The sequence below is a fragment of the Meles meles genome, chromosome 13 (assembly GCF_922984935.1).
Source record: "Meles meles chromosome 13, mMelMel3.1 paternal haplotype, whole genome shotgun sequence".
In the NCBI taxonomy this organism is placed as follows: domain Eukaryota; kingdom Metazoa; phylum Chordata; class Mammalia; order Carnivora; family Mustelidae; genus Meles; species Meles meles.
The window spans coordinates 59138389-59267358 of NC_060078.1; the positions used below are offsets into that span (position 1 = coordinate 59138389).

The 128970-nt window shown below is 43.5% G+C and overlaps 2 protein-coding genes and 1 long non-coding RNA gene across 6 annotated transcripts in view; 1 reads left to right on the forward strand and 2 right to left on the reverse strand.

The window, feature by feature from the left end:
- Positions 1-10921: 10921 nt before the first annotated feature.
- On the reverse strand, positions 10922-114063 carry LOC123955119 (dynamin binding protein). 3 transcript variants are annotated; one of them, XM_046026728.1, is made up of 17 exons: positions 113969-114063; positions 83223-83379; positions 81367-81489; positions 66557-68563; positions 33570-33763; positions 32612-32711; positions 29249-29396; positions 28645-28662; positions 27922-28121; positions 25785-25915; positions 24708-24812; positions 20622-20750; positions 18997-19329; positions 18405-18584; positions 16478-16676; positions 13909-14456; positions 10922-12583 (listed from the first exon to the last, which is right to left on the reverse strand). In XM_046026728.1, the coding sequence occupies exons 2-17, from the start codon at positions 83365-83367 to the stop codon at positions 12398-12400; spliced, it is 4746 nt and encodes a 1581-aa protein (XP_045882684.1). In that variant the 5' UTR covers positions 83368-83379; positions 113969-114063; the 3' UTR covers positions 10922-12397. The 3 variants fall into 3 exon arrangements, with proteins under 3 accessions (XP_045882684.1, XP_045882685.1, XP_045882686.1); XM_046026729.1 differs by lacking the exons at positions 66557-68563; positions 81367-81489; positions 83223-83379; positions 113969-114063 and adding an exon at positions 52976-54480 and having other exon boundaries at positions 10923-12583; XM_046026730.1 differs by lacking the exons at positions 81367-81489; positions 83223-83379; positions 113969-114063 and having other exon boundaries at positions 10924-12583; positions 68037-68142.
- Positions 48317-65854, forward strand: LOC123955120. 2 transcript variants are annotated; one of them, XR_006821215.1, is made up of 5 exons: positions 48317-48566; positions 50424-50531; positions 56319-56484; positions 57474-57754; positions 64589-65854. It is a non-coding gene; the product is annotated as an uncharacterized LOC123955120 (long non-coding RNA). The 2 variants fall into 2 exon arrangements; XR_006821216.1 differs by having other exon boundaries at positions 64820-65854.
- Positions 114064-126785: 12722 nt separating the features above from the next.
- Positions 126786-128970, reverse strand: part of CPN1 (carboxypeptidase N subunit 1) — a 22858-nt gene continuing 20673 nt past the window's right edge. The window contains 2 exon segments of the mRNA XM_046026177.1: positions 126786-127528; positions 127530-127637. Of these exon segments, the coding sequence (XP_045882133.1) occupies positions 127334-127528; positions 127530-127637 (303 nt within the window). The 3' untranslated portion in view covers positions 126786-127333.

Consider the following 128970-nt stretch of genomic DNA (forward strand, 5'->3'; position numbering starts at 1 on the left):
TGGAGAGGATGATCTATGCAGGTGCTGAAAATAAAATAAAAGAAAAAAAAAAACCAACCCTGCAAATAATATTCTATCCAGCAAGGCTATCCTCCAGAATGGGAGAGGGAAAGAGTTTCCCAAACAAAGGAATTCATCACCCTTCAACCAGCCCTCTAAGAAATATTAAGGGGACTCTGAGTAGAAAAGAAAGACAAAAAGTAGGAAACACAAAGGCAGTAAAATTAAGTATATCTATAAAAATCCAAGAAGTCACAAAATAAGAATGCATATACCGAAAATGTGGGGAGAAAAGGAGTAAAGAATGGATTCAAACATAAGTGACCAGCAACTTAATACAGACTATTGTATGCATCTTAATGTAGACAGCTTAATATGCTATATACTTAATATAGACTGCTATGTATATAGGTGATACATAAACCTAATGGTAACCACAAATGAAAAACCAGTAATAGATACGCAAAACATAAAGAGAAAGGAATTGTATCATTAAAGAAAGCCACCAAAGCGTGAGAGAAGACAGCAAGAGAAGAAAGACACAGAAAAGAATTCCAGAAACAACCATAAAGCAAGTAGCAAAATGGCAATACATACCTATCAGTAATTACTTGAATATAAATGGTCAAAATGCTCCAATAAAAAGACCTGGGGTAACAGAATGGATAAAAAAGCAAGACTGAGCTATATGCTGCCTACAAGAGACTCATTTCAGACACATGCAGATTGAAAGTGAAGGGATGAAGAAGCATTTATTATGCAAATGGATATGAAAAGAAAGCTGGGGTAGCAATACTTCTATCAGACAAAATAGATTTCAAAACAATACAGGGAACAATCCAACGAGATACAACAATCGTAAATAGTTATGCATCCAGGGGAGCAAACAAATACATAAAGCAGTAAAAAAAAAAAAAAAAAAAAAAGTAATTGATAGTAGTACAGTAATACTAGGGGACTTTAACACCATACTTGCGTCAATGGACAGATCACCCAAACAGAAAACCACCAAGGAAAGAGTGGTTTTGAATGACGCATAGGACCAGATGGATTTAACAGATATAGAGAGAACATTCCATCCTAAAACATCAGAATATACATTCTTCTCAAGTGCACAGGGAACATTCTCTAAAACAAAATCACATATTGGACCGTAAAACAAATCTCAACAAATTCAAAAAGACCAAAGTCATATAGTGCATCTTTTTTAACCACAACACTATGAAACTAGAAATCAACCACAAGAAAACATCTGGAAAGAGCACAAAAACATGGAAGTTAAATAACATGCGATACTAAACAATGACTGGGTCAACCAAGAAATCAAAGAGGAAATTAAAAAAAAAAATACATGGAGACAAGTGAAAATAGAACAATGGCCCAAGAGCAACAAAATTGATAAACCTTTAGCCAGAGTCCTAAAAAAGAAATCAGAAATGAGAAACCACCACCACCTCAGAAATACAAAGGATTGTAAGAGAATATTATGAAAAGATGTATGTCAGCAAATCGAACAACCTAGAAGAACTGGACTAATTCCTAGAAATACATGACCTCCCAAACTGAATAAGGAAAGAAAGAGAAAATAAGAACAGACCAATTAGCAGCAATGAAACTGAGTCAGTAATTATAAAAAACAAAAACAAAAACACCCAACCAACAAAAGTCCAGGACCAGACAGTTTCACAAGGGAAGGGAATTCTACCAAACATTTAAAGAAGTGTTAATACTTGTTCTTCTCAAACTATTACAAAAAATAGAAGAGAAAGGAAAGCTTCCAAATTCATTCTTTGAGACCAGCATTACCCCAATACCAAAACCAGATAAAGACAGGACACTAACAAAAAAGAGAGCCAGAGGCCAATATCTCTGATGAGTATAGATGCAAAAATCCTGAACAGAATGTTAGCAAACTGAATCCAACAATACACTGAAAAGAATCATTCACCATGATCAAGTGGGATTTATTCCCAGGATGTAAGCGTGGTTCAATATTCACAAATCAACCAACATGATATATCACATCAATAAAAGAAAGGATAAAAAACATAAGATCATTTTAGTAAGTGCAGAAAAAGCTTTTGACAGAGTACAACATCCATTTGTGTTGAGAAAACCCTCAGCAAAGTAGGTTTAGAGGGAACATACTTCAACATAATAAAGGCAATATATGAAAAACCCACAGCAAACATACTCAATGGGGGAAAACTGAGAGCTTTTCCCCTAAGGTCAGGAACAAGACAAATAGGTCAATTCTCACCACTTTTATTCAACATAGTCCTGGAAGTCCGAGCCACAGAAATCAGACCACAAAAAGAAATAAAAGGCATCCAAATAAGTAAGGAAGAAGGAAAACTTTCACTGCTTGTAGATGGCATGATACTATATATAGAAAATCCTAAAGACTACACACATACACCTTTACGAGGACTGATAAATGAATTCAGAAAGGTTGAAGAATACAAAATCAATATACAGAAAGCTATTGCATTTCCAATACTAATAATGAAGTAGCAAAAAGCAAAAGAAACAATCCAATCTAACTCAACATTCCAAGAACAAACAATTTGGTAAAGAAATGGACAAAAGACATGAACAGATATTTCTCTAAAGAAGACATACAAATAGCCAAGAGACACATGAAAAAATATTCAACATCACTCAGTGTCAGGGAAATACAAATCAAAACCACAATGCTATACAAATCAAATACAAATGAAAACCCCAACCAGTCAGAATGGCTAAAATTAACAAGTCAGGAAACAATAGATGTTGGCAAAGATGTGGAGAAAGTGGAACCCTCTTACGATGCTAGTGGGAATACAAGCTGGTGCAGCCACTGTGGAAAACAGCATGGAGGTTCCTCAAAAAGTTAAAAATAGAGCTACCCTATGACCCAGCAACTGCTCTACTGGGTATTTACCCAGAGGAAACAAACATAGTGATCCGAAGGCGCACGTGCTCCCAGGTGTTTATAGCAGCGATATCCACAACAACCAAACTATGGAAAGAACTCAGATGTCCATCAACAACAGATGAATGGATAAAGAAGATGTGGTATATATACAATGTAATATTACTCAGCCATCAAAAAATGCAATCTTACCATTTGCAATGATGTGGATGAAACTAGAGTGTATTATTAAGCTAAGCAAAATACATCAGAAAAAGCCAATTATCATATGAGTTCACTCATATGTGGAATTTAAGAAACAAAATAAAGGATCATAGAAGAAGGGAGGGAAAAATAAAATAAGATGAAATCAGGGAGGGAGACAAACCACAAGGGACTCTTACCTACAGGAAACCAAGTGAGGGTGGCTGGAGGGCAGGTGGGTGGGTGGGGGTAACAGCGATGGGCATTAAGGAGGACACTTGATGTAAAGAGCACAGGGTGTTATATGCAACTGATGAATCACTAAATTCTACCTCTGAAACTAACAATACACTGTATGTTAATTACATTTAAGTTAAAAAATTAAACAAGGGGGAAAATGCAAAAAAAAAAACCCACACCAATCCCATTTATAATTGCATCAAAACTAATAAAATATCTAGGAATAAACTTAACCAAGGAGGTGAACGACCTATACCCTGAAAACTACAAAACACTAGTGAAAGAAATTGAAGATGACCCAAATGGAAAGATATTCCATGCTCATATTGTTAAAGTGATCATACTACCAAAAGCAATCTACAGATTTAATGCAATCCCTATCAAAATCCTTACAGCATTTTGCACAGAACCAGAAACAACAATCCTAAAATTTGTACAGAACCCCAAAAGACCCTGAATAGTGAAAGCAGTCTTGAAAAAGAAAACTGGAGGTATCACAATCCCAGATTTCAAGATATAGTACAAAGCTATAGTAATCAAAACAGCTTGTATAAGCACAAAAATTGACGCATAGATCAACAGAACAGAACAGAGAGCCCAGAAATAAATCCACAATTATATGCTCAGTTATTCTTGGATAAAGGAGGAAAGAATACACAATGGGAAAAGTCTGTTCAACAAACAGTGTTGAGGGGCACCTGGGTGGCTCAGTGGGTTAAGCCTCTGCCTTCAGCTCAGGTCATGATCTCAGGGTCCTGGGATCGAGCCCCGCTCTCTGCTCAGCTTGGGATCGGGCTCTCTGCTCAGCTTGGAGCCTGCTTTCCCCCTCTCTCTCTGCCTGCCTCTCTGCCTACTTGTGATCTCTCTCTGTCAAATAAATAAATAAAATCTTAAAAAAAAAAAAAAAACAGTGTTGAGAAACGTGGACCATATTCTCACATGTTTGCAACAATAAACTCAAAATGGATTAAAGACATAAATGTGAGCCCTGAAGCCATAAAAATCCTAGAAGAGAACAAAGCAGTAATTTCTCTGGCATCAGCTGCAGCAACATTTTTCTATACATGTCTCCTGAGGCAAGAGGAAAAAAAGCAAACTATAAACTATTGGGACTACACCAAAATAAAAAGCTTCTGCCCAGCAAAGGAAACAAACAAAAACTGAAAGGCAACTTACTGAATGGAAGAAGATATTTGCATATATATACATATATATATGCATTTATATATAAAATTTATACAACTCAACATAAAAAAAAACAAAGAATCCAATTAAAAATAGGCAGAAGACATGAACAGTCATTTCTCTAAAGACGACACACAGACGACACACAGATGGTCACCAGACACATGAAAAGATACTCACTATCATCATCATCAGGGAACGCAAATCAAAACCACCATGAGGTCCACCTTGCACCTGTCAGAATGGGTAAAATCAAAAACAAGAGACAAGTGATGGTGAGGATGTGGAGAAAAACCTCTCCCACTGTTGGTGGGAAAGCAAACTGGTGCAGCCACTGTGGAAAACAATATGGTGGTTCCCCAAAAAGTTAAAAAAAGAGTTATCATATGATCCAGTAATTCCGCTACTGGGAACTTATCCAAAAAAATATAAAAACATAAATTCAAAGGGATGCGGGCACCCCTATGTTTACTGCAGGTTTACAACAGCCAAATTATGGAAGCAGCCCGAGTGTCCATCAGCTGAGGAATGGATAAAGAAGATGTGGTGTGTGTACCTGATGGGACATTACTCAGCCATAAAAAAGAACGAAATCTTACTATTTGCAACAACAAGGATGGACCCAGAGGATATAATGCTAATGGAAATAAGTCAGAGAAAGACAAATACCAGGCACCTGGGTGGCTCAGTCAGTAAGCATCTGCCTTTGGCTCAGGTCATGATCCCAGGGTCCTGGGGTTAGACTCCCTGCTCAGCCGGAAGCCTGCTTCTCCCTCTCCCACTCCTCCTGCTTGTGTTCCCTCTCTCACTGTGTCTGTCAAATAAATTTAAGTAAGAAAAGACAAATATCATATGATTTCACTCATATGTGGAATTTAAGAAAATGAACCTGGAGGCTCAGTTGGTCAAGTGTCTGCCTTCGGCTCAGATCGTGATCCCCGTGTCTTGGGATCAAGCCCTGCATCCGGCTCCCTGCTCAGTGGGATATATATATCCCACAGTGTACATATATTATATATATATAACATATCATATATATGTGAAGATTTTTTATCATATATATATATATATATATATATATAGCCAATGAACAAAGCAGACCAAGAAACAGACTCTGAACTCAAGAAAACAAACTGCTGATTGGTCACCGGAGGGCAGGTGGATGGGGGATGAGTGGAAGAGATGAAGAGTAAGAGCACAGGTACCGTGATGATCACTGTCATGGACAGAACCGCTGAATCATTATAGTTTATTCTTGAAACTATTAGAACTCTATGTTAACTATATCAGAATAAAAATAAAAAAATAAAAGGCCTTATGATGCTTGAAGATATTAAAGTAAAAGACTGTAAAAATGCATAAAGGAATTGGCTATAAGAAGCAGTTCATTTCACCCAGAAACAAATAATACAGTATATGTTAATAAAAAAATAAAAATAAAACCATGAGAATAAAGCAGTTAACAACAAGAGAAGCCGTCCATTTCCAACGTATTCCCTTTTACTTCATAGGCAAGTAGTAGATTAGGCTGTAGAATTTAACAGCTGCGGTGTAAAAAGCAGTCACTTAGGAAAGAAGCTGCAAAAAGAAAAAAAAAGGGGCAGGGTTTCTTTTAGGTAAAATGAGCAGAAAAATAAAGTTCAGGAAGAAAAGTTACTTAAGACTAGTTTGGTTTTTACTAAGTTTGAAAAAAGGAACTAATAGTATAAGAACTCCCTTCTTCAGTCAAGTCCTTAGTCACCCTATTGATTAGTAAAGTTGGTCCTTGCTGAGCCAGCCTCTTCCTGACAACCACTGTCACTAATCTCAGATTCTCTTACCCTCTTCTTGGCCACTGTAATGACAGGCTCTGCCAGAACACCAATCTTTGGGACATTTGTTGCTTACGCTCACAGTCAGTCACTCCTCTCTGGGAAACAGCTTGGCTGGAATCCTGTAGAGATTGGCAAGTTATCCACTAATTGTACATCTAGACACAGATTTCTCTCCCAGACCTGGTGTTCACAACATTGCCTGCTGGCTCTTCTGTTGCAGGGAAACTGTGATCTGGTTTGTGAGGGTTTACATTCTGGTATCATAAAGACACCTCCTGGGGCCGCTGGGTGGCTCAGTGGGTTAAGCCTCTGCCTTCGGCTCAGGTCATGATTGCAGGGTCCTGGGATGGAGCCCCACATTGGGCTCTCTGCTCAACAGGGAGCCTGCTTCCCTTCCTCACTCTCTGCCTACTTGTGATCTCTGTCAAATAAATAAATAAAAATCTTAAAAAAAAAAAAAGATACCTGCCAGCCCCACGGATATCTGCCTGGCTAATACGTTAGTTTCCATCTCTACACCAATTATGCTTTTGCTAGCTTTTCATTTTCCTTCCTCAAAAGGTTTCATTTTCCTGCACACTTAACTTCAGTGTTAATGGGTGACCCAAATCCTTTTGCTGTAGCCAGACCTAGAGGAGGGGTATGGCTCCAGGACCAAATCCGGCTGGCTGTTTTTGTAAATGAAGATTTACTGAAACACAGCCATGCTCACTGGTTTCTGTATTATCTATGCCTGCTTTGGGGTTACAAAGGCAGAGCTGAGGAATTGTGACAGACTTGTTGGCCTGCAAAGTCTGGAATATTTCCTATCTGACCTTTTCCAGGAAGCTCTGCTGACCCCTATTCCAGAATCACCAGTGTAACCGCGACTGGATCATGTTTCCATTTTCAAGAAGATCATTTGCCTCGGAAATATCATGCGGCTTCATATCTGCAGCAGATAGAATAAAGGGCCCCAAAGATATTCATGTTCTAATCCTCCAAACCCACGAGGATTTACTTACCTTACATAGCAAAAGGGACTTTGCAAATGTGAGTAAGGATACTGAGATGACCTTACCCACATGGGCCCGATTATCAAAAAGACCCCTATATGAGAAGCAGGAGGGTCACGGTCAGAATGATGATGGAGACCCCAGGAGACACTATGCCGCCAGCTTTGATGTCAGAGAAAGGGGCCAAAAGCTGATGCAGGCAGCTTCCAGAAGCTTGGAAAGGGCAAGGAACCGGATTCTCTCCTGGAGCCTCTAGCAGGAACCAGCCCTCTTGCCACAGTGAATCTAGCCCCATGAGCCTGATTTTGAACTCTTGACCTCCAGAATTGTAAGATAATAAATTTGTGTTGTTTTAGGCCACAGACTGTAGTAATTTGTTGTGGCAGCAGTGGGAAACCAACACAATACCCTGAGTCTAAGAAGCTCTGATAAAATTGCCAATATTCTCCAATATTGTATATAGGCGAACAAGAACAAAATGGAGGTATCTTAAGTATCTGAAGCCAGAATGTCTGGCTCCAGAACAAGGTGGAAAGACTCCACTAGAGAACCCAAGATCCAAGTTTCATCTTCAATGAATCCTGTTGTCTGAATCTATAGGACTATGCCATCTTTTTAGCCCTGCTGAAATGGGTTTCAGTGCTCATGCCTGCCACCCCGTCTAGCAAACTGCAAAGATCTCTTTTTTTTTTTTAAGATTTTATTTATTTATTTGACAGACAGATCACAAGTAGGCAGAGAAACAGGCAGAGAGAGGAGGAAGCAGGCTTCCTGCTGAGCAGAGAGCCCGATGCGGGGCTCAATCCCAAGACCCCGGGATCATGACCTGAGCTGAAGGCAAAAGCTTTAACCCAGTGAGCCACCCAGGCGCCCCACAAACTGCAAAGATCTTATTCAGCTTCATCATCTTTAGGAGGTTTTCTTGATCTCAGCAGAGAGGTTGTAGGAAGGTCCCTTGTTAAAGTGAGACATGGTGATTCTGTGGATGGATCAGCAGTCGCTCTTGCCATCCCTGATTGTGGACCTGAGGAGCGGTTGTCATGGGAACGGTTTGGAGCTCGAAACTTGGTGTCTCAGGGACAGACGGTACTCAGGCAGGGCCTTGTACCATGGTCTAAGTCTGTAGACCCCCCTGATCGGCAGTGGATTCCCATGTGTCTCCATGCTCCCAATCAATGTTTCCCCACTGTTGCCCTAACCGGAACATTCGTTCTCTCCCACCACACTATCAGAACTTACTTCTAGGAAGACACTAAAATTAGCTCCTTTTTCTTTGAGGGTCACCTTGGAGGGATATGAAGGAATAGATGGCCCTATGTAGCTTTGCAAGGCCCCCAATTTGTTGTTGAACCCTCCTTTCTCGATAGAGGCAAAAGACTAATCCTGATCTTCGTTTATAATTGAGGGAAGATTCCAGTAGGCTGGGTGAGGTAAGGCAAGGGCTCTGCTGTACTTGGCAAAGGTGTGACAGTAAAAACTCCATCAATACGATGTATTAACAGGCAGAAGAGCTTAAAATCCCCAGTTGTGCAAGTTGTGGCCACTAGAGAGAGGATTTAGAATGATGTGTAGACATCTTGAGGTATCTTGGTCCTTGGGTCTAAGGTTCTCCACGTGAAACAACCATGTTCTTCCGGGGCTGGTTTGGAATCCTGATCCTGAAACAAAATCCACATAGCAGAGTCCTAGTTTCGCAATCTGATTAAAACAGGGTGACACAAAATTCAATCCTTATTAGAACCATGTAGTCCTAGAGCTCACATTGCACAAAAATGTACACGTCATCTTATTTGGTTCTCACAATACTCTTGAGATGAAAGCCAGCAATCCAGACTTTATAGATGGCCATCCCCACCACTGCTACATTCTCCTCGGCCTCTTGGAGAAAAGCACAACTGAAGAGCTACTTCCAGGCAGGAAAGGGAGAAAATTCATGAGTTGATGAAGCAGACAAGCCAGATTTAGAACTTTTCTTCAATAACATTCTGAAACACCTGATACTCTTTCCTTCCATGGGTTTTGTAATTCTTACTTTTCTGACAGTAGAAAGTTCTATTAAAAAAATTGCCTTGGGGGGTATCTGGGTGGCTCAGTCAGTTAAGCAGATGTTTAAATTCAGCTCAGATCATGATCCCGGGGTCCTAGGATTGAGCCCCACCTCGGGCTCCCTGCTCAGGGGAGTCTGCTTCTCCTCCCTCTGTGCTCTCTCTCGCTCTCTCTCACTCTCTCAAGCAAATAAATAAAATCGTAAAAAAAAAAAAAAAAAAAAAGGCCTTGACAGATGGTTCTCAAACTGTGCTGTGCACATAAATCACGTCAGGATCTTGAGCCTTGGGATGCCCGGGTCGGGCCTGCATTTCCATTAATTCCCAGGTTGCAGTGATGCTGCTGGGCTGAAGGCCACACCTGGAGGAGCAAGATGGGCAGACATCTAGTGTTTAAGACAAACCTCATCTTTTCGTAAACCTGCTCCCATCCCAGTGATCTCCCTTTTGCCAGTGATTCCATCATTTCTTCAATTTCAGTCTTTATAGAATGCTTTTTTCCACTCTCAAGCAATCTGATGCCCAAAGCAGTTAACTTTTTCCCAACTAATTAGATTTTCTTGCCTTTGATCTGTCCTCCCTCTCAATCATCCCCTTAACATTTAGCTTTCCTAAAACAGACAATCCGTTTAAGAGCCTACCAGAGTTTCTTACTACCAGACTCATCAAACCTAAATTCCTTGACTTGGACCCCAAGGGCTCTCCAATTTATTACTATGGATCAGGCAGCTCTGGGACTCTCCATGTTCTAACTCATTCAATCCTTACAGCAACCCATGATGCAGATAGTATTACCACCTACTTTAGATGAGGAAGCTGAAGAATGGGTTGGGTAGGTTGCCAAGGTCACAAAGCTCTTAAGTATCTGAAGCCAGACCATTTGGCTCCAGAACAAGGTGGAGAGACTCAGCTAGAGAACCCAAGACCCAAGTTTCAATTCAGGATCCATTAAAAACTCAATGCGTGGCTTGGGGAAGTCACAATGTCTCTAGATCCCATTTTCCTAGTCCATAAAGTAAGAGTTGGCCTAGCTGACCGACAAATTTCATCTCCGAGTCCACCTATCCCTTCATGTTTTCTCTCCCTTCACAGTATCAGGTAATTGCTTCATGGTCCAGGGTCTCCCCTCACCCACAGCTCCTGCCCCAACCCTGGCGGCCAGTGCTCCTGCTACTTCTCCTCCTACCACCCCCCCTCGCCCAGCTGCTACTCTGTGCCTTGTTACTTCATCTCTAGGGCGTCAGTTTCCACCTCTGTGATATCAGCAAAGTACTTACCTTATAGGGTCTCCAGTTTAAAGCCTTCAGTTCTGTTTCACTAGCATTTTATAGTACAAAACAGCATAAAGAGGAGATCACCTGCAACATGGGCATCTTTTGAGGTATGGAAATTCTGTCCAAATTGTATTTGACAAAATGGATTTTTGACTGGAATTTCTTCAGTTAGCCTCTCTCATTGTCTGGAATCTCGCCATCATTTTGAATTGCCAAAAAGCTACCTTCAGAAATCCGACAAGGTTCAGGCTAAACACATGGACGGAAATCAAGAAAACACACTCATGGCCCATAGAAATGCTTTTATTTATAAAATAACTACTTAAATATAAACATCTCTAAATATAAACACTATTCACAAGAGACTCGCATTGCTGCCTTCTGACCGACCCACAGACACACAAGGCTAAGGGGCCCATAGGTGTCTCCCAGTTCATCAGGATTTTTAAGGCCAAAGGTGCACTTGAAGGAGCAGGGGGCTGTCAGGTGTTCTTAATTCCCTTTCTTGAGACAAAAGTCATAGTTTTCTATTCCAAGGTAGGCCTCATATCTGGGGCAAACCTTAAGAATAAGAGCCTTGCTTAAATAGAATAGTCAGGGAGAGATTCTTTGTGTAAGGATTAGCGGAGATCTTCCTGAGGCCAGATGGAGGGACGATCAGGCACTTTAGAATCTGTCTGGCTTAGACTGTGGTCTCTGAAGCATGGAGGTTAGTGGTGAAACAGAAAATGCTTATTTCCAAGTCTTGGATAAGCTACCTCTGGGATTACTTCTCATTCATACGATACACAAGCATTAGGCTTTCTGCATCTGTGGACAGTAGTGCGGATGAAGGAGAAAGGCATCCAGGCTTCCGCCAGGCCAAACGGGTTCAGCTCACCGCAGGGCAAGCTCTTTCCATGGGGTGGCTGAAGCTCTCACCTTGTTCTTCTAGGAGAAGCTATCTGTTATTGGATTCTGGGGGAAGGGCCAGGAGACATCACACACAGACTCGATAAGGTGCAGATGACTGTCAGAAGGGGTAGACAGTTGTACATCTCAAAGGGAAGAGACCCATTCACAGAAATGATGAAGGGAAATAAAGACCCTAAATGCTTTTAGAGAACACAACTGAATGTTGCTGAGCCAATCTGGGAAGGTAGTACTTGAGACAAATAAGGTTACAGATGGTAGTATTTGAGGGACTTTTGGAAATTAGGGGTGGGGGTGTATGTATGAATGTGTACTAAACACGGAAGCATTGAAATACCAGATTTGGTACAATCTCAACAAACTTCTTGCCACGTGTGGAGGCGCAGTCTATAAGGGCTCCCAGAGAATTCTCTTCATCCAAGTCAGTATCTGGTCATTTGTTCACGGAGCATGGGACCACCCCAAACTCAGTATGTTATAACCCACGCCCACATCTTCTCAGGCTGGAGCGTGCTTCCAGCATATATCTGATACTGGTCTTCCCACGGGAAATTTCTCATTTCCAAAGGCTGACCCGAGACATGCCTTTCTTCTCATGGTCATGGAGTCATCACAAGCCCTGGGGTCCATTTCAAATTCTAGAAAGTCTAGTGAGCATCAAAGTTGACAACCCAATGGCGGGAAACAAGACTCATCTTGTGTCCTGCGCCATGCCGTAGTTAAACAGTGCGGATGGGGCCGGTGTCCCAGGAGCAGGTGCCCTCTCGCGGGGCCACCAGGACCCTTCAGCAGAAGGAAGTGAAGGCAGCAAGGTTGAGCGAGAAGGAGAATAAGTTCAGGTATATTCAGCTTTGCGGATATAATTGGATGGGACATAGCCCTTCTTCCCATTAACTTCGGCTAACCACCACTCTGTATTTCCCATAACATCTTTAAACTCCAGGATCTTGAGTCTCTGATTGGCTGACACACTCAGCTCATTTGGATTCCGTGCCTTGAAGGTATACACAGCAAAATAGACCTATGAGAGGGAGAGAAAGTGAGTTGGGAAACGGGACACTGATTGGAACAATACTGTCCAGCAGGACTTCCTGCGGTGATAGGAATGTTCTATACCTGTGCTATCCAATATGGCAGCCTCTAGCCACATGTGGCTACCAAGCAGTTGAAGTATGGCCAGTAAGACGGAGGCACTTAATTTTAAATTTTACTTAAATTTAAATAGCTACATAGACCTGGTAGCTACCATAATGAACAGGGCAGATTCAAAGAAAACAAAAATTTATATCCTCCTACTCTTTCAGAGTTGCCTTAAAAAGTGGAAGAAGGAACTTTTGGCCAATATGGCTGCTAGGTGGTGCTCAGTGATCAGGAGGGGAAGCCACGAAGCCCAGGGAGACACAAGGATGAAAGCATACTCTTAGGACTTGGAGGAGTTGATGAAGCGAGAAGTGAGCTTTTTAAACAAAATCAGAATTTAAAAAAAGGGGGCCCATCTCCTCCTTCCACATGTCTAGGAAAAGCGTCCACTGAGGGGCCCAAAAGTTGGATGTCTGTCCTGGGCAGTGGGCAGTAGCAGAATCACCTGAGGAACAGGCAGTTCCCTAAGCCCATCTGTAGTTCTGAGGAACGAGGCGTAGAAAGACTGAGCTGAGAAGCTTGTGTTGAAAACTGGTCTTTTGGAATCTAGAGCTTGGCAGAGGCAAATAGCTCCACAACCCAGGACACATCTGGACACATCTCTCAAAGGCAGCCCTGCTGGAGATGAGCTCACAGACAGATGGTCTAAGACACACATGGAAAATCCCTGATGCGAGAGGGAGCAAAGGCAACAAGTGGCTGAACCAGGGGTTCCCCAGCCACGAATGTGAAAGTGACCTTAAAATAGGTAGGTTTAATATGTTCAAGATACAAAAGCTTATTCGAATTCATAAAGACAAAATAGGCCATTATAAAAAGAATAGAAAAAACTGAGAATGTTATTTCTAAATTCCAGGGGGGAAAACACAGAGCTATTTGAATAAAATAGGATGGGATAAATGGCAGACTTTATACAATGAGGGATTATGAGCTGGCAGAGTGGAAAAGGTTTTCGTTGTAACACCTTGTAAATGCCCAATGACACAGCAGAAGGGGCCCAGAAACAGCCCGGGAAGTGTCAGCCAACCTGAAGGCGTGGAGGTGCTCACTCCTAGAGCGAGTTTCCGTGTGTGCTTTGTAAGACTTGTCGGTGAGCTCAGCCCAGACCACCACCCAGGCCCTGGGCATGCCTCGGACTCCCCCGCTCCTCCACCCACCCCCCAACACTCCCGCCATGTCTGCCACACGCGACCAGGGAGCACTTGCCTGGTTGCCTTCTGCCTCCCTGCTTTCTGGCTCTTCGTTTTTGTCTTCCAGAAACTGGGATGTTCTCGTACATCCTCTCATGAGGTCTTTTCCCTGCCCGTTTCGCCCTGGTAGGGAGTAACTGACCGTTTCTGGATGCCTGGAGTTCCTGCAGCTCCTGAGGGCGGGGGCGGGTGGGTGAATGTCTCTGGCTGCCTCCGGGAGGTCCCATGACCTAGGCTGGGAGCTGGAGTCTGGGTCTGTGGGGCATCTGGAAGGACTGCTCTCTGAACAACCCAAATTTAAGGACGCATTGAGAGCTTCTTGGTCCAGTTCCTTCAATGAAGTGGCATCTTGAGGCTGCTTCTGGCAAGACCCCGAGGTGAAGGACACGGCCATGCTGCTGGGATTGAAGGTCAGGGTGCTGCTGCTGTTCTGCCGCAGGAACCTGGGGGAGGAGCTGCCCAGCTCTGACTCGGTGGACGAGTGGCTGCCCACCGAGGCGTCTGAGTGGCTGCGGCGTGCGTTGTAGGGCTTCAGGAAGGAGCTGTACACAAAGCCTTTGGTGACTACAGGGAGGAAGAGTCAACAGGAAGTGCCTTTAATGGAAGGGGTGGAGGGTAGAGTCAACGAAGAAAAAACTATGGTTGAAAAGCGAGGTCAATAGTGAGAGACACAAAATCAGATGCTTAGGGACAAAAACGGTGGGACAGTCAATCCCAGGAGACACAACCCTGTGGCTACCTGCCAGGGCAAAGTTACTACCACTGTCTGAAAGGTGAGTGACGGGAGTCCTTGTGGACATTCAAGAGGACAGTAATACAAGTGGCCATGTGCTTGAGAATGAGCAGATGAAGAAAACTGAACAGGATATCTACATCATGGGAACAAAGGCTAGGAGAGACTTAACTAAGGATGTGCTCAGATACACTGAGTATGGAAAAAGGGATTTTAAAAACCATCCTCCAAGTGACTGAGCCACTCGGAGATGGCCGCCGGCCCTTTTTCCATCCGGGGGCACTTGAATCTCCACGTGTGGTCTGGGAACATGGTGGACATATTGCGAGAACAGGCTAAGGCAGGAGGCGGTCTACGGGGGTTCGTGTGGATGCAACACGGGCACAGCACGTGATCACTTTAATAAATGTCCTAAGATAATGACAGAGGGGCCTGCAGCTCAAACTTTGCAACATATAAGACTGAAATCCTTGATCCACAGGTACATTTTTTGTAATACTAAGAAAGAAAGAAGGACCTGTCAAGGGAAGCACCCAGAGCATGCAACCTCCATGCGACCAACAGCCATCTCTGTCTTCATCTTCTGTGTGTTTTTGTTACATCTGCCGTAATGGGGGCGGAGGGAGTGGGTTCCCTTGGGCAGATGGTGAGGGGTAGAGGGTCTAACTGCCGATCCTAATACTATGGGCTTCCTGCCACCACTCACCGGGATGGCGTAGATAAAAGCCCCAGGGGTGGAACAGCTTCTTGAATAGCCTGGATGGTTACTGGGAACACTTCTGTGAACCCATCAGTGGCTTCCCCAGCCCATCACCCTCCATCTTTGCCTTCCTTTCCCATTACTAATCTCCATTCTTTTGGGTAAGCAGGAAGGATGGGCAGAGGAGGAGATCCACAAAATACTTTCAAACTGAGAATGTCACGATTTTCCATCCGGTGGTGTGAACAGAGAAGTTTATTGTATAGGCCCACAGTCCTTATTTAAAATGCTAAGAGCCAGATGGGTTTTGGAATTCAGCCTTTTTGAATTTGGGAAAAGGAACCAGGTCCGTATACGGTTTATGGTATGACATCCCCAGCAGGGTCTGGGTCACCGCCTCAAAATTAAACCCACTGATGTTTCTATAATGTACGACTATTCACATCAAAAGAGAGGAGTAACAATTATAAACAGCTTCACAACACTTCGCTGGGATTTTGCTACCAAATAAGTTCAGATCAGGGAAGGTTTTGGCGAGTGAGTTCTGAGAAAAAAAGCCCTTTGTTTTTTAGAGCTTTTTGGAATAGTGGAGAAATGACATGGATTTTTTTTTTTTTTTTTTTTTTTACTTTTCTTTAAATTCTGTACACAACAAACCCCTTAGTCCCTGCCATCACCCCTGCTAGAAAAAAGCTGTAAGCTATTTTTAAAGCCATTCCCTAGTCATGAGGTAAAACCAGTAAAGCAAACAAAAAACCCTTTCCTACAGATTCTAAATTCACACACTCTCAAAATCCATTTCCAGAGCTTGGAAGAGGGCAGCTTATTTTGTGGTTCACTTGGAACAGGTTGAAAGGGCTCGGATGCCGGTAAGCATGGCCTGGGAGAGCTGTGAAGCTTGGCAAGAGCCTGCAAAGGTAAGAAACGGAGCTCCTTCTGGAATTTGTGAAAACAAAACCAAAACCAAAGACAGGTTTTGTTTTGGTAATGACTTGGGCACTGCACTCTCCCAAGATGGACAGAACTTGTAAGGTTATTTTTCCCCTTTAATCAAAGACTCTTTGAGGGGCGGGGGTTGGAAGATTTGGGTACAGCCAGAAATAACTTTCTCCTCATTTAGAGTTAGAGTAATCTGAGGTCTAACATTCCTACCTCCGTTGTCAATCAGCCAGCGGTTCTGACTGCCCATGGGGTCCTTTTTTTTGATCACGCCCACCAAGTCCCCTTCCAGAAGTGAGACATCCAAGTCCTGAGCGGCATTGAAGTTCCGTTCTGCTTGGAACAGTTTCTCAGGGGGGTACCTTGCCAGAAGGGAGGCCCGGAGTTCTTCAGACTGTAGCATGTAACTTGGCTGGAAGGCAACACAAGAGACACAGTGGACAAAAGTCCTCCCTGGCCACCAGACCAGTGGCCACACCTAATCTCAGCTCACAGTCTGAGTCTCAGAAATGGGGGCAACGACAGCCAGCCCCTCGCTACTCCCATCGGATGTTTTTGAGCCTGAGACAGTTCATGCGGCTGGGTAAAAATCATGATCTTAGCTCTTGTTTTATGCCTTGGTAGCTATTAAGAAAATTTAATGTCCCATCTTAGTATCACATCTGTTTATCTTGTGACCAAAAAATGCGATTTAAGTGTCACATGGGGTGCCTGGCTGGCTCAGTTGGTAGAATGTGCAACTCTTGATCTCGGAGTTGGTGTAGAGATTACTTAAAAATAAAACTTTAAAAAGAAGTGCCACCAGAAGAGTCAAACTATATAAGTAATATTATAAGATTTTCTGTTTTGCTATATGAATTTAAACAACCGAGACTTTCCCGGGGGCGCCTGGGTGGCTCAGTGGATTAAAGCCTCTGCCTTCAGCTCAGGTCATGATCCCAGGGTCCTGGGATCGAGGCCCCCATTGGGCTCTCTGCTCAGCGGGGAGCCTGCTTCCTCCTCTCTCTCTGCCTGCCTCTCTGCCTACTTGTGATCTCTGTCAAATAAATAAATAAAACCTATTAAAAATTTTTAAAAAAATAAACAATCGAGACTTTCCTTATCTTGACTTCCCCATCTATAAAAACAATTATGATTTGTAAAAATTAGAAAAAAATAAAAGTAATAATAAATTTGATTCTACCTTTTAAGGTAATATAAATTAATGCCTATGAGATTATATGGAGCAATGTGTTGTCAACAGAGATCAATAATCTTTCCGATTATGGCCCCATATAATCTGGTGTATCTCATCCTACTTTGGAAATGAGTTCTAAAAGAATGTTAGTTACTCCGGGTAGAAAAGCTGTCAGCCATGAACAATTTGGCCATGTATCAGATAATTACTTCTTTTTTTTTAAGATTTTATTTTTATTTATTTGACAGCGCACACAAGCAGGGAGAGCAGCAGGCAGAGGGATAGGAGTAGCAGACCCCCCGCTCAGTGGGGAGCCTGATGCAGGGCCTGATCCCAGGACCCAGGGATCATGACCTGAACAGAAGGCAGATGCCCAACGGACTGAGGCACCCTGGTGCATTTTCCAATACATGATCAAACACGGGGAAGCCTGGCAGAATTAACCCCACCCTTAAATCAGTTTCCTTAATTAACTGATCAAAGTATTAATATTAGTCCTTTGCAAACTTCATTCACTGGATAGACTAAGATCTGAGAACGCTTTTCAGAAGCTGACTGACGGACATATCGAGTGTGAAAAAGCTATTGGTGGTCACTAGCCTTACCCGCCCTGATGCTCAGGGACACTGCCTGCAGGAGCCCACGACAGATGCGAGAACTCCATGACCTTTACCCTCCATTAGGTAAGATACCAAAACTCCTGTGAACGCGCTCCTCTGTGGCTGGAGCTGGGTGCATCAGCAGTAACAATGAAGACAGCCTCCCTCTGCCGTGCTCGCTCTGTGCCAGGCCTTTCTAAGTGTTTTACGGCATATGAGCCCGTCTGAACCTCATAATAACTCGTTGATGTCAGTATGATACCCGCGTCCGTGAGCTGAGAACGGGGCTAAGCAGCCCACTCCGGAACACGGTGGTGGGGCGGGGGGGCGTCGCCAACCAGGCTGGGCCCGAACCCCGACTCACCAGGCCCAGGAGCGGCTTCCGTGCTGACTGGCGGTCCATGGTCTTCCTCTCAAAGGGCTTCCTGGCGGCTGGAAGCGACTCCGGGAAGAAGGTGAAAACCTGGAGCTGCTGCAGGACCCTGCTGTGCTCTTCGTGGAAGATGGCAATCAGGTTGCCCTCTCTGCCGGCGACTTTAAGTAACTGGAGTCGGCGGGTAGGGGAGAGAGAGAGAGAGAGAGAGACCACGGTTGGAAGACCCAGGCCTGACCAGCGGCTCCAGCTCAGCTCTCCCTCAGCAGGCGCCAAGCCGGGTGGGGAGGTGGGGCGGGGTGGGGGGGTGGGGGGTGGGCCAGCAGGCCGGGCTGGTGGCTCTCCACCGCTCCGCGGCTCTGCAGGATGGAAAGAGCTGCTTAGGAGCCCCAGACACAGGCAAGGGCCAGGAAACTCTAGGTGGGACGGGCCTGACCCAGGGCCCTCTTTAATCTCTCCAGCAGGAAGACTTTCTCAGGCACCCCACATGTGCACTCCCAGGACACTGGGAGAGCCTGCGACCCCTCTCCCTGGCCGGGGGGCAGGGGCAGGACATGGATGGGAGGGTGGATGGCACACGCACCGACAGCAGCGGCTGGAGCTGCTCCAGCGCGCAGCGCACGAAGTCGCAGTGGGCCTGGGCGTAGCCATGGACACAGTTGGTGAGCAGCCCCCGCGCGTACTGGTGGAACTTGGGCAGCTCGTCCAGCAGCTGCGCGTTCAGGGCCTCGTAGTTGTTCCGGGCTGACTGCAGCTCCTCCAGGGTCTTCTTGTCCTTCAGCTTCTCCGCCCGCTCGGTGCAGTTGTAGAAGTCCAGCAGCTTGTCGAAGCGCTTCTGCACCAGCTTGTGCGGCCCCGTGAACATGCTCAGCAGCTGATTGAGGGGAGAGATGACCAGCCGCTCCGTCCTCTCCTTCTGTGGGGACAAGACAACCACAGGGCTCAGCCCTTCCGGATCCCGTATTTCTGGTTTTAACCTACCATCAGGTTGGGGCAGACAACGTTTGTATTTACTTTGTAAATTGTATTTACTTTGTATTTATCCGGGTTTGTATTTACTGAAGCTCGATCCGCACAGTAAGTCCAGTGACCACCCATCGCCAGTGGATCCGGTGGATCCAACACCGTGGATATGTGTCTTTCCCTGAAACACCCGCTGGGCCCATCTGTGATATCCTGCAGCACCTGCTTTGCTCCTCTGCACAATGGAAACCCACGCAGGTCCAACGTGTTCTACTTACCCAACACCAGACAGACTCACACATTTTATAAAAACTTCTCAATGTATAACCTTCACCAATCATATGCACTAGCCAGAGTTTGCAAAATGTGCTGAACCCGCCTTAGCGCCACCGTGGATAACGGGTCGTCTGCCCGGTATCACAGTTTAGTACACAGGTCTACACGGCTCGAATTTAACCCTAGAGGTACTTGTTGCAGAAATCTGAGGGGGAGAAGCCTTCATACACCCACCATACCTTTTCTAATCACAACTACTTGTTAACACCTGCTTCTACTTTTCAAAAGACTTTTCTCTTTAATTTGTTCTAGAAGGACAGACATCGAGGGTCAGGATATTGTCATATAAAGAACACAAATAGGGACTTAGTATGTTACTTTTAGTAAGATGCTACTGTTGTGAGAACACCTGTAAGTTCCTCAATGTGAATGAATGCTTTCTTCAGCCTGAAGCCATCCAGAAATTTCCAAGAAACCTTCGAACCCCACTCATCTCTTTCCCCTCACCATCAAACAATCCCACATCTATTTAGAATTGCCGGAGCAAATTGGCCTTTAGTACCATCTTTATAAGGAAGCACATGCCCTTTCAAAGATCCACTGGTTAACTTTGAAACTACTAAATATTCCTTTCTAAGTTAGGGCTCCTACAGTTGTCTTCTTTCTTCAGAGTTATCAACAGTGATACCAGATGAAATTTCCCAGTTTGCCTCTGTCTCCTCAAACCTGACTGATCACAAGCTATAAAAAATTCTCTTTGAATACCAGAGGCCCAACCTGTCCTTTTAACTAATTAAAAGCCATTGTTCTGAATATAAAACCCCGATACGGATGGAGCCAGGGGATGGTTGGTATGCCTGAGGCACAGGGCACGTGTCTGTGGAAATAACTTTTCCACAAAGGGGATGCTCGAGAACCCCGGGAAGAAGGCCACCCTACGAAAAGAGGGTTGGAGGAAGAGCCACTTACGAAATTTGTGAAGAGCTGGTCACTGATGTAGCGATGCACCTTCTCGAACTGCTCCAAGTCTCTGTGTCCCTTCTCCACGCATACATCCCACATGCTCACGGCGGCCACCACTTTCACGCACGCCGATTCCTGGAGCCAGTTAGAAACAAATGCGGTAAGACAGGCAGAACTTTCTAGCCTTCATCATTCATCCCTGTTAGCAGAACGGGACAAAATTTAATATAAAAAACTAAAAATTTTCTCTCTAGCACAGTATTTGAAATAAGCTTTGAAATAAGGACAGTCTCATCAACTGTGATTTATGAGGCACAGAGAAAAGCCCAAGACTCTTACTTATGGAAAAAAGTGGTGACGGTTTTTCAGCTCTTTAGCATTCCTGTATGTTCCCAACTTGAGCCCAAAATGATTCCTGCAGGATCATGATAAGGAGCGATCACCGTCCTCCTGCAAGCGTTAGCTCATGGTGTCACCTTCTCCAACAGCTGGCCAGGACACTATGCAGATTACAGCCCCACTTCTTGCACTCAGACACACCTGACTGCTCTGTCGTTTGTCGCTGCAGACAAGATCACTTACTAATGTTTGTTCACTGACTCTATTCCCCACCCCCCCCCACAACTCCCTGAAAATACGTAAGCTCCAGGAGGGCAGCGATTGTCTGTTTTGTTCGCTGTCTCAATTATCACTTGCTGAGTAAATGAATAAAAAATGCAATGGTAAACTGGATCCTGACATGTTTTAAATCCCAGGCTGTTTTCTCTGGCTACTTAAACAATGCTGGGTTCTCTCCTTTTTTAGTTGAAGTTAGGGGAAGGCCTATTATTTTGAAATTAACCCAAATAAAATCTAAATGTACCCAAAACTCCCATTCATAGATTTCAAGGGCAAATAAAGTCCCTTAGCGCAAAAACAGCAGTGCCTCATACATCAGTTTAACTTTACATTTTATTTTATGACGTTGGCAGACCTCTTCTTGTCTTTAAGTCCTATGCCTGTATGTGTAGACTTCGTGTTTCGTCAGGAGGAGAAATTGTGTCATCTTCCTAATTCCTCCTGAGTGGGAGAATAAATGTGAAAAGTGATGTCCTCTCATTTTCTTTTAAAAAATGCTGAATGGAGCACCTGGGTGGCTCAGTGGGTTAAGCCTCTGCCATCGGCTCAGGTCATGATCTCAGGGTCCTGGGATCGAGCCCCGCATCGGGCTCTCTGCTCAGCGGGGAGCCTGCTCCCCCCCACCCACCTCACCTGATGCTCTGCCTACTTGTGATCTCTGTCTGTCCAATAAATAAATAAAATCTTTTAAAAAAATGTGAAATCTCACAATAGTAGACTACATGCCAAGGTAGATACCACATATAGTCAATGTCTCTCAGCTTATGTTCTTGCCAGCTTGCTCTCTCTCCGTGGATCTAGCTAATTTTATGAGGCAGGGCTTTTCATTTTATGTCAGTGATGAAACCGTTTGACGTCTTCTCCCTTCATTTCTGGTTAGCCGTCAGAACCAAACTGACCTGCCCATCAAATGGCTGTGTCTGTTCCGTTATGTCCCACCCACTGCCATGGAGACAGGCCTTTTAAGAGCTAGGGACTCGGGTATATGCTTGCTACACACTTAGAAAACATGGGGCGTGGGGCACCTGGGTGGCTCAGTGGGTTAAAAGCCTCTGCCTTTGGCTCAGGCCATGATCTCAGGGTCCTGGGATCGAGCCCCACATCGGGCTCTCTGTTTAGCGGGGAGCCTGCTCCCCCCCACCCTCTGCCTGCCTCTCTGTCTACTTGTGATCTCGCTGTCTCCCTGTCAAATAAATAAATATCTTTTTAAAAAAGAAAGAAAGAAAGAAAGAAAGAAAGAAAACATGGGGCAAAAACACCCAATAGGAGGGTACTGAAAGTAGAGGAACTGTAAGTCAAAGTCCTAGACGAGGGACTATACTTGGGAGTTGTATCAACATTGTTTTTGCCAAATCTCTCACTTTAAGCCAATGTGCTCTTAAAAAGTCTTATAAACCCTAACTTTTATATAATTATATACTTAAAACATGAAGGGTGAGAGTTTGCTACTTAGGGGCATGTAGGAAATGTAGGGAGCATTTCAAATCATAGGGATTATTTAATAAATGATGATAACTGGAAAAGCAGGTGGGGGAAAAAATCACACTGGATCCCTACCTCAACCTTATACACTAAATTCCAACTAGATCAACGACTTCAACTAAAAAAAAAAAGAAATAATAGAAATGCCAAAACCTGGGAGATACTTATTACTTTGGAAGAGGAAAGAACTTTTCAAGTATGACATAGATCTACAAAGCCATAAAAGAAAAGTTCAGACCGTGCAAACCTAAACATTTTCAACACGGAGAAAACATTTAAGCAAACTCAAAAGACAACAAACTGAGGGAGAAATAGTGGTAAACTATCATCATACACAAAGGCCTCTTCTATTTTCTCCAACAATGCAGAAGTACTACCAATCAATAAGAGAAGGATCATCAAATAAATAAATAAGGGCCTCAAGATATAGACAAATGAACAGAAAAAGGAATATAATGACTTAAAGATAGGAAAATATCCTCAACTTCATTCATAAGAAATGCAAACTTAAACTATATGGAAACAGCATTTTTAACCTATCTTGCAAAGAGAAGACATTTTGATTTGGTAACACTGTGTGTTAGTAAGGGATGGGGAAATCCTTTCATACGCGACCAACAGGGAGTCTTCCGTGGTACAATGTGTACATGCGCTACGATTCCGCTCAGCACATCTAGTCCTCTGGTCTTCAGATATACTCTCACAGATCAGAAAATGATGTATCTACAATGATGTATCTTGGGCCAATATATCTAATCATTTGCCAGCTACAAATAAATGTCCATCAATGGGAGACAAGTTAAACATGTTGTGGCACACCCGTATCATTAAATACTATGCAGTTGTTTAAAAAAAAAAAGCAGTTCTGTGTGCATAGGTCTAAAATGACTTCCAAAATACTACAATGTGCAAAACCCAAGATGCTCAACAGTGTGTACCTTTCCCTTTCTCTATCTCTCACACACATACACGATTATCTTCAATGAGAGGAGAATCTGATAAATGCAGATTGTGTCTCTAGAGAGTGCCTAAGAGATGGGCTGGAGGAAGAATTATTTCCACTTTTTACTTATCCCTTTGGTACCTTTTGAATTTGTATCATTTTCCTGAATTTTTTGTTTTTGTTTTTAAGCAAGCAGAGGATCTCTCTTTAAGAAAACGGTTTCGGGCGCCTGGGTGGCTCAGTGGGTTAAGCCGCTGCCTTCGGCTCAGGTCATGATCTCAGGATCCTGGGATCGAGTCCCACATCGGGCTCTCTGCTCAGCGGAGAGCCTGCTTCCCTTCCTCTCTCTCTGCCTGCCTCTCTTGTGATTTCTCTCTGTCAAATAAATAAATAAAATCTTAAAAAAAAAAAAAAAAAAAGAAAACGGTTTCATAGGAAGAGATGTCATGTGTGAAGAACAGGGGTACATGATATGCTTACATAAACACCGTTCTGTGAAGCCCATAGGAAAAGGAGAGACCTGAACAGAAAGGAGTCTAGTCCCGCCTCTGACTGAGAAGCAAACACCTCCTGACCCCCTCAGCCCCTCCAGCTCTCCAGACCCATTCATGATTCTAACAGCTTTGGAGGCCTCGTGTACAGCAACTAAATTAGACAGAAATTAACATTATTATAAGAACACATGCCTCCAATGGGAACCATTCTCGTACTATTCGATCTTTGAAACGATCTTGACAAAATGAACTTGTGACAAGCGCTTCACAAACAACTGGACAGAGGGGACGGTAAGAAAAAGGTGGTGGGGAGGTCAGTGAAAAGCGAGAGGGGGCAAGGAGCAGCCTGCTCTAGAATTCAGATTCAGCGTGCTCATCTTCCAAACGCTGTCACCTCTTAAATAACCTACAGGACCCCCAGGAACAAGTATGTCAGGGGACAGTGGTCGTCTGAGTCCAAATTATTCAACACGCATCCCACAGCAGGCTGACAAGCAGGAAAATGGACAGAATTTCAGCTTGTGTGATTCTAAGCAGAGCAGCGCCTTCTCTCACCCGGATATGCTGCAGGTAGAGAGACAGGTCTCGGATAAAAGATTTGATCAATCTTTCTTGCATTCGGAAGTTCTTTTCTGTTTCTTCAAACGCTTCATCTTTGATCTGTTCAAAATAAACAAGTGCTATTAGCTGATCTAGATTCTCGTTCAATCTATCCTATTGGCAAAAGTATCTTTCTTAAAAATATCTTTTCTCCAAATTTCAAGCCTTTGATGTTTCCCCGAATCATACTTGAGTTAAATACCTCTACATGACCTTGAAAGAGTGCCAAAATACATGTGGGCCGTCCTGCCTCCTCACCTTAACTCCTCCTGCTCCTGATGGGAAGACGTGCTTTGCTCTGGTCAGGGTGCTCTCCCCCTGCCCTGGCGACCACATTCGTTCACCCCGGTGATTGTCTCGAGCTGTCCCCTTGCCTGGAATGTCCTCTCCTGTCCCTATGCCAAAGCCCCTTTCTTTGAGCTTGGATTAAATCTCTTGTCCACATGAAGCTCGCTCCCCTGCAACTCCTGTCTTCCTAAGTACTAGGGCATACCAACAACACACTGCAACACTGGGCAACTGATTGTTTTCTAGCCGCTGCTCCCCATTGGCTGCGGGCTGCACGTATGCTGGAGAATGAAGCCCGGTGAGGCACTCTCAGTGATGTGGACAAGTGCTTCCAAATGTCTCAATTTCTCACACTTCACATTTTTAAAATTTGTGACAGTTGTGTGGAACTACGGTGACCTCTTAAATCCCTTCTAGCTTCATGTCTTCAATTTGGTCTCCCCAAATACATCACAAGCTCCTCCCGGGTGTCTAAAACCACAATGACTATTATACCATGACCGACTAGGCCTCCCGGTTAGCCTTTGCGCACACTGTAAGCCGCTCCCCACGGCACAGGGGCAGGGCTGGGCGGGAGGATTCCCGTGCACAGGAGCTGCTGGGCCCTGTATCCACCCCCAGGCAAACACCAAAAGAGGTACTAAGAGGGGAATTGTGCCACATGACACCATGCAGGAAGCCCACAATGTGGAACCCCGAAATGCTGCCGAAGATGTGCCAAGTCTTCAAGGGTGGGAATCTTACCTGAGGAGCGAAGCCGGTCAGGTGCTTCAGGTGGCTGCTTACACGGTTGGATTTCTTGATGATGGAATGGATGTTCAGTTTGGAAATCTTCTCCATGAGGCTGTCTTCATCGCCCTTTCGGTACTTGAGGACTAGGGAGTGAGTCAAGAAAGCCCTTCTCTGAGCATGGCCAGGCTACAACACGAGCCAGAAAATGAGACCAACAACCCAAACTACAGGTAGTGCTTGTTTTCAGTGAGCTTGTAGCTGAGTAGAGACAACATATGAATGCAAGTCACCATTATGGAGAGACAGGCTACTTGATGAAGCTAGAAATGATGCAGATTGGAGGTAGTTAGGAGGAAAGGGAGCAAGGGGTCGGGAGAAGTCTGAGATCTGGAGTCCAGGACACCTTTGAGCTCAATGCCTGGGTCCGTCATTTCATCAAGGTGTGGCCTCCCAGAAGTCACTTAACTCCTCTGAGCCTCATTTTCTTCTCCAATGAAATGTAGGAAGGAACACTATTTGCTTTATAAGACCTCTTAAATGGTCTTATGTACAAATGAGATATTTATATGCAATTGTCTCGCATAGTAAAACGCTATACGGGAGTCATGTGATTAACTACTGTGTCATACCTTAGGCACAATCTCTAGAAAAGTCTGGAGACCTCAGAAGGGTCACCGGGAGAAGTCTGGGTGGTGCTACAAAGGCACACTTTGTTGTTGTAGGAGATGAAGATGACATCACATTAGGAGATTCAAACCAGAGAGGCGGACAAACCACAGAAGACTCCTAATTTTAGGAAACAAACTGAGGGTTGCTGAAGGGGGTTAGGTGGGGGGATGGGTAACTAGGTGATGGACATTAAGGAGGGTACCTTTTTTTTTTTTTAAGATTTTATTTATTTATTTGACAGACAGAGATCACAAGTAGGCAGAGCAGCAGGCAGAGAGAGAGGGGGAAACAGGCTCCCCGCTGAGCAGAGAGCCCGATGCGGGGCTCAATCCCAGGACCCTGAGATCATGACCTGAGCGAAAGGCAGAGGCTTAACCCACTGAGCCACCCAGGAGGAGGGTACTTGATGGCGCGAGCACTGTGTATTATATAAGACTGATGAATCACTGAACTCTACCTCTGAAATCAGTAATACACTATATGTTAATTAACTGAATTTAAATGTTAAGAAAGGGGGAACACCTGGGTGGCTCATTTGGTTAAGCATCTGCCTTCAGTTCAGGTCACAATCCCAGGGTCTCTGAAGCAAGCCCCACATTAGGCTCCCCACTAAGCGGGGAGTCTACTTCTCCCTCTGACCCTCCCCACTTCCTGCTCTCTCACTCTCTCTCAAATAAATCTTTAAAAATAAATAAATAAATAAAATTTTAAAAGGTGGGGGGCAAAAAGGAGATAGGAACCAAGACAAAGGGCTAGCAGGCCTGAGGGTCTTAAGAGCACAGTCAACACTGCATACCAATGTGGGCGTCGCGGTGGGTAGAAGGTAGAGAAAGAGGTTATACCATATTATAGATTCTTTGAGGGTGTGACTGACAAATCAGTTTAGCATGGTCACCATGCTGTACTCATCGGGGGTTCAAATTAGAGCCTCATGAGAGGTCTGATGAAAGAGAAAAGATATGGTTCAGTTCCTTCCACACTATAAAGAAAGCGCTGGGTGGTTTGCAACTGACTACACAGCACTGGGGGCGGAGCTCAGGCCAGAGAAGTGTCACGGGACCCAGAGACTGGGCAAACTGGGGTTTCCTGAAAGAAGAGGAAAAGTTCAACCTGAGTGGACGTAGTAAAACATCCAACACAAGATGCAGGAAAACAAGTCTAAGCGTTAAAAAGGCTTGCCTTCCATGAGTGGAGAAAGGACTCACCAGCGCCTGAATGAGCCACTCTCCGTATCCTTCGCAAAGACTCTCATTGCTACAAGCTCGATCACAGGCGCCTTACTTCCAATATTCCACAGCTGTACTTTATGTTCTTACTTGCTTTTTCATAGCCTATTTCCCCCCATTCTGCCACCGTTTCTACAGCAGAGCCCTATCACCAAGCCCCTGCCTTGTCCATCCCTGGTGAAGGAATAATTCTTTTGAGGAAGAGAGCATGGTCAAGGGCATACCTCCTTCTCAGCATTGTATGTTTTTCTTACCCAGGTCCTTGCGACGTTTATATTCATTAATGTTCACGTTGATCTCCTTGACCGCAAGGACTGCATTGGTTAAGGGCACCTTATCGGGGTGGGATTCTGGGGTGGAATTCAGCAGCTCCATGAGCAGCAGGGGGTAGCGCATGACTCTCTGGACCGGTTTGATGAGGAAGGAGCCCAGATTAATGTAATTTGTGCATCCCCTGATACAGAAGGAAAAAGACTTTTAATCAAATGTCAATAATACAGGACCTATTGTAATATTCGTGATTCTTTTTTTTTTTAAATATTTTATTAATTTGACAGAGAGAAATCACAACTAGGCAGAGAGGCAGGCAGAGAGAGAGGAGGAAACAGGCTCCCCACGGAGCAGAGAGCCCGATGCGGGGCTCGATCCCAGGACCCTGGGATCATGACCTGAGCCTAAGGCAGAGGCTTTAACCCACTGAGCCACCCAGGCGCCCCGGTAATATTCGTGATTCTTAAATACAGCTCTGTTCTCTCGCTCTCCATTCCAACCTCATTCATTCAGCAAATATTTTCTGAGCACCTAATAAATACCAGGTACTGTGGTAGGTGCTAGGGATTTAGCAGTGGACGGAGACAGGCATCAAGCAAACATTATAGCAAGTGTCATTTGGTGGTAAGCACTATGAAGAAAAATACAGCAAAGGTTTACTTCTAGGTTTCTGTCTATAAGGGAAGAAAACAAAGAAATGAGCTTACCATTCTGTGTACAGGCTCCTACAGGGCAGCGAGCATGAAAAGAAAACAGACAGCTGCTTAGAGGGAATGCTAAATGCCGATTCTCACATTCTTCAGAGAATATATTAGTCCAAGTAATGCCTATTACTTGGGCAGACAAAGAAAAAAAATCACAGGGGATAAAGGGAAATCATGTATCTGTGGAGGCATATCTAGTCCATTAAAGAGTTATTAAAGCCCCTAACTTCACTTTGATCTACTCAGACATATATTGTATTATAACCTAAGTCCAGAAGAATCTTACCTGAGGGAAATAGGTGAATTGGGTCTTCTTACCTATGTTCTTACTTGTTTGGACCAACTATCTCCCTGGCTGCTTCTTACCTGAAATGCTAACTTAACACTTTGTATCTACAGAAAGAAGTGGGAAGCCACTGAAGATTTTCAAGGGAAAAGGCAATACGATAAGAGAAGAGCAAGTAACATAATAGGACCTATAATAACATATCATTTATGACTAAAATAAGACAGATGTCATAAGAAGTCTAGACCTATGCACAGACTGACTTCTCAAAGACAGAACTAAAGAATTAGGATGGGAGCATGGTGGGGTCAAAACTCCTACTTGAGATCTGCCAAGGAGTCCTGAAGATGCTTCTGGATCTTCTCATCCTTCTCGTAGATTTCCAGCAGTGAAATGGCCTCATCGTGATTCTGGCAGTAAACCTTGTATGTTCCCTCAAGCTCATCCCGGTGATCGAGAAACACAGGCCCTGTGGAATACACGTAAACATAGAGTGTTTTTAGTAACTTTCTTCTAAGTAGCCTCCATGCAGGCTGGATAACCAAACTTTTATTAGTTAAATCCTATCACAAGAAACGATAATGAGACTAATCACCAAATTTATCATTTCCATGAAATAGCTCAAAATCATATTTATTTAAAGCAAAATTTCAGAGAACCATGTCATCACATATTTATTTTTTAAAGCACACACACATACAGCTGGTCCCAGAAACCGTCTCCAGTCCCTTCTCAGTCAGGCACAGGTGTCTGCAAATCCCCCCCACATAAGATCAGAACTGTAAGGGCCCCTCACTCTCTAAGCCCCAGGGAAACCACAGTGAGGAAGAGAGTCCTTCCACAGCTGTAGTTTCTAACCTCTTCTTTGTGCATCAATTAAATACACAGGACTATAAATGAAGTTTATTATATTAAAATACCTATAATATTAAAAAATTCCAAGTCTGTGACAGTAACATGTGTATTTCTTTATAAAGCATTAAACAGCAAAACATAGCTATAAACTAATAATCACCATAATGACTCTGCCAATTCCTTGGTCCTTCCTGCTTCAGCCTGTACTGCTTCTCAAGGTCCGCTCACCCTTGAAGTCCTCTATTAAAACCTGATCCCACTGAGCGGGCCTGCTAACCCTTCCTACCAGCTTCTCTGGGCAGAACCCCCGCCACGGAACCCAACTACTTTCTCTACAATGTCACCTCTGTTCTCTATATGCTGTCTTATGGAACGCTCTATTGTTGTGTAGTTTTCATTTACATTAAATCTACATCTTTAATTACTGCTCCTTCCTGTGAGAGAAACTTGACTTCTCCCATAAACATCCCACTCACACTGCGCTCTCTGGGGCAGGCTCACTTCTGCCTGTCCCCGCAGCTCCACGGGCACGGCAGCGGATGGGGCTGGCTGCCTTCCTGACCTCCAGGACACTTTGGGAGCCCTGACTATCAATGTCTCCATATCGAATATTCGCCTGTCTTCTTCTTCCACGTTATTCCTTTGCACCCTTTCCGCATCAACATTTCCAGAACCATCATGATTGTGCTGCTGCTGACGTGTGCCCCTCCACTCACTGCACTGACCTTCCCTGTAGGGCCCGCTCTACACCAATCACCAACTAGCCAACCTACATCTTAATTTCCAGTGTCCTTCAAACTGTGGGTCACAACCCATAAATGAGTCATGTGATCTACTGTGTGGGTCACATTCAGCACTTTGGGGAAATAAAATGGCATAGGAAAGAAAATCTCAGGCAATGTTGGACACAGTCAAAGCACAGACATACACATACACGAATCCTGGGTCATGATGTAAAACAGATTTCTTTCTGAGACAGGTGTAAAATAATCTAAACACTATGTACCCAGAATCTCCTGGTGCTTTTTTCTCATCTCCTTACTCAGCCAAGCCCCGTTCTTTCCTCCATCACCAGATCCTGTCCTATCTGCACTAGAATCCTTCCCCGGTCAGACTACTAATGCAAATTCTGTGCTCCTTTTGCCAGCACCCAGTATTACTTTGATTTTGGCTGAGTTCTCCCCCTCTCTGTACACTTTTTCCATTTCTCTTCCTGGCTCATAGAACTGCTTGGAAGGTACATTGTTGTTGGGGGGTAAGGCTTAGTGTAGAACAGTTTGAATAATTCCCTACCACCTGTGTGATTTAAAAAAAAAAAAAAAAAGGAGACTGGGGCCCAGAGTAGAGAAAATATATATGTAATTGCTAGTATACAATAAACTCCCTGGAAGGCAAGAGAAGAAAACTAGTAACACTGGGTGCTTCTGGTTTGAAGAGCTGGTAGCAAGGGAATGTGTAAGAGCCTTTTCATTAAGTCGTTCTTTGTAACTCTCTGTGTGCAGTGGAAATGTATTAAAAATAAACTAAATTAGAAATATATTAAAATAAAAAAAAATATACTCAAATAAACTTGACTTCCCCAAAAATTGCTTATGCAATTCATGCCAAATTTGCCCTTTGCTAGTGGGTCACCAAAGCTTTAATTCGCCCGCATTCTGTTCCTGTGGCCATTCCTCTCCCACGTGAGTCAGGTGAATAGTACCTAGTTTAAGCCAACATCATGGTCACATTCTCCTTCCACGGATCAGCTTAATAAGCATTTGCATGTGACCCAGTTCTGGCCAATGAGAAATAAAGAGAAATCTGATAGGAGAGCACTGGGAAAGCTCCGCTCACTCTTAAATGACACAGGGTTACTTTTCCCTTCTGCCTGATGTTGTCATGTGTGTAGGGGGATGGCTAGAACTGCGGTAGCATCTTGTCATCATAATTCCAGGAAAATAGCAAAATGGTAGAATGTCCTTCCCATGTTGTTCCAGACCTGGTGTGTGTGACCAACAGAATACGGCAGAAGTGACAGTATGTCATATCCAGGATCAGGTTAGAGAAGAATCTGTGGGTCTCCCATCCTAAGCCTTCTCTCCATCTTGGATCACTCACTGGGAAAAGCCAGCTGCCATGTCCTGAGGACAGTCCATGGAGAGACTCAAAGGGCCTGAAAAGGAACTAGGGCCTGAAAAGCTGAGGAGGCTTCCTTGGAGTAGATCCTTGAGAGGAGTGCAGTCCAGGCCAACAGCTTGACCCCCACCTCCTGGATTCCTCAGCCACAGGCACTGTGGGGTAATACATGTTTCTGAATTAAAGCTGCTAAGTTTTGGTATAATTTGTTGCACAGCAATAGATAACTAACACAGTTCCTTTGTTGATTAAAAACAGATGACTGTTTTTCAAACAGTTTTAACCATGACCTACATGACTGACAACATTTTAAATCATGACTCAGCACACTTATATGCAGAGTTGAATTAAGTGTCAAAAAACTGTAGCTGTGCTTATTCTTTATAGTATATTTGGTATTTTCTATTTTATTTTACTGAAAAAAGTAGATACTGGGTGCGACTTGCTCTAGCGATCTCAGGAGAGTCAGTCTGGAAAACCCACTCTACATGACATCTAAAATCTCTTCTATTGCCGACATCACCTCAACGTAGGCCACAGATAAAGGAGAACAGAGGGCCAAGTGACCCCTGAACTAGGTAGCTAGAATCTCATTTTCCTACTCAGTACCAGCAAGGCTGCTTCACCTCTTACCTCCTACCCATGAAGTTTAACAAATGTGGTGGTTGGGGAAGGGGGGAGCTGCTTCTGAAGCAATGGCGGAGCTCATACCTACAGCATCGCTGATTTCCAGATCTGCCAATAACTGCTTTGAGGCCTTAATCACCATCTGCATATTTCCAAAAAGTCCTTCAAAGTCAATGTTTGGTATCTGAGAAAGGGAGACAAAATGTAAAGATGCATGGAAATGAAATTAATGGCACGCCATTCATACTAGGAACATCTCTTCAAGGATGGTACAAAACTGTTGAAGGTCACCTTCACTTGCCATCACCAAGATTCCAGAAGAGAAGTGTCCCAGCACTGTCTTTAGTGTCACTCTTTGTCCGTGGACCCAGTCATTCTTGGCTCTCTCCCCGTCCCCACTACCTTCGTAAAAGGACTGTGTTACCAGTTTGGTCCAGAATTATATTGGGATACAAATTCCCATGCAAAACCCAAAATCTGATGGCAGTGCCCACTTCCTGTACTAGCTCTTAGGAGTGAATGTTCCAGAAGTACAAACCCAAGCCAGGCCCAGATGGTCAAGTAACAAGCAATACGGACAGTAAACCCCAGGAGGCTGTTAACCTTTTTTCCCTACCTCCAGCATCTAGAAAAGTATCTGGCACACAGGTGAAGGTCAGGATTTCCTGAACAAATGCTGTACCGTCAGGTGCAAGAGCCACTGAACCCGCCGTCCCCAGACTTCATTACTATACCACCTTCCCAATGCAGTGACCATCCAGGCTGCCTGGGAGTGTCTTTAGGAGCCACAGAAGCAGGGAATGTCTCGGGAGCTACTACAGCAAGTCTGGTTAAGTTAACAGTAGTCTTGGGAAGTGACAGGACGCTGAAAGCGTAAGTTGATGACACACACATATGGGGGCCCTTCAATTAGGAGCAGGAGCAGCAGTCACAGCCTTTATTTTAAACCCAGTAACCCTTGTGTGAAAGTGCCCATAACCTAATGCTCCAGGCTTGGAGAATCACATTCGGGGTAAAGCAAACTTTCTCGCACGGCTCCCACCTGTGCCTGCTGCAGGGGCACCATGATGTGCTCAATGCACATTTCCAGATCCCGAACGTAGTCTCTCTCTGTCTGGAGAAGTTCTTCTATCACCTTGGCTCTCTTCTCCAGCATCCTCTGCTCTGGGTTTTCAGTGTACATGGACCCAGGAGGGGCCACCGGTGATGAAGACTGGGAGGAGAGCAGCGTCATTTCTAGAAGGGAAGAGAGAACTGGTCAGCCACTCCGGGTGTGGAAGCAAGACTCTTCAACAGTTCAGGCTGAAAAGAACACATTCCTTGAGAACCCAAGTCTCATTGCTGTCAACCACCAGGCAATCTGATCACATGTCTTCCAATTATGAACAGATGAAGGGCTGAGAAAGTCATTTCTGCAAAGAGAACTTCTCTCATCGGTGTGATAACATTTCTAGAATTCGTCCTAAAAAAGAGAAGCTGGCCCACTTCAGGAGGGCAAATCAGTGTCCAAAACCTCTTGGGAAAGAGGCTGAGAGGGGCGCTGTTCTTATAAAGAATTGCTTTCACTTAATTAGGTTAAAAAAAAAAACAAAAAAAAACCAATGCATGAGGTCAGCAGCAGAAATACCAAACTGTAAGTTAAAAACACTGATGGAGCACATTAAAAAGAATATTAGGGGAACATCATGATGCCAACTAAGGAGAAGACGAGAGTTAGATGGGAGTTACCTGTCAGAGAACTGGGTGACTTACACGACCTACTGTGTTCCCGTCACCGTGATGGAGGGTGAACATCCACAATGAAATATACAAAAATTGTCTAATTCTCCCTACCGAAACATTAATGAAGACACGGGCACCTTGTTATTCCAAATGCCCTAGAAAATACAAAAGTACTAGAAAGATGAAGTTCTTTTTAATGGTATTTTCAACCAAAAGAACCTCTGTAGAACCATACCGTATGAACTAAAAATGAAAACAAACATGTACCTGGTCATTAGCTTTTACAAAAACCTATTATTGGCTGCTACACATGATCATTAGCTACACATGATGAGATTTATAAAGACAGAATGGCATTTGTTCATTAAAAATAAACATTAAACACTAAAATAAACATGAAAAAAATCTGACAATCAAGCAGACTCTGTTCAGTTTATTTAAAATTCCTTAAAGATCCACATTAAAAAAACTACGAATTTGGTTGAGTAAATATACTACTCTGGATGTGATCACAAGAATATTTTTAGCAGATCTAAGAAGGAAAAACACACATGTTTATACTATTTATAGAAAACGAGGCTTTCACATCAGATTTTTGTCTTCAAAAATCTTCCCCACTGCCCCTTCTCTAGGAATTCCAATGTTTAAAAAAGAATGCACCCAGATTCTGGTTTCTAAAAACCACTCTCCACTAAAAGAAACCAGAATTCTTTGGAAAAATAACTAAGATTGGGGCAAGGAAGGTACAGGTGAACCGGAAACATCGAATGGCAGAAAGTAAGGAAGTGCCCAACAAAATGATGAAGGTATTTCCAAAAGGCATGAAGGTGGCTTAACGCGCCTCCCACTGGCCAAATCTGGTGTAATTTGAGTGTCAAAGTAAATAAGCTATAGACTATAATCCATTGACTAAAATAAGAATACATGAATTCATACTGATAACATATAAGTATATAAATAAATGGGGAGAGGACAATGTTTTTGCTTATGGTATAATGTCAACTAATAAATACAGAAGAAATGATGGGAATTAGAAAACCAGCATTTTGCAATCATCAGAATAAAATGTGGTCCAGGCATAAATCATCAATGGGTGATTCTGGTGTTGATGGTGAGGTCCGATGATCAGGATATTTGCAGTTTTGAGATCGTCATTACAAATTATTTATTAATTACAAAAATGAAAAAATAGTGACTATATATAGTGGAGAAAGGGAGAATATGGTCACTGAGTAAACAAAATTCACATCACCAATATGGGGCAAACAGACATCATGTTTTTCCGTTTGTCATATCTGGAAACAAAACATATCCCTTATGTGGTATCCTTGTCAAAAATGTATAATTTGAAACAAATTTTGAGGAAACAGCAGACACATGCAAACCAAGTATGTGTATTCTTCCAAAATGTCACGTTATGAAAGACAAGCAGGGGCTCCCCAATTGGTGGAGCCTGTGACTCTTGATCTGGGGGTCATGAGTTCGAGCCCCCCACTGGGTGTCCAGTTTACTTAAAGCAAGCAAGCAAGCAAAGCCTGAGAGACAGTTCCCAATCAAAGTGATGAGGAGATGATATATAAATGCCATGTGTGAATATGAACTGGGTCCTGATCTGGGAGAAAAAATTACTACAAAGGACATTACTAGGGCAATTGTTGAAGTTGTAATATAGACTGCAAATTAAATAAACAATTAAATCAGTGAAAAATTTCCTAAAATGGCAAATCTATGTGGTCATGTATGACATCCATGGTTCATACAAAATGCACACATGGAAGCTTACAAAAAGACACGATGTATGCAACCTGCACTCAGAAAAAGTGTGTGTGTGTGTGTGTGTGTGTGTGTGTGTGTGTGTAGAGAATGAACAAAAAAACCCAACAAAATGTTAAACACCAGTCGAATGTGAATAAAGGATATACAGGAGGTTTTAGGTACTACTGCAATCATGTAAATTTTATATTATTCAAAATAAAGTTTAAAAAGACATAATTGGAAAATATCTTTCTCGAACTTTTTTGATAAAACGAATGACAAAAGTTCAAGCATAACTCTTATTTCACAAGAGTGCTAAGTCATAGGTCCAAATTAATTGTAGCATATGTAAAATTCATTTTCAATAGCCTTGTTTCAAATTTTCTTTGCAATTACAAGCAATAGGATCTCACTCCCAAATATGGTTCCATAAGTGGCAAGTTGAGAAGAGAAACTCATTTTTAAAATTTATTATCTTTTTTATTTAGGGATAATTGACATGCTTACTTTATAACATAATTATATGTTATTTTTAGAAGACACTCATTTTTAATACAGGACTAAAAAGCTCTGAAAGGGAGAACATTTATTGAATTTCTACCAAGGGCAATGCACTTTACCTATTTATGTCCCTGAACTTATTTAATATTCATGTCAAAACTCTGAACTTATATTATTACCTGATTTATTATTACTTGATTTAATAGAAAACGTGGGTTTTGAGAGGCTGACCAACTTGTCCCAGGTTATGAAGTGAGTAAATGGCAGTGCTGGAATTTTAATCTAAATATATTTTAATCCAAATCCTATGCACTTAACCCTGTACCAATTTGCCTCCCTAGACTGGAATATCAACTAGAAAAGGTCAGGGCTTTATTTGCCTCAACTCTTGAAAATTCCCTGTAAACTATTCAAATCTCAGGAATCAAAGTTCTATTAATTATAATAGTTGAAAGCTTAAAAGTATTCATCAATCAAAAGCCAGCAACCTACACTAAGAAACTCGGATTTTTATTTTTATTAAGAGAAAAATGAAATGGTAACAATTCTTTTAAACAATCAGCATGATGCTTCCTTTTTTCCTTTTTTTTTTTTGGCAGGTGCATTTATAAACTCTTGGACCGTCTTTAAGAGAAAACCAAGAACACTTTAGCATGATTTAAAATCCTTGTAGAATGTATCTGCAATTTTGACAAATTCTACATGTTTCTGAAGGTGTAGGTGACCCTCAAGCTCTACACACATATTAATTCTCAAGATTAAGTCAAACTAGAAATATCTGGCGTGAAATGATTCCAAATGTAAAACCCTTTTTCCATTATTCCACATATTGCCCAAGGAAAAGTTCTGATGTAAAATTTTAGTGCCTGGGACGACGGAGTGAGAGGGGCCTCCTCGCTCAGAGAGCAGCAGTGTGGACAGGCTTGGAATCCTGCTCTTCCCTGCTCTATCTGGGCAACCCCGGCAGAGGCCACTTTGACCTCTGGGCCTCAATGTCCTCATCTGTAAAATGAGGATAATTGTGCCTGCTTTGCCAAGCTGTTGAGGGAATAAACAAGGCCATAACTCGACACAAGTTAGTTCTTTTCCCACCATGGGCCAGAATGTGTTCTCTGCACCAGATTTAGGTAAAATGCACCAAGTCAAAATGCTCTGTCTGTCCAGATACTGGAACACTCCACTTTTCTCTCAGAACAATAAAAGCTGAGGAAGCACATGGAGGAGGCTGAGGCCAGTACCAGCCCACACTGGCCCTGTGCAGACCAGCTCCCACCTTCTTCCTGGGATGGCCCTAGAGGAATTTAGAGGCTGGAGCCAAAGCTGATTACACAAATTTAGTCTCTCCGATCAAACAGTTCGTGCGGGGTTGTTTTTTTCCTTTTGTTCCCCTTCCCGGTCCCACCACCTGCACAAAGTCCCCATTCCAGCCACTCTCAGGACCCCCACCCCGCAGGTTAGCGTATGTCATCAGGCTCCTTCCTCGGTGGGGTAAGGAGGGGGTCCAGCAACCCCGCAGCTTCCCTCAACTCTACAAGCCACACTTGTAAGCAGGGTCCCAGAAAAAAGCCACTCACTTCTGGCTTCCTCTGCAAACTGGCTCTGGATTTGGTGGGGAAAATCTCTGACCTGCCGGCAAGGTCCCCAGCTGCTCAGGCTGCCCCACCTGCTGCCGACGGCTCTGGCGCCCCGGGATGCACCTGCGGGGCCCGAGGGCCGCAGCCCAGGGGAGGACGTGTGGGTCCCAGGGTAACAGGCAGAGCAGAATCTTCCCAGAGCTCTGGAATGCTCTGCAACCCCCAAATCCCTTGAATAGGGTAGGCATTTCCCCCAGGCTTTCCCACATTTACATATGAATTGCCCGAGTCCCCCAGGCTATCACAGCAGGGCCGGTTCTAAAGGACGGAGCTGGAATCCTCCTGGGGAACGAGCTGCAGGGTGAGGTCCAGCTTTGCTCATATCTACACCTTCCTCTCCCGCCTTCCTCTCCTGCTCCAGAAACAGTCACAGTTTCACTTCAGGAGTTTTTTAATCCTAGAGTATTGCCTCTCACTTTGCCTACCCTTACTACGCTTTGCTTTGGGGGGATGCTTTTTAGGGAAGAATTCTGAAGGTGCATCCAGCTCTCATTTAAGAGGCCATGCTGTGAATTGGGTGGCACTTGTCTATTCTGTCTGCCTTAGGACCCGGCTTTCGGCAGCACCCCCCTCCTCCCCGCTGTCCAGGGCTCTGCCCAGGGACCCAGCCCTCCCACTTTGGGGCCTTACCCTGTAGCCAGCAGAATGCAGATCCCAGCGGGCCCAGCACAACAAGGAGAGCTTGGAGGGATTTACAGGGACTGGGAGCCCTGCTCACAGCTCTCAAGCACTCACACTTTGAAAGAAACCAAGGAAATGATAGTTGCAGAAAAAGAGGCCGCTATGTTTAAAAAGAGAGAGAGAGAGAGAGAGAGAAGGGAAAAGAGCGAAAAAAGAAAACCCGCATCAGGGCAGGAGCTGGCTCTGGGGCAGAAGGCACTGAAAGTGCTGAGCCCGCACTTGTCCATCAAGTGCATCGCACCAGAATCTATTAATGTATCACCAGTTATTGAAAATCAAGTGTCACGCTAAGAAACGTCTCTGTTGGTGAAAGTTTGAACAATCTTGGACCTTGGAGATGACAGCTTTTGGTAAAGAGCCCTTCCTGCTGCGTCTGGAATGGTTCCTCTCTCTGGGAGGTCCCCTGGGCTGGTGAGCCTGTCCTCGCCTCCCTCCAACCGCCTCCCTCCAACCACTCTCACAGCTCTGTATTTTAACCAACACTTATAAGGCCCTCACGGAGTGCGTCAAGCACGGTTCTCAGCACTTTACAAACACCAGGGTATTTAATCCTCCTAACAACCCTACCATATCGTCCCAAGGAGCGAGGAGAACTCCGTGAACTGCGCCTACCGACCCACAGCTACCGTGTCTGACGCCAAGTCAAGCCAGCGGTGACCCGAATTCTACCTGGGGGGGTTGGCGGCCACCGGGGAGCCAACAGTAAGGCAGAGCGGCTCTGAAGCACCCACCATGAGCAATTCGTACGTAAGCACATCTGCATATCTTCATGTGAGGGTATCTATAAAACCCCATTTGGCAGAATGAATAATCCCTCAGCATCCAATTAGCGATGTCAAGCACAGTAACGATTCTGCAGTATTCTGGTCATTTATAGCAGCACACGTGAAACCAAGGAAAAGGCTTATTTTATCCTGTCTCCTGATGGCTTTCTGACTTACACAGTCATCATCTTCCTAAGGGAAGAGGGGAGAACACTGGCAGACATGGCACCTCAAGGGGCAGGGCAGCAGGTAATAACTGGTAATACTGTTATTTTGTTTTTTTAAGATTTTCTTTATTTAGGAGCATCTGGGTGGCTCAGTTGGTTAAGAGCCTGTCTTCGACTCGGGTCAGGATCCCAGAGTCCTGAGATTGAGTCCAGCACTGGGCTCAGCGCTCAGCGGGGAGCCTTCTTCTCCCTCTGCCTGCCACTCCCCTGCTTGTGCTCTTTCTCTCTCCCTCTGACAAATAAATAAATAAAATCTTTAAAAAAATAACTGCTTCAAAAAAAGATTTTTATTTGAGAGGGAGTGCAAGAAAGAGAGAGAGCACGAGCAGGGGAAAGGGTAGAGGGAGAGGGAGAAGCAGGCTCCCCACTGAGCAGGGAGCCCAGCACAGGGCTCAAACCTGGGATCCTGGGATCCTGGGATCACGACTTGAGCCAAAGGCAGATGCTTAACTGACTGAGCCACCCAGGCGCCCCTACTTTTTCTACTTCTTAAAATAAGAAAACTCAAACCTTCTAAGCCAGACGTCTACTTTTAGGAAGATATTATTCATCAGTAGTTGGACAAATGTGCAAGATGCATAGGCACAGATGTTCTCCAATGTGTAAAAAAATTCAGAACAACCTAAGCAGAAACAGCCAAACTTTCTCCCCAAAAGGAACTGGTTAAATAAATTATGGCATATCTGTATGACAAAATACTATTATAGCCACTGAGATACAGATTTTTATTTAACATGGAATGCTGTCTGTGTGTGGTTAAATGAAAAAATCGTATAACAAGAGTTTACGAACGAACTGCGATTTAGTTAAAAAGGGAAAATACTTTCAGTGCGTGTATCTGAAAATGAGAAAGTCTTGACTTTGGACTGATGGAAATGTTGATTTTTCTTCCTTTCTTGGGCTGTATTTTCTAGTATTGCTACAGGTAACGCTGATAGGACAAAGAGTAAAAGGTGGAGGAGATCCAACTCATGCACGTGCACATCCTCTATTTCTCTATAATAAATAAAATCTTTTTTAAAATGTGGGAAAAAAAGGTGGAGGAGAGAACATTTGCTATAAAATGAGAATATTCCAATACCAACAGTTCTCAATTACTCTGTTAATCCACTGCAAACTCTTTCTTCACTTTTGATCTGAGGTCTCTTTGCTGGCCCCATCCCTGGAGACTGCGGAAGACAGTGGGTCTGGAAATGCTGCTGAAGTACAGGCTGTCTTTGTAAACTGCCCATCTTCCCCAGGCCCAACCGGGGCAATCAGAAATCCTGGTTTTCCCGCACTTCCCACCACTCCAGCCAGGCCATCCAGCCCCCATCCAGTCTTTACCTTTAGCACCTGCAAGACTCAGGGCCACCCAGCTTCAGAGAGGAATTGATCCCGTTTAGGTCCTAAATCTCAAAGGCAACTGAAAAAAATTTCCCTGTGGCTTTTGCTCTGGAACTGCCACCTACTTTGGCAAGTAGCCTCTAGCACAGTTCCTGCTGGGAGGGTTTCCACCAGCGGGAACTCAGCTCAAAACTTCTCATTTGCTCCTTCCTTTTTCTAGGTCCTATCCGGGCCTTGGGAAGAGCCAAGGAGTCAGGTGCACCATGTCCAAGTCTGCGTTTTCCTATACTGCTAGGCTGGGAAGTTTAATTCTAGGACCAACTCAAGCATCATTTTTGAACACTTACCAAATACCCATTACTCCCAGAGGGGTGTGTTGCTGGTGGGACAGCACTGTTGTTACTTAATCTTTAGGCAACAGAAGTGGAATTATCAAGAGAGCAAAAACAGTTTTCATAAAATAGTCCGCCAAGAATAAATTATCAGCTGAGTAAGCAGATTTTTATTATAATCAGCCCCCCCCCCCAAAAAACCTCTATATGAAAAGCTTTATTATCCAAACACACACTCACCTGATGTTATATTTACCAAGTCTCTTGAGGGAAGTTATCATTGCTCTCATTTTACAAATGAGGAAACAGGGGCACAAAGCAATGACATGGCTGGTGTGTGACCCCAGGGCTGAGACAGCTGCATATTCAAACCCAGCATCCATGGCCTGGCCTGTGCTTCCCATGAGGGGTCAAGGCCTGTTCTGGATTATAGGTCTTCTCCGTACACACATGGCCGTGCCGGGCATTATAGTTCCAATTTTAATCATGACACCACGGTGATGTTTCAAAATTTGTTCATGTCCGTGCCCCTCTGGCTATTTTTCTATCCTACCCTATAAAACTAGACTTTTTCAGCTTCTGTGAGGTAGTTAACTTTTATTCCTTCCACTTGCTCTCATAGTATTTTATGTATCCTTTATAAATGAGCATGCCCCTCCAATCAATTTCCCTGAATCATAATCCTATTCAAGTTCTAACTACAAAACTGTATGAATATTTAATAAGGAGCTACCAAGCAGAGTGGTAGGCCATTGGGCAAGTAGAAAAAGTTGAAATGCCCTCAAAAGCTTTCCTTAGTCTCATCAGGAAAGTTATGTCATCTCTCCTGAGTTCAGGAACAGCAAACAGGATAGGGTTAAACCGGTGGTATTTAAAGTTACTCCTATTTGATTTAATGAATCTACTTGAACAGGCAAAGCATAAATTCATGAAACAAACGAATAATGCAAAATAGAATCAACTTAAGCATTAAGGGCTTAGGTTATATTTATTAAAAATGAACCCAATCTCTCAAAGATTCTTTCCAAGTGTGATCTGATATTTTGATGGTAAAATCTCATTAAACTCAGGATATCCAACATTATATACTAGTATCTGTTTTCTAGCTGAAACATGGAAAAAAAAATTAAACCTCAAAACAAGGGAAATATAAGTCAGATTTTCCTTGGGAACCCAATCCTAAGTACTGTGTTAATTTAAACAAGCTCTGGGTAGTAGAGAAGGAGAGTAGACCCTCTCTCCTTCTCTATCTCCTCTGGCTTCCATTTCTGAGCTGTAAGTGGAGCTGCTTCTAAGATCTTGAGAGGAAAGCAGGTATAGTGAATAAAGTACTCAAAAAAGCCCTGGGATCTAGCTCTGCCTCCCCTCCTTCCTGTGTGATCTCAGACACATTACAGGACCTCTCTGGGTTGTTGTTTCCATATATATATAACAAAGTGGTTGGGACTCATTGGTCACTTCCAAGATCTAAACTCTTCCATGACGTGCTACCCTATTACTTCATTTACTCATCTCAGTTTGGAGTAACCACATCAACTACTAACTAGTCCCAAAAGCAGTGGCACTTGGTATGTAAGGCCTCTTTGGACCCACCCAGGCAGCCACTTCGTCTCCTCAAGCCCTGAGGACAGGGTCCTTGCTACCGTTATTATGGAACTCAGTGAAGCCAACTTCCAGTATATGTTCCCTTCCTCATCCTTGAACATGACAAGCCCAGCTTGTCTTTCTACCTTTCTCCTCACCTCCTGTCCTTTAAGTCCAGCTAGATGAAAGCCTCTCTAGTCCCTGCATCGGTCTTTTCCCTAAACTTCCCTTTTTGAGCAGCAATACAAAATAATATGTACCAGAGCACCTGGGTGGCTCAGTGGGTTAAAGCCTCTGCCTTCGGCTCAGGTCATGATCCCAGGGTCCTGGGATGAGCCCCACATCGGGCTCTCTGGTTGGCAGGGAGCCTGCTTCCTCCCCTCTCTCTGCCTACTTGTGATCTCTCTCTCTCTGTCAAATAAATAAATAAAGTCTTCAAAATAATATGTACTATTTTATCTTTTTTTTTTTTTTTAACACTCCCAAGTCATATTTATTCTAGGAGTATGATGCCGGTTCAACTTTTGAAAATCAAGCAATGTAATTCACCACATCAACAGGCAAAAGAAGAAAAATCATAGGACCAAGTCAACTGACAGGGGAAAAAATACATTTGAAAAAAATCCAACATCCGTTTATTGTAATAAATAGGAAAAAGGAAACAGGAAAACTAGGACTAGAGTGCAGTTATCTCAACTTGGAACAGAACATGTATTAAAACCCGACTTACTGTTTAGTGTACCTATTCTGTGTCCCAAAATAGAATATTCCATTTGGCAACACACATTCACTGAGTACCTATGACATCCCAACTTATTAGGTTCTGGAAATACTCTCTTTACCACCGTCACAAAGCTTAGATGCTACTGGACTTCTGTACCTAATGTATACCTAATCCGTAGGATTTAGCACAGCGAGTAGCACTTAATAAATGGCAACAATCATTGTAACTTAGAGTGCCCTGAGCATTACTCTGCTATTGTTGGGATACAAGACATTATCCAAAGATTTTTAGAAATCATGACCTATCCTAAGTTTTATGAAAATTTTAGTTAAAATTCAGGACCTGTGGCACTGGGGGTAAATCAGGTTTCCATCCTCCTCTAAGCGGGGCAGAGGCTGGAGACCAAAAAAATCGAATTTCCTATCTCCAAATCACTGAGGAAAGTTAGAGGAATTCTACCATATTTTTCGTCTAAGTATCGCTGTGAGGTCAGCACTAAGTAGAAACATCTTCACATTTCAGTAGATGCTAAGATGCACATTTTTTCCCACATTTTAACATCTCTAAAAGCAAGATGTGTTTTCCAATAGTGTGTTAAAGTTTAATTAGATGTTGTCTTTTTAATGGTACCTAAATTTTTCCAGTGTCTTACAATAGATGGTGTTTTAGAGTCAATGAAACGTAATATATTCCATCAGCCTTCTCTCAGTTCAGTTCACAATTAGAAGATATGGGTTTCTTGATATGGTGGGATGAGGTCCACTGTGGAAGCGTGTATGCAAACATGTCCCTTCCCACCAGGAATCACTGTGCGTGGGCACCGTTACAGCCTGATGGTCATGCCCAGTGTGGGCACTGCCTGGTTTCTCGGGAAGTACCAACTTGGAAAATTCTGGGGCATCCACTCTGTGGGTGAGTCAAGTTCCTGGGTTCTCACTTTGACATCCTATTTAAGGCCAGGCCTGCTGTGGTTTTGCAAGTTCGCTGCTTTGATTCACCCATCCTCCCACTGCGCCCTCTAACATCCTCCAGTCTTCACGGAAGACGGTCCTCAAGACCTCTTCTTCCTATCCACCCCCAACAGCTTGCCTTTCCTTGAGATCTCTTGCTTTTACAGAGACCTGCCATCTTCCCAGGTCAATCTTCCTATGTTGCTGATGAAACATTCTACAAAGACAATGTAGGGGACGGCTTGTGGAGAAAACAGACAACCTAGCTTGAGGATTCAGCTCCCAATCTCAGGGCAAGGTCTCTGGGTTTGGTGGGAATCTACCAGACTGGACCATTCCAAACTCAGGAGGGCCTTATTTCCTCTCAGGCTTCAGTCATCTCCTAACCTTTGGGTAAATATGGCCCTCCAGATATGTCTTTTGCCTCCACATATTTACCCTTTCCTTCTCCTTTCCCTCCTGCCTATCTATCTGTCCTCCAACAAGCAACACCACTCTGATTGTAAAAAGTAAGCACAGGAAAGCTTTGTCCAACTCTGACCCCTCAGCTACAGTCACAGGTCTTTGATTCTTTTTGCCAAAGGTCTTGAAAGAGTAATCTTCATGTGCTCCTTCTATGACCTCATCCCCCACAGAAATCCTCTGAAAGTAATTCTGAGTTATCACTGTTCCATCAATATTGTCTTTTCAGTCAACCAATAACCTCCTCTACAAATCCAATGGCATTTCCCTGGGGCTCTTCAAAGCATTGGCCATTCTCTCTTACTTTAAATTCTCTGGTTTTCCATCACCAAAGGCAAGCAAAAATGAACTATTGGAACTTCATCAAGACAGAAGGCTTTGCACAGCAAAGAAAACAGTCAACCAAACCAAAAGACAACCGATAGAATGGGAGAAGATATTTGCATATGACATATCAGATAAAGGGCTAGTATCCAATCTATAAAGAATTTATCAAACTCAACACCCAAAGAACAAATAATCCAATCAAAAAATGGGCAGAAGACATGAACAGACATATGTGCAAAGAAGACATTCAAAAGGCCAACATGTGAAAAAGTGCTCAACATCACTTGGTATCAGGGAAATACAAATCAAAACCACAATGAGGGGCGCCTGGGTGGCTCAGTGGATTAAGCCGCTGCCTTCCACTCAGGTCATGATCTCAGGCTCCTGGGATCGAGCCCCGCATCGGGCTCTCTGCTAAGCAGGGAGCCTGCTTCCCCCTCTCTCTCTCTGTCTGACTCTCTGCCTACTTGTGATCTCTCCGTCAAATAAATAAAATCTCTAAAAAAAAAAAAAAAAACCACAATGAGACACCACGTCACACCAGTCAGAATGGCTAAAATTAACCAGTCAGGAAATGACAGATGCTGGCGAGGATAGGGAGAAAGGGTAACCCTCCTACACTGTAGGTGGGAATGCAAGCTGGTGCACCCACTCTGGAAAACAGTATGGAGGTTCCTCAAAAAGTTGTAAATAGAGCTACCCTACGACCCAAAAATTGCACTACTGAGTATTTACCCTAAAGATACAAATGTAGTGATCTGAAGGGGCACGTGCACCCCAATGTTTATAGCAGTAATGTCCACAATAGCCAAACTATGGAAAGAGTCCAGATGTCCACCAACAAATGAATGGACAAAGAAGATGTGGTGTATATATGTATATACAATGGAATATTATCCAGCCATCAGAAAATGAAATCTTGCCATTTGCAATGACACTGATAGAACCAGAGGCTATTATGCTGAGCAAATAAGTCAATCAGAGAAAGACAATTATCATATGATCTCATTGATAGGAGGAATTTGAGAAACAAGACAAAGATCATAGGGGGAGAGAGGGAAAAGTGAAACAAGATGAAACCAGAGAGGGAGACAAACCATAAGAGACTCTTAATCACAGGAAACACACTGAGGGTTGCTGGAGGGGAGGAGGGTGGAAGGGATGGGGAGGCTGGGTGATGGATATTGGGGAGGGTGTATGCTATGGTGAGTGCTGTGAATTGTTTAAAACTGATGAATCACAGACCTGTACCCTTGAAGCAAATAATACATTATATGGTAATAAAAATATACATATTGAAGGTAAATTCTCTGGTTTTCTCCTGACCTCCTCACATGATCTCGCCCTATCTCTCCTCTGTCTGCCCCCAAACTGTGGCTCAGTTCTCAGACACCTGCTCTTCTCCCCAGTCACTCTTTGCCTCACAGAAGGCATCTACGCAGAGTTTCAGTGATTACATCAGAGAGGATGACGCACCCCATGCACGCCTAGCCCACCTTATTCCTCAAGCTCTGGTCCAAACTGCCATCTGGTTTCTGAGACTTCAGTACTCCAGTGCTCCCCACACTATGTTTCTCTGTCACCACAATTATGTAGCCTTGCTCATAAAGTTTCCCCAACCAGAAATGCTCCCCCTGCTTCTCTCTGCCTAGGTCAACCTCCATTACTCTCTTCAGCTTTAGCTCAAGTTCAAACATCTTCCTGAAGCCTTCTCCCCTAACTCAGATAAGGACTGAGCTTTCCCCCTTCTGACTGTCCCTAGCATTCACTGTCTAGATGGTACACTTCTGTACCATAGTACATGATGGTTTTACATTTTACCTCTTCACCTGGTCTGTAAAGTCCTGTGTGTATACTCGGGGTAGGGGGACACCCTTCTCTGGATACCCCCTGATGCTTGGTACAGCGCTAAGTACAAGTACTGGCTACTAAATTCCTGTTGAACTGTAGTCAAAGGGGATGTGGGATCTCTGTGCCGGTGAAGGGACGGTGGCGGCTTATGTTTATTTAGCATTCCCACACGCCAGGCTCTGCTGGACTGTTCAAGGTACGTAGATATCTATAAACTCACTTAATCTTCACAATACTGTCATGTAGGCATATCAGCTCGTTTTATTGATAAAGAAACTGCGGCTTGTGAGATTAAATGCTTTACACAAGGTTACATGGGTAGTAGGGCAAGTGGGGGAAAGGTATCTAACAGTTCCCCTTAAGGGACTTATAAAATTGTATTTTAACTATTTGTTTATATGCTGTTTTCTGTTAAAACTGCAAGTGCCTGAAGGCAGGCACAAGTCTTACTATCTTTTCCAGTGTCTCAGTGGGGACACAACTCGCACTCCGGACAGGACAATTCTTCATTGGATAGGACAGGTCTACACACTGAAAACATTTTGCCCTGGTCCTTGCCTTCTAAACAAGTAGTTCCCTGCACCTGCCACTGTAACAGCCAAAAGACACCTCCACCCAGGTCCAAATGTGGAGGTTGGTGTGGGCCAGTCACGCCTCGGAACCGGGGCACTCCAGAGCTTACCTCATCCCAAATAGGCAGGGTCGGCAGTGTCTTTGGCAATGATTTACACCAGGTGACCCCCATCCCAGACACACCTCTACCATTCTGGGCCACGGGTTTGTACCTAGATCAATGAATGGTTAGTTCATATGATGAGGAGGAACTAAAAAACACCAGCTGAGTCACTTGTACTCACTCCCCCTGGAATCTGAATTAGGATATCAGGCAGATTAGACAGGAACAGAAGCTGTAATAATGGCCCAAGGCAGTGGTGGGACGAGAGTCCGGTTCTGTGTAATCTAAAGTGAAGCAGGAGTAGAAACTATGAGTAAACGGGAAGTGTGGGCCTGCAACGAGAGAAGCAGACACTCAGGGAAATGCAAAAAATGTCAAGAGAAAGACGTCCCTGAAGGAGAGAGAAAGAGAGAGAAAGCGAAGAGCTGGTCCGGAGGAGGACACCTGCTTCCAGCCAGCTTGCACTGGAGCAGGAGCCCCGCCCCTCCTCGGGACCCTCAGGCAAGCGAGGCCTAACCAGAATGTAAGTGTTTGGGACTCAACACACTCCTGTGAGCTAAAAACTGGGGAGCGGCTCATGCTTATAGTAACAGAATGACATTAGAGGGAGCGGCACAAAGTGCCGAGGACAGCCAAGCAGGTGAGTTAGAGTGGTCCTACCGCCCCTACCTGCATTACTGAGCGTGGAACACTGGCATTACTGAGCGTGAAACCTATGGTCTGTTTTGCTGGTCATTTGTGACTCGGATGGGTACGCCCCTCATGGCACCTGCCACACTCACGGCTTTCAATCAGCATATGACATCAGCCAGGATGAAAAGCTAATATCTTGGACTGACTGGCAGACATTTTATTCCAATAGTTTGAATCCAGTCTGAATCCAGCCTGCAAAGATATCATGTTCACACAACTACAATGAAAAGAAAGAAACCTTGCCCCACGGAGTACTAAAACCTGAACTATGTGTATAATATGGGCAAAAGTGCCTTCAAGTCTATGCTGCTTTTTCTCATCTTGGGAGGAAAAAAAAAAAAAAACCCACAAGATTTTCCTGGATCCTGTTGCTCCACTACAATTACTGTCCAGACTTTAAAGGAATTGCTTCTCTATCTTCATCACCACTTCCCTCCTAAACCTTGTAATGTGCTCTGGGCCTTGGTGATACCTCTTCCTCACTCTATCCGCCAAATACAAGGTCTTTCTTTGGTCTGCACCCCTCCCCTATTTCTGCAGCATGTCACTCTGGCTATGCCCTCCTCCATTTGAAGTCCCTCCTCCAACACCCCTAATGTAACACTTTTCTGCTTTTCTAAGTTCATTGACATGGAAAGAACTCATAGCTGTGCTTCTGACTTCAACCCTGAGAGCACTGGTCTGGGCTTCAGGAGACCCGGGTTTAGTTCCTGAGCTAAGGATTGACTTTGGACAGATGTTTCAATTTCTCTGAGCTCCATCTCTTTGGTTACAGAAACAGTGGGTCAGCTTTAAGTGTTTTTCAAACATTTTTTAACTGTGGCTGCCACACTTTACACTGTGACTCAACATATACATAACACATAGGATGTGTGTGTGTGCGTACGCTCACTCACAAAAGTATGATATACATACATACTTTTACTACATCAGATGTACTATGACATTTTCTATTCACTTTTATTTTATTTTTCAAAAATGCTAGTTGAAACCCACCAAACAGACTTTAAGACTCAGTCATTATTTATAAAACACGGGTCTTGCTGATGTGTAGTAATACAGGATTCAACTGTGGCTCTCCAACCCTGGACCTCCAAGCCTTGACTCTCACCTGGATTCCAGTGTCCTAGCTCTCTCTGGGAGACTCCTTCATTCCGATATCCTAATACCACGTAATTCAGTTAACATGGAATTCGAAGCACCAAGTCCTTTCCCCATCATAACCACTTCTCTTACTAGCAAGTGTAAAATCTTCCTGCTGACTCTTCGTCTAGCAATGGGAGCACAGCTTACATTGTTACCAAGCTCCCTGTAGAGAACTATTAGCAATTCTGGGTAAGGCATTTTCTAAAGTAACTATGTGAAAGGCACTGGAAAGCAACCAAAATCAGGCCGAAACTAGAGGGGATAGGACTCGAAACAAGGGAAGCAAACTAGGTAAGATCCATATTTACCCAATTCTTATCCCCTGAAGTCAATACCTAGTCTTCCAGAATGTGGGGGGAATAAAGCAAAAATGTTAAGTCAACAACGGGCAATTTTCTTGGGCTTAAGAGTCAAAGGCTCGCATGTGGGTCTGTGAAGTGTTTAGATATTACGGGAGAAGTCTGGAAAAGAGGGAGCCACGCAGACAGCAGCCCAAGATCTGTGCAGAAATTCCCCTCAAATCCCTGAACGCTGCCTGCAGGTGCTGAGACTCCAGGAAGCTGGCAGAACGCAGTACCAGCTGGACGCTGAAGAGCTCGGCAGATACTCATTCACAACCGTCTGGGGCCAAGACGACGCAGCCTGAAATGTGAGTCCCTTCAACTTAGGAGGTTCAATAAACACTCTGGTTTTCCATGGAAACCTCAAAAGAGCCATACCTTAGGACTAAGGCCCGCCTCCCAGGACGAGGGGCCGCACCCTAGGACTAAGGGCAAAACTGTAACAGCAGACCTGCCCTAACAACACGTAAGACTGAGGCTGTCATAGGAGAATGACTGATAAGGCAGGTGAGGGAAGGGACACATCCTGATAGAAGGTTTCTAGCTCAAGAGACAGGCTGGAGCAGCCATTAAACAGGGCTTTGTTTCTCAGATGGGGGGGGGGGCCGGGGAGTGGAAGAGGTGGAGGGGACAGGGTGCTTCCCTTGGGTAATCACACCTGCAGACACAGGGTCTGAGGGCAGATGTCCCATGGTGGTGGGGGGGGGTGGTGTCCATCTGGATCTCAGGAGAGAGGAGACCTGGAAGTGACAGGCTGGCAGAGCAAATGATAAGGGGGAGGGGAGGTGGGTCACCAAGAGACAAAGAACTCATAATTTATGAGCACCTACTATGTTCCAGACATGTCATTAAGTGCTTTATTTATGTTCTCACACCAACACAGGTAGTATTAGTCTCATTTTATAAATAAGGAATCCAAAGCTCAGAGAGGTTAGGTAATTCACCTGAAGTTACATTATTAGTAAATGATGGGGCTGAAATGTGAACTCAGGGCAGAAAGACTCCCACACTTGTTTCTTTCTTTAATTACATGTTGTAACTGTAACATTCGGGAAGGGCAGGGGTATGTGTGTGTGTAAGACAGCCAGCAAAGTACGGTGGAAAACAAAAGGGTTTTCGGCCGACTAAGATTCTGTTACAGGTCAAGGAGGATTCTAGAGGTACAAAAAAGGGGTGTCAACTGAGCGAAATATGAACGCACCTTCAAAACTCCAGTCCTCAAATACAGAGAGAGTTCTAAAACTGGAAATGACAGAAGGTGGGACTGCGGTACTGTTAGATCACAGGGCAAATTTCACCACTCTGCAGAGAAGGGTTTGACTCTCGTTAAATCAGAGAGAGTAAACATACTTACTACACTTAAGAGGTTTATTACAATAAGGAACTAAAGATAGGAAACAAAGTTCATCTAAGAAACAGATGTGGGGAAAGGGAATAGGACCAATACAATATAAACCAATATAAGGAATCACAGAACCACTTGTGTGTGTGGGTGGGTGGGGGTGGGTGTGGGTGAGGGTGGTGGTGGTTGTTTTGAGCTGGAAGGAATTTAGAGGTCATTCAATCCCTAGCACCTCAGAGTAAAAATGCACCTAGAAAAAGTGGCTAGCTGCTACATACCTCGGTCTCCCAACTAAAACCAGGTTTGGTTTCATTCTTATCTTTACAAATGCAGGCGGAGAGCCTGATTTATCCTGGAAATTCTAGTTTAGTCAAGCCTGTGCTGGAAAACCACAGGATAAACCACCAGCAGTTAGGGGATGTCAGACCAGGGACTTACCGTGCCCCTGCCAAGAGTGAACCTATTCTGAAGATCTCAGTGAGAGACTTTCCACTTAGGAGGAAGTTGTGCGATGGATTTTCTAGATCCTTCACATTTTCTGACTCTAACCCTTATCCTCTGGTCATAACCTACACTCCCCCAAATTGGCAACCAGAAAGTTGGCCTGGCAAGAGAATAGCACATACATACTAAAAATAAAGGTTTAACAGGGAGTCCAGAAATTATAAAAAATAACAACAACAAAATAAAGCAAACATAGTTCATTTTAGAGACCTGGAGAAGATAAGCTGGCAAGAAAGAAACAACCTCTACATTACAAAAGACTCAATTAATACGTTACAGATAACTCAGTTTAGGGCTAAAGGAGATGGGGTAATTTGAATATACAAAGCATTGTGTGCTTGAAGAAAGCACTATGCAGAATATAATCTTCTGATTTCCAGAAGAGTTGAGTGCTCATCATTCACGCAAGATTCCTGAATGTCAAGACACGAACACTCTATAAAACAAGTTAAATCTTCTTTTCCCTAATGTCTAAACTATAGGGATTGAAAGAAGGAACATGCCAGGAAAATAAATTGTCTCTTGATGCCTCGATAACAAACTTGCCATCCCCAGAAGACCAAAAAAAAAAATAAATAAATAAATAAAAAATTACAGTAAAAATGGAAAGATATTTGGGATTAGAGGTTCCCGACAAAACCGAGAATGGAAAGGAAAGTTCCCATGAACTTTGTTCTCGTTCTGGAGGCCATGGTGCATATGTATAGCACTGTACACGGTCTTGCTCTGTGAAGTGCCTCCCAAAAGGATTAAATCTGTAAGGCTGTTCTCATTCAAGACACACTTGAATAAGAATTTCGAGGGTCAGTTTCCTTAAGTGCATGAGTGTTCCTAGTACCTGGTATAACCACCCCTTTTATCTATTTTCATGTTGTATCCTTCTCAAAAGGATGACTGAGTTCATACCTTGGGTTTTCTTCCTGTTCTGCACAAATTCTGACCGCCTCAGGCTGCTGGGGGCTGTGCGACGGTAGCAACTATTCCTTTTCCAAGTCTCCAGGCCATTTTTCTTCTCTTCCTCAAAATGCCAAGTATTCTTCCCTAACCAAGGGCCCTGAACAACGCCACCATGGTGTTCTCCCAGGTCCCCTCTCATCCGCTGATCCTGCAGACTATCCGAGAATGTGCCTCTGCTTCCAAGCGCTGTCTTTCCTGCTTTGTCAATGCCATTATCCTCCCAATTCTTCATCTGATGCACAGAATCTGTCCCTCTGCAATTCTGAAATTTATACTCACAGTTTGCAAATACAGTATCGTAGCCTTTATTTTCCATATCAAAGTCACTCTGAGCCAGCGCATGACTCTTTGCTTTGGGACAGATTTTACCATTTTGATAAACCTTTCTGTCCCTTTCATAGTCCTCAACAAATTCTTTACCTTCATTCACTCCATCCAAATCTGGGAAGTCCACAGACCGACCATTAGTATAATTCCCAGGAGCCTGACATAAATTGTTGCGGTTTCTATAATAAAAATCAGCTTCTTCACAATCCTCAGGATTATAATTAAAATTCCTGTGGTCCATGTGCCACTTTTCAGGTGGATCACAATTCCCCCCAGAATCATCCAAACCACTGGGGCGAATGTACCATTCAGTTTCTTTGGAGTCCTCAGGATCGCAATTCAGATTCTGACCATCTGTGTGGCCATTCACGTCCCCATACCCTCCAGCATTCCAGCTTTCTGGGCTGCCTGTAAGCCAGTTACCCTTAGTCGCCGGGCTCAGATTCCCATAATCCACGTTTTCTGAGTTCTTGTAACCATCACAACTCTGAGCCATACTTCCGTACTTCATACAGTCCTTTCTACTTTCTTCCACTTCCTCACAGTCCTCGTAGCTTGGTTCACTCTGCTCAAAAGCCCAGTATCCACAATGCCTTTTTCTGTAGGGCCGATTCTGCCCCAAGGTCCGGTGTCTGGAATCCAAGCTGCCTTCTCTGTAAAGTCGATCCAGCCCTGTAAGGTCCCTCTTCTGTAGACTCCTGTGGTCTTCATACTCCCAGCTGGAGCCCCAGTGCCCTTTCTTCTCTGCTTCTCTTTCTTCTCTAACTTCATGGGTCTCACACATGCTTGGTGTGCGTAAAGATGGGCGTTTTACTTCCTTCTTCCATGGGCCTGGGCGGGGCTGAAATGTGGACAGGTGCAGCTTACCCTAAGGCTGTATCCGTCCTTCTGAAAATGTCTCCCAAGGTGTCTGAGACACTCTCCTTGCTCCTCCAGCTGGAGCAGAGAGAGATGTGGAGCTGTTTCGACCTCAGGATCCAATCAGGAAGCTGCTATATCTTTCCCCGCGGAGGCCAGCAGATAATTAGTAACCAGTGTTCATGTGATTGGAGTTGGCAGCTTTATTCAGTGTTTCCCGCAAGCTGGTCAAACTGGCTTGGCTGCTTTCTATGCTGAAGGTAGAAGCGTTCTGCTGTTTGAAAGGTCTTGCAGAAAAATGCAGAGTGAGGGAGAACAGCTCCCTTTAAAAGCCCAAGGTGCACTGGGTGTGATGCCAAAACAATGAACACTGTTATGCTGTAAATAAACAAATTAAAAAAAAAAAAAAAAGCCCAAGGTAAGGTCCCATAGCTCTTCTGCCTCTTTAGGTATTTCAGTCATCAACCAGTGGTATAAATCATGTTTTCGTGCACAGCTCTCAGCACAACACGTGGACGTTCCCCATCCTCCAAGTTGGGCTTTCTACTCCCTGGACATCTGAAACTCTGGATCTCCCTTAGTGAGAGGCAGAACTCTTTCTCCTTTGAGAGTTTGCTTTTATGGGAGTCAGGTTACCAGCTGGCATACACTCAAATGACAAGTGGTTTCCACTCCCACCTGCAGACACACGGGGACATCCCACTGGAGCAAGAAAGAGAACTTCCTTTTTACTCCCATCAGGTGTATGGGTCATTTTCAAACTGTCCCCTAGAAGAACGTAGTTACATAGGCTTTCACACTTTCCTTGATACTTGCCATGGCAGAGAAGCATGAAGACCATTTCCTAAAAATCTCTTTCCTATCCACTCATCCAGCATATTCAGGAACTGGGAAAGAATGTTAGAAAGCAGAAAGGTACAGATAAAAATACCTATTTGAATCAAGAAACATTAGCTAGGCGCCCATTATAGGTGAGGTATTGTAGAAGAGAGAGAACGTGGGCAAGTTAGCCCCTGCCTCTTGCAATGCAGGAGCAACACTCAAAGGAAAACCCAACGTGACAAGTTCTCTAACAAACATAGATGGCTTTGGCGACAGAGGAGAGTCCTGTTGGGGCATCTGGAGATTTCACAGAACGGGTGGCTTTCAAGCAATGTCTTCAAGCATGAGCAGAATTTCCACAGAATTAGGAAATGGGGAACAATTTGAAGGACAGAGTAAGTAGAAAAAGTAACAGAAGATAAGGCCGGAGGGGTAGACTGGGGCAGATCCCAAGGGACCTGAATGCTGTTTACCTTATTCAAGGAGGAGTACCAGGCTCAGAGCCAGGCTTTGGTAAGATGACTCTTCTGGCTACTGGGTCATCTACTGGATGCCCAGGAATGATTCCTTGAACCTTCGTCTAATCCCTATTTGTGAAACAATACACAACATAACTGTGAGGAGACCAGGGTTATGCGCTTTGTCAATAATGAGATGTTTACTCTTGGACAAACCACTTACTCTCTCAGGGACTGAATCTACCCATCTGTAAAATGAGACAGCTGGTCCCCAGGACTCCCAATTCTTCCAGTTATAAAAAAAAATCCGTGGAGCTGTTTTCCTCACTACTACTTCTTCCTTTCCTCAAATACCTAATGTGCTGGTAGGCACCTCTGGTCAGGTGACGGACGTGCTGCCCCAGTGACAGTCTCTGCTTCCTGTGGTTCTTGCCATCTTCCAGAGCAAATCTCTCTCTCATCTCACCCATGTTACTTTATTATAGTTGTTTATCTCCATCTCTTACACTGAATGCTCGGTGCAGGCAGGAACCATGTCTAATTTATAGGCACGCTCTAGAGGCCAGGAGGGGGCAGGCTAGCTTAGGGGTTAAGAGTGCACCTCTGTGAGCCCTGGGTGTGAGTCTGACCCTTGCCACTCATCAGCTGGATAATCTTGGGGAAGTTACTAAGCTCTCTGGGTCTGTGTTGTCATGTTTTCATCTTAAGCACAGAAGACGTGCCATTTCTGTGGAACGTGATTAATTCTAAAAAGTATCATTATTGAGGAGTTCCCACTACCTGGAATTTGAGACACTTTTGCTCTGCCTCCCGTGTATCTCATGCAGGAACAGTTTGCAAGTGTATCCCAAAACCTAGAAGTATGGAAGGCGATGGAAGATCCTGGAACTTGCTCTGGCTTTGGGGAAGTGGCATTGAGCCGAAACTCCCTTAGAATTCCTCTTCAGACACTCTGAAATCATCACAGTATCTGGCAATCCCCCAGGACTTCAGGTACTCATCTTCAATGATCATTTCTTTAAATGCTACCTTTTTTTTTTTTTTTTTAAGTAAACTCTACCCCCAACGTGGGGCTCAAGCTCATGACCCCAAAACTCTCCCGACTGAGGCAGCCAGGCAGTGTCCCTGCAGGATCCCCTGAGGAAAGGCCTTGGCGCTCATCCTCATGCTTCACTTCAAGGGTAACTGCGGCCACCACCCCTGTTCAGTGCAGTGACCGGGGGGCTCAGGGGCCTGGCTCCCCTCATTCATCAGCCGATTTGCTCCAGCAGCCCCTCCTGCTGCACCGTCGCCCAGTCTGCAGTCCCTCGCACCCGCACCCACTTGCACAGCGGTCCTCTCCCAAGCTCACTGCAGAGACAGGTCTCTCTTTCACCCCGTCTGCTTTCTGGCTTTCAGAAAATGACTCCATCTCTGGCCTTGCCAGAATAGTCTTCCTCATTGGGATTTCTGTTTCCAGTCATGGTCAGCGGCCTGAAGCAGGGGGGAGGGAAGCGGGTGGAGCTGGCCTGCCATTCTCCTGCGCTCCTCTCCCCTTAGCATCCTGCAGGCCCTGCAGGCACAGACCACTGGGGCTGTTTCCTCTCCTGACCACACATGGGCTTGGAGCTCTCTGGCACACCTGCCCAGTGACACAGCTGTGTGTCATTGGGCCCTAGTCTGCTGTGGTCACCTTGCTTTCTGCCTTTTTTCTCTAGAAATCATTACTGTTTCTTCATCTTTTCCCTATCATCTACCATCCTAGTGCGTTTGTACCCGTACACTCTGCCTTCCCTCCTGTTCAAATGGAGAAATGGTCTCTGCTCCGACAACAGGCCAGTCTCTCCACTGGTTCACTGGACCCCACTCCCGCCCAGCCCCTCAGAGACGGTGTTCCAGCAGTTCGCCACCGCCCCCAACCCCCGCCCCGCTTCTGCGTCTTCAATGCACCCGCTCTAATGGATCAGTCCCGCTCACTCGACTACCCGCTTCTCCTTGGCTAGCCCATCTTCCTGTCCTGCCGCTCGCAAACACCAGCGTGTCCTGGGGCTTCTCCTAGATCTGCAATCACCTGGCACACAGCAGGACTGCGGGGAGCATGGATTTGACTGGAAATGTGGTTTCCACCCTTACCCGGTGCAGCTGCCTCTTGGCCTAAGGAAGAGCCGTCAAGGAAACAGCTCTGGCTAAAGCTACTCAGAGGGCATCTGTGGTGCTACAGCCTCTGGTGGTGTGGACAGAAGGCCTGCAAGTGAAGGAGAGGAAAGACCCCTAAGTCCTAAAGGTAAGTTCCCTGACAGAGGCAGGAAGGAAGCACGAATGAAAAGAGACAACTGGGAGAAGGGGAGGCAGGAGCAGGAGTCTGGGAGCACCATAAAAGTCAAAAAAGGCTGGAATAGAGGAAAATAAGAGGTGTTTGGGGGAAATCTGATATGCTCTGAAAGGTGCGTATGCTCTCATTGTGTCAGGCTGTGAGAAGCATTTAAGATGCCTCAGACTTTAAACCTGGTGGTGAATTTAAAGGATTAGGAGTTAGGTGAGGGTTCAAATAGAGAAACTGGAACCTTGAGCAGCTTGGGGATATGGCTAGCATGAATGGGTAAGCATTTTGGAAACTCGTGCAACTTCATGATAAGCTAGCCATCAGAAGTAGATCTGTGAGGAAGGGTTAAATGTTTTTCAAAGCATATCAATACATATATACTCTTGTAGTTTTCAACAAATGAGAGTACTAAAAAATGTTACACTCGGCATATATTATTTTGGAAGTTGGCAAGGGCCACTCAGGATCCCTCCTCCATGAACACTTGAACTTCTGAGTTTTTCTAGTGCTGTGTCCTATCACCTGCTCTCAGAGATGGAGCAGTCTCTCCTTAAGTTGAAATGCATGGACACCACAGTGGGGCGCAAGGACAGCCAGGGACAAAGCACACAGCCTGCTCGAGGAGACTGACCTGAATTCGAACCACTGACCAACTGTGACACTCTGGGCCAATCTCGGCTTGCCCGTCTGTCAAATGTGGGCAATGTAGAGGATTAGAAAAAGTGCTCAATTACCCAGCATATTGTCTGACAAGTAGTAAGTGCTCAGTTAATTCTAATTACGGTTAACGCCTTACTCTTCCAGTTCCTTCTGCTCCTGGGGAAGTTCAGTGCCTGGGCCGCCTCTCTTTTTCTCTATCTACACTTTATTTTTAAAAATTTTTTTAAAAAGTAATCTCGTTAAATGTCGTGGCTTTAAATAATGTCTCTGTGCTGCCAAAATGTCTTTGTTACTAACGCACGTCTCCAGCCCTCACCTCTCCCCTGAGCTCAAGGCTGTTATCAAACTGCCTAGGCAACACTTGCACTCAGATGTCTTAAGGCACGACAACGTGACCAAAACCGAGCTCCTGACTTCTGCCCTGTCCTACCTCCCCCAGCAGCCAGTGTCTCCTGCTGTCTTCACCATGAACTGAGAAATCACTGGCAACTCCAGTCCTTCCAGTTGTCCGACCTCAGGGTCATCCCTGACTGTTCTCTCACACCTCACACCTGACCCACCAGCAAGTCCTACAGGCTCAGACTCAAAATGTCCCCAGAACCACAAACTCTGCATCATCTGGTCTACTGTCCTGGCACAGGCTGCCCAGAGGGACTCTAACATTGTACATCAGATCTCACCACTCGCCTGCTCTAAACCTTCCCATGGCTTTTCATCTTAGTCTCAATAATGAACCATAAAACTCACACCTTCGCTCTAGTTGAACTGCCCTCCTTGCTGTCCCTCAAACACTAGACGCACTCTTGTCCTTGCTGTCCCATCTGCCGGTGACGATTACCTCCCCCGCCCAAATGGCTTGGCTGTCTTCCTACAATCATTTGGATCTTCACTCAAATGTCACTTTTCGGTGAGGTCTTCCCTGATTTCTTAGCTGCTTCTGCCTTCTAACTCATATGCATGTTTCTGCTTGCTTACTACCTTTGTCTCTCCCCACGAGGGCAGAGAGCACGGCTCGGAATACAGCAGGAACTCAATACTGGCTGCATAAATGACTGCCCCAGAGTCTTTCTGGGTCTTGCTACATCTGAGAAAGTGAAGGGTCAGAAGTGGCGCACTCAGGCGGCCACGGGGTGACAGGAACACTCACTGCTGGAAGGTCCCATGCTGGCGGGGGTCAAGGGTGGGGCAGGCCCTTTCTCTGGGTCCAGCAAAGCCTCTGTGAACTCTGAAACCGATCCTTAAAATCCCTGGATGTAGTCCAGTTTCTCCACCCTCTGCCCGGAGCTGGGGGTGAGGAAATGTTCACAAAGCCATACTGCAAAGTTAAGAACAGTGATTCACAGGTTACTTAGAACTAAGTTAACCATTTCAAGCTACATTTCCTGATGTACGTTAAAAGACCTATCATAAAAGGAAAAGTAGTTTCAGTCCTAAATTCACATAGATTATTAATGCCTCCCGACTCTGTTTGCTGTTTTATACCAAGATAAAATCCATTACAAGTAATGGAGCTAATTTTTACTGAGCCAACACCCTGAACCAGATGTCACTAGTCAAGGAGACTTTTTTTTTCCTACGTACTGACAAACCAGAAACAAAGGTTATTAATCCTTTCACATAAACTTTTATATCTTGAAAGACCACAAATGTTTTGGCTATTTAACTCCCTTATCTTTTACTAGTTTGAGAATGAATTTTTTTTTAAATATTTTATTTATGTATTTGACAGAGAGAGAGATCACAAGTAGGCAGAGAGGGAGGTGGGGGGTGGGGGTGGGGGGAGAAGTAGGCTCCCCGCTGAGCAGAGAGCCCAATGCGGGGCTCGATCCCAGGACCCTGAAATCATGACCTGAGCCAAAGGCAGAGGCTTAACCCACTGAGCCACCCAGGCGCCCCTGAGAATGAATTTTTAATACCTGTGGCATTCCAAGGAACCTTCAGAATAACAAATTGTTTCTGTATGTAGAAAAACTAGACTTTCAAATTTTAAAAAATTTGGCTAGAGTATCATATATCGCTTCAGTATAAAGATCTTATTGTTCCGTATCAGCAATTTTCCTACTTGTTAACAGAATGGCTCTCTTTAGTGGGCCTTAGATCTCACTCAATATCTTGTTGATAATGTTCCGTTCCTAAAAAAACATGTTCTGATTTGATTTGCAACAGTCTTTTAAAATTACCCCGAGAGTCTCTGGTCAACGTCCCTTTTCACAGTACCTTAAAAGGAAGAGAAGCTTAGGAACAAGGTTCCTGATGTGGAGGAGACTGGCTCTATACTTTACCATCCACTGCCCTGATTCAGAATGTGGGGTCCTTGCCCTTAAGAGAGTAACTACAGCCGTGAGTCAGAGGCAACAAGACAAACAGTGACCTCAGTAAATACAGAGGCCAGTATCACTAGATCACTAGAGTCTGAGAGCTACAGGAACATGAATGATACTGTGACTATGGCCTTTTTATTAATCAATGGATAGTCAGTGCCTGCCTCCCAGTATGTGCTCTAGAAGTATTTGCTGAGTAAAGAAATGAATGTACTTGTCCTTTTGAGGCAAGGGAACCAGTCCTAGAGATAGAACAGAACTGTCACGTGCTGAAATAAGATTCTCTCGGGGCTACAGGATATAGTCCTAATTAGGGGTTCTAAAACTGATGTGTACTGGTCTAGTTATATCATGGGGTATTACTCACCATCAAAGAGAATGAAATCTTACCATTTGCCACGATGTGGAGGAGGCTAGAGGGTATTATGCTAAGTGAAATAAGTCAGAGAAAAACCAGTACCATATGATTTCACTCATATGTGGCATTTAAGAAACAAAACAATGAACTACAGGGCAAGGGAAAAAAAAGAGAAACAAACCAAGAGACTCTTAACTACAGAACACAAAGGGTTGATAGAGGGAGGTGGAGTGAGATGGCTGAAAGGGTGGTAGGGATTAGGAGGGCATTTGTGATGAGCACTGGGTGTTGTATATAAGTGATAAATCACTAAATTCTATGCCTGAAACCAATTTTGCCATGTATGTTAACTAACTTGAATTTAAATAAAAACTAGAACTAGATCATAAAATAAAAATTAATAACTAACTAAAAAAAAATAGAAGTATGTACTAGGAAATCTGAAAGTCTGTGGGTTAACTCTACACGTTTCCACTGCTCTGGAAGTCAACCCATTTATCGGATTTGAAGGTACAGTGTTTTAGATATAGACCTTAACTTATTAACCAGCAACTCGTTTTGACTAGAAGCTCTTTGAGGGCAGAGAGCACATCTGTGTTTATTACCCTGCCCTTAGCATAGCGCCTGGCGCACAGCAAAAACTCAACCAACATTTGCTGGGCGAATGAGAGACTGAATTGAATGCCATCGTAAAGCCCGCAAAATGGCATCTTGTTGCCCAAAACACTATAACCAGAGACGCCTCCTGCTCTTCTACTCTGACTCAATGTGCTAATTCCAAATTTGAAACTCCAAATTCTCAGAGCCAAATAATGGCTTATCTGAAACTATAAGGGATTTGTGGGGCTCCTGGGAGGCTCAGTCGGTTAGGGGGCTGCCTTCAGCTCAGGTCATGATCCCAGAGTCCTGTGATCAATCAATGGCTCGAGCCCCCATCGGGCTCCCCGCTAGCGGGGAGTCTGCTTCTCCCTCTGCCTTTGCCCTTCCTCCTGCCGGTGAGTGTGCTCTCTCTCTCTCTCAGATAAATAAATTTTTTTAAAAATGACACAACTATTGGGGCTTTTTAGTTCTAATAATTAAAGTTTGGGTTATTTGGGTCAATCCTCTCACAGAAAAGTTTAAAAAGTTGGAGGAAATATAAAAAAATCTTAAAGCTATCAATACACTGACAAGATGGTAGTGCACTAGACAAAACCAAAGGAAAACTGAAATCCAGACAGGTAAAAAAACCACAGAAATGGCACTGCCCTGGGGCATTTGCCCTTCCCAGAAAACGGAACATTTGTTTCAATGATCCTCTCAGGAGAAGGGGTTAAAAACTCAAACCCCAGGGCCTATCTGAGGAGAGAAGTCTAAAAAGAGACCTTTCGCTAGAATAAGCTGGTAAGATTCCAAAGGACTCTTGAGAATGTGTCAGAATTAGAACAGCCCTTTTACAAAATTATAGTTGGGGTTCCAAAATCATGGTCGTCCATGGAATTTTAAGCCTTGAAATTAGTTTCAGTAACCGAGCTGGGACTGAGCAGTGCTTCCCTGTGGGAATACGTTCTCAGCGTTTCTTGGGAAATGTGTATGTCTTCCTGAATCCAAAGAAAAATCAGTCAAGAAATGTGGAACATGAGAGAAAATACCGTAATTCTCCTGTGAGAACCTTACTGGTTGGAAGGAATCCACCGACATCAAGTTGAAAGCAAGAGCATAAAATACTGACACACAGAGTAAAAGATTAAGGTTGACCAGGAGGACCGTACCAGGAGAGAATCGATCAGGATCTAATCAGTTAGTTTTTCTTGCAACTGTTGCTACGCTATGAGTGTGTTTATAAGTGTTTGTGTTCGTGGCCCTGCGTGCTGCTGACAGTGAGTCATGCCTGCAAATCAAATAAATATTAATAACCTTATTTGTACAGCACATTTTATACAAATCTTATGAAGTGACTGTCCAACAAATATCAAGTTTTAGAAGCAAAAAAAGTCCTTAAATTGGCAATCCTGACAAATGATTCTGTGTAGTGTTAAATCTTGCTCCGAGGGGTGAATAACATTCCATTATTTGAATACTTGAAACCAAAAACGTTTGCCCAGTGTTCTCCAGGGCTTAATATTTGCTACAGGTTAGAGTTCTTTAAAATATTTTAACAGAAGATTATAGAGAAGATGCGAATATTAATAGTGAATCATTATGTTCTACACTGATATATATCAATTATACTGCAAAAAAATTTTAAGATATAAATATTGTCAAAATTTATTGTCTAAATTTTGAATTAGCGAAAACAATATTTATTTCAATAGTGAAGTAAAAATCAGAGCAAGTACACAAAATATTGTCATTGTTCAAAAAAATGAGCTTACCCGAAACAACATATACCTAAAGGCCCCATCTAAAGATGCTTTTAGATACATTCTTTTTTTTTTTTTTTTTTTTAATTTATTTGACAGATCACAAGTAGGCAGAGAGGCAGGCCTAGAGAGATGGGAGGGAAGCAGGCTCCCCGCTGAGCAGAGAGCTCAATGCAGAGCTCGATCCCAGGAGCCGGAGATCGTGACCTGAGCCGAAGGCAGAGACTTAACCCACTGAGCCACCCAGGCGCCCCTTTAGATACATTCTTAACTCTGTCAAAATCAATCCAAGGTGGAAACTCCCTCCCATGCCTAGAACACTAACAAAATAAAGACCAATACTCTCGGGGCAACTAAAGCTTTGTGTATTTAAAACCTTGTTTTCAGAATAACTTTTCAATACTAATTGTGGGATTATTTTAAAGTTTTGAAATTATTTTTTGTCTAAGTTTTATTTTATGTGAATATGCCCTTTTAATGTTTTCAAATGTTTACTGTCATATTTATTTCCTGATTTTTTAAAAAAGATTATTTATTTATTTATTTGACAGAGAGAGAGAGATCACAGGTAGGCAGAGAGGCAGGCAGAGAGAGAGAGGGGGAAGCAGGCTCTCTGTTGAGCAGAGAGCCTGATGCGGGGCTCGATCCCAGGATCTGGGATCATGACCTGAACTGAACGCAGAGGCTTTAACCTTTAACCTTTAACCACCCAGTGTCCCTATTTCCTGATTTTGATAAATAATCTATAGTTATGTAAGACATTAAGGTAAGGGGAAGCTGAGTGAAAGGTATAGGAAATCTTTAATTTTTTGCAACTTTTCTATAGATCTAAAATTATTTTACATTAAAAAGCAAAAAATGTTTTAAAGATTTATTTATTTGAGAGAGAGAGAGCACGAGCAGGAGGGGCAGAGGGAGAGGGAAAGTATCTCAAGCTGACTCCAGACTGAGCGAGGAACCTCACACAGGGCTCGAACTCACGACCCTAAGATGAAGAGTCACTTGCCCTACCAACTGAGCCAGTCAGACACCCCTAAAAAGTATCATTATTGAGAAATTCCCACTACCTGGAATTTGAGACACTTTTGTTCTGCCTCCTGTATATCTCATGCAGGAACAGTTTAAGAGTGTATCCCAAAACCTAGAAGTATGGAAGGTGGTGGAAAATCCTGGAACTTGCTCTGGCTTTGGGGATGTGGCATTGAGCCGAAACTCCCTTAGAATTCCTCTTCAGACACTCTGAAATCATCACGGTATCTGGCAATCCCCCGGGACTTCAGGTAGGCATCTTCAATGATCATTTCTTTAAATACCACCTTTCTTTCTTTCTTTCTTTTTTTTAAAGTAAACTCTACCCCTAACGTGGGGCTCAAGCTCATGACCCCAAGACTCTCCCGACTGAGGCAGCCAGGTGCCCCTGCAGGATCCCCTCTCTGAGGACAGGCCTCAGCGCTCATCCTCATGCTTCACTTTGAGGTAACTGTGGCCATCGCCCGCGTTCAGTGCAGTGACGGGGTGGGGGGTCGCTAAGGGGCCTGGCTCCCCTCATTCATCACACCAATTTGCTCCAGGAGCCCCTCCCACTGCGCCACCACCCAGTCTGCTGTCCCTTGCACCCACGCCCCCTTGCACAGCGGTCCTCTCCTGAGCTCACTGCAGAGACAGGTCTCCTCTCTTTCACCCCATCTGCTTTCCAGCTTTCAGAAAATGACTCCATCTCTGGCTTTGCCAGAATACTCTTCCTCATTGGGATTTCTGTTTCCAGTCATGGTCAGCGGCCTGAAGCAGGGGGGAGGGAAGCGGGTGGAGCTGGCCCGCCATTCTCCTGCACTTCTCTCCCCTTAGCACCCTGCAGGCCCTGCAGCCACAGACCACTGGGGCTGTTTCCTCTCCTGACCACACGTGGGCTTGGAGCTCCCAGTGACACGGCTGTGTGTCCTTGGGTCCTAGTCTGCTGTGGTCACCTTGCTTTCTGCCTTTTTCCTCTAGAAATTATATCTTATGGGAGTTGGTGAAGACGAATGAAGTCTCCTGAAGCTGGTCACCCCTAAATTGAGGGACAGAATTCAAATTTCTGAATGTGCAAGGTGGGAAGCAGTAAACCGTAGTAGTTAAAAACAGGGGCTCCCAGCTCCATCAGTAAGCTACTCCATCTCTACAAATCTTACCTCAATTATCCCAGTACGTTTAGGGTGGGTGGTAACCTAAGCAAATGGTAACACGTCCTCACTATGAACAAGTTAATAGTTCTTAGCTCTTATGTTTACTATCGAAACCTAGACCTTGGGGCGCCTCGGTGGCTCAGTCATTAAGCATCTGCCCTCGGCTCAGGTCATGATCTCAGAGTCCTGGGATCCAGTCCAGCATCTGGCTCCCTGCTCAACAGGGAATCTGCTTCTCCCTCTGCCTCTCCCCCTGGCTTGTGCTCTCTCACTCACTCTCTTTCTCTCCCTCCCTCAAATATATATAATCTTTAATGAAACCTAGTTCTTCAAACACAAAGATAAGAGGCATAGGGGGCGCCTGGGTGGCTCAGTGGATTAAGCCGCTGCCTTCAGCTCAGGTCATGATCTCAGGGTCCTGGGATCGAGCCCCGCATCGGGCTCTCTGCTCCGCAGGGAGCCCGCTTCCTCCTCTCTCTCTGTCTGCCTCTCTGCCTACTTGTAATCTCTCTCTCTGTCAAATAAATAAATAAAATCTTTAAAAAAAAAAAAAAAAAGATAAGAGGCATAGTTTTTTTCATGAATCTTAGCCTGCAAGTCTTTAGTCCTTACCAGACACTGGTTAGAGAAGGCCGTCATAGTCAGGGACTTCCCATCTGCAGGACCGCTATGGAGGCCTTACACAATGGGTGGTATAAATGTCCATGAGGTTTGAGCTGCCCATCTGAGCAGCAAGTGAGGACAGGAGGCTCCAGTGGTAAGAGGATATACTGGGACAGAGCAGTCCAATTGTGGCGACAGAGTAAGAAATGAGGTAATGCAAAAGCAAATCATTCTTTGTCAAAGATGGTAACACCTCTCTTAAAAACACGGGGAGGCCATTACGTGGACTGGTAGATGTCAAGAAACGCATCACTTACCTCTGAGTTGCCGGAGTTCCATATTCAGACTTTCGATGTTGCTTTCATAGAACTCAAGATCCTCAAGGGTTTCTGCCCTTAATGGTTCATCTTGCTTCTCGTCCAGCATTAGGTTGAGCTCTTCTTGAGCCCTGCTACCCACATCTGAGTCCTGTTCCGTTTCCTGAACCCTCACCAATACTAAGGGACACTGGGAAGTCTGGTCCAAAGTCTGGTCCACACTCTCAGGGCTCTCCTTCTCTGGGGTCTCACAGTTGGGTCCGGTCCAGGGCAGGAGCCTGGGGGATGTGGGAGCCCCTCTCTGCTGTGCTGAGGGAGGCAGGGGAGCCGGGCGAGAGGGTCGCATCGCCAAGGGCGGTTCAGGCTTCAGGTTCTGGTCAACAAGCATGTGGGAAGAAGCGGATGCTGGAGTACAGGGACGTGGTGGCGGGGGCCTTCGGGCTTTCCTCTTCTCAGGCAGCTCCTGCTGGGTGATCAGCTTTGAGGAACCTCGGACAATGTCCTTTTCAGAGTTAAAGTCCGTGATTGAAAAGTGACGCAAAATTTTGTCTGGTTCTGTGCCCGGCCCCGACAAGCTCTTTTCAAACTCTATCAACTGTTGTGTCAACTTGGAATCCAGGTCAGTGTCGCCTTCTCCCTGTAAGAGCGCCATCGCTTCGGCTGCAAACACCTTGTCCGGCAGACCCGGCTTCACTCCCGATCTCTCTGGTGCAGAACAAAAGCTGGAAGTGTTGTCCTTGGATGCATGGTGCTTTTTAGCGCATCTCACCAGGCCCTGGAGCGGAGAGCTCAACTGGCTGGGTCTGACTGCCGGAGGGGCTAGAAGACAGGAGCCACCGTGAGGAGGGGCCACTGGCTTCTGAAGGGTTTTTGGTGGGGAGGCCATTCCTCTGGGAGGTAGGCTGAAGTCATCTTTAGTCCTCGCTTCGAAGGGAAGAGGGTCAGAGTGCTGCTCTGAGCTGAGGTGGCCCCCTCCTGCTGCAGAGTAACACTGGTTTTTCTGCCATCTGGGAGGAAAAGGTACCTGAGGTTGGGAGGAAACCCCATTGACTATCTCTGAAGGATCCCCCGCAGAAGAGTCTTTGGCAAGAGGCTGTTCATGCCCCAGGCCTGGGCTTCTTGGGGGCTCCCCTGAGGTGCCCTCATCCTGACAGGAGGTTTTGTTTACTTCATACTCAGAAGTCAGATGCTCCTGGGGAGCAGCAGATGTTTCCGAAATAGCACAGTTGGACTTCTCTGCGTTGTACTCAGGAGATCCGGGTCTTCTTCCCTCCGCCACCAAGGAGTTCTCTGGGCAACCCGAAGAACTGTCAGCGGTCTCGGCAGGGCTGCTGTCCTGTGGCAGACCCACAGTCTCCTCTGCTCTTGTTTTAGAAAACAGCTTTACAAATCGGTAAGGAAAGATGCCTGTTCTGCCCTTCAGCAATCCTTCTAGCCACCCATCTTCAAGCGTTCCCAGAATTCGGATTTTATCACCTACCTCAAAATCCAACTCATTCGGCTCCAGGGCTTGGAATCTGTAGAGGGCGATTCCATAGGTCCCCGGCTGGTCCTCATCCTCTTCCGGGCCCCTCTCTTCTTCTCCTGTAGGGGTCTCTTTTTCACCATTAATAATGCAGTCGTCATGATTTCCAGAACTTACCAACTCATCCACAGTCCTCAGGGGCCCCAAAAGTTCTACAAAGCCTTCTGGAAAAATGCCTCTTCGACCATCTAATTCCCCTTCAAACCAGCCTGGTTCAGGAACGCCAATAATGGTAATCACATCCCCTTCTCTGAAGTCCAGCTCCTCATCCAGCTGGGCTGAAAGCCCCATCAGTGCCCGCGCTTGTCCCATCGAGTAGTCAGGAATCTGAAGCAAGGCACTCTGTGAGTGCCACCGGCGGCTCTGTGAGGACAGGCAGAGCTCCCGAACACAGGACGATGGGAAGAAGCCCCGGGCACCCCAGCAGCTCCGGCCCTGCAGCCAGCTGGCCGTGGGGGCACCATCGAGAATCACTAGGTCACCTAAAGAAAGACAAGCAAAGATAACGACCTGAGTCATCACCCCAAAACAACATTACCATGACTAAACAGTGCAATTCATCATTTCAAACATCTATCAGATCCAGGGAAGTGTACCTCTGGAGTTTAAAGGGCATAAAAGTTTCAACAATTTAGTGAACTAAGTGACAATTTGTGAATTTTGACAATTTAGTGACAATACAGTGCACAGTCCTGGAAAGCAGTGCTTTTCTTTTCTTTTCTTTTTTAAGATTTTATTTATTTATCTGAGAGAGAGAAAGAGAGAGAGAATGAGAGGGGAGAAGGTCAGAGGGAGAAACAGACTCCCCATGGAGCTGGGAGCCTGGTGGGACTCAATCCTGGAACTCCAGGATCATGACCTGAGCCAAAGGCAGTCGCTTAACCAACTGAGTCACCCAGGTGCCCAAGCAGTGCTTTTCAGTGTGTGGTTGTGCATGGAATCCTGGGGAAGCCCCAAGATCCTTCCAGAGAGTTTGCAAAGTCCAACCTATATTTTCTTCATAGACTTTATGTACTTCAGTCAAAATAACATATCACATTCATTTGACTACAAATACAAATATAAAAGTCTATCTTTCTTCTATTCAAGCAAATATTTTTATTTTTTTTTTAAAGATTTTATTTATTTATTTGACAGAGAGAGATCACAAGTAGGCAGAGAGGCAAGCAGAGAGAGAGAGAGGAGGAAGCAGGCTCCCCGCCAAGCAGAGAGCCTGATGCGGGACTCGATCCCAGGACCCTGGGATCATGACCTGAGCCGAAGGCAGAGGCTTAAACCACTGAGCCACCCAGGTGCCCCTCAAGCAAATATTTTTAAAAGGATTTTATTTATTTATTTGAGGTAGAGAGAGAGCAAGAGCAGAGGGAGAAGCAGGCTTCCCGCTGAGCAGGGAGCCTGATAAAGGGCTCAGTCCCAGGGCTCTGGCATCATGACCTGAGCTGAAGGCAAACACTTAACCAACTGAGTCACCCAGGAGCCCCTATTAAAACAAATACTAAAGAGATTTGCAAAAATGTAAATCAATGATACTCTTTTCACTAAATTTTTTTGTTTAGAAATTTTTCATTAAAAATATGCTCTTTACGTTAATACGTAATAGGTTTTTAAAAAATGAATTGATAAATGTTTTTAAAATTTCTGTTTTAACAGCAGATATTGCAAATATCAACTGACTCACATAAGCAAGAGCTCTTTAGGGACTCAATAACTTAACAGGGCTCTTAGGACCAAAAAGTTTTAAAAAATGCCACTAAACAATGTTCTTACTGTCTGTGCCATTGGATTAGTTTATAAATGACGAAGAATATATACATGTCCATTATAATCCTTTGAAGGAGGCATCTGATCTCTCACACTAACTTTTATTCAATATCAAATATAGAACAACAAAAGAAGTCTTCAGAAATGGTTTCTTTTCATTTTTTAAGATTTATTGGTTTGAGAGAGAGCAAGCACGGATGAGCGGGAGGGCAGAGGGAGAAGGAGAGTATCTCAAGCAGACTCTATGATGAGCTAGGAGCCCAACTCAGGGCTCGATCCCACAACCCTCAGATCAGGACCTGAGCCAAAACCAAGAGCTCAACCAACCATGTCACCCAGGCACCCCTCAGGAATGGTTTTGTTGGAGGTACAGTGTACGAGCAACAAGCTCATTTACTTCCTCCAGGGGCCTTTTTGAACTATCCTTACCCTGACAATACATCATAATGAAATCTTAAAAGCATGTTCTAGCACTCAGTACTTTTTGGGGGGGGGGATTTGTTGTTTTTTAAGATTTATTTATTTGAGGTGTGCCTGAGTGGCTCAGTCGGGAAGCGTCTGCCTTTGGCTCTGGTCATGATCCCAGGGTCCTGGGATCGAGCCCCACTTCGGGCTCCCTGCTCAGCGGGAAGCCTGCTTCTCCCTCTCCCACTCCTCCTGCTTGTGTTCCCTCTCTCACTGTGTCTCTCTCTGTCAAATCAATAAAATCTTTTTTAAAAAAGGATTTATTTATTTGAGAGAGAAAGAGAGAGAGAGAACGCACACCCACACAAACTGGGGGGAGGGGCAGAGGGAGAGGAAGAAGCAGATTCCTCGCTGAGCAGGGAGCCCAACTTGGGACTGGATCCTCATGACCTGAGCAGAAGACAGATGCTTAACCGACTGAGCTACCTAGGTTCCCCAGCACTTTTGTTTTTGAAAACAGATTCGATGTTTCAGGTTAACTTTACAAAATGTAAGCTGAACAGTTAGCGTCTGCCATACTGTTGCAGAAGGTGAGATAAAGAAAAGATAGGAAAGGATAGCACAGGTGATTCTGGGGAAAAAATCAAGCTAAAATTCGGTCTTAGTGGACTTGCCCCAACTTAAAGAGTTACTCTATAGTCTTGTACTAAATTATTTTATAAAAAACTCTTAATTACCTGATGATGATTTTGTGGATTATCAGTTTCAACCTTTTTTAAACTTCCCAATCACTTGACACCTAGTCAACTTTACGTTCATCAGCAGAGGTGATCAAGGAATGCAAACAGCCCAAGTAAGTAAGACCAGGATAGCAAAGCTCCTGAGTCATGTAAGTCATTTTATAGTCAAGCTTATTTTGAAACTGGATTATCTTTTAGGGTATCAACTTGCATGCTCTTAATTAACAAATTAAGTTAACAAATTAGATTAACAAATTGAGTCTGTCCTATCTTCCCATGGAGTGAATTCCATATTCCTTAATGGCTGGTACCACTTTTGTATTTCATGAGTCAGATACAATGCCTTTTGCACAGCAAGCAGTCAATGTCCATTTGATAATGACAATGATTTTCCAACTCCAACTCCCAAATTAATTATATCTTGCCTCCAAAACTGGCTTCAAGCTGCTAGCTTCCCTTTCCCCTCTAATAGTCTCCTGTAAGCCTTTTTTTAAAAAAAGATTTTATGCATTTGAGGGAGAAAATGAGAGAGTGAGAGAATGAGCAGCAGGTAAGGGCAGAGGGATAAGGAGACTCCCCACTGAGCAGGGAACCCAGCACAGGGCTCATCCCAGGGCTCCAGAGACCATGACCTTGAGCCAAAGGCAGACACTTAGCCAACTAAGCCACCCAGGCGCCCTTTCCTCTAATATCTTTTTGCAGAAACTACTTCCTCTCACTACTTGCTCTTGCTACCACCACAGTCCAACAATCATCATCTCACTCTCTTAAACCCTGCCCCAGACTTTACCTCTTCCAAATGATTCATGCCAAACTAAAAAGAGAAATGTACCAATTTTACCACATTCCTCTCCTGCTCAAACTTTTCCCTCAAGTCATGAAGGCTTCTTCCTACTCCCATAGGATTCTTCTCTAAATATTCTATTCTTATTAACTGAAATATATAAAAAATAAGTTTGCTCTGGAGACTCTCTAAAGAGGTTTAATTACTAAACTACCAAAACACTATTTTTATGTTTTTACCTCTGTGCAACCAGGCATCTACGGCCAGTCATACCCTCCCCGCCCCAAGCCAGCCAACACTATCTCACCTACGAGACCCTGTTCCACACAAGGTCACTTTCATTAGCTCCTATACAAGCCTGTCCATCTGAAACCCTAGCATACTTCTCTTAAAGGACCTCAGAAACCCACATTCCCCTTGGCCATCTGTAGAGCCTACTGAAGAAATGATCAACATCACTCATTTTGACACTTGTATTCTTATAACTACACAGCACCTCATGTAAGCTTTTGTACTCAGTGGTAGGCACCCAATACATTTTCACTGATTTGACAGGTTTTACTTAAATAGATAGATAGATAGATAGATAGATAGATAATTTTTTAACCTAGATATTCTTGAAAACTGGGGTCTTGGCACTCTATTTCTTTTTTTTTTTTTTTTTTTAAAGATTTTATTTATTTATTTGGCAGAGAGAGATCACAAGTTGGTAGAGAGGCAGGCAGAGAGAGAGAGAAAGAGAGAGAGAGAGGGAAGCAGGCTCCCTGCTGAGCAGAGAGCCCGATGCGGGACTCGATCCCAGGACACTGAGATCATGACCTGAGCTGAAGGCAGCGGCTTAACCCACTGAGCCACCCAGGCGCCCCTTGGCACTCTATTTCTATATTCCTTTAATTTATGACTCAATATCCATTGGTTAGAGCTCAGGTCCTGAGAGCATTACAAGTGATTTCTTTTCCCCCACCAACTTTAAGGCTCTTCCATCAGAACCCCAGAGGGAGGGGCACCTGGGTGGCTCAGTGGGTTCAGCTTCTGCCTTAAGCTCAGGTCATGATCCCAGGGTCCTGGGATCGAGCCCCGCATCGGGCTCTCTGCTCATCAGGGAGCCTGCTTCCCACCCCCCTCTCTGCCTGCCTCTCTGCCTACTTGTGATCTCTCTGCCAAATAAAAAAGAAATAAATCTCTGTCAAAGAATAAATAAATAAATATTTAAAAAAAAATAAAAAGAACCACAGAGGGAAGTCTTCGGAGACATGACTATCGTCCAGGCACAATGGGTCTTTGGGGAATAAGAACAATAAAAGCTGGCCACAACTCCCACTTCACCGGCTTGGAAATGAGCTGGTTTTCCTAAAGCTGCGGAATGACAGTATTTTCCTTGCTTTGCCATATCTCCCGGAAATCCTTATCATAGGGCTTGTTTCTCCTATTTTCAGCCAGGCAACTGGCTGATAAGTTTTATTACCTGGCAGACCAGGATAGTTCTGTTGGCTACTTCTATATTTAAAAAAAAAAAAAAAAAAAAAGGTGGATTTTTTTGAAACTCAGAGTTTAGACCCTGAAAATCACTTTAGAGATAACTGAGCTCAACACCTTTATTTTGTCACTGGTGCTGAGGTTTTTGCATGAGTCTCTGGTTTTCATCAGAGTCATGCAGCTCTTTCTCTGGCACCCCAGGTGATTCCTGAGGAACGGAGGCTACTTAGAGGTCATTTCCAGACTTCTGAAACAATATGAGCAACCGCTGGAAGAGAGTGCCCGGATTGCGCAAACAGGAAAATAGGAAGTGTGGTGACCCTCAGGGTCAAGCTGAGGCTTTCACTGTACACAGTTAATCCCAACACCCGGCTGCTTGCTTCTTCTGGTTGGATTTTTTTTTTCTTTGAGCAGAAAATGCATTTAAGAATAAGATGGTCAGGGGCACCTGGGTGGCTCAGTTGTTAAGCGTCTGCCTTCAGCTCAGGTCCTGATCCCAGAGTCCTGGGATCAAGCCCTGAACTGGGCTCCCTGCTCAGCAGGAAGCCTGCTTCTCCCTCTCCCACGCCCCCTGCTTGCTTTTCCTCTCTTGGCTGTCTCTTCCTCGGTCAAACAAATAAATAAAATCTTCAGCAAAAAAAAAAAAAAAAAGGGAATAAGATGGTAAGAACAAATGCAAGTCTTCCTAGAATCTGAATATAAATCTGACTCTGCAGTATTAGGTCCCCCCCGAACTGCAATGCCCAGGAGACTATGTGCTTTAGGCAGAATGACCACACATGTTACTTAGACTTCCAATGACCCATGTCAGAACCTGACCCTCATACGTCACACACGCCATCACAGACTTATGGCACAGTGGCTATGTCATTCATCAGGCTATTTATGAATAAATGTATCCAATAATTTAAAAATAGAACTACCCTATGATTTTTTTTTTTTTGGCAAAAAGTCCAATAATCATACTGTGATCCAGTAATCGCACTACTGGGGTATTTACCCCCCAAATACAAAAACATTAATTCAAAGGGATGCATGCCCTCCTATGCGGATTGCGGCTTTACAATAGCCAAATTACAGAAGCAGCCCACGTACCTGCCCCTTGATACATGAATGGATAAAGATCTAATACACACACACACACACAATGGAATATTACTCAGATTCAGCCATAAAAAAGAATGAAATCTTGCCATTTGCAACAACATGGATGCAGCTAGAGAATGCAATGCTAAGTGAAATAAGTCAGTCACAGAAAGACAAATACCGTATGATCTCACTCATATGTGGAACTTAAGAAATAAAACAAATGAGGGGCTCATTTGGTTGAGCATGTCCCTTCAGCTCAGGTCGTGATCTCAGGGTCCTGGGATCGAGCCCTCAGCTAGGCTCCCTGCTTCCCCCTCTCCTTCTGTCCTTCCCTCCTCTCTCTCAAACAAATAAATGAATACATAAAATCTTTAAAAATAAAAAGAAACAAAACCAACCAGCAAAATTTAAAAAAAAACAACAACAGAGAAACGGGTGCCTGGATGGCTCAGTTGGTTAAGCAACTGTCTTCGGTTCAGGTAATAATTCTGGAGTCCTGGAATCAAGTCCCGCATCAGGCTCCCTGCTCGGCAGGGAGTCTGCTTCTCCCTCTGACCCTCCCCGCTTCTCATACTCCCTTTCTCTCTCTCTCAAATAAGTTTAAAAATAAATAAATAAATAAATAAAATAAGGGGAGAGAAACAAGACATGAAATGGACTCTTAACTGCAGAGAACAAACTGATGGTTCCTGGAGGGGAGGTGGGTTGGGGATGGGTAAAATAGGAGATGGGGATTAAGAGCACGCTGACCAGGAGCTCTGAGTAATGTACAGAATTGCCAAATCACTACACTGTATTCCTGAAACTAATATAACACTGTATGTTAACTATACTGGAATTAAAATTAGAAACTTAATTTAAGAAATATCAATTCATTTTTTATTGGTCTTATTTGAGGGTGGGAGGTGCCTAGAAACCTAAGGTTGTAGGCATTCTGTGCTATGTGAGGTCATTATTAGTGGCATTTCATCACTCCCACCAACTTTCTTCTCTCCTCTTTCTCTGTATTTTCCTTGTCACACCCTCATTCTTGTTTTTTGCCCATCCCCCATCTTTTTTTTCTCCCTCTGTTTATTTTTAAGACAATCAATGGCCCTGGCCACCTGCATGGATCTTTCTAAGAGAAAACCTTGTTTTTCTCTTTTTAAAAAAATGTTTCTATTTGAGTAGAGTTGACACACAACGTTACATTTATTTCCAGCGTCCAACACAGTGATTCAACTTTTCTGCATGCTATGCTGTGCCCAGGCATCGCTACCATCTGTCACCATACATGGTGGTTACAGTACCACTGTCTCCATTCCTCATGCCAGGCCTTTTAGCCCTGTGGCTTCCTCATTCCATAGCTGGAAGCCTGCTCCTCCCACTCCCTTCATGCATGTTGCCCATCCCCCCACCTCCCCACCCTTTTGGCAACCACCACTTTGTTCTCTGAATTTACAGGCCTGATTCTGCTTTTTTGTTGTTGTTTATTCATTTGCTCTTTTAGATTCCACATATGAGTGAACTCATCTGGTATTTGTCTTTCACGGTCTGACTTATTTTACTTAGCATAATACTCTCTAGGCCTATCCATGTTGTCACAAATGGTACAACCTCATTGTTTCTTATGGCTGCGTAAGATTCCATTGTATATATTTACATGTTCCTTATCCATTTATCTATCAAGAGACACTTGGTTGTTTCCATATCTAGGCTATTGTAAATAATGCTGTAATAAACATACAGGTACACATATCTTTTTGAATTAGTGTTTTCAGGGTTTTTTTTTTAAAAGATTTATTTATTTTAGAGAGTAAGCATTCCCATGTGCGTGCACATGGGGGAAGGAGGGAGGGAGAGAGACTATCCCAAGCAGACTCCACAACGAGTGCAGAACCCAACTTGGGACTCAATCCCAAGACCCTGAGATCAAGACACGAGCTGAAACAAAGAGGCAGACATTCAAGCTACTGAGCCACCCAAGAACCCCATTTTCATTTCCTTTAGGTAAATTATTGGAGTTACTGGGTCATATGGTATTTTCCTTCCTTTTGTCCTTCCTACCTTCCTCTCTTTCTCTTTCTCTCTTTCTCTATTTTGAGAGAGAGACCATGTGTGTGCACCTGAGTAAGGTGGATGGAGAACAGAGGAAGGAGGAGAGAGAGAACCTTAAGCAGGCTCCATGCCCAGTGTGGAGCCCCTAGCCTGATCTCACAACCACGAGATAAGACCTAAGCCATAACCAAGAGTTAGACACAACCAAGTCAGCCACACAGGCAGCCCTATTTTTAATTTTTTGAGGAATCTTCATATTGTTTTCCACAGTAGCTGTACCAATTTACATCTCCACCAACAGTGTATAAGAGTTCTTTTTTTTCTACATCCTCGCCAACACTTGTTATTTCTTGTTTGTTTGTTTGTTTGTTTGTTTTTAGCCATTCTGACAGGTATTAGGTGATATCTCACTGTGGTTTTGATCTGCATTTCCCTGATGATTAGTAATGTTGAGCATCTTTTCATGCATCTGTTGGAACTACATCAAAATAAAAAGCTTTTGCACAGCAAACAAAACCATCAACAAAATAAAAAGGTGAGCTACTGGATGGGAGAAGACACTTGAAAATGATAGATCCAATAAGGTGTTAATATCCAAAATATATAAAGCAGTTATACGACTCAAGACCAAAAAAAACAAATAATCCAGGGGCGCCTGGGTGGCTCAGTGGATTAAGCCGCTGCCTTCCGCTCAGGTCATGATCTCAGGGTCCTGGGATCGAGCCCCGCATCGGGCTCCCTGCTCAGCAGAGAGCCTGCTTCCCCCTCAATTTCTGCCTGACTCTCTGCCTACTTGTGATCTCTCTCTCTCTGTCAAATAAATAAATAAAATCTTAAAAGAAAAAAATCCAATTAAAACATGGGCAGAGGGTCTGAATAGATATTTTCCCGAAGAAGACATACAAAGACAACCTTGTCTTTGAGTTTAAACAATTAAAGACAGGGGGCGCCTGGGTGGCTCAGTGGATTAAGCCACTGCCCTTGGCTCAGGTCATGATCTCAGGGTCCTGGAATCCAGCCCCGCATGGGGCTCTCTGGCCTGCAGGGAGCCTGCTTACTCCTCTCACTCTGCCTGCCTCTCTGCTTACTTGTGATTTCTCTCTCTGTCAAATAAATAAATAAAATCTTAAAAAAAAAAAAAAAAAAAACTAAAGACAGGAATAGTCCATAACAACTGGACAGCTTTATGGAAAGGAGAAAGAGTGACACCTGCTGGAAGGACTACTGGTGATTCCAATTCCAGAAAGAATCTGGAAGAATGTTCACACACACACCTTCCCAGAACAATCAGGAAACCAGGCCTCCCAAAACACATCTATGAAGTCCAGGAATCCTAGGTTAAGAATAATAAAGATAGGGGTGCCTGGGTGGCTCAGTGGGTTAAAGCCTCTGCCTTCAGCTCAGGTCATAATCCCAGGGTCCTGGGATAGAGCTCCCCATCAGGCTCTCTGCTCAGCAGGAAGCCTGCTTCCCCCCTTCTCTCTCTCTGCCTGCCTCTCTGCCTACTTGTGATCTCTGTCTGTCAAATAAATAAACAAAATCTTAAAAAAAAAAAAAAGATAGCTCATCTTTACTGCATATTTACCTTGTGCCAGATGTTGAACATGTATGACATCTTTCAGTCCTCACAACCAGCTGAGTTAGGTATTACTATCCTACAAGGCCAAGAGAATGCAAGTAACCAGCCTAACATCACAACGATAAGTTGTGGAGTCAGATTTAAATCTAGGGCCATCAGAATTCTTATCCCCTAAGCTATGCTGCCTGCTCTACATATATCTAAATACATTTATTTCTTTAATATAATTTTACAATTAAAATATATCATTTTTCCAGAGTGCCTGAGTGGCTCAGTTGGTTAAGCGTCTGCCTTTGTTCGGCTCAAGTCAAGGTCCCAGGGCCCTGGGATCAAACCCCATCTTATGCTCCCTGCTCAGCAGGGAGTCTGTTTCTCCCTCTGACTCTCCCCCTTCTCATGCTCTGTCTCTCTCTTTCTCTCAATTAAATAAATAAAGTATCTAAAAAATAATTTAACCCCAATGATATTTCTGAAAGATAAGCAGGTAACAACTAAAGGCAGTCTGGTAAAACAAAACAGGTCTGAGATACCATCCCACAAGCTCTCAAGGTTTTCAGATCCCCTCCTGACATATTAAATCACCAAAAGTTTCATTTACACAGAACAGGAGAAGCTTCACTGCTACACAGAAGGTACTAAGGAGAGATAAAGAAACAACAGGATTAATAGTACTAGAAGAAAGAGATACAGGAACATAGGCTACTCATGAGCTGGGACACCGACCTAATGAAAAAAAAACAATTTTCAGTCTAAGAAACAGAAGGGCCATTCCAACCACCAGACTTGAAAATCAGGAAGTGTTGACTCAAGTCTTATAAACTGTATGTGGTATAAAATAATACTTTCATTTTTACTGTGTTTCCAACTATTATTATCTGTTAATGGGGACTGTCACATGTAGAAAACTAGAGAAGTTAATTATCATTTCTGTGTCTTGTGCTCAACTTCCCAGAAAAAGACAAACTGCAGAGGTACATCGAAATTCCCCATTCTCAAAGGTTTATGTGTTCCAAACCAGAAGACACAGAGCTAAGAAAGATGTGAAAAGCTCATAAGGAAAGAGAGCCAAATAGCACACTTACTGGCAGGAGAGCATCAGGGAAGACAACAAGATCAAACCGCTGGGAGTTAGCATACCTCTTTCTGGTCGCTTCCTATGGATCGCCCCTGCTGCATCCTCTTCCTTTGCTTAAAAACTAGTCACGATAACATCTACAGATTCCAGGACCCAGCCTGAGCCTGAGTCAGTCTTGGCTCAGGAGGCTCATGGGTGAAAGGTGCATGCTAGGGTCTTCCTGAGAAATCTGGTTGGTGGCCCTGGGATTACTGACGTGGATTTTAACTTCAAAGCAAGTTCAGAAGAACCCATGAGAGACCAGTCTTCCCAGAAAAGGCATTTAGCAGAAAATGTCTCTTTTTAGTGTCTAAAGCTTGGCGACACGGAATACAATTATGAAGCCAAAAATGCTAATTCCAGAAGCTACATCCTCAGGTGCCTCCAAATGTCTTAGACATATTGCATATTCCTAGAGTATTTTCTTACGCCCGCTATTTGCTCCAGGAACCAGATGTAGGAAAGGACAGATCCATGCCACCCACATCCTCTGCACAGCTCTGATGGAAGCCACTGTGCTCTGGGGCCCTTTCTCCCCTCCCGCTGGTCTGACATGAACTACAGCTCCAGGGCTGTGAGTAGGGACAGATCAGAGTTCCCTGCTCTAACATCTTCATCTATTTCTTTCTGCCTTCCCAACACTGATTAATAAGGGAATGTTCAGAAAAGAGGTAGAGGGTCAAGTGTGAAGTGAAGTGCAAGAAAATCTTGAAACAGATTTTGAGGATGAAGATCCAAATCCAATATTCCTTCTTCCACGACTATGGGTTAGGGAAGTGGCTAGGCTCTCTCTTTCCCCACCTCTGCTCTGTCTCTCTCATATGTGCATGTAGTTTAAGAAATTAAGCCTATCCCTGTAGGGCCATACTCAGAAGAACAAGTGACAATAACATGCCCAATAAATTCTACCATTTTGCTGACTGTCCTAAGTCATCACAATATCACACTGATCGTAAACATCAGTTTGCAGAACAGTATTGGTTCCTGTGCTTATGGAGAAATGAGCGGACTTAAGTATATTTGGTGAAAGGGTTTATAGTCTGTCTTTAGAAGTTTCTATGCCTATCGGAGCGAGGTGAGAAATACTTGGAATGTCACTGAGAAATGGCTATGATTATTCACTTTAAACCACATCCTTTTAAACTGGGTCTGATGAGAACTTTAAGGTAACATTACCTAACGGCTAGGAGTCAAATGGGGCTGTTTTGTATTTGTCTCTTAATCTCCACACCACAATTCCTCCTCAGCTATTATACATTTATAGTAATGTTGCTAGCAAAGTTGTATTAGTTTTTAAGGGGAAAAAGCTAAAGGTTGTCTGAAGTGTGGCTACAATATGGGGCAGTGGAAAGAGAATGCTGGACTTATAATCAGGAAACATGATTTTACTTTCGGAGGCCAAAAGTTTGAATCTCATTTTCATTATTTATTAAATGCAATTAATAATATCTACTTTGCTACTTCCCAAAACTGGTGAGGATCAGATGAGAGTGTATTTGTGATAAAATACTATGGAAATTCTAAAATGTTATGCAAATATAAGACATTATTATTGTCAGCACTGTCTTGCTATTACTCCCCAGAGGTTAGCCACTTACAAAAATTCAAAAAAAAGGGGGGCGCCTGGGTGGCTCAGTGGGTTAAAGCCTCTGCCTTTGGCTCAGGTCATGATCTCAGGGTCCTGGGGTTGAGCGGGGAGCCTGCTTCCCCCTCTCTGTGTCTCTTTCTGCCTCTCTGCCTACTTGTAGTCTCTGTCAAATAAGTAAATAAAATCTTTTTAAAAATTTTTCAAAAAAAAAGACCTAGTTGTCAAAATGGGACAACTCCACTAGACCTATTTTATTTATTTTTTATTTTTTGAGAGAGAAAGAGAAAGCATGAGGGCATAAGTGGGGAGGGGCAGAGAGAGAGAGAGAAACGCCAGCAAACTCTCCACTGAGCATGGAGCCCGATGTGGGGCTCCATCCCATAACCCTGAGATCTGAGTTTAAATCAAGAGTCAGATACTTAACTGACTAAGCCGCCCAGGTGCCCCAACTAATCTTATTTTAAACAATCTACCCTTGGGGTCCCTGGATGGCTCGGTCAGTTAAGCATCTACCTTCAACCCAGTTCATGATCCCAGTGTCCTGGGATGGAACCCCGCAGCGGGCTACCCTGCTCGCTGGAGCTCCTGCTTCTCCTTCTGCCTACCGCTCCCCCTGCGTGTTCCCTCTCTGTCTCTCTCTCTCTCTCACTGTCAAATAAATAAATAATCTTTTGAAAAAAGTAAACAGTCTACTCTTGAATGGCCAACTTACCTCGATGGAGGGGAAGACTATTCAGTTCTTGGGATGTAAATTCACAGATACAGACAAACAGCCTCTCTCCTTCTTTTAGACTGGGAATGGTCACAATTTCCACAAAACTGCTAGGGAACTGCCCTGGAAATAAAGGCAAACATTTCTAATATTGAAATTTCTTTTTCTCTCTATATACCAGGACAAAGTAACTTTTCTTCTGAGCCCATTTACACACACTGAATTTAAAACCAAGTACTCTTAATTGGAGAATCTCTACAGAACAAGCATAGCCCACACAATCTAAGACATGCAGGGCACAGGGAATGCAATTCGATCTAATTAGCACTGATCCAGTGCCCCTCGACACAGGGTGCGCTGCAGAGGGAAAAATGGGTAAGACAGTCTTGGCTCTCAAAGGTCTTAAAACTGAATTGAGACATAAGCAATAATTCCATTCTGAAATCTAGCGACACAATAGAGGTGTACAAATTGCTGTGGAAGTTAGGGAAGGCAGAAAGGCTTTCAGGAAGAACAAGAAAAATTTTATGAAAAAGCTTGCATTTGAGTCTGAAGACAGGTAGGGTTTTAATAAGGTGGTAGTAGACAGACAGGGCTTGTTTGTTAGTTGAAAAGCATCAGAAAATGTAATGGATCCCACCTTCTAGAAACCTCTTGTATCCTCCACTTATCTCCAGACCCACCACCTTGGTCCAAGTCACTAGCATGTCTCACCTGGGTTATCGCAACAACCTCCCAGTAGTCCTCCCTGCCCCTGGTTCTGCCCTTTCCTGTCATTTTCCAAACCGTAGCAGCGAGTTTTCTCAACGACAGATCTGACTGTGTATAAGGCACCTGTACTATACCCCATTCTGTAACTCCTTACCATGGCATCCTCTGTCCTCTATGGTCTAGCTCCTGCTGTTCTTCCCCTAGCTGTGCTGCTAGCTCCAGCACATTCTGCCCCCTCAACCTTCCACACTGTATGCCTGGCTCAACTCTTCTCCACCCTTCAAGTTCTTTATCATCCCAGGAGGGCCTTTTCTGTCTATCTTCTTTGCCTTGCTAACTCTTACTCATCGTTTTTGTCTTAGCTGAGCTAATCATTTCCACTGGGAAATAATGTATTATCTCCCAAACGTGTGGTAAACGTCAACAGAGTCTGTTCGAAGGACTGTATAACAAACTCCAGGCCATACTTCTGTAAATACATACAAGTTAAGGACTGGATTTAACACAGGTGCACAGTGTGGGGTTAAAAACTTCCGCCCTTCTCCAGGCTCATGAAAGAAAGAAACAGGTGCTAACATAGACTTTAAAGACCAGAAGAAAGGAAACCAGGTGCATAAGAAGTGGGAGGTGGCTGTGCCGAGTGCAGGTGCAGCTTTAATAAATTTGGACCAACCATGGATCTGGGAAGGAGTGAACAGAATGCATCACGCTCCCTTGAAAACAGTGGAAGAAAGGGTAGAATGGGGGAGAGTGACTTAAGTTCCATAAATCGGAGATAAAGGCTGGTAGTGAAAAGTAAAGGCAAATAACAGGGTTCTGAATAAAGAAGTAACACATGTTTTCAGAAGGGAAGCAATGGTGGATAAAGGCCCAGGAAGGGGAGGTCAACACGTGAACAGACAACAGGCTGGGGACAGCTGGTATCAAACCATCTCAACCTTTGGAAGGAACCCATGAGGAGAGATGGAATGATAACAAACATTCTCTCCTCACTGGTAGAAACCACAGTAAAAACATAACAAAAAACACAAAGGATTCTGAAATTTTCGACTTGGGCATCCCACTTAAACTTTGTTTTTAGTATGGAAAGAAGGGAGGGTTGGTGGTCTGTTTTGTACCCAAGAAATTAGGTAGGAGCCTCTTACCTGTAACATCCTCTTTCCTTCCTAGAAGCCAAAATTCATCCACCACTGCCAACACCTCGATGATATCTCCCACGAAGAGTGGTAGTTCTTCAGATACACTAGGGCAGAAGTCAAAGATGGCACGAACCACTGAGCCAGCCTCCATGTTTTATACAGCCTGGAAAGACAGGTCAAAAAGAAATTGGAAAGTGTAACTATTTAAGACACTGGAATATAGGTCAATATCTTGAGAATGATAAATCTTAAGATAGACACTTAGAATCAAGGCAAAGCCAAGCAAATAAGAAGTTTGTACTTCATACTTTAAAGAAATTAAGGTACTATCTCACAAAAATAATAATTTCCTCATGCATTTTTCATTTGCTTCTCAAGGCAATTCTGGAATTGAAAAAAAAAAAAGTGACCTTTACTTATGAGTGACAGAAAAGGTACAAAGATGGGAAATGTAGACTTCTCAATACACCTGTAGAGGGCAATAAGGAAATTAGTATTTTTCAAGTACTGGCAATACGGTACTTTTAAAATGTGGTATTTAGGGATGCCTGGGTGGCTCAGTGGGTTAAGCCTCTGCCTTCGGCTCAGGTCATGATATCAGGGTCCTGGGATCAAGCCCCACATCGGGCTCTCTGCTCAGCAGGGAGCCTGCTTCCCCCCTTCTCTCTCTCTGCCTGCCTCTCTGCCTACTTGTGATCTCTCTCTGTCAAATAAATAAATAAAATCTTAAAAAAAAAAAAAAAGAAGAATGTGTTTTCAGCTCAAAGACACTTAGGCCCCAAGTCTGCATAGCATCCTCACGCTGTTACGGTGTCTGTGCTGTGCTAAGTTGGTGTGTTTGTTACCTTGGCACGTGTGCTCGGGGAGCCTAAGTATGGGTTTAAGCAACAGGAAGGAAGGAACTCACGGGCATGCGCTCACCTATAACAATCAGCCATGATTGGCAACCTCTCTCCCTAGGTCTTCCTCATGGAGTGACTGACTCTCTCCAGAGTGTCCAGGCCTCAAGTCTATTCTCCTTTATTTACCTCAAGTATCTGTTTGGTGTCGTTAGCGACGAGGATTCTAACTTTCATCTCACATATAACTATGATGATATCAAAAAGCACTAAATGTGTAATTACAAAAAAAGACCATGGTTATAGCACCATTGATTTATTACCATGAAAACAGGGATGCGGCCAAACATGTTAGGCATATAATAAATAATTGAGCATATCAATGTGGGGTACCTTTAAGATTTTAATGAATCATGCAACACAATTCACATTGCATATTTCATTTGTACTGTTGAGTGAAAGGAACTTATCTTTGTGTTACTGGAACTTGTTTCTATAATGAGATGACTTGGGTCCACAGTGGAAAAAAGAAGGGGCCACGAACATTCCCCACATCCTCTGTCCTTTCCTACCATGTATTTTCTTTAAGTATAATCACATGCTGAGGAGGCAGCTTAATGTGAATGCAAATTAACCAGGGGTCTAGAGTCAGAGACCAAGGGTCAAATGCCAGCTCCACTACTAGTTATTTCGCCTTGGACACACTCTTTAAGCTCTCTGTACTATCTTCCTATTCAGAAAAACAGGGATAATTAATTATACAGTCACAATCATCATCAAGAGGATGATGATAACGATCAAAATAATTATAACAATGCCTACTATTTACTGAACATTTACTATGTGCCATGCACTGCACCATGTACTTCCTTCACTGAGTCCTCACAACAATCCTACCGTGTATTATTGGTTTCATTTTGCGGACACAGGCTCAGAGAGGTGATGTAATCTGTCCGAGGTCACACAGTAAGTCAGGGATGGAATGGAAATGGAAACCCAGATCTGTCACCAAAGACACAGGATGCTGCTAGTGCGAAAGCCCCTAGGACGGGGCTGGTACAGGACGTGCACAATGTTAGCGGTTATTACTAAACATTTCCATAATCAGCTACAAGCTCAAATCTGTCTCACTGATAAATCATGACCAGAGAATGTGCTATTTCAAGTACAGAAACATCACAGAATTGACCATTTTAACATGTTGAAACGTGGTTTAGCTTTGACCACGTTTAAAAAATAGACACTTTATATACCTTTCTGCCTTCTGCAACAGGAAGACACTGGACCTAATTTACTCTTCGACTGACGGATGCAAGTTCGTTATGAAGACCATGCATGACTATACTGCACGGTGACGGATAACAGCAGTACTGCGTAACTTTTGCGTCTTCCTGCTACAGTCATCTCCTCTGTCAGCTTTTCTACCCTCTTTCTAGATCACTGTTTATACTCTGCTGGGGAGAGAAGACCGCACAGACACCGCCCAAATTATTACAAGTTCTTAGATACATAAAAAGTCAACAAGCTCCAAAGGAAATGCTAACAAACTCTTCTGTGGTGGCAAACTACCTGTGTTAGTTAGCGAGTCTTTCAACAGTTTTCATGTGTTCTGAGGCCCCTTTCTTATTTTCTGGCTGTCCTCCAAACAGCCGACGTTGCCAGATGTCAGATTTCCGTGTAAGGGTGGTGTCATAAATTTTTTTTTTAAACAAGTGTAATATTTTGCAAACCTCTTAGCCATTGATATATTATTAACACAACTCAAGGCTGGGCCGTGGTAGATATTACTTTCCTCCTCCTAGTACATGTTCTCAATTCCATGTCACTGGCAGACTAAATATGTACCTCATTATCTGAAATATCAGGGAAAGAATTAGCATAAGCTCTGTGGGATGTGAGAGAGACCCTGCCACACTGAGGAGGGAGCTTTGCGAGGTGAAAGAGTCAAAGCTTCTCCCTGAGAGCCTTTCAGCTGCACCAGAGAATGACTCAGAAGCAAGGGAGGGACTGGCTCAGTGAATACTTTTGCTGTGAATACTTTTGCTGACTGACCTCCGACCCTGCTGGAAGGAGTGCGTAATCGCTGTGGAGCACACACCCTGCGAGGGTGCAGGAGTCCGGGCCTGGCTGGTGCGCAGGACTCACGTGGGACAGAGACCAGAACGAAGGTGTCCGTGGCCCCCTGGTTTACGTGGCACCTAGTGAATTTCACCCGTCTTCTCCGCCCTGAACACTCTGGGAGAAGCAACTGTTAGTGCTCCTATCTGGGCCACTGTAGAGCCCTGGACAGATATTTTGAAACTTAATCACAAATAGCTTATATAAGCTGTCCCGCCAACTTCAGATGGAAGGAAGAAGAACAGCGGAGGAACTCTGAGAGCAGCTGGGCTTGTGAGAAAGCAGGGGAAAGAGCGGCCCGTGCAGCAGGATGTCAGGGACCTCAAGGAAGTTGGCTGTGGAAACACCATCTTCCTCGCTCGCTGGTGAATGCCAGCGTTTCCGTTCTGCATTTGAGATATAAAGGTCCTTAATTCTTCAAACTTTTAGAACACAGAACCCAATGAAGTAAAAGATCTGGGTCTGTTTTGCTCACTGGCCTAGAGCAGTGCTCAGCACATAACATGCTTTTAAATTTTGGGTGAGCAAATCATTCATCAAACTTTCAAAAAAACATACGAAACTGTTCATATCAAAATCTCTACTTCCACGTATCTAAAACGAAATTCGCCATCTCTTCTCCACACACGGTTTGAGCTTCCAGCTTTTATAACAGTGTCCTCTAAGCCTTCCAGATCAAATACTCCTGTGGGCTTCTTCATCCTCTAGAGCCGACGGTAATGCTAATAGCAACAGCTACCGTTTGAGAATCTACCGTGCGCCAGACACTGAGCTAGAAGCTTGAATTGCAGCTGCATTGCAAGGTAGACAGGAAGGCTCTAAAGCCTGGTTCAAATCCCAGTGCCACCCCCAGGTAGTAGAGCTAAAATCTCTCGAGAATACACAGCTTAGCCAGAACCAGAACTCAGGTCTGTTTAACTCCAGTGCCCGTGCGTTTGCTTTGTTTTGTTTCTACTACAAGCTACCTTTCTCTTAAACCTCACTGGGTTCTTCCTTCAAAATCTTCTAGATTTCCATGTTCCTCTTTGGTTTTCCGACATTTTTTCTTTCTTTTTTTAAATATTTTATTTATTTAATTGACAGACGGAGGTCACAAGTAGGCAGAGGGGCAGGCAGAGAGAGAGGGGGAAAGCAGGTTCCCTGCTGAGCAGAGAGCCCGATGCGGGGCTCCATCCCAGGACTCTGGGATCATGACCTGAGCCGAAGGCAGAGGCTTTAACCCACTGAGCCACCTAGGAGCCCACTCTCTCCGACATTTTCTTATAACACTTTTCCAACAGCGAAGTTAAAAGAATTTCACACACAAGACCTAGAGTCTACCATTCACATCTCACTGCAGTTCGTCATCACACAACCTCTCCCTTTATCCATTTATCAATCTATGTTGTTTTTTGACACACTGCAATATTTATTTTATTTTTGATGCTTTTCAAAATAAACCACAGACTTTACCCTCCAGCACTTAGGCATATGTACCTTAACGAGGGTTGTTATCTGTTTACATTTTGTTCTTGTTACTGTTTTTAAGAGTCATTTTCCTCTTTTCTCAACCAAAGGTACAATTCATTTCTCCCCACTAAGCTGTCCATGAACCTGGTTAATCTTTTAAATGGGTGATTTTTACATATTGTTCAGATGCTAAAAAATTCACCAGGTTTTCCCATTTTCTATAATTCATTCACATATTTAGCAAATATTTATCAAGCCTAATGGACTCAATCAAATTCTGATGCAGGCTGAACCCACTCTTCTTTAAATATTTATACTTTAATCCTGTTGGTGGCTGATAGGAGCATTCAACTCTCTTCTATTGTCCTAAACAGATCAACTCTTATTCTGAAGTATCTACCCCACCTAGGGAAAAATAAAACCCTGCAGATAACTTAATCATTCATCTCAGGAGGAGATACTCAGGCTTATCTTTTGGTTAGACAGCAAGAGAAAAAGAGACAGAGATTCTTAAATCTATAGAGACATTTTTTAGTGAGTCAAGGATATTTTAGCACTTTCTACAACTGATATCTGTGGCAGCTGCCTCTTAATCCAATGTTACTCCTACGATGTACCAAAGAACATTCAAGATACAGTTCCTGGGGCGCCTGGGTGGCTCAGTGGATTAAGCTGCTGCCTTCAGCTCAGGTCATGATCTCAGGGTCCTGGGATGGAGCCCCGCATCGGGCTCTCTACTCCACAGGGAGCCTGCTTCCTCCTCTCTCTCTGCCTGCCTCTCTGCCTACTTGTGATCTCTCTCTCTGTCAAATAAATAAATAAAATCTTTAGAAAAAAGAAAAAAAAAAGATACAGTTCCTGCCCCCCAGAAGCTTAGAATAGTCCCCACTATTTTCCTAAAACATGTTCTCTCGCTCTCAAATTTTTTTTTTAAATGAAATCTTTCCATTTGCCACAACATGGATGGAGCTAGATAGTGTTATGCTAAGTGAAATAAGTCAGAGAAAGACAAATACTGTAAGATTTCACTCATGCGGAATTCAAGAAACAAAACAAATGAACACAATGGTGGGGGGGAGGCAAACCAAGAAACAGACTCTTCACTGTAGAGAACAAACTGATGGTTACGGGGGGGGGGGGGGGATGGGTGACACAGGTGATGGGGACTGAGGAGGGCGCTTGTGATGAGCACCGAGTGTTCTATGCAAGTGACAAATCACTAAAGTCTACACCTGAAACCAATATCGCACTGTATGTTAACAAGCTGGAATTTAAATAAACTCAGGGGGAAAACGTGGTACAGACGTACAATGGAATATCATTCAGCCTTAAAAAGGAATTCACATGCTAGAACACCAAGGAACCCAGAAAACATTATGCTAAGTCACAAAAAGGCAAATATTGTGTGATTTCACCTATGTGGTTGCCAAGAACAAACTCAAAGACACAGAAAGTAGAATGGTGGTTCCCAGGGACAGGGGAGAGGGGGAGACGGGTCTAGAGTTTCAGTCGGGGATGAGGAACTTCTAGGGCCAGTTGGTGGTGACGGCCGCCCAGCAATGCGAAAGTGGGGTATGCCGCAGGTCTGCGCACTTCACGTGGGTAAAAACGGTATCTTTTATGTTACATATATTTACCACAGGAAACAAGGGGTTTTTTAAATGTATGTCATTCAAGCAAGAGGACGTGAAGGAAGGCCTGGGGAACTCTAGTCATGTTTAATGAGAAACATATCTATAAGTCTGGAGATACTTATTGAAATCTCCCAAGATACAAATTATAAACTTTTATCCCGATAGATACTGATATTATGCAGCTTAAAAAGTCATTTCCAGGGCGCCTGGGTGGCTCAGTGGGTTAAGCCTCTGCCTTCGGCTCAGGTCATGATCTCAGGGTCCTGGGATCGAGTCCCGCATCAGGCTCTCTGCTCGGCAGGGAGCCTGCTTCCTCCTCTCTCTCTCTCTGCCTGCCTCTCTGCCTACTTGTGATCTCTCTCTCTGTCAAATAAATAAATAAAAATCTTAAAAAAAAAAAAAAAGTCATTTCCAAAGGAGTCTTTGGAGAGAAGAGCTGAGCCTGGTACAGGTGGAGGACACTGAGCTATAAAGCATGTACTAGATGTCTCGCATTTCCCTCCTGGGCCTGTCCTCCACCTTCCTCCGCCCTGAACCCTTCAACGGTGCCCCTCAGAGCCCACAAGAACTGCATCGAGGCGCCCTCTTGCCTCTGGCTTCCAGCTGGCTTCAGCCAACAGGTGGTATGGCAGAAGAGCTGATGGGAGAGGGACGGTAAGGCTGGGGTGTTTATTCCCCTGGCTCCTTCCCTGCTGGGCTATCCGTTGGCTCCTGGTTCCCTGTCCCTTCAGGCCTGGGGTGGCTCTCCTGCTAGCCTGGAGATTACTTGTCCATTCCATTCTAAGTTGGACTTCCTCAAATGACCCAGCTTGAGCATGCCTTCCATATTCTGCCAGGCCCCTGATGGGTATGTGCCCAAAGGAATTTTTCAGCATTTCTGAGAACGTCTGCATGAAAAAAATGGGGACAAAGAATACAGAAAACTATAAAAATGAGTTTCCTAAACCTACCATTGTAAATCCAGGTGAGAGATAAGAGCTAGAGATGTAAATTTTGAAGGCTTCAAAAAATATTGATGAAGATAGTATGCCTGCATTATTCCTACCAGGAAAGTAGGAAGCCATGTGCGAGAGGTTTGGAAACTTGTTCTTTGAAAAAGTGCCGGTGACACGTCCAATATTCTTCCTAATATTTCCCAGTTCATAGTAGAAGTCTACATTCTGGGATTCCAGAACAAAATTTCCGAAGGGGTTTCCTTAACAAAGGCCTCCTGTTTCTCCTTTCTTGTTTGCTCCTGCAGATGGGGAGCCCTGGCTCACACCAGCACCTCTCTGCCTACCTGACAGGAGCGGGGCAGGGGGTCTTCATTGTGAGGACTCTCCAATATAGTTTCCTTCAAAGGAATATCCTTCATGAATATGTGGAAACTTCTTTAGGTCTTACAACTGACTTCCCTGAAAACATTACCTTATGGGGATGGGAATCCATTTTATAAATGTCAAGTCCTGGCAATGAGAAATAATATTTAACTTCAAAAAGCAAGTGTGTGGTTCTCTTATTCTTGACAATACAGGGCTAAAAAGAATAGTCTCTTTGCTTTAGTTTTGAGGGGATCAGAGGTGTCAGAAAATGAAGTTTAAATCTGTTTCAGGAAGGAAATGAGAGAAGCTAGGAAAACAGCATTTCCTCTTCTGGTTTATGTCACTGGAGATCATTTTGGACAGAAGGTCAATAGTCACTGCCAGGTGATTACTCAGAGAACCGGCAATGAATGAGGAGGAAAAGTAGAATACGTCTTGATCATGGCGTCCCCCATACGGCTGAGTAGCATAGCATAGACAGAGGTCAACATGTCCTCCTACAACAGAATCTTCTGCCTTCTGCTCTTCTGATGACAACAGCACTGACTTGCTTTACCCAAGTACCATAGTACTTGGGTAAAACAGGCTATATGGAATGTTGGACTCTTAGGGAAAAAAATGAAAAACCTGCTCAAATCAGGGTGATCAGAGTAAAGAAGGCAGAAAAGGAATTTGCTATCATCAACTGTCTTGCAGTTTATATTACATTTTGCTTATTTCAAATTGGTCCCCCGTTGGAAGGCAGCAACCTTGGCAGCAACCTTGGCAGAAGCAGCAACCTTGGCAGATGGACAGACTTTCCGCCAATCATGGTCCACCACGGCATTTAAACCAAACACTTCTCATCTAAAACAAAGTTGTAGCTACTTTTTAAAAATGTGCTCATCTATCTCTACATCAGTTTTGTCTTTTTAACAAAACTGCACCGGAGGAGGAAGGTCCCAAGGGTTAACATTTCAGGACCTACCAAGTTTGAAGATATTTCCATTAAGATATATTTTCAGATGGGTCAACCTATGCGTTCCTGAAGTACTCTCTCAGGTGCCCATTCCTTAAACCGCACATGAATCTCAATTATGGGTGGAAATTTAAGAATTACTGACTCATAAGTAAATACACTGGACATGTCTGTGCTAAGCAATACATTAAAATTCACAGCTCCACTGTGCTGTGTCTGTAAGAAATGCCCAGATAATGCATCTGATAGCAGTTGCAGACCTGCAGATGAAGATGAAACTGTACAATGAAACTTTTGGGCGAGGTTGCAGATAACAAGAAGCACCACGGACATGCAAGAACACGCAGCTTTGAGGACAGTATCCAGGGAACGCCAAGAAAATGTATTAACCCAGTGTTCCAAACTGTGAGGGTAAATGTTACAGAGATCTGGAAGGTAGGCAACTTGTTTCTTTTCCCTATCTGTTTCAAGTACAAGCTAGTTTTTCGCTGAAGACAAAGACTTAAAAAGACATGAGGAGTTTCTCAGCCTACTTTATAAAACATTCTTGGTATTTTCGAAGGAAGGGTCAGAAAAGGAATTCTAAAAACAGAAAATTCCGAGGAAAAAAATAGGGGGGAAAGAAAGGGTCCAACTGGAGTTAAAAGTACCTGAGGATGGGTGACTTAGCTCATTTCAAAGAGCACCACCAGCCAAACACCATGGAAAACAGACTGGCAGCTTTATATAAACAAGTTAACAAAAACTAATACTTGTCATTTATAGATGCTAAAGCCACTAAATTTGAAAGGAAAATGTATATATGGAATATTCTGGTACTGTCTATTTAAGACAAACCTGAGAGTAACATCAAGACACAGCAAACCCAATGAATGGCTGATTCCTTAGTGTCGATAAGAAGAATTTAATGTTCTAAATCAGGATGTTCAAACCTTAAATTCAAGGTTCCTCTCATGTGAAAAGATCTCTGACAGGAGAGGAGGGGACAAAAGTTGGATATGTAAAGAAAATAATGTATCTAAATGGAAGCCTTGAATCTGGGAGTGACAAGTTACAAATAGGAGCTGGGATAAGATAAATGGAGAATGAAACAGGTGGGAGATTTATATTACAGACTCCCATGAAAGAAAACAAAGATGACATTTTAATAAGAAGGTCACAAAATTGCTACAGAAACTAACAGTAGTGTCTAGTAGTTGATACAAGCTGGAATGCTAATTCCCTAAGAAATAAAAAAGGCATACAATCACAGGGCAATTGATTAACTATGTCCCAGAGATCACACAGGGTCTTCTTCTGGGCATTCTGGGCAGCTAACATGTGTGATCATTATGAGTCCTACCAAAAGAAATAAAGGGCATGGGGCACCTGGGTAGCTTAGTGGGTTAAAGCCTCTGCCTTCGGCTCAGGTCATGATCCCAGGGTCCTGGGATTGAGCCCCGCATCGCGCTCTCTGCTCGGCGGGGAGCCTGCTTCTTCCTCTCTCTCTGCCTGCTTCTCTGCCTACTTGTGATCTCCATCTGTCAAATAAATAAATAAAATCTTAAAAAAAAAAAAAAAGAAATGAAGGGCACGGTTCAGAACTTTGTTTCAATTGTGCATACCATTTTGTTTTGCCCCTCCTTTTTTTAGAGTCATGAATAAGTGAGTTTTACCAAATGCTTTTTCTCTGAGATAATCATGTTTTTTCTCCTTTATTCCATTAATGTTGTAAATTACATTGATTTTTCAAATGTCAAATCACCCTTGCATTCTTGGAATAAACACTATTTGCTTATGATGTATTCTTCTTCTTATTTTTTAGTAATCTTTACACCCAACCTGGGGCTCAAACTCATGACCCCAATATCAAGGGTCGCACACTCCTCGAACTGAGTCAGTCAGGTGCCCCTATTGTTATTTTTATACGGTGCAAATTTCAATTTGCTACTATTTTGTTGAAGATTTTACACCTATGTTCCCAAGGGATTAGTCTGTAATCTTCTTTTCTTTAAATGTCCTTGTTAGATTTGGGTATATGGGATAGGCTAGCCACATGAAGAATGGGGAAGTGTTCCTTTGTCTATTTTCTGAAAAAGTCTAGGTAAGACTGGTATTGTTTCAACCTTAAATATTTGATAGAATTCATCAGTAAAATAACCTGGGCCTATAAAACTTCAAGGAAGGGTTTTTGATTATATTTAATACTCTTAGCAGATATAGGGCTATTCAAATTTTCCATTTCTTCTTGTCTCCATACTGGTAAGTTGTGTTTTTCAAGAAATGGGTGTATTTAATCCAAGCTATCAAATTTGCTGACATACAGTTGTTCATAATATTCCTTTTTAACCTTTTAATAGCTGCATGATCTGTAATGATACCAGAAATTTTTGTTCTCTCTCCATTCTCCTTAGTCTTGCTAGGAGGCTATCAATTTTGTGGATTGTCTCAAAGAATCAAGTTTTGGCACTGTTAAATGTCTTTATTGTTTGTTTTCTGTTTCACTGATTTCTTCTTCTATTATATTTGTTATTCCCCTGCTTCAACCTTGGGTGTAATTTATCTTTTTCTCATTCCTGTGAATGAGAAATGTCCTGTGAACTTAGACAATAGATCTTAAATCCTTCTTCTTTTTTTTTTTTTAATATAAGCATCTAAAGCTATAAATTTCCTGCTAAACACTGCTTTAGCTGCATCCCACTGATTCTGATATGATGCTTTCACTTTCATTAAACCAAAAGACTTCCTAATTTCCCATGTGATTTCTTCTTTTAACTACGGGGTTATTTAGAAGTACACTGTTCACTTTCCAAAGACTCCATATGTCCACCAATCTGTTATTCATTTCCAGTTTAATTCTGCTGTGGTCAGGAAATGTACTTTGTGTTATTTTAAACTCAGTGAGGTGTTTTATGGCCCAGCATATGGTCTGTCTTCAGGAGTGCTCTATGTGTACTTCGGTAGTTGTTGAGAATAATGTTCTATAAGTGTCTGTTAGGTTAGGGTGACTGATGGTGGCATTCAGATCATAAGTATCCTTGTTGATTTTTATCTACTTGCTCTGTCAATACAGAGAAAGAGGTATTAAACCCCTCTTAATGGAATTTTTCTCTTTAATTCTGTTGGTTTTGCTTCATGTATTTTGAAGCTCTGTTATTAGCACATTTAGAATGTCTCAATATTTTGATGAATGGACCCTTTTATCATAGCAATGTGTTCTTCTTTATCTTGTTAATACTCCTTACCTTGAAGTCCACTTTCATGGACATCAGTATAGTCATGCCTGTTTTTTTTTTTTTTTTATTTGACAGACAGAGATCACAAGTAGTCAGAGAGACAGGCAGAGAGAGAGGGGGAAGCAGGCTCTGCACCGAGCAGAGAGCCTGATGTGGGGCTCGATCTGATGCGGGGCTCAATCTGATGCGGGGCTCGATCCCAGGACCCTGGGATCATGACCTGAGCCGAGGGCAGAGGCTTTAACCCACTGAGCCACCCAGGCGCCCCCATGCCTGCTTTTTATTGTTTACATGGTTTACCTTTTTCTATTTTTTTTTACAACATATCTATGCCTTTATATTTAAAGCACATCTCTTTTTTCCTTCACCTTTATGAAGATATAATTGACATATGACATTGTCTAAGTTTAAGGTACACAATGTGATGATTTGATACATGTATATATTGCAAAATGATTACCACAATAAGATTAGTTAAGATGTCCATCACCTCACAATATTAACTTTTTTTTTTGCAGTGAGAACATTTAAAATCTACTCTTTTAGTAATTTTCGAGTATATGATACAGTGTTAACTATAGTCACCATGCCTATATTAGATCCCCAGAAGTTATTCATTTTATAACTGGAAGTGTTTGTACGCTTTGACCAACATCCTCCCATTTCTTCCACCCTTCAGCCCCTGAGAACCATCATTCTACTCTCTGTTTCTATGAGTTTGGCTTTTTTTAGATTCCACATGTAGGTGAGCTCACACAGTATTTGTCTTTCTCTGACTTATTTCTAAAATACCTCTCTTTTAAACAGTTGACATTAAGTCTGAGCACTTATACTTTTAAATTAAAATATTTAGACCACTTACATTTAATGTTATTGATACGGGATTTGTTTTCTACTTGTCCCATTTGTTTGTTCCTTCCTGCCTGCCTTATTTCAAACTAGACAAATTTTTTTTTAGTATTCCATTTCATTTCCTCTATTGCCTTTTTAAGCCAAGCTTCTTAGTTTGGCTTCTTAGCTATACCTCTGGATTTCTCAATCATTGTTCTAAGAATTACAATATGCATCTACTTAGAATTTCTTTCCTGAAACAGATTTAAACTTCATTTTCTCACACCTCTGATCCCTTCGCACAAAAGCAAAGTGACTATTCTTTTTAGCCCTGTGTTGTCAAGAATAAGAGACTTGCTTTTTGAAGTTAAATATTATTTCTCATTGCCAGGACTTGACATTTATAAAATGGATTCCCAATCCCAAAAGGTAGTGTTTTCAGGAAAGTCAATTGCAAGACCTAAAGAAGTTTCCACATGCTAATGTTGTGGTAGTAACAGTGTGTAATTTCCAAGACTAGGTTGTAAGAGTACTCACACAGCCTTATGGAGAAGCCCACATGATGAAAATGAGGCCTTCTGTCAGCAGCCTTGTGAGTAAGATCTTAGAAGGAGATCCTAGAGCCCATTCAAGACTATAGATGAATGCAGCCCCAGATAACATCCTGATGGCAACTCATGACAGACTCTGAGCCAGAACTACTCAGTTAATCCACTCTTGAATTACCAACCAACAGAAACTGTAAGATAATAAATATTTATTGTTTTAAGCCATTAACTTTAGAGATAATCTATTACACAGCAATAAATAATGCTGTATAAAACCCATAATACAATGCCATTTTTGTTATAAACAGTCAGTTGTTCTTTAAATAAATTAGGAAACAAAAGCCTTTCACATTTGCCTACATAATTACCATTTCTAGTGCTCTTTATTCCTTTCTACGGATCTGAGTTTCCTTCTGGTATCATTTTCCTTCAACCTAAAGAACATCCTTTAGCATTTTTAACAGTATTAAGTCTGTTGGCAATAAATGCTCCCAACTTTCATGTATCTGAAAATATTTTAAGATTTATGTATTTGAGGGAGAGCATGTGCTTAAGCAGGGTGAGGGGGAAAGGGAGAGGGAGAGAATCCCAAACCGACTTCGAATTGAGTGCAGAGAAATGGGGCTCAATCTCATGATCTTGAAATCATAACCTGAGACAAAACCAAGGGTTGGATGTCCAACCGAATGTGCCACCCAGGGACCCCTATCTGAAAATATTTTTATTTCACTCTCCTCGCTTTCTCTACATATCTTTTTTTCTCTGACCACTCTTACAATTTTTCTCTTTAAGTTTGGTTTTCACCAGGTGAGTACAGTGTGCACAGGTGTAGCTTTCTTTATATTTATTGTTAGAGGTTCACTAAAGTTTCTTGGATTGTGGGTTGATGTTTGTCACTAAATTTGGGGAAATTTTGGCTGTTATTTCTTCAAATAGAATTTCTTCTTTGTTTTTCCTCCCATCTTTATGGGACTCCAATTAGACATATGTTAAACTACTTGATATTGTCTCACAGTCTTTACACCTTGTTATTCCTTGTCCCCAATCTTTTTGCTCTTGGCTTTTCAGTTTGGATAACTTCTATTTATCTGCCTTCTAGCTCACTGGCCTCTTTTTTCTGCATGTCTCCCTTGCTCTCATAAATCCATCCAGTTAATCTTTATTTTAGCTATCGTACTTTTCAGTCCTAGAATTTCCATTCGGCTCTTTTTAATAGTTCCATTTCTCTGCTAATGTTCTCCATCTATTCATTAATTATGGCCATCTCTTCTTTTAAATATCTGAACACATTTACATTAGCTGCTTTAAATTCCTTGTATGCTAAACCCATCATCTGGGCCATCATATATCTTCTTCTCTGGAGTATGGGTCACATTTTTGCTTGTCATATTTTTACTTCTTTGTATTATAGTAATTTTTATTGCATGCTAAATATTGTGGATGAAATGTTGTACAAAGCTTGGATTATGTTGTTTTGCTTTAATGGGTGTTGAATTTTGGTTTGATAAGCAGTTAAATTACTGGAAGATCCTTTTGATCCTAGTAAGTTCAGTTTTATGCCACATAAGATGGGTCTATTTTGGTTTTATCCTAGTCTTAAGGTACAGCCTTTACTCTAGGGTATTGTTCTCATTCCTAAAGTTGTCCTATTTGGGGTCTCAAATGAATGTCTGAAGTGCTCATCAAGGTCTCTCACTCAGGCTGGACTAGAACTTCAACATTTCTTTTTTTCTTTTTTAAAAGAGTTTATTTACTTGACAGACCGAGACCACAACTAGGCAGAGAGGCAGGCAGAGAGAGAAAGGGAAGCAGGTTCCCCACCAAGAAGAGACCCCAATGCGGGGCTCGATCCCAGGACCCTGGGACCATGACCTGAGCTGAAGGCAGAGGCTCAACCCACTGAGCCACCCAGGTGCCTCTCAAAATTTCTGAGCACTAAGTCCCCCTTGGGTGTCTCTGTACACCTCTGAGCCCCACAGCAGCCACTCTGTGTCAGGTCTCACAGAGTCTTGCCCCGTGCCTACCCATCCTGGCCCTTGGCCAAGCAACTGAGGGAAAGCCCTGATCAGATTCCTGTACCCTATACCCATATGTTGCTCCCTCTCCTCTTGTACCCTGTCCTACAAATCAGCCTTCTTCGTAGCCCCAAACTCTGATCTCTTCCTCCCCTGTTCAGTGAGACCATTGCTCTCACTTGAGCTCCACTTCCCTGGGCTGTAGTTGGGAAAATGTCCCCAGGCAAAGAGCCGGGGTGAATATGGGGTTTACCTGGTATTTCCTTTCTCTCAAGGATCACAGACCTATGCTGCCTATTGTTTAGTGTCTGAAAACAGCTGCCTCATGTTTTTCCCACTTTTACAGTTGTTTACCATGAGAATATAAGTCTGACGCTGTTTTTTCCATCAAAGACAGAAGCATTTCCTAGCATTTGGTATTTGCAAGTGTTTCGTGTTAAACTTCTCTGGTTCATAGATTAGAATATCTTTTTCTAACTCTAAATTTTAAACTCTCTGAATTTTGTATATGTGAACAGTAGGTTTTCCTACAACATTAGGAGGCAACCACTGTAGCCTAAAGACACAGCTCCTTCTCTAGTTTTCTACCATGTAGATGCAGGAATCTCTCTGATACTACTGGGTGCAGGGAAGGAAGGGCTCCAGTGATGCCTAAAATTAAATTTTCCAACAGCCAGGCAGAAGGAAACTTAGAATACATAAAATATGACTCAGATAAAGAAATAGTCAATGTCTTTACACCATAGTGTTGTGAAATAAAATTGATACCAGCAACAAAGAACTAACTAAAACAAGTCAAGAATCAGTGAAGCATCGTAACTGACAATTTGTTCCAATCCTCTAACAATATCTTTGACATACCCTCACAACTTTTTGTCATTTTTACCCCCATGTCTGTTCACCTCTGTATTCAGCTAGTTCTCTGGTTTATAACAAATACTCTTGTAGAGTAAATTGTTATTCAAAATCCGTCACCTTCTTTATAATAGAATTATGGATCTATACCCTTCACTGTGTGATTGTGCAGTGCCTTCCGCCATGGGCAGAGTATAGCTCCCTGTCACGTTTTTGTTGGACTTGGCCATGTGACTTGCTTTAACAAATGGAGTGCCAGTGGAAAGGACATGAGCAGACGATTAAAACCATGTTTTATGGTTTGGCTGGTCTCCTTGTGCTCTAATAACCCACCATGAGAAGAACATGCCCTGGAAAGCTGCTGTCCCTTCAGTCAGGGGCCCAGAATGAAGACAAGGGGAAAGAGACTTGAACCCAAATGAAAGCTTGTTGTGTTCCAGCTGGCCCAGCCTAGATCAACCAAATTGCAGCCAGACTTCAGACCCAGGAGGAGGAAAGTAAATGGCTGTCGGAATAAATCACTGAAATTTTAAAGTTATTTGTTGCACAGCCAAAAAATAAAAATTAAAACAAAACAAAACAAAAAAAAAACAGTATAGATGCTAGATGTTCGACCTGACCAGGTGGGCGCCTCATTCTTCCATCAAACACACATAACTCTTATCATCTGGATAAACTCCTATTATTTTTTAAGATCCAACTCCAATCATATCTCCTCTACAAAGCCTATAGGATTAGGCCTTATCTCTTATACACGCAACCAGGCAAGGATTCTTTTTGTCTATTTTATTCACTGATATATATCAAGCACCTAGAGAACAGTCTGGTACATAGCAGGCCCACCATAAATATTTGTAGAATAAATGACTGAACACACTGAACTGCTTTAAATTATATACAGAAATATGAATCACATTCCTAGTGATCATGCCATTCTTTCCCACAGAGCTGTATAGTGTCTCGTAGGCCACACATCCAGGTTAGGGAGGGTTGGGCTTTTTATTATTATTATTATTATCTATGTTAAAGAGAAGGTGATTATAGATAGTCTCAGAATTTTTTTCATAGCTTAGGATGTGTTTTGGTATTCAATACATTTGAAATTGTGTGTCTCAGCAGGAGGAAATGGAGGATGGGACTGCTAATGAGTACAGGGTGAAGCAAATGTTCTGGGGTTAGATAGTGGCTATGGCTGCACAATTTTCTGAATACACTTTAAAAACCCCATTCAACTGTATACCTTTTAAGGGGGTGAATTTTATGGTTTGTGAGTTATATCTCAATTTTTTAAATTGAGTGTATTTCAGCAACTGCTACACTTGAGTCAAAATAGTGATGACATACATGAATATTCTACCTTGAAAAAAGTTAGAAATTTAAATAGCTTCCCTATTCTTTTTTTTTTTAAGATTTTATTTATTTATTTGACAGACAGAGGTCACAAGTAGGCAGAGAGGCAGGCAGAGAGAAGGGGAAGCAGGCTCCCTGCCGAGCAGAGAGCCCGATATGGGGCTCGATCCCAGAACCCTGGAATCATGACCTGAGCCGAAGGCAGAGGCTTTAACCCACTGAACCACCCAGGTGCCCCAAACAGCTTCCCTATTCTGCCCATCCACCACCTCCCCCATGGTTTCTCCTGTGCTTCATGTTTTGTTTTGTTTTTTTAAGGATTTATTTATTTATTTGAGGTGCAGAGGGGCAAACGGAGAGGGAGACAGAGTCTTAAGCAGACTCCATGCTAAGCAAGGAACCCCAAGTGGGGCTCGATCTCATGACCCTGAGATCACTACCTGAGCCGAAATCTAGAGCCAGATGCTTAACCAACTGTGCCACACAGGTGCCCCTCCTGTGCTTCGTGTTTAAAAATGTTCTATACTTGTGTTTTATACCTGTTAGGAGCTGCAGGAAACACTGTTTGATTACATGGACCTTACTGGGCAGAGCTGCAATGAAGAGCAAATTTAAATAGAGAAATCATACCAAATCATATCAAGTATATGTGCTGCCAAAGCGAGCACCAAATCATATCAAGTAATAACTAAATTCCTAACAGTTAAGAGCTCAGACTCTAAAATAAAAAGAAAACTGGGTTCAATTTCTGGCTCCAGCATCTGTAAAGCTATGCGACATGGGACAAGTTACTTACACACTCTCAGCCTTAGTTTCCTCATGTGTAAACTGAAGACAGTAATAGCAATTTACTTTACAGGGTGTTAGGAGGATTAAGTTTGATCATGCAGATAACACATTTAGTACACTTCCTGGCAAATAGTAAGCACTCCTCTATTTTGTAAATGTCAGCTATGAGAATGATGATGATGGTGACGGAGGAGGAGGAGAACCATCATTCATCATCCAGACTGACTAACATACAAAATACAGATGAGGCAGCAACTTCTGGGTGCTGGCTCACTGCCCAAAATTGCTACAGGCTTCTTGAGAAGAAGGGGGAACAATGTGATTCTGTGGTTACTGGTCATAAGGACAAAGCAGTTGACACCCCCTCTACTCTAAGCTCTAAATGAGCTGTGTATTCACAACAGACCCACAGGGATTTGGCAGCAGTTCACAAATGAGATCCCCACTTATGGGTCCAAGGAAACCCTTGCCAAATGCCTTCCAGGGATTAGAAGAGGGATATAAAATTAATTTATTTACTCTTCTAAAAAAAAAAACCTTGGACTTCTAGGGAAATCACTGACACTACTGTTAAATCCTTCAAATGCATCGACCTTTTAAAAATTGTCCTTTTGGGCCTGAAATGTACAAATTTGAGATCACTGTTGCCACGTTAGACCCTCAGCACCTTTCCCTGGGGACGACGGCAACAACTTCCTACATGCCTATCTACCAGGCTCCTGGCCTTCGGTTTTATTTCCCACACTGCAACGAGGATTATCTTTTTAAATACAAAATCCTGTCATTCGCTGCTGTTTGACGCTCCACAAGGGGTTCCCAGCCAGCACCTGCATACTGACCCTTCTGCTGATTGTATAGAGCTCATTATGACCTGGTCCCTGCTCTCCCAAGTTCAGCCTCATTTCTAGATACTCCCTACTTCCCTTGCACCTTCAACTCCAGCCTAAGATGCTGGAGATCACTCCGCAGTGCACTACAGCTTTATGACTCACATCGGTACCATCTAATGATCCACACCCCGCTTCTCAAATACCTCATCTCGTGTGCGTTGTTGCTATCTGCGATCAGCTAAGAATGTCAAGTGCTTATTCTTATTGCTAGTTGATCACTGCAAGGATCAACAATCAGTGAACTATCAAACCACTCTAACACCTTGTGAATAATAAATATATTTCACTTTGTTAGTGTTTGGAGTTACCAGAAAAGAACACATACCAAGCCTGACTCATACTTAGAGAATATAAGAATAAAGTCTGAACACACTGGTAAAAGTCAACACAGAGATTTCATTCCTTTACTGTTTTCAGAGCCTGAAAGCAAACCTCTTACTTAAAATAAACAAGGCACCTTATAATAAAATTATTTAAAATAAATTCATCACATGTCTTTCTCATTCTACGTTAAAATTTTTAGCTCTGGTTGATTAGCCATTTGGCTTTAAAACTAGATGAACATACTAACATTGCAATACTGTATTCTTATACTCTCCGAGCCACTGACTACATAAATCCACATATGGCTTCCTACTTCAGCGAATTTCATTCTTTGACCTTCAATATTGACTCACTAACCTGCACAACCATCACAGCCGACCACGAGGTCAAGGCAACAAGACTCCCAAGAACTATAAGACAAAACTGGACTTCTTCACGTCTGTAGTGATCCAGCTATCATAATTACTGATTCACATCTAGGTGGCAGCAGCAAAAAGAACAAGTAAGGAAAACTATGGGTTTGAAAAACTTAAGTATTAGCGCTATGCTCCACAGTTCAGCTCACTGCTTGAGAATACAGAACCCAACAGTCACTAACGAAAGTCTGGTTTTAATGTAAACCCATTCTCCTCTTACCTGACCCTTCGGGGATTCTGTTTCCTGATAAGCAGATCTAAACCGTAAGACAATAATATCCCAAGGAGGTTCTGGCCCTGAGCCCCAGAAATCCTTAAAGCAACAAACACTGTCTAAAAGAAGAAAACCAGACTACTCACTCCCTTCTCTGTTCTCCCCACTAACTCCAGGAACACAGGAATGCCTTGCCAATTAGAAGTTATAAAATTCTTTCAGAGGCAAAATGTTTTGAAATACAGACTGTCTGTTGATCATGTCATACCCTGTCACCTGGAATGTTTTGGAAGACTCCTCAGAAATTACCTCTGGGCCAGACCAGGCCATATGTGGGCCAGTGAATCCTTACTATTTATGGAAGCTGAATCACTTGGAACCTCTTGTAGTGACTGACAGATTAAAAGGGTAACAACTCATAATAGGTCAAAAAAGTTAAGTCAAAAACCATTTTAAAAATTCAGGATGTAAAAAAAAAAAAAATCAGAATGTAGGGAGCCTGGGTGGCACAGACAGTTAAGCATCTGACTCTTAGTTTTGGTTCAGGTCATGATCTCAGGGTTCTGAGATCGAGCCCCACATGGGGCTCCATGCTCAGTGTGGAGCCTACTTGAGACTCTCTCCCCCTCACCCCCTCATCCCACTCTCTCTCAATAATTTTTTTTTTTAATCCACAGTCTGGGAAACTATAAGATAAAAGCCCAGTTTCTTCAATAAAATAAACTGTAACCAAAAAACTAAAATGAAAAAGGAAGGGGGACTTAGTTAAAACCACTGAAACCTTAATGCAGTGTGTGCCCATTTCTTGGGTCCTGATCCAAACAAATCAATTATTTAAAAAATTGAGACATCTTAGAAAAGAGTGGTGGGGGGATATGCCTGGGTGGCTCAGTCAGTTGAGTGGCTGCCCTCAGCTCGGCTCGCGACCTCCGGGTCCTGGCATCTAGCCCTGCATTTGGCTCCCTGCTTAGGGAGAAGCCTGCTTCTCCCTCTGGCCCTTCCCCTATTCATTTTCTCTCTGTCTCTCTCTAAAATAAATCTTTTTAAAAAATTCCCCATGTTTCAATTTTTTATATTTATTTTTATTTTTAAATAAGATCTTAAAAAAAAAATAAAAATAGGGGCACCTGGGTGGCTCAGTGTATTAAGCATCTGCCTTCAGCTCAGGTCATGATCCCAGAGTCCTGGGATGAGCCCCCCATTGGACTCCCAGTTCAGCGGAGATCCTGCTTCTCCCTCTCCCTCTGCCTGCCGCTCTGATTACTTGTGCTCTGCTACCTATCAAATAAATGAATAAAATCTTTTTAAAAATAAAAATAAATAAATAATTGAAACAACTGGGATGAGGAATTTTTTTTTAAAGATTTTATTTATTTGAGAGAGAGAGAAGAAGAGAGCATAAACAGGGGAAGGAGCAGAGAGAGAGGGAGAAGCATACTTCCCGCCGACCAGGGAACCCAATGCAGGGCTTGGTCACAGGATCCCAGGATCATGATCTGAGCCAAATGCACACACTTAACCAACTGAGCCACCCAGGTGCCCCACAAATGGGTTATTTTTGAACATTGACTAGTTTTTTTTTTTTAAGATTTTATTTATTTATTTGACAGACAGAGATCACAAGTAGGCAGAGAGACAGGCAGAGAGAGAGAGAGATGGGGAAGCAGGCTCCTGCTGAACAGAGTGCCCGATGCTCATGAGATCATGACCTGAGCCAAAGGCAGAGGCTTAACCCACTGAGCCACCCAGGCGCCCCGAGGAGGGTACTTGACTATCTGGAACAGTCAAGGCAGGATCTGGAGAGGAGGCCTCCAAATGGTTTCGGCTCCAGGCAAAATCCTCCCACGCTCTCCACAACTCAGAGCATTGGTGAGTAACACAGCATACGTGAGAAAAGGACAGTCCTCGAGAACCCTGTGACTCTGTGTCACTCCCGGTCCTCAGTCACCTGCTCACCTGAGGCCGACCACATATGACCTGCTGGTTAAGAGCATGGGCTTTGGAGACAGACAGATGTGGGTCTGAATTCTAGTTCTACCACTTAACAGCAGTGTAACTTCCAGGCAAGTTTCTCGAACTAATTTCTTTTTTAAGAAGGCTCCCCACACAATGTGGGTCTTAAACTCACGGCCCTGAGATTAAGAGCTTCACGGTCTACCAACTGAGCCAGCCAGACGCCCCTCTCAACCGATTTGTACCTTAATTTCTCCATGTGTAAAATGAGGATTATACCGGCACCTTCCTTACAAAATCATTCTGAAGATCAAATGAGAATGCATTAGTATGGTGACTGGCTAAAATATTAGCTGCCATTTTCTATTAGTATTGTTGTTGTTTTATATTCCTTTCATTTGAATTTAGACCGTTAGTGAAACCCAGTAAAATGAAAGATGAAATATTCACAATCATAATTAACAGTATACTTACCACTAGCATTACTGTTGTAGGAAAGATCATCTGATGAATGTGTGAGGAAAGCATGAAGTGGGGACTTAAAGTAAATTACTGTGTGCAAGTAGATATGTAACAGACTAGAGGGCCAGGCAGCAGAGTTTCAGATTTGCTGGGGGCAGTGGTGGGTAACAAGCAGAGTTATAAATGACAATGAGTCAGAAAACAGTCTGTACAGGATAGATGGGGTCTGTGCCATTGGTCTCTTTGGCACCATTCAGTGTATTAGTGGCAACTGGGTTTTTTTTTTTTTTTTAGTCACCCTATATTGTGCAATTAACATGATTTGAGGCCTTGATTTATGATAAAGTCACCAGGTATGCACAACATGACTGTCATCATGACAATCCTGACCTGGATCCAGAAATGACAGAAACACCAAAAAGGTTTCTGCATTCCTGGGGATGGGAGGGAAGAACAGACTAGAAAATGGGAGGACATGGGGCACGAGGCTGGGGAGTTCAGCACTGCCCGACACATCCATTGCAACTTTTTCTGCTGATGGCACAGATCATTTATCCTCAGAGAATCACCTCATGAAAACAATGCAGTGTGTGCCGGGCTCAGAAGCCATGGCTAGAACGTCAGCAAGGATTATTCTCTCCGGGGCCCCGCTCCCACCGTGTGCTTGTCAGCAACACACTCACACCCCGTGCTCGGAAACCACAGGCTTCACAGGTGCTGCTAAACCTAGAGAAATCAGCTCTGTGGCTGGGTTGATGGTCATGCATACAAGGTCAAGGAGGAAATAGGCATTCTACCACTTTACTGAACCCATGTATTTAAAGGAGGCTGAGAGAACTTTCTTCATCCCTCCCTTAGACTTCCTTGCTCTGTATCACAGAGCTACCTCTCTACAGACTGAGTCATTTTATGGCTTCCATTCGTTCAGAGCACAGTATGCACCAGGCACCTGCTTAGGACTTGTCAGCCAAATAAAACAAAGATCTGCTGCCACTGAAGCACTTTCTCCTTGAGGGATGGGGAAGGCAGATGTTTCAGGAAGTGATAGGTGGGTGTTAGGACAAAAATGAAAAAAAAAGGGGGGGGAGGCAAGGCAAAAGGAGAGGGAATGAGAAGGGGGAGGGCCAGGCAGATGTGGAATCTACCAGTTGGCAGGAATGTTAACCTAGGGCTTATTTCAGAATCAAAAGAAGATAAATCACAACCATTTTCTCCATACTTGTCTTTTTGGAAAGTGGACTAAAGAAGGAAAAGTGCTCAATGAACCCAAGCAACGTGACAACAGACAGACTGCTCCCCTCTCTCACACCAAGCTGGTCTTTGGTCTAGTAGCCTTTGGGCTACAAACACCCCGGATTCTGACAGTGAGGCCGGGCTGTCTGTGTACTGAGGCTCCCACAGGAACAGCCTAACAGTTTCTAAGCAATCAGCCTATAAGTTACTCATATCTTCTTGCTTTTTTTCAGAGGATCAATCAAAGCAAGAACGAGAGTTGGTGGTCTAACCTGAAAGAGGAAGGGTGATACAATTATATATAGCCCAAGTTTAAGTACATTCTCCTTCTCCATGAGCATGCCCCAACCCCATGACAAAAAAAAGAGCGAGAAATAACCAACATTTTACAGGCTGGTGCTAGAAGTCAGAATTAAAGAATTGTCTTTCTATATTTTTACAAGTTTTCTACAATGAAGATATATAATTGTTCTAATTAGGAGAAAACAGCTAGTTAAAAAAAAAATCCAACCCTATACCAAAAGAGATGATGATGAGACTCAACTGCCTGATACCCCAGTAGTTACAGTTGCTAAAGACCTACCTGTTGAGGTATCTCAACATTTTGTGAGATCTACTTGGGTAAGATTTATACCTGTACTAGAAACTGATCCGGAGTAAACAAACTATAATTTTACGTATCTTATATTTACAATCATGCTGACGACCCCAGTTGTGATGCTGAATATGGCTCTCTCTCATTTTTTACACCAGCTATTTAAATTCTGACTCTTAACAGCAGGAGAAAAAAGCTGATCTAAAGGTGAAATAAGCTTATATTGGAATCATGAAACATTTACCATTAATTTATGTAAGTAAGGTTCAGAAGTACTGAAGACTCTTAAAAATCCTCTTTTGCTTAAAACTTAACTTTAGCAGAGGCTAAGGCTTTCCATATGCACCCTTTTGATGCCATCTTACTTCTTTGGAGACAAATCCAGAAAAGTATCTATAAGGCTTAATACCCATTTATGACGAAAATGCTCAGTAAACTAGGAATAGAGGAGAACATCCTAACTGGAGAAAGGCACATCTAAAATCCAAAACAAACCGTATATGAAATGGGAAAACGTTGGACTCGTTCTCTTTAAGACTGAAAGCCAAAGACACCTACTACTATAGCAACTGTTTTGACACAGTCCTGGAAATTCTGGCCGCTGCTGCAAGGAAAGATAAAGAAATAAGATGTATAAGGATGGGTAAGAAGCAACAAAACTAGCACTATTTTCAAGGACTTGTGATTAATAGCGGGAAAAAACAAGAATAGTGGGAATAGTGGGGAAAAACCCAGAAACCAACTATTTGAATAAGATGGGGAAGAAAGGCTATCAGATACAAAATCAGCATGCTAATAGTCAACACTCTTTCTCTTAAACTACCAATTTTAAGAAAATAAAGAAAATAGAGATATGATTCACAACAGCAGCGAAACTATGAAATAATTAGAAATTAGTTTAACCAAAAACACCTTCCTAGACCTTTATGGAGAAAAAATTTAAAGTTCTAATAAAGGATTTAAAAATTAGCTGATGAAGTATTTAGGGATAAAAGTGCATGATGCAACAAACTCAAATAGGTCAGAAAAAAAAACATGCATAGAAAAGCAGAGAGGGAGTAATAAAGCAAATATGGCAAAATGCTAACATTTGGTGAATCTAGGTGAGGGACATACAGGAGCTCTTTGTACTAACCTTAGAACTCTTCTGCTAGTTCCAAATTATTTCCAAATAAAACAAAAATTCTTTTAAAAAGTGCTGAATAAATGGAGAGACACATTACATGCTCTTGGAGGAAATGAGTTAATATCAAAGATGCCAAGCCTCTCCCAAATTCTTTATAAATTCAATGTAATCCAAATAAAAATTCCTTAAAAATAAAATTTTTGAGGAATTTATAAACATGATTCCAAATTTTCTATAGAAAAATGGTCCAGGAGTAGCTAATTAAACTTAAAGATGAAGAATAGAGATGGGGCACCTGTCATGAGAACATATTATAAAATATAAAATATATAAATATAAAACATAAAATATATAAAAACATATTATAAAATCTATAAAATCATTGCGATAAAACATGTAGCAGTAACTGACAGACTAATGGAATAGAACAGAGGCTTCAAAAAGACCAGTATATCCACAGAAACCATAGATGAGACAAAAGATAGCACAATTCAATGGAGGAAAACATGGATGCTTTTGGAGATATTACTGGAAAATTTGTCTCATTAAATGAAGAATAATAGGACTGGATCCTGTCTAACACCATATGCAACATGGGCTCTAGTTGAATTAAAGAAATTGCTATGACTCAGGGATTGAGATGGGCTTCTTCAAACTCCACAAGTATTAAAACACATCAAAGAATTTATTTGATTACATCAAATTAAGAACATTTCTTGATCAAAGGACAACAAAGAGGGGCTCCTGGGTGGCTCAGTCGGTTAACGGACTGACTCTTGGTTTCGGCTCAGGTCCTGATCTCAGGGTCTGATCTCAGGTCGTGAGATGGACCCCAAGTCAGGCTCCGCGCTCAGCAGGGAGTCGGCTGGAGATTCTCTCTGCCCCTGCCCCTGTCCTGCGTGCGTGGGTGTGCACACATGCACACACACTCTCTCTCTCAAATAAATAAATCTTTAAAAAAAAAAGGACAAAGACAAAATTAACAGATGCCCAAAGAGAAGACATCTGCAGTCCAAATATGAACAACGCAGACAGCAACTCTAATAGAAGACCGTCAAAGATACGCATAAGCAATTTACAGAAGGAGTTGTGTAAGAGATGCTAGCAATCCTTTGTAAGCAAAGAAACACAAATTAAAACAGCAAGAGATCACTTTGTACCTCCGAGACCAGGAAAGATGGAGAACTGGATAAAGCTGAGCGCTGGCAGGATGGGGGAGCATAGGAAGCCTCCAACACTCCTGGCAGCCACAGCGGAGAGGAACCTACCGCTATTTAATCAAATTCATTATGTGCCAGCCTCTAGCCCAGCGATTCCCTTCTGAGTAACTATTATGCAGCTTTATAAGTGGACAGGTACGAAGATGGTCCCTGCAGCAACACGTATGTGAGGACGGAGGGACAACCCAAGTATCTATCACGCAGACAGCAGATACGAAAAACTGGGGTTTGAGCGCATGGCATGGAGTATAATGCATTAGTCAAAAACGATATACACACAGAAATGGATGTACATGTAGAAACAGATGGATCTTCAAACCAGTATTTAGAGAAAAGGGCAGCAAAATGAAATAGTTTTATAAATTAAAACACACATAAAACAAACAAGATCCTACGCAGACAAAAAGAAACACATTCCATGCATTAGAATGAGTATCTATGGGACATAAGGTGAATGGGAAGCAGATAAGAGAATTAAAAACAAATCTTTCAGCCTCCTCCCTGTTAAAAAAGAAAGAAAGAAAGAAAAATTCGAATGACCCATGATAAATATAAAATTAGAATTGTTTCCTTCCCCAAAGTTTCCAACTTTCCTAACAACAAAAGCTACTTTGGTTGCCAGCTCTGTTGATGAATAACAGCTCTTCATCCTCTTTCAAGCAGGAAGAGAAAATTCAGGGATCAGCAGTGAATATTCACGAAACAATTTTGGTTCCCATGACCTGACAACCTGAGTGAGAAGACTGATTACCTCTTGATTTGAGGGATTCAGCTAAAGGAAGGTCTGAGTCAAGTTTCCAGGTCATCTGAAGTTTACTTTTAGAAACTCTTCATATCCCCTGGGCTCCATACTACTTAGAACCTTAAAATTCTAGAGCTCGAAAGTACCTGGTCATCCTACAGATGAGGAAACTAAGGCCCCAAGAAGAGTTATGGTTTAGGGTCACACACTAGTAAGAAAGGGAAGGTGTTTCTGACTCTGTGCTCTGTCCCCCTTCTGCTCTTGCCCAGCAGCCAGAGTGACCCTGTCAAACTGAAGTCATCATGAACAGCTCTGTTCAAAACCCTCTAATGGCCTCTTCCCCCTCACTCAGAGCAAAGGTCAAAGTCCTTATAATGGGCTACACTGATGCACCCCTTCCCACTCCCACCGCCTCTCCTCTGCTGCCACCTTGCCCTCGCCCACCTTGGCACTGCCTGGCTGCTAGGACCTCGCCAGCCCTCACTCATGCCAAACAGGCTCAGCATCTGGGCCTGGAACTTGCTCATCCTTCTGTCCCCTCCACCCTCACAGTCTCAATTCCTTCCAGCCTAGATCAAAAGCGACCTTAGCGGAGGCCTTCTCTGACCTCTCTGTATAATAAAGTCAATCCTGCCCACCCCCGACATACTTACTCTTTCCTATTGTTTACGCCTCTTTAAAGTTCTCCAGAGCACGATGAGCATGTGACCGTCTACCCATTCACAGTTTGATTTGTCTGCCCCCGCTGCACTACAATTCTACCGCCCTTCCATGGGGCTTTGTCTGTTTCATTTGGGGCTCTATCCCCAGAACCTCAGGTGCTTAACGTGGTGAATGGACAATTAGAACTGCAGACCTCAGCCCCCTAGCACAATGCCCTATATGCTCTGCTGTGCTGTCTCCATTCTTGGTGACTGGGTCCTTGGGTAATCCCTAACACCTAAAAATAAAAGAATACATTTTAGCAACTCTATGTTCATTTTATCTCCTCTGGCTTTTATAGCTTTGAGGATAAAGCACCCAACCAAAAGTTAAGGGCTTTTTTCATTATAGAGCTGTTCTGTGATCTTATTTAATGGCGATTACTTTAGGTCTCTGCCTTTCCAGGCGAAAGTCTAATATCTCATAATTTTTTTAAAGTAAGGTCTATGTACAACGTGGGGTTTGAACTCACAATCCTGAGATCAAGAGTCACATGCTCTACAGGCTGAGCCAGCCAGATGTCCCTGGTATCTCATAATTAACAACTGACCCACAAGCTATGTTATCCAATCTTGAAAATTAGTTTATCCAAATGTATTCCTAAGCCGAACATAAGAAACTATTTAATATTAATTGGATTGTTGTTGTGAAACCTTTCATACGTAACTCTGAATGAATTTTCAGGATGCTTCAGCTAAACACCTAGCACAGATGAGAATTTCAGAGCAGATAAGCCTGTAACAATGCTATGCTGTAGGTAATATACTGACTTCAGAAACAACAATAAACCTACAAAATGATTCAAGCCTTATACCTGGCAATAGCTTTGCAAGTTTCCATTTGCATTTTATTATAGTTGCTTCTATCATTTAAAAAAATTCCAATATAAAAAGTATCTACAACAAAAATCACTGAAGTATCTGAGATTTGAAAAACAGCTTTTTGCTTATTTTAGCCCAACACTGTAAAGTGGGAGGGTTGAGAACAATAACAGACTTGAAGATTCCCCAGGCGTTCTGCAGAAAGGATTTCCTCCTGAGGCAGAGATAAGTGAGTTTGCTGGCCCGGGAGCCTTCCCATCCTGCAGCCTTCAAGTAACACCAAAGATAAAAATCTAAGCACAGTCCACTTAACCCTTTTTCAGAACCAGAGCTTCCTGGATTCTTGCACTATGTTCTAAAAATGAACACCAACCCTTTGGAGTTCATAAGTAGTGACTCAAGAATTGGGGTTTGTCATATTCTTTAGGGGAAGAAAAAGCAGCGTAAAGCTCGATCAGCGATTAGTGCTTGCAGGAGGCTCTGAACTGCAATGTGATGAAAGAGGAATGGGAAAGGGTTTCTGCAGGAAAAAGGGCCACCACTCGGAAAGCTCCAGAAGAAACCAGAAGTGGGAAAATGCTCTGCTTTGGGGCCGCAAGACAAAATAAATAACTTGCACATATTTGGACAGACCGTTACAATTCTTATTCTGTCTCAGCCAAATATACACACAATATGCCTACTATATAAAAGACATCACATTTCCTGAGGCAGAATGTTCTCAGCTAATTGCAGAAGTTATCTGTGCACCCCACACACCCCATTCCCAGGTCAGATTTTAGCTCTCCTCACAAAGCACTCCATTCCAATCTCTGAATTTAAGTGAATTTAACACTGAAGTAATTTGAAAAATCGCTTTTCCACACTTATGCTAGGCCAACGCTGATAAGCTGACTTGTTTTTTTAAAACTTTTTGTCACAATGAGTGACATATGTTTCAAATTAGCATGGAAAATCAGGAGCTCCGAGGGGGCTGGCGATCCTTTAATAATTTAGAGAAAAGCAGGTGCTGAGGGATAAACTAACTTGCTTATCACCTGGAATCGATTTCTGTTGGGTAATAAATGCGGCACTAAGAAAGCACACCTGTATGTGGTCAGGTACTTTTCCGTCTGCCAAATGCCAAATAAGACCAGGGATTAATCAGTCCCACTCTCCCCCTGGAACTCCCCTTTGCAAACAATCAGAGCTTAACTAGGCTCAGACCCTAAACATTAAGCCTACCACTGGCTTGCCACGTATCACAGCATCACTAATTAGGAAAAGAAAGTCTTCCAACATAAGCTGTGCATATTACTGTAAAATAGGCAAGTTACCAATGTAACAGAATAACGGTGCTAGAGCCCTTCATCATTGCATAAATGAGAGACAATAAAGGATAATGAGACTGCATTTAAAGTGGGGGTTTTTTTGCATTTAAAAAATTAACTCTACTCCCCAAGAGTTCTCCACAGCGCCTGATCTGCCGCAGACCTGGGCAGTTCGTAACCCCAATATTCCTTTACGCAAAGGACGGCACCATCACCCTCTTCACGGTTAAGTGCTTTGAGAAACCAATGCCTGGTGGACATCAATACCTGTGGCAGGAATGCGGGCGTCCGTGGGTGACAGCAAAAGTTCAGCATAACCAAACTTGCATCTCTAGCCCAACTGGTCTTACTCAGTCTTGCTTCGGAAATCATCCCTCCCTGCCTGCCTGACACAGAATCACCGACTCCGAGACCGCCTGGATGTGACTTTGAGCAAGCCAGAATATTTCTTCATCTGTAAAATAGGGGGGCTGGGCTCATGCTGAATTCTTGTCCAGCTCTCAGATTCCGCCTCGTTGCCCGAGTGGCAGGGCGGTGCAGTGAAAAGAGCCCGGGGCTTGACACCGTCTCAAAAGCCCACATCCGCGTCCCCCCGACTGCCGGCCGCCCAGCTTCTCCCCTCGGCGTGCACCTCACATGGCCGGACCTGACCCGGGCTGCGAGGAGGGCCGGCGCCCCGCACCTCCTTCACCGTCCCCCATCCGGGGGCTCCCGGCCGGGGCAGCGGCCGCCGCGGGGCAAGGGTGGCGCAGGCCCGGCCGCGCGGCGCGTCCCTCCGGGCGCGGGTCCCCTCCGCCCGCCGCCCCCGGTCCGCGACCCGAGCTCCCCGCCCGGCCCCTGACCTGCTCTCCGCCGCCCAGCGGTCCCTCGGCGCGGCGAGCAGCTGCGGCCGCCCGTCCCGGGCCGCTGTCACCTCCGCCCCTGGAAGCGGCGGGCGGGCCGATCCGGTGTGACTCAGCGCGGCCGCCCCGCCTCCCGCCCAGGCTTCCGCCTCTCGCGGCCGCGCGGCCCGGGGGCTCCTCGGTCCCCGCGTGCCCACCTCCGGGCGCCCGCCCCGTGCTCGCGCCCCCTGGCGGCCCGCCCGCCCGCCCGGCGGAGTCAGAGGGGGCGGCGCTCGGAGGGCCTCTGGCAGGGGAAACTGAGGCACGGGTCCCAGGGCCCGGCGCCCGCTGCCCGCCGCTTGCCGGTCGTTGGGCCCTGCGTGCCGCCTGGGCCCAGTGCGAGTCCTCGGCCCCACACGGCCTTCCAGCCTGGAAAAAAGGCGAAATTCCTCTGAGCGAAGGCCCGCTGGGTTCCTGTCTGCGGTGCGGGCCTCCCCCTCCCCCGCCCGAGGCAGTTTTCCTCACAGCGCGCAGAGTTGGCGTCCACTCCTGTCCGTCCCATTTTTCCCTGAGGAGAGTCTCTCGGGACAGCTCTGAGAATTTAAAAGCGACGAACAACAGAATGCGAGAACTGGTCAGGGCTGAGAGAATGCCTTCAACTTGCCCGTGAATCCTCGCAGGAGTCCCTTTGTGTCCTCAAGGCCGCAGAGTCACTGCCGGCGTGTTGTTTGAATTCGTGCGCCTCCCGGTTCTGGGAGCTACCCAGGAGACGGCGAAGAAATTCAACAAGTCTCTCCCTGTGTGCCCATCACAGAGAAACCTCTACTTCAGAAATGTTCATGGGCTCTCCCTTCCCCTTCCCTTGTGGTGAAATATACGTTACGTAACCTAAAACTTGGCATTTTAACCATTTTTAAGTGCACGATTCTGTAGCATTAAGTACATTCACACGGTTGGGCAATCATCACTACCACCCAACCCCACAGCTTTTTCCTCTCCCCAGACCCAAACCGTATTCATCAGACACTAACTCCTCATTTCTCTCCACCGGTCCCCTGGCAGCCTCCATTCCACTTTCTGTCTCCACGAATCTGACTACTCCAGATCCCTCCTATTCGTGGAATCTTCTAAGGTCCTTTTGGGACTCCCCTAGCATAGTAGTGTCCGTTGTATGATAGAACCTTCTGTTCATGCATTCCTGTGTCAGGGGACTTGTTCCATCCAATGTTTGCTTCTAGTCTGTGACTTCCCTTATCATGTTGCTATGAACATGGATGTACACATAAATATCTGTTTGAAACCTGCCTTCAGTTCTTTCAGTATACATCCAGAAATAGAATTGCTGGATCACATGGTAATTCTAGGTTTCATTTTTTGAGGAACAGACGATTCTCCTCCTCTTTTTTGCTGCATGTCAACATTGTGGGCAGAAAACTCTCTGGTAAAATATCAATACCCTGGGTTTTGTCGAAATTGTTAACAAATGCTTCATTTGTCTGTAAAATAGGGACTTTTCTTCTTAAGAATAAGTAATTAACATTGCAAATATATGGCCCTTATTTTTGAAGATACTGTTACTATTCCCTTAACCACAATTTTGTGTTTTCTGCATATACTTTTCTAATGTTTCTTGGACAGGGTCAAGTATGCCATATGAAATCAGCATTAAATAGAACTTGAGCATTTCATTTTAAAGATTTTATTTATCTATTTATTTATTTGAGAGAGAAAAAGAGAATGGGGGGGGGAACAGCAGGGCAGGGAGAGAGAGAGCCTTGAGCAGATTCAGCCAGAGGGCGAGCCCCAGAAGGGGCTTGATTTCTCCACCAAGATCATGACCCAACTGGAATCCAAGAGTGGGTCGCCTTACCAGCCAAGCCACCCAGGTGCCCCTCAAGCATTTCATTGTGTTGTTGTTTTTTTTTTAAGATTTATTTATTCCGGAGAGAAAAAGAGTGCACGGGCAGAGGGAAAGAGTCCGATGTAGACTCCATGGGGAGCATGGAGCCCAGGGTCCACCTGGGGGCTGGATCCCAGGACCCCAGATCACCACCTGAGCTGAAACGAGGAACTGGAAGCCCAACCAACTGTACCACCCAAGTGCCCCAGGCATTTCATGTTAAAAAGAAGATAATTTTGAATGTCTTTACACTCAAATCAACCTGAACTTTTTTAAGTTTTTTAAGATTTTATTTGAGAGAGTGAGCACAAGCAGCGGGGCAGGGAGGGGCACGTGTCATTTTCTTGGTCTCTCATGTCTGAACCTAAACCTGTCAGGACATACAGCCTCTAACGTGTCTGTTACTGCTATGATGGATGATATCACTAACAGTTTGGCATGGCTTGGCCCCAAATCAAAGCCAACTCCCCCTGGCTTCCCTCTGGAATGTGTCACGTCACAGCCACAAGCTGTTGCTAGTGATGGCAAGCTGTGAAAGCAGCAAGCTGCTGAAACTAAACTAAGTTGGCCTTGCTCATGGTGCGAGTCATCTGTTCGTCTTAGAATAGCCAGTGGTCCAGCACTGAAAAAAAAAAAAGTGCAGATGAAATAATATATTCCTATTTCTGTTATTAAAGATGATATAGTTTTTTAATGTTGGTGAGGTCCTGAGCCAACGGCTCAGGTGAGATGTCTTTGGTACAAAATTGTGATTCTATTCAAGCACAGGGACAAGACCCGTGGGCAGAAAGAGAAGCTGCACTGGGGGCATGGGGAGTGGCCCCATTATATACTTTCAAGCTGGGAGGGGGTTAGGGGTAGCAGAAGACTGGCGGGTATTTTGGAAACAAGGTTTCCAGAATCCTGAAGGGGCTATTACTGTTTACTAAAAACTCAGTCGTGAGGCTCTTCAGATGTCTATCAGTGGGTCATATGCTTGGAGGATGATTGTCAATATGTATCTTGGGGGGTAGAGAGGAAGGTTCCAAAGGAATTTTTAAAAAATAGATTTATTTATTTGACAGAGAGAAGGGGTAGGAGGGAGCATAAGCAGGGGAAGCAGAAGGCAGTAGGAGAGGGAGAAGCAGGCTCCCCACTGAGCAGGGAGCTCAACACAGGGCTCGATCCCAGGACCCCGAGATCATGACCTGAGCTGAAGGCAGATGCTCAACTGACTGAGCCACCCAGTTGCCCCAAAGAAATTTTTATATGTTAAAGTAGACTTACAGGATCCTGGGGATTGGGCTAAGATTGCCTTTTGCCTTTAGCAAAGTATTAACATCGAGGCAGCTGTGTTCCTAGAGGAAAGTCATCCTGCCTGTTTCAAGGACTTGTCAGTGGGTTGTAAGTAGTAAGGAAATTTAGTAATTTTTCTTCTGCCTTTGTTTCCCACATCAAAGATGTGTTTTAATGTCTTCATGAGATAATATAGAAGGCATAGATCTGTATTTTTTTTTTTTTACTATTTAAACTGCAATTTTTTAAAATTAACATATAATGTATCATTTGTTTCAGGGGTACTGGTCTGTGAATCATCAGTTTTACACAATTCACAGTGCTCATCATAGCACATACCCTCCCCAGGGTCCATCACTCAGCCACCCGAAACTTCCCACCCTCCTCCCCTCCAGCAACCCTTAGTTTGTTTCCTGAGATTAAGAGTGTCTTATGGTTTGTCTCCCTCCTTGGTTTCATCTTATTTCATTTTTCTCTCCCTTCCCCTATGATCCTCTGTCTTGTTTCTCAAATTCCTCCTATCAGTGAGATCATATGATTATTGTCTTTCTCTGATTGACTTATTTCACTTAGCATAATAGCCTCTGGTTCCATCCATGTCATTGCAAATGGCAAAATTCTGGGGGTTTTTTGATGGCTGCATAATATTCCATTGTATAGATATACCATGTCTATAGCTCTGCATTCCATGATGTCAAAGAAGGAAGAAACATCACTTAGAAATATTATTAATCTTTCATCAAAATGGTGACAGAATGCCCCAGGACAGAAAGGAGAGGACTCAGGTTGGATGGAGGAAGGAAAGGGCTGGGGAGGTATGCTCTCGTAGAGGAGGAGTCAGGTTGATTCTGGGGAGAGGGCATCTGTCTAGTGCTAGGACCAGGTGAATTCCTGTAAGAAGACCTCCGAGGCCATTTGGTTCCATTTAGGCATAGACCCTAGAGGGTAAGAGGAAAGCCAATCCCTGGTTTGTTCTTTGTGGAAGAGAAAGATCTTGTAAAGAAATTTCTGAGTTCTAAGAAAAGACCCTATCATGTGTATCTTTAAGGCTTTTCTTATATATGGATACAGTGTTTCCTATAGGCGCCTTCTCTTCCTATTTGTGGAAGCTTGAAATTGGTTTAATGAGGAATAAAGCATCATTCATAATTAGAAGTAAAAATCAAATAGGTAAATAAATCTACCTTAAAATGCAAGTACTTAGTTGAGGTAATACTTTGGGGAAAAAACTCATTCTTTTATATATCTAAGTGATAGTCTATGTTTTACTATTTTCATGAGAAGACAAGAGAGAAGGTATCTGGGGATCTGGAAGGAGATAATGGAAGGAAAAGGGAAGCTGAAAAACTGAAGACTATTTTACTTTATTACTTTTTAAAGATTTATTTACTTTAGAGAGAGAGAGAGAGGAAGAAAGTGAGCAGGGAGGAAGGGCACAGAGAGGGGGAAAGAGAGAATCTCAAGCAGCTGAGTGTGACTCCTGACAGGGCTCCATCTCACAACCCTGAGATCATGACCTGAGCAGAAATCAAGAGTCAGACACTTAACCGCCTGAGCCACCCATGTGCCCCCTGAAGACAATTTTATAGTAAATGTTTATTGAGACCTGGCCTTCAGTTAAGAGCCTACCACATATTTTTCTTCCTTCCATTGGTTGGAAAAATATTTATCACCTGAAAAATAGATTCTCCATTTGAATAGAATCCATTTTTACAAAGTATTTTATAAACTTTTTTTAAAAGATTTTATTTATTTATTTGACACAGGAGAGAGAACACAAGTAGGCAGAGAGGCAGGCAGAGACAGAAAGGAGGAAGCAGGCTCTCCATGAAGCAGAAAGCCCAACATGGGGCTAGATCTCAGGACCCTGGGATCAAGACCTGAGCCGAAGTTAGAGGCTTTAACCCACTGAGCCACCCAGGAGCCCCAAAGTATTTTATAAATTTATAAATCATCTTTTTCTTTTCCTGGTTGTCTGCATTAATGAAGCAAGATAAACAAGCGTATCTTTTCCTTTTCCAAATAACATTGGTTGTTTTTTCCTAGCAGGTATCATGACAACAATCCAGTCATGTAGTTATTGTAATCCTTAGCTTGTAAATGAGGCCCTGAGGCTCTGTGAGGTTGAGTCCCTTGCTTGCCTAGTGCTTCCCACACTTCCCACACATCAGTCGTTCCTGTGCCACTTTCTGCTGTAATCTGGTACTCTTAAAAAATCATCATAATATTCTTGATGAAATGGCATACTACCTTGCTATTTTTTTGTTTAATGTTTTTATTTAAATTTACTCACTTTGTTTTTTAAGGGAAACTTTGTGCCACTCCCATAAATACAAAGCCAGTATAGACTGTAAATCATAGAATGTAATCTTTAAAATAAATACAGTGGAAATAAAACTGTTAGTAAATTCTAATTCTGAGCGTGAGGTCTACTCTGCATTTGTTAAAAAAAACATTGGGGAGGGTATGTGCTATGGTGAGTGCTGTGAAGTGTGTAAGCCTGATGATTCACAGACCTGTACACCTGGGGCAAATAATACATTATATGTTAATAAAAATAATTAATTAAAAAATGAAACTAGCCAGTGTTAGAAAGTTAGCACCAAACAGAAACTTTCTGCTTGACATACTCAGAAGGATCTAAAGAAATTGATAAGAGAACAACTTTTTCACTAAGTGATTTTTTTGCCAAGTGATTATTAGGTCAGAGCATAACCTAAAATCGACTCCTGCACCACCTGAATTATCCTGAAAAACATCTTGAGTACTACCCATGATTCTTTACCCACACCTTAGGAATACCTGATTTGCCCAAGAAAACAGAGCTTGTAGAGGACAAAGCTAGGATTCAAACCAGCATCTGTCAGTACCAAAGTCTTTCCATTGTGCAATGTAGGCTCCCCCTCAACTGATTTCAAAACTTTGCTTTGAATTAGCCATGTTTGTCTTCCCTTGGCAATATTTTATCCTGGTGAGTACATGAGGCTTAGTGATGTCATGACCTTCAATGTCTTTCCTGAGTATGTGCCAGGAACTGTATACCACACTCCAGAGGAAGCCTGACCCCTGTGGGGCCTGGTGGGGCTATGCTCTTTTGATGTAATACTGTACTTTTTCTAGCACAGTCTGGGAATGCATTGCCTGTTTAAGCAGCTGGACCACATTGCTGTTTCTTGTTGTACTGTGGTCAAGTTCACATTCCCCCATACCCCCACCTCCTGTATGATAATTATGTTTGAATTAGTGTACAGTGTTTCACAGGAGATGTCATAGGAGACATCTGATTTCATATGGTACTAAGTCAGGCCTGCATTAGCCAAAGTAGGACTGAATGACAAGGGGGATTATGATTCTTTGAACTTTGGTGGGACTGACCTCCAATTGCTTACACACTATCATAAAAAGTATCACTCTCTCACTCTCCTCACAGATGGTGAGTTCATTGAAGGCAGGGACTACAAATTTGTCTTTTTATCCTTATTGCCAATCAGAGTGCCAGGCACAGAGGTGTATTTAATAAATGTTTGTTGAATGATCGAATTCACTTAACTGAAGAGTCTTAGTAAAATTAAAATTGTTCTTGAATTTAATAAAACTGCCATGTTCTTTTGTTTTTGTCTATAATCATTGATTCTTCATTATTTGAAAGTTTTTTTATTTAAAAAAAATAGGAGGGGCGCCAGGGTGGCTCAGTGGGTTAAAGCCTCTGCCTTCAGCTCAGGTAGTGATCCCAGGGTCCTGGGATTGAGCCCCGCATTGGGCTCTCTGCTCGGCAGGGAGACTGCTTCCTCCTCTCTCTTGCCTGCCTCTCTGCCTACTCGTGACTTCTGTCAGTTAAATAAATAAAATCTTTCAAAAAAAAAAAAGGGAACTAACTCTCCTATACTGTTGACACTTGAATGACATGCATTTGAACTGCATGGGTCCACTTACATGCAAATTTTTTCCAATAAATATGGTATAGTACTGTAAATGTATTTTCTCTCCCTTATGGTTTTTTTCTTTAAGATTTTATTTATATAAATATATATATAAATTTATGAATTTATATATATTTATATAGAAATATATAAGTATTATATATTATAAATAAATATAATATATAATATAATGTTATATAATACATAATAATATATATAATATATATTTATATAAATAAATGTAAATATTTATATTTATTATTTATATGAGAGAGTAGGTGAGAGAGAGCATGAACCAGGGGAGGAGCAGAGGGATAGGGAGAAGCAGGCTCCTTGGGAGCCTGATGCAGGGCTCGATCTCAGGACCCTGAGATCATGACCTGAGCTGAAGGCAGGCGCTTAACTGACCGAGCTACCCAGCACCCCTTCCTTGTGATTTTTTTTTTAATAATGCTCTCTTTTCTCTGGTTTATTTTATTGTGAGGATGCAGTATATATAACATATAAAACATGTGTCGACTATTTATGACTACTATGTCATAATACAACTATTTCATTGGTAAGGCTCTGGTCAACAGTAGGTTATTAGCAGTTAAGCTTTTTGGAAGTCAAATGTTATACACGATTTTCAGCAGCACAGGGCAGGGAGGTTGGCACCCTGTTATTCATGGCACCATGTTATTCAAGGGTTGACTATACTATAAGTCATCCTTAGCCTCCTTCTGCCTTCCAGGAGTTGAACATATGATCCCAGACTGACCAATTAGAGTCACTATGATAGTTTCAGAGACAGGCACATAACCCAATTTGTGCTATTGGGAGTCAGGCCCAAGAATCAATAGTTCGTTGCTAGGCTTGTAAAATACAAGCTTGAAGCTGCTGATGGACATCTGATCCCCTCATGGGGAAAGCCCATGTGAAAAGAAGTCACCACTGAAGATAATGAAATCAAGAAATGGAGAAAGAGTCCTACGGCACCTGGATCCAGATGTGCCTGAAAACTCCTCTTATAAATTTAGTTATTTGAGCCACTAATGTCCCATCTTTAAACTACTGGTCCAGGGATGCCTGCGTGGCTCAGTCAGTTAAGATCTGCCTTTGGCTCAGGTCACAATCCCACGATTGAGTCCTGCATCTGGCTCCCTGCTCAGCAGGGAGTCTGCTTCTCCCTCTGCCTGCTGCTCCCCCTGCTTGTGAGCTTTTTCTCTTTCTCTGACAAGTAAATATATAAAATCTTTAATAATAAATAAGCTACTGGTTCACAAATGCCAGCCCAAGATAAAACATTCACTGTTCCCTAGCAAAGGGAGAAAAAACTTGATTTATAAGACCCTTTATCCTGACATTATATCTTACCTAATTTTTGGCATTAAAGCATTTATGAATCGATGGCAATAACAGATAGCAATTGTATTTTTCCAATTGTCCTTAATAGAAAACGAGAACGTTAGTGGACCCTTTATCTATCCTTCGTCTTGGTCTGCTACAGCTGCTATAACAAATTACCATAGGCTTAAACAACAAAACGCTTATTTCTCCCAGTTTTGGAGGTTGGGAAGTCTGCCATCAGCGTGTCAGCCTGGCTGATTCCGGTGAGAACTTGCTTCCTGGCTCGTAAATGGCCTTCTTCTTGTTGTAGGCTCACATGGTAGAGAGAGAGAGAAAAGGTAGCTCTCTTCCTCTTCTCATAAGGACATGAATCCCACGGTGGGGGCTCCACTCTCACGACCTAATTATCTCCCACAGGCTCCATCTCGAAATGCCATCATATTATGGCTTCAAATTCAGAATTTGCATTCTGGGGAGGACACAAACCTCCAGTCCTTAGCACCCTCCACTTAAAAATGTTTTTTTATCAGCCCATGAAATAGAAGTCTGCTATAAACTACAGCGTGTAAAATACAATATTTGGATATACAATAAAAATTGTGGTCCTTTCTTAGTTTATTTATACTTCATCTGAGTCCAGAAAGCATTAAGGAAACTCACTTGACTCCTTTGATCTAATGCCCAGGAAGGATTCTTCATTCCAAAGGCCCCACATGGGACTCTCTAAAAGCAAGTCAAAGAGGTCTTTCGTCCCTCTTCCTGGGGGGAGGGGGGAGGCATGGATTCAAGTGATGATTTTGTTTGTCTCTTCCTTGGGACTGTGCAATGGGAAGTGGCATGTCAGCAGAAAAAAGCCCACCCAAGGGCTTCTCCTTGACGATTGTCACCAGTTCTGTAATGGCTCCAGGTCCCCCTCTTATGAGTGATGCTCTATCCCTCGTGGACCAAGGACTTGATGGGATGAGGGTGAAGGCATGCAGGGAATGGCGGGAGGGGAAGAGAATGAAGGAAAGATCCAGGAGGGGAAGGAGAGTGGGGCAACACATTCAGTGAGGGGAAGAAGAAGAAAAAGTGAGAGAAAAAATAAAAAAGCTTTCTAAATAGTGGAATTTAACTTTGGGGAGGAGAGGGAGAACTGATGTTTGCTTAGGCATTTGCCCAGGGGGAATGTTTACTCATGGTTTAATAGCCAGAATGAGTTTAGTGTTAAAGTAGAAATGAAGTAATATTCCAGAACAGAGGTGGGCGTGATAGTGTTGTGCCCGGTGTGTGTTGGAACCGTGTGTCTTAGACAAATCACAGTACCACATATATGAAGAGGACGTTCTGGACACATGAACTTTGATGTCTGACAGCCGATTTTTGCCAAGCCATGCTGCTGTCCCGCTTTCTTGATCCTTGTTTTTGAGATGGCTGGTTCGGGCTGGGGTGTTCCCTGTGGCCATGGAAAAAGTGAATCTTATTGGTTCACTTATGACTAGACTCAGTGTGGTTTGGACACTATCCTGTGTCTTGGACCTATGCTGGGTTAGGCTTCTAGCAAGTTAGATCATAGATGGGGAAGTTAAACACACACACACACACACACACACACACACACACACACACACACATCCTTAGAAAGAGATGCAGCTAGGACCAGCCAGGCTCTTTCCTGTCACAGGGTCCTTGGGCTTGCTCTTCCTTCTGCCTGAAACTTTTATTCCTATTCTCTGTAAGCCTTCCTTTTTCTTATCCTTTACACATCACCTCTTCAAAGAAGTTGTCCATAACTGTCCTATCTCAGATAGACCCCCACCCCTGGCATTTCCTCTCTCAGCACTTTTCTCAGACACTACTTCTTTTTATGTGCTTATTAACTTGTTCTCTTGTCTCCTCCTCCACATCCCTCTAACTCCAAAAAGGGGAGGAACCACATCCCTCTGGTTCACCCACTGCTTCCGCGACTCTTAACACAGGGTCTGCTTTATAAATGGGACCCAACGTTCGTCAGATGACCAGATCAAAACACGAAGTGCTATCCTGGATCTCTAACAGATGAAGACTGGACACTACTGTATTGGGATCTAATTGTTCTAGAATCAGATTTCAAACTGTTTGGTTATTTACGAGGGCTCCTCCTCTCGCTTTTCCTTCAAAGTGTCCTGAAGTGGATGGAAGAGCCTAGGATCTTGCACATTGTTTATTGATTTTCGAACCTTTGGGAAAGGGAGAAGAGCCCTCATTTGAAGAACGATTCTGTCTGTAAAGTCTTTGGACACCCTTTACCTTCTCTCTTGTGTTAGTTTTTGTGCCAGTGGCGCGTGCTCCCAGTCTTGGGACAAGCAATTTGGTACAAATAATGGGAGCTATTTGAGGCAAGACACCACAGTTATCCAAAACCTAAAGTCGTTGCTGTCAGAGACATGTCCCTTCAGAGAGAGAAAATGTCATAGTTACTTCCTGCGTCAAGTTGACTATAGCAGCTCACTTCTTTAAAAAGATTTGTATGTTTTTGTTTCCTCCTGTTTTGTGCTTTACATACATTCACTCGAGATGGGAGCATGGCAGCCCTACCTCCCAGTACGATGGCTACAATTGGTTATTTGTGTTTTAACTATTTATATCCAACCTAATTTACAGAAAAAAATGGAAATAGTTTATATATTCCTTTTTTGTTACATAACAAAATCATAACAAATCTATTGCTGCATAACTGCCTATTTCTCACTGCACAACAAATCAGAGACTTAGAACAGCACAACCGTACTATGTTGCAGAAGTCTGGGCATGGTTTGGCTGCATCCTCTGCTCTGGTCTCACAAGGCTGCCCTCAGGTGTTGGCCCAAGCTCCTTCAGATTATTGGCACAACTCATTTCCTTGTGGTGTAGGGCTACGATCCCCATTTTCTTGCTAGCTGTTGTCTGGGTGCATTCTCAGCTTCTAGGGGATGCTCCTCCCCATAGGCAGTTCACAACCTAGCCGTTGGCTTTCTTCCTCCCAGGGCAGCCGGGGAAACTGTTTGTAAGGGGCTCATCTGATTAGGTCAGGCCCACCCCAGATAATCTTCCTTTTGATTCACTGAAAATGACTGATTTGTTTCCCTGTCATGTTGCCCTGCCCAGGTTCAGACTGCCATCTCAGCAGGATTTCAGCAGGCTTCTCACTGACTCAGTCTTGCTCCTGCTACAGCCAGCTCTTAAGGCTACAGCCAGGGTGATCATTCTAAATCTAATCCTGCCACTCCCTGAGTAGTACCCTTCAATGCCTCCTTGTTCTTCCCAGGATAATAAAGTCCAGACTCTGTGATATGGTTCAAAGGTCCTTCATGATCTGTCCCTCCCCACCCCACCCCACCCCCTTGGCTTTTGGCTTTCCGCTCTCTGCTCAGTCCACCCTGCCCCCTCACTTGCTTCCATTTCTTTCCACCTGTCAGTGCCTCTTTATCTAACCTTACTACATCTCACCTTGGTGGCTCTGGGATGCCTTTCCTGCCTGATTGTCCCAAGATCATATAGTAGGGACCTTCCCACAGGCTCCTCACCCCTACTGCATAGTTTACTGAATCAGCAATCATCACAATGCAGTGTGATGACCTATTGTCTTCCCGACTAGACTGTAGCTGCCAAGGTCATAAGCCGTATCTTATATATATTTTTTGTATTCTTTACATTGAGCAAGGACTCATACATGTCCCCTGAATGAATGAATGAATGAATGAATGAATGAAAGTATGTGGCTGTGTCGGGGAAAACACCATGACTATACTTTGCAAGTATCAGCTCTGCTAAGTGACTATGTACCAGGGAACCTGAAAACAAAGCAACTAATACTCAGACAACCTGGGAAAACCAAGTGCATATGGCAACCTCAGGCATAGAATTCCACTGAGCCTTCTCAGGAAGATGCTGCTTTCTAAAAACAAAAGAAAACCAAGGAATATGGGATTCAAATCGGGAAGAAAGGAATGCAGGGAAAGCATTAATCACCTGAGGAGAGAAATCACTTTTTAAATGGGAAAAGATACATTTTTTCTGTTTTCCTTTTGACCACAGATTGAGAGATTGCTAAAGTCATAGAAGTATAAATTGTGTTCATCGTAGTCTTGACTGGCCTCCTGAAGAAGGTGGGTTATCATAGCTAAGCGCCTTTTGTTTTCTGATGGAGGTGGGAAAACTTCTTGAAAGGAGCAAAATTACTTAACGTTAGTTAATTAGTTAGTTAGATAGTTACAGGCTGGGGTGGGAAAGGTTGACAGAGTGGGGGGATGTGGAACAAGTGGAGGAAACTGGAGCCTGCCCTGCCTCCCTGAGGCTAGGCTCCGAAACGGGGTGTCAGGGAAAGAACCCTCACCAAAGCCCCAGGACAGGAGACTCCAGAACCCCAACATACCTGATGGGAGTTTATGAACTTGTGTGCTCATGACTGACTGCACATCTCTTCAAAATCTTTACTAACATCTCCTTCCTCAATAAAGTTTAGGACAGATGGGTCGTGGGAACCCAGTGAGGTGGGCAGTGCTGGATGGCACCGGCACAGGGAGAGGACTGAGTCATTCCACAGCAGCGGCCGCATTACCCTTACAAACCCAGAAACTCTTCTGAAAGATACATGTTGTGCAAAATACCCATGTACGAAAATGGGGAGCAGTATCTAGGTATTTGTGAGTGAAGTCCTTTTCTTATTAAGAAACTGTTGGCTGTTGTTGAAATAGTCCTCCGGGATTGCCGAAGACTTGGTCACCTGGCCTTGCTATGGCAACCACACCAACGATGAATCATCTCAACCTTTCAGCCATGCATTCCGGAATCTCCCAAGTGCCTGCTATGTTGCAGGCTCGGGGCTGGACTCTGGAGGTAGAGCGGCCAACCAGCCGCTGGTCTCCAGATGCAGTGTGGACTGACGTGGAGCCTTCTGGATCCAAACCATAGCCCCAGAATTGGAAAATCTTGCTGATTGGATGCACGGCCACATCAGAGGATCTAACCCCGGGAACAGAGACCATTCTGAATTGTTCTGAACATGGTTGTATTTAAATATGTACCAGATAATAAAATAGAAAGAAAGCTTCTTGTGATGGGAAAGCGGGAACAAGCCTTTCTACCGTGTGGCCCCAGCACTGTGGATCTCAGGCAGGGACTCTGGGGCTGTGTCATCATCATCTCCTCCTTCCTGGCTGACCTGGGGCTGCACTTGCTTTGGTCTGCCTCTGCCTCCATGTCCTGAGTTGGGAACTCTCCTCGGTGGGGTTGTTTGAGGGACGCTTCTCTTGAGATGGAAGTTAACCTGGAAGAAAAAAAAGCAGCAGCTGGGAAAGTATCTTGTTTACTGGAACTGAAATTGGGGAAGCCCTGTCTGGACCTGGTCTCCCCACAGTTCTGGGTCCCAAGGGCAGGGGACTAAGGAACATTATTAGCAGCAGCCCTGGTGGTGTCAGGCTTGGCTAATGGTCCCAAGAAGTGGTAATACAATCACTGGTGATACACAAGGTATACCTGGATGAACTTAATGTAAATTTATTTTTAATTATTAGAAGAAAATTACATCTATACCTCAAACAACAATTTCACTAATATTGTCACTGAGGACAGGAGCTATGATTGATGGTGCCATAATGATCCCCTTTATGCCAACGTGTGAATCACAGGTGCCGTGCTCAGGCATGTCAATGAATACCTCCGACCTTCAGATCGAGACTTGCTGCCATAACTGCTTGAAAATATAGATAGTAGAGGTGATACAGATTATTACATGGCTTCTTAAATTCCAAATTTCCACTTGCAAGGAATGCATCCTTTCCAGCAATACCTTGAAACTTGCCCACTGGCCATGGCATGCAGACCTAAAGATGGTTCTGGTTGACAAGTGTAGGATCTGCTGGCTGTGGAACCATCCTAGCGAGAGGGAGTGGCACAGTGTTCTAACCACACTCCCCTGAGGGATCCTTGGCTTTTAGGCCCTTGGAACAGTTTGAGCTGCTGAAGCCAGCTGGGAGTTGAACAACAGACAAGAGCTCTCCCTGGGGTTATTTTCTGCCTCTTCCACAAAAATCCACAGCCAGCTTTTCTGCTAGTTCCCCAAAGTAGAGGGAATCAGAGCTAACTGTACTGTGTCATTAGCATTTCGTATATAGTAATTCAGAGATCTAGGAAAGAGAGAGAGAAGGCAACAAAATGAGGGAAGGGCAGAGAAGAAGGAAAGGAGCCTGACATCTGGCCAGATGTGGGGAAAAGCAAAGAGGACACTGGGTGACTCTGGGAGATATTTGAAAGAGTCTTAACTTAACATGAAAACCCTCTAGTAAATAATCTTTTTTTTTTCCTTTTTTCTTCCCCCAGCCAGATGGATCTCTGCTTCGAAATGAAAAGAGAGGTAAGTTCTACTGCTATCAACAAATGGATTCTTTGCTGTTTTCCTCTCTGGGAATTATGTCCAAAAGACAATTGTTTTCTCTTTTTTGGTTATATTTGACACAATGATAGGTTATGTTGATTTATTTAAAGGCTGTATGACAAAGGAAATGAAATCTTTTGCAGTAGGATACATGACTCCAGCGGATTTGTTGTTGTTCGAATCTGACACTGAAGAGCACCTGTAAGGCAGGACTCAGGGACGCAGC

What these genes read in the sequence shown, in the direction of transcription:
- LOC123955119 (XM_046026728.1), bottom strand. Translation starts at nt 83,367, where the DNA reads ATGGAGGCTGGCTCAGTGGTTCGTGCCATCTTTGACTTCTGCCCTAGT. An exon ending in AGCTCCAGCCGCTGCTGTCG is followed by an intron (nt 18,585 to 18,996) that starts GTGCGTGTGCCA and finishes CGCCGACTCCAG; the next exon opens with TTACTTAAAGTCGCCGGCAG. An exon ending in CTGGCTGATTGACAACGGAG is followed by an intron (nt 14,457 to 16,477) that starts GTAGGAATGTTA and finishes TCCTCCCTGTAG; the next exon opens with TCACCAAAGGCTTTGTGTAC.